Source organism: Phycodurus eques, chromosome 16 (genome assembly GCF_024500275.1).
Source record: "Phycodurus eques isolate BA_2022a chromosome 16, UOR_Pequ_1.1, whole genome shotgun sequence".
NCBI lineage: Eukaryota > Metazoa > Chordata > Actinopteri > Syngnathiformes > Syngnathidae > Phycodurus > Phycodurus eques.
In genome coordinates this window covers 19,064,914-19,208,402 of record NC_084540.1, presented here as the reverse complement: position 1 = coordinate 19,208,402, position 143,489 = coordinate 19,064,914, and the positions used below count along the sequence as shown (strand labels likewise).

General features: G+C 43.0%; 7 protein-coding genes across 14 annotated transcripts; 4 read left to right on the top strand and 3 right to left on the bottom strand.

Annotated features, from left to right (window-relative positions):
- Positions 1–48,984: 48,984 nt before the first annotated feature.
- Positions 48,985–51,584, top strand: ccdc43 (coiled-coil domain containing 43). Its single transcript, XM_061700516.1, has 5 exons — positions 48,985–49,176; positions 49,451–49,547; positions 49,656–49,791; positions 50,176–50,231; positions 51,129–51,584. The coding sequence occupies exons 1-5, from the start codon at positions 49,003–49,005 to the stop codon at positions 51,314–51,316; spliced, it is 651 nt and encodes a 216-aa protein (XP_061556500.1). The 5' UTR covers positions 48,985–49,002; the 3' UTR covers positions 51,317–51,584.
- Positions 51,585–59,516: 7,932 nt separating this feature from the next.
- Positions 59,517–62,961, top strand: LOC133415309 (frizzled-2-like). Its single transcript, XM_061701275.1, has one exon. It carries the CDS (start codon positions 59,680–59,682, stop codon positions 61,312–61,314), a length of 1,635 nt encoding a protein of 544 aa, XP_061557259.1. The 5' UTR covers positions 59,517–59,679; the 3' UTR covers positions 61,315–62,961.
- An 11,230-nt stretch (positions 62,962–74,191) lies between these two features.
- On the top strand, positions 74,192–86,472 carry mylk5 (myosin, light chain kinase 5). Of its 2 annotated transcripts, XM_061700808.1 has the most exons (17): positions 74,192–74,431; positions 75,886–76,029; positions 76,472–76,624; positions 76,734–76,892; positions 77,638–77,673; positions 78,154–78,281; positions 78,740–78,893; positions 78,959–79,258; positions 79,673–79,790; positions 80,695–80,898; positions 81,097–81,314; positions 81,882–82,005; positions 82,968–83,120; positions 83,206–83,335; positions 83,892–83,979; positions 84,050–84,190; positions 84,532–86,472. In XM_061700808.1, exons 1-17 carry the CDS (start codon positions 74,326–74,328, stop codon positions 84,741–84,743), a joined length of 2,568 nt encoding a protein of 855 aa, XP_061556792.1. In that variant the 5' UTR covers positions 74,192–74,325; the 3' UTR covers positions 84,744–86,472. The 2 variants fall into 2 exon arrangements, with proteins under 2 accessions (XP_061556792.1, XP_061556793.1); XM_061700809.1 differs by lacking the exon at positions 74,192–74,431 and having other exon boundaries at positions 75,938–76,029; positions 76,415–76,624.
- si:ch73-141c7.1 (coenzyme Q-binding protein COQ10 homolog, mitochondrial) lies at positions 85,381–86,960 on the bottom strand. 2 transcript variants are annotated; one of them, XM_061700811.1, is made up of 3 exons: positions 86,608–86,960; positions 86,044–86,145; positions 85,381–85,836 (listed from the first exon to the last, which is right to left on the bottom strand). In XM_061700811.1, exons 1-3 carry the CDS (start codon positions 86,728–86,730, stop codon positions 85,684–85,686), a joined length of 378 nt encoding a protein of 125 aa, XP_061556795.1. In that variant the 5' UTR covers positions 86,731–86,960; the 3' UTR covers positions 85,381–85,683. The 2 variants fall into 2 exon arrangements, with proteins under 2 accessions (XP_061556795.1, XP_061556794.1); XM_061700810.1 differs by lacking the exon at positions 86,044–86,145.
- A 1,237-nt stretch (positions 86,961–88,197) lies between these two features.
- hsd17b1 (hydroxysteroid (17-beta) dehydrogenase 1) lies at positions 88,198–91,667 on the bottom strand. Its single transcript, XM_061700543.1, has 6 exons — positions 91,389–91,667; positions 90,923–91,084; positions 89,424–89,603; positions 89,078–89,171; positions 88,821–89,004; positions 88,198–88,582 (listed from the first exon to the last, which is right to left on the bottom strand). Exons 1-6 carry the CDS (start codon positions 91,483–91,485, stop codon positions 88,427–88,429), a joined length of 873 nt encoding a protein of 290 aa, XP_061556527.1. The 5' UTR covers positions 91,486–91,667; the 3' UTR covers positions 88,198–88,426.
- A 17,197-nt stretch (positions 91,668–108,864) lies between these two features.
- Positions 108,865–121,025, top strand: stk17al (serine/threonine kinase 17a like). The gene is made up of 7 exons (XM_061700634.1): positions 108,865–109,121; positions 113,614–113,826; positions 117,062–117,206; positions 117,737–117,863; positions 118,263–118,311; positions 118,391–118,570; positions 120,051–121,025. The coding sequence occupies exons 1-7, from the start codon at positions 109,021–109,023 to the stop codon at positions 120,337–120,339; spliced, it is 1,104 nt and encodes a 367-aa protein (XP_061556618.1). The 5' UTR covers positions 108,865–109,020; the 3' UTR covers positions 120,340–121,025.
- A 9,112-nt stretch (positions 121,026–130,137) lies between these two features.
- atp6v0a1a (ATPase H+ transporting V0 subunit a1a) lies at positions 130,138–142,558 on the bottom strand. Of its 6 annotated transcripts, none has more exons than XM_061700324.1 (22): positions 142,472–142,558; positions 141,206–141,377; positions 140,649–140,727; positions 140,047–140,144; positions 139,824–139,952; positions 139,448–139,530; positions 139,238–139,364; positions 138,205–138,287; positions 138,044–138,137; positions 137,751–137,963; positions 136,954–137,104; positions 136,713–136,852; positions 136,424–136,590; positions 136,254–136,344; positions 135,204–135,322; positions 134,914–135,130; positions 134,722–134,829; positions 133,921–134,028; positions 133,383–133,400; positions 132,983–133,100; positions 132,022–132,193; positions 130,138–131,032 (listed from the first exon to the last, which is right to left on the bottom strand). In XM_061700324.1, exons 2-22 carry the CDS (start codon positions 141,320–141,322, stop codon positions 130,939–130,941), a joined length of 2,526 nt encoding a protein of 841 aa, XP_061556308.1. In that variant the 5' UTR covers positions 141,323–141,377; positions 142,472–142,558; the 3' UTR covers positions 130,138–130,938. The 6 variants fall into 6 exon arrangements, with proteins under 6 accessions (XP_061556308.1, XP_061556309.1, XP_061556310.1 ...); XM_061700325.1 differs by having other exon boundaries at positions 142,492–142,546; XM_061700326.1 differs by lacking the exon at positions 133,383–133,400.
- Between the last annotated feature and the right edge of the window lie 931 nt (positions 142,559–143,489).

Below are 143,489 nucleotides of genomic sequence, written 5' to 3'. Positions count from 1 at the left end.
ATGGTCGTCCTAACGATGTGCTCTTGTGAAAACGGACTTGAAAATTGTACAAAATGTCAAGACTATGCGTCACATTCACGAAACACTCACTGTAAATGCTTTAACTTTTCAAAGTAGTATGGGTGAAAGCACACGATTACATTTATACAGAAAGAAATTGAAGATGTCATTTCAATGCTTCTAAGGTCTTATAGTTTCTATTGGAGAAATCCTCATGTGGGTAAACTGAAGCCTAACCTTTTTTACTGTGGGCGAGAAGCCGTTGCACCTTGGAAAGGTCGCCAGCCAATGGACCAACAATCATTCACAGTCACAGTCACAACTAAAGCCAAATTGAAAGTCTTGGATGAGGCTAACATTGCATGTTTTTTGGAATGTGGGAGGAAGCCTGAGTACCCAAAGAATGCCCACACCAGTAATAACAGTAATATTAGTCGTTTTACTGGGAGGATATGTATTCCAGTGAGTATTGTTATAGTGTCTGTCTACATGTGCTGCTGCACTGTTTGTGTCCAAACATCCGTTGCTTAAATGGTTAAAACACTGCGGCATCGATGTTAGTTTGGCATTTTGCATTGCGACTTAGCATTCAACAGTGGAATTTGGCCGGACAAAGTTATGTGTGATGCTCTTTACGTTGAGCTTTTCCGTCATCTTCAACGACAGAAGATGCCCACGAACAGCATGAAGCAATTTTTGGAAGAATCGTTCACTACACGCCAGTCTGCTGCTTGTTGTCGAGTTCGCTGTCGCCATCTTGCGCTTGTAACTACAACGTTTGTACGCGATATGTGACATAAAGTCGGGTCGTTTGTAAGTCAAGGTTACCACTGTAGCTATTGGCGATGAATGCAATGATTCACTTCTGCAGTCGAGCGCGCTCAAATGTGACTTAAAACACTGCCTTACAGTTTTTAAAGGCTTCATGATTTGATGCTGGCAACATCAGATAATATACAAAAGAGCGCATTGGCCCGGCTCAGTTTATTCAAATAAGCGATGAAGTTATGCAATGAAATCTCGAGTGCGTGTCTAACTGTGGTATTTACTAGGCTAAATACGATGCAAGTGGTCGCCTGTCTGTAAATGTCAGCCCTACAGTTCACCCAACAATCTGTGTGTGTGCTTATAATGGGATGGCTTCTACGGCTTGCGCTACACACAAGACAGGCGGCAGAGCTAATGGACGGCTACGCACCATTTGGATCTTTTACCTCGTGAACTCATCGCATCTGCTGGTAGATACAGTCCTTTCGATGCAGTTATTGGCCTTAAACACAGCTCACCAAATGTATGTGTGCGAGTTCCTCAAAAGCTCAAAATGAGCCAACCACTTAATTCCCACTCAGACACGTACGGGGAACAAAGGGTCAGATTCTTCCGTAGCCCCGCACGCCGCAGTTACGCAGTGCCGAGCGATTCCAAGCAGTGGGAGGCCGACAAGTAGAAAACATACAGGCACGCACGCGTGCACACACGCGTGAGGATCAGTTTGCAAGTGACAAGCCAGGCCCGAGCCTGCTATGAAAGCTTTACGCTAACCTCTGTCCGTGGAGAGGAAGCATTGTGTTCGGGCACAAAACGAAAGCGCAGATGGTAGTTTTCCACACAATTAGCAAACATTTCCTTGCAGTTTAATTGTCCAAAAATGGCAAAAACAGGCCAAATCCTGCATGGAGTTCTGCCTGGTGGACACGCTGTCGTCACAGTGGAACTTCTAGAGTCAAATGGGCCAGAGAGTGTCAAATTTGGAATTTGACCACATTGTTCACAAAAATCTTTTGAAAGTCAAAAACAAAAACTTAATTGCTATGAAGCATAATTCATGCCACTGCAGTAGATTTCTGTTAAGTGAGCAACAAAGATGACCTCATATTCCAAACAAAGAAGCCGTTGCTATGAACAAGCTGAGTGTTTTATTGATCTATATTTATGTTTGACTACTAACAGTGGTTAACCAATTTTTGCACTTGAATCACATTTGCAGATGTTCAAATGTTACTTTAGGTTTGTCACACACCGGGCGAAAGTGACTAAACTAGACAATTGTAGGGGCAAGAAATACAGTTGGCGCACTACCGGCGTGCTGCAACTGACATACTGCTCCGCATGCAGCGTACTGTATTGGATTAATTCGTATTGAATCACAAAAACATTGGCCGATTGTCAAGAAAGAAGCAGATTGCCACAAAGAGAGGAACCTGCGATAATAAAGAAGAGAATGTGGATATTTGGAGAGGATGATCGATGACTGCCCTCATGCATTTCAGTGACAGAGATTCTCCACGCTTTGCTTTCTAGCCACAGTACATAAGAAATTATAAATATAGTTAAGTATTATTGTAAAACTATATATTAGGGCAGATTCATTGTTTCAGTGCCATGCATGCTCCCTTGAGATTTGCTGTCTCACGGTTAAGACTAACAGTAGACAGAAAGTATCAAGGTCTTCTTATTTAAAGCTCAGATATGCTTGAATCTTTGAAACGGGTCATTATCGAAGAGAAAGGAGCATGGGCGGCATCGTTTCAGTGCCAAAAAAAAACAAACAAGGTACAGATGGCAATTTTCTTTATAATTAATACACGTTCCCTGCAGTCTTCCTGTCAAAACGGCAAGACACATGCTTTTGTGTGGGCACGCTAACACACACACACACACAAAGCAAATGTGCACCGACAGTGGGAGGTGCTATAACAGTTTGCCAACAGGGGATGTTCACACCCGGGTGCATCTGGAAGGGTGCTATCTCACGCCTTATCCCATTTGAAGACGCTGCATGGCTGTGTTCGTCATTAGCCATTCACACAGAGCAACTTCTCAGCGTGCGAGCCGCCTCGCCGAAGCTAAGCCTGTGTGGAAAACAGAGCATCGTGACACAGCGTGCGACCGGGTATCATGCCATGTGGCCGCTCGCCTCCGTTGTCACGGGCAGCAGGTGCTGATTACTAAGGATGCTCGCCCAGCACACTGAGCGAGTCGACCGAATGCGACTGAACTATTCCGTCGCGTCACGCAACACACACGCGTCAGTCTGCAATTAGGTTTTACTAAGCCTGCTGCACACCGAGCGACGTAATGCGGAGCTCTTCTGGTTTGGTTTCCTAATCCTAAAGTAGTTAAAGTAATGATATGGTATCACATTGAAGTGTTTTAATTAGAATTTAGCTGGATTTTGTACGATGGAATTCTTAACAAATATTCCGTATCGGGCAATGCAATCAATCGCAAGTGTACACGAGGCTCTCAGTTTACAACGGTACTGACATATGACGTTTTGCGATTACAAATCCCAAGTACGCGTAGACTGGGTCCACCCACGATTGCGTCGCCACCATATAAATGAAATTCCGTCTTAAACCGAGGATGGCATGTATACATTCTTTAGTGCTATACCCTGTACATACAGTGCATCTCTAGGACTTAAGTAGACATCACTCGGCGACATATGGAAAATCTGACTTTTGAATTGCTTGTATACAAATAGTTGGGACGAAGAGTTGGTCATTTATATAGCTTGTATAAGTGTAACTCGGCGGCTTAGCGATCATAATTTATACGTACTTATGGGGGCTCAGGAGCGCTCTGCACACACATTTTCCTTTAGGGCTGGGGCTTGAGTCAAAGTAGCCACTAGCCACCCCTTAGCACTGCCCTCAGTCATCATGAGACAGGACAGCACTCTCACATCCGACTGATATCAACAGGGCTCTAAAGGGAGGGTTCAACGCATCCTGTAATTGTTGGTCTTTGGTGTATTTCGATCAAAGCACATCCCGGACATGTTTTTGAGACACCTGGGAACTGTGTTAATTTGAGGAAAAGTTGCATACCATGTCTCTTTTAAGAGTAGGCTGCAGCATCGATTCAATGCTGAAGTACAAAAGCGCCTTTGGCACAACAGTCTGCTCGTTGCAAGTGGCCCCAGTTGGGCTTTTGCTCAGCTCCACTGCACATTCAGCAGCCGGGGTTATCGTTGCGGTGTCGTCGGCCGGGGCTGGAAGAGCAGCACTCTGCAGAGAGGCCAGATGAAGCTATCCATGGCGAGCCTGTCACCAAAGAATGGAGACTGAGCCTCTGTCACCAGAGGCTCAGTCTCCATGGGTTGAGAAAATAGAAAAAAGTTAATGATGGAAATGTGTTACAAACTGACACTGAGCATATTTGTATGCTTCCGTTGTGATAAAACTGCATAATACTCAACAAGCTCTTCTACAAGTTGTATTTGTCCTGAAGTGTCCATAAAAGTGTTAATTACTATGAACTGTGCTTTTCTTTTTAAACCTAATTTAGGTCTTTTCAGATGACACCCTGTTGTACACGTGAGGTCAAACTTTTCCTCTCTTCTATCCCACTAACACTTTTAGGACACAATTTTCACCTTTCTTACCACATCAACAACTTGAGTAAAACGTCGACCGCTGCATATGTTGAAAGATATAATAGAGATGCAGGCGCATATGTTTGGATGTATAAATAGAAGCGTGCCTGAAAATCAAAGAAAATGATGTCTCTATGAAGACCCATGAACACAACAGTTAATTAAATGAAATCTACTTCAAATTAGGGTTTCAAGACAGAGTTAGGTGTTCAAAATAGATTTAAAGGTTAGGTTTGAGGTTTCAAATTAGGTTTTCAAACCAGGGTTCGGGCTTCAAAGTAGGCTATCACGTCAGGGTTGGGATTTCAAATTAGGGTTTCAAGGCTGGGTTAGGGTTTCAAATTAGGGTAAGGGATTAGATTCCGGGATTTCATCCCACACCCCAAAACAAAGAATCTTGCACACCAAGACGACCACACGATAGTTTGTGTTTTTATGTCAAGTGGCATTACTGCAGCTATGGAGGTTCATGGCCGTTATTCACGAGAGGAGGATTTATGTGCCACGACTCCCGGCGGCAGACGGTGAGTGAGGGGGTCCATTTTCATTTTAATCAGTCAGCTTGTTGGTTCAGTTGGCTCGGTGCGCTCCACAAACAAAACCAAATGGCACTTTCACGTCGCGGATGGAGGCAGAAATGGGACAAGGAACATATAGAGGCGCAGTTTGGGAAATCACGGTTTCAATAAGCTGTCCAAACAACAAAAGTGATAAAAATGAAAAGGCGTGGGAGAGGGAAGCTCTCTTGAAACCGGTCATTTCTTTGCAGCTCGCTCGCAACCTGAGCGACAGATACAACAGGAACAGATGGGATAGGCAGAAGAAGCAGGGCTTTGTTACGCTGAATGAAGATCTAACATAGGACTACTTTCTCCGCGTCCATTTCAATTAGTCGCCGCGGTCGATAACGGAGACGCGACAGATCCGTGAATGACATGTTTCGAGTCATAATGAAGACAAACCGACTCTTTTAAAAATCAATACTACCTACCTGAGAATGTCTGGAACTGATAAAAGCTTCATGATAGCGTTCAGTCGAAGCCGCCTTTGCACCAACGTTTTAATTGGGAAAACGTCAAACCCTCCCATGTGAAAGCGATCTGACATTCTGGCCAGATTACTGTCTCACGTCAAGGCTTTCTCATTAGCTAAAGCATGTCTCTCCATCGCCTTGCATTTTCTCTGTCACTTAGAGATGCCTCTGCATGTCAGGAATGCCCTTTTACCAGTAAACTGCATTGCCTACTCAAGTAGGAATTTGAGGCAATGCGTTGCATGAATGTTCAACTAGCACAAAAACTCTTGGAGTTCTTTTATCTAGTTCTGTACGCTAGTTGAGGTCTTCTAATCTGTCCTCTACCTTCATCTAGATCATCTTCCAAACCGTCCTCTTCCCTTGTTTAGATATCTGTCTTGTCCCCTCATGTAGTTTTATCTGTATCTGTTTTATCTGTTGTTAGAATTATTTTAATCCTCCCTATACCCTCATTCAGTTCCTGTACTTGTGTATCTACCAACCTGTCCTTTATCCTTCCCATCTGTCCTGGAAGCTTGTTTAGTTGTTCTAATCTGTCCTTTACCATCATTCGGTTTCTTCAATTCATCTTCCAACATGAGCTCCACCCTTGTCTAATTTTTCCAATCCATCCTGCACCCTCGTGTATGCCGATGAATAGTTTATGTAGTATTTGCTTACCCTTCCTTTAGTTTTTGCCTAACCTTCCTGTAACCATGTATTGCCTTTGCAATGTGTAACCTTGTTTAATTATTCTACTACATCCTGTAACCTTGTTCAGTTAGTTTAAGCAAGTCCTATACATTTGTTCAATTCATGTATCCACCCATCCTGTACACTTCTTCCAAACTGCCCCAAAACCTTGAGTAGTTCTTCTTCTGATAGATCCTGTACACTCGATAAGCTCTTTGAACTATCCTGTCCTTTACCCACCCTTAAGTTTTTCTTCAGATACACCTTGTACCCTCACTAAGTTCTTGCAAGAATCAAGTTCTTTTTCCCATTCCTCAGGGAACCTCTTTCAATCTGTCTTCCAAGTGGGTTCCTCATGTTGCTGCTCTGCAGAGATTTGGGACTCTTGTAGTCTTTCCCTGAGGCTAACCAACCAGTAAGAGCAATTTATTCATCAACAGTCATGCGCAATTGGTCGGAAAAGTTGCTGACCAGGCCATTCTAAAGTAACTTGGTGGAACCACAACACACCATGAAAGTAGTCACGTTTAACAGTCTGTGAAGTTATCTAACTGTGCATAACACAGACAGTGATGCAGGACAAAGAAGAGGAGCGAGGACATGCAGGTTTTATAAACACATGGGAATAATAATATACTGTACACAGTACAACATCAACAAATCTATTGAGGGTTCAAATAAAAGACAATTGCTAGAAAGACCTTGAGCCTATCATCCAAGCTTATTTGTCTATTTTGTTTAGCCTATTGAATTACAATGTTGAACATAGTTTAGTCACATGGGTCTCTTATCCCCCCCAACTAAACACAATGCAATTCAACAGAATACACTGAAACAAAGTCTCAATCAATCCTACCGCCACACTCATTACGTCAACGGTCTGTTGTCTAAAGCAACCAGACTGACGTGACACCTTGAAGGGAGGCAGGCTGATGGATGAGGCTGACGGAGGCCGAGGACCAGCCGGACAGTTGACCGACACTTCTTGACCCCACAGAGACTTCTTCTAGTTTTATACTTCAAGTTTGTTCCATTGAAGTTTGGCTGATACTGAAAATAAAAATACTCCATCTATGTACTGTAGGACCTAACCACATATAGTACTTTACTATTGCATATGTATTTGTAATCCATTAAGTCGAAGAGCTGTATCTCGGTGGTCTATGGTCAATAACAAGTGTCCAAGAGGTATTTTGGACTGTCTAGCTTAAAGCACACCGTGTACTCATATTATTACCTTATTAAGTATTTGTTATCTATCGGGGTAGGCTCCTGCTCACCCATGACTCTAATGAGGATAAGTGCTTTTGAAAATGGAGAGATGCGTGGCTTTACAATGATGGAAACCTTGGAATAGTTCAAATGAAAAGCTCTGGATAAACGCCAGACGGAACATTTCCTCGGCATTATGCGCTGACCCGTGCAGAAGCCACCCTTCTGCCAAACATTAGCCCGTAATGTAGTGTTCAGCTCCTGTCACCGGAGTGGGACAGTGAACATGCTGGAGTGAACATCAGATTGCTTTTAGGGAGTTAAAAACCCTCCGATGGTCAGATAAAAGGTCTGGCCTCTTTTAAACGTCGAAGGGGAGGGGAGAGTAAAGGGGGAGTAAAGCAGAAATACTCTACAGCTAAAATCATTTGGAATGTTTTCATTTGGAGGTGCAGAGTGTGTCGTGCTAATGAGTTTTGTGCGCGTGTGAACGTGCACATGTTTTTCCGTCGCGCAGAAAAGGACAGGAGCGGGACCTGGCATCTGTTGAACGTGCCTGCGGATCCAAGCTGCGCCTCTTGTCATTAGCTCGCCAATTAGGAACTCGTCTGGGAACAGACAGCGAGCCCCGCATGCCACCCCCACCGACTCGTCCTCTTGCCTTTAAGAGTGGCAGACTGCCACAATTACGACAAGCAGAAAGTTGGAAGTTGAGGGAAAGGAGGGATTTGTAAGTGCATACGTTCCCCCCCCCAGCCAACAACCTCTTTTTTTTTTCTGACAGGGAGCCGAGACGAGACACCGCTCTCAACACACGGACGTGCCTGACCTCGGCTTTTTAGCTTCCGCACTTAATACGGTACAACCTCCAACGTTTAAACTAAGCCTGTGACAATACAGTATGGAAGCCTAAAATCGTAATACTCTAAGACACAAACTTGAAAAAAAGAAAGAAAACTACTGACCTCGTGGTTTTTTTTTTTAAATCGATAACGTCATGAATTTGCATCCATCTCTCCACATCCTCCAATCATTCAGCTGAACCAACTAAATTTACAAAACGATCTGAACTTTTCCCACTCGTGACGGTTATAAGCTGCACACAGAGTGCCGCCACCTCTGCAATGCATACCTTAACCTGACAGTGGCAGTAGTGTGACACAGGTAGAGTTGACTGACGATGCGAGGAAGAAGTAGACAGTCATCAAACTACACTAAAGTAGTGCAAAAGCTCAACTGCAGAAGTTGTACTTGAAAGAATCTGTTGTACTGTATGTGGATGTTCTATTTCTATGTGTGCTTATGTTAGAGTAACAGTTGTTTGAATGTTTCAAATAACCGCAATGACAGTAATCGCGATGCTCATTAATAATAATAAATACATAATAGCTGTTGGCTCGTTTATGGCGTTTACCATTGTTAGCATTAAGCTAGTGGATTTGGTGGTGATGCGGTGTTCAAAGTACTTTCGATTACATTAAAGCTGGCAAACAGATTGAAGCATCTGTTTTACGTACGAATTTGGGTTACGTCGCCACTGTGTACGAGGCAGAATCTTTGGTGACAAATGAGACAATGGTAGGGAATGGTGCGAAGACATTAGTTATGTATATATGCTGTTTACTGTATATAGGTGCCGAGACTGTGTTAAATGCTAAGCAAATTTCTCACCTCAATCTCCAAGGCAACTGTGCCTTTACCGTCTGCTGCTGACGACAACACAGAGAACAGCAATAGTGCTCAAAAAGTGTGGGTAAAATGATGGAGAACCGCGGCATTTGCTCAGGGGCCAATAAACCTAAGACAAGCGCAGCCAAACTGCACGCTGACAATGCTGCAAGCCCGTAAATATGACAAATGTGTGTAGGCGGGCTACAACTTTAAATGCATAACAAGCGTAGATTTGGCCCGAGAGGAAGGTAACCCCAAAGGTCTCCTTATCCTTTTCTTTTGAGGACACTCAATTGACCACCCAAACAGAAGTTGTAACAGCAAAAAACTTTTATGGGCGGGTGTGCGTGTTGGGGGGTGATGGCGTCAGTCGACCCTTTAATTGGATGCGAGTGACATTTGCAGAGCAGCGTGTCGTAGCGCCAGTGTCAGCGCGGAGGCTGCCGCGCAGACACGCCGCCGACTCAGGAGACGCGGCGTTCCTCCTCGGTACACAGTTACACTCGAGCACACACAAACACGCACGCACACACAAAGACAGGTTTCATTTAATGGGCAACGAGTGGATCCAAATCAACACGTGCGCTCGCCTCCGTTCACCCGAATCCCAAAGACATTCTCGACTATGACACCACTGTCACAGAGGCTAACGACTCAATTAAAAGAACTGATCTCAGTAAGGTGGCTAGTACCAAAAAATTTACAAACAAGAGCTGAATTTTGAGGAAGGAAACTCCAGTTTTAGTGGGAACTCCACAGCCCAACACAATTGACTAGATTGGAAACATGACGGGAGAGGCGAGAAAACACTAATGTGCAGCGGGAGCTTATTCCAAAGCGTAGGACCAGCAACACAAAAAGCTCTATCCCCTCTCTGAGCTTCAACTTCGACCTCGGTACCTCCTGAAGCAGCTGGTCAGCTGACCTGAGACAACAAGCAGGAGCGCAGAGATGGAGCGGCTCACACAGAGGCCATTTGAAGATTGAAAAATAAATAAAATAATCTTAAAATGAACTCTAAAGTGCACAGGCAGCCAGTGGAGGGAGGTCAAAATCGGAGTTACAGTATGTGCTCCCTCTTACGCGTTCCAGTTAAGAGGCGATCAGCGACATTTTTAGCCAACTGGAGACATTTGATGTAGGACTGACCGACTCCAGAAGTCGCCAATTTCACGAGATTTGTTGCTAGTCACTTTTTTTTTTTTTTTTTCGGGGTTGGAAACTTCACTAAATATAGCACTTGCATGCTCGAACCCTTGTCGTCATGGTAACAAAACCATATTGAGCGTTTGCATGAGACAGAACTGCCTCCCTATGAAGCGAGGGATTTCAGCCTTTATAGGTTATAGGTTGATGCTAAGTGTTCTGTAATTCCTTGTGTATTTGGAAAAATGCCAAAGACGTTTTATTTAGACACCTGGGAACTATTATTAATTGGGAAAAAATATGTCATTTCAACATGATATGCCAAGTGAAGTTAACTCCTATATAAAAAGACTAAAATAACATGAAACTTCTTTGACACTAACAAAACAACAGAGAGGGACCAGGAAGTGACTTTTTATATTGCTGTAATTGTATTGCTTCTATTGTACTCAGTGCCCAGAACATTTCCAATGTCACACTAAAGGCTACGTTCACACAGCAGGGCATGATGGCGATCTTTGTATAAAGTCACATTACAAAAGTAAATGCGACGTGTAATGTGGACAGGAATGAGTGCGTGAAGTCAGACGCATGGACACAAAAGATGTCACGTTGCGCATGAGAAATAAATAAAAACCAGATACATGTAACATATGGGTTAGGAAAAAAAATGGAATTGACCTTCAGTGTGAACGTAGCCTATGTTCCAGTTTGTTATCATGATACTTTTTCAAACAAACAAAAAAAAGAATAAACGAAATAAGACCAAAGAAAACACACAAGACAGTTAATCCTCATTGAACTAAAGTCTCACAAGATTTGGTTTGAACCAGAAAATGTTGGTTGAACACCAAATTGTACCGGACTATTTATGCATCTATACATGCAAGCAAGCAATTGTCACATCTATACACTAAATTAACTCACATGCCACAACCATTGTCTCATTTGAATTACGTAGTCGTTGTATTATTCATATTGCAAACATTTTAAAATTAGCTTTTTTTTTTAAACATCTCCTGCCATCCAATGTATGTATGGTTATTGCCATTTGAATCGAGGACCAGTGTGCCTGTATATAACTTGTGTGTGTGGCTCAGTCTGTGTGATTAGATCAAGTCTGCACAGCAGCTGCAAGCGACACCGCGCTACGCCTGGATCTAATAAAGCCCAGCGCAGAGGATCAGTGTATTTTCCTTTGGCATGCAGTGTAGCAGGGTGTGTATAATACCTTCTGTGGCAGTGCCAAATGCTCGCGCACTGTGGTCCCTCATCACCCCGACAAGCACTTCCAGGCATGGGGAAAAAGTAACTGCGAGGACACAAAAGAAGCTGAGATGGAATGGCCGGGTTTAGTTCCAAGTGATGCACTGGCATGTTAAGTTATGGTCGTGGTGTTTATTTTTTGTTGTTGTTTCGTTTTGATTTTCCAATTGTTAAAAAGTCACCAAACTAAATGAGCAAACAATCAACCCACTGTGAGACACCCTTTGGTTTAGTTCATCGCTAGCTAGATAGCTGCCAATAGTAGTTACAATATTTCACCGATTAGAGACATGCAAACTCTCGTAGCTGGTTGGAAACCATTTCAAGAAAAAAAGAGAGTTATAGTAATATAAACGTAACGTATAATGTTACCTTAAATTTGTCGAAGAGTGAACGTATAGGAAGTACTGCCTTCCACATTTTGTAAGCATGTTTTGCATATCCTTCCTCTACGAAGGTGGTACCCGAAACATTCCCAAAGAGCCGACTTTTTTGACAAGGGGAAAAGTCGTCGGGCTCACTGACTGCTCGCACCAAGATCGGGAAGGGAGAGGAGTCGTGTCACTTTGCCTGCATTGACGACTCAGGGAAAAAACTAACAAAAAAGGCTCAGACCACTGATGGAAAGTTGTGAAACCGTCTCTTTTTAAAACCGTGGAATACCTTAAAACCGGTTACCGACCCATGCCTAGGAGTACTTACTTAGCCTTTATAGCAATTTTCCATTTTAGGTCTTCTTGGTTAATGCGGTTGGCTGATTGGCAAATTAGTGCCCCCCGACATTTTGTTTGCAGTTACCACCTAAGATCAATTTGAATTCTTCGCCAGCTTTAGAACACATTGACATGGCGAATAGAGACGTCGCCATTGTCCTCGTCGTATCATCCATCCTCCTCCACTTCTCCCTCTCTTCACATTCTTTGTGGTTTCCCGCTACGGATTATCGATATAACACCTCCAAATAAACCCAAAACTTTATTTACAGATTTGTACCATCAAGAACTGTGTGTAGTCATCAAACACCGTGAAAGTATAAATGGACAATATCAGTTCTGAGATCTGGACAAAATACATACAGCATACAACTGTCTCTCTTATAAATGCAAACAAAACTGCTTCATTCCACTCCAATTTTTTTTTTAAATAGAGAAAAATAATGGATTTCAATGAGACAGACCCATAAACAAAGGAACATAATGTAAATTTGTAATTGTGGGTGAGTGTAGGTTTATGTACACATTAATCAACTTCGATGATCGGGTTAGGATTCAATTCAACAATTATTTCCCCCCCAAGATAAGATACTCACTAAATTACGAAGTGAATATTTAGTGACATAAAACAGCCACAATTTTAGCTAATCTGGCTTCATTTACTATCATAGCACATCAACTGGTTGCCACACGAGGTGAAATGAATTTGTTTTTTAATCCAGCCAAGGAGGCTGTTGGTGGCTAATGGCAGGACATGAGTTGATAAGGGAGATACCCTCAGCAGCTCATCAGCATGGAAGATGTAAGGGTTGGTCTGCACAGAGAAAAGTGCATCCTCCCCACGAGGCCCGGTGACATGGACAACTGCTGAAGGGCTGTCCCCAACGATCACGTCTTCTCAAAGACGTTCCGGGCCAGGGTAGTGAACAAACACAAAGGGCAAGCGCCTAAAAATAATTATCAAGCCTGTAGAGATCCCCCGACCAGTACGGTAGCCATGAGTGATCATCATCAAGGCATCAGGAGGAACTGGAATAAATATACCAGTGGGCTGATTTTGAAATGAAATATACATCATGTTTCTCATAGCTGCTACCTGGGTGCATTGCGCTGAAGCTCTAACAACCAGAGGGAAGGAAAACTTGTGGGGGGGAAAAAATAACTCATTTATTTCCTGTGACACAATCTCTATACCCGCCGCTCGCCCCCAGTAGACACACACACATCCCCTTCAATAACCTCCTGTCTTGTGTTTGCCAATGGACACTTACCATGGATGCGCAGAACATCTTTTCCTGCATCCCCATCGATCCCCTTATTGAAACAAGCCTCATTTGCAGTCTCCTCCTTGACATTTTTTCCTCCCCTCTCCTGTCTCTTTCTTTTCCAAACTCTTGACAGCCTGTGCAGATTTTGGCAGTTTGCTGTTCTCTCCCTAATCCTTCGCCAGACTTGCCTCCTTCACAAATATACAAGGATTTTGGAGAAAATGCAGTCAGGCATCACGCGGCTGCAGAGGCAACGCCGCCGTGTGATATACAGTTTTCAAACTTAAAAACAAAGTCACATAGCACACGCTTACTAATTCTGATATTGTACAAAATACTCCAGATGGGTAAGTAGGTATGCTAGGATAGTTTAGAGTAACTAGGTAATTGCTAGGGGTAGGGTAGGTAGGTAGGTGGGTAGGTAGGTCAACAACTACTTTGCAATCACAGCTATGGCCTACATCCAAGCATAACTCCATTTGCTCTTATTTTTGAACAAGATTGCTGAAAAGTGAACATAGCATTGAAATGTCAGTGCTTGAAAGCCAACAGTGACGCCTTCTAAGCAGCAGGCAGTGTCTCGAATTTCGAGGCCGTGTCACACACACACCACCCGATCAAGCCAGAGAGTTCCAAACTGCAGTGAGGCAAAGAAATAGTCAGCATCCTGGGCATTCCCATGCCGTATAGCGGTGCACAACGATGCGTGCTGGAAATCCCGTGGAGAGTTCATTCCGGAGTGCGCTCATCTGCACATTGTGCAACATCCATACGTCCCATTGAGACATGTTCTATGGGTAAAAAGCAGCAAAGCCTGTTTTTTTTTTTTTTAAATTAATTTATTTATTTTTTTTGGGTGCACCACCACAATTAAAATGAAAGACTTGGAACACAATCAGCTCCAATTTGCCTTTACCACATACTGAATACGCATGTATGAAGGAAAATGTGCCCCCCAAAAAACAGAAAAGACAGGGATAAGGCGAGATGTGCGAGATCAATTGTACAAACTTTTCCACGAGTCCTCTCCGCTGGCCGCGACACCGATCAATAAGGCGCCGCCGCATGCGGTGCTCTTGCATGCGCACGTGCTATTTAGACAGGAAGGGGAACCGCGGAACGCGACACTGACGGCGGAAGAGTCGGGGGTGGCGGGGGGAACAAAAGAAAATAGAGAGAGTAAGAAAAGCGGCAGTAAACGATAAGAACGCCCTTAGATCAGATATTGTTAAATGTCACGGAGCTGAAGCCTCTCGATAGCGCAGACTGGAATCTAAAAAAAGACTGCTGGAACCGCTCACACTGCATTCACCCCCGTGGGTATTAATTCCTTAAACATGCCACAAAAGAGACTTTTGGCATGTGTAAGCCCCCGTTCCCACTAGACTTTGCATGTGTACCCACCACTTTCCACAATAGTCGCTGAATGTGTAACCCCAATTGAAATCAGTCTTTGTATGTGTAAACACCAGTTTCCACTATAGTCTTCGGATGTGTGCGCACTTATATCCCCCATTTTTGATATATATTTTGTAAAGCTTCATGCTTATAATTCCAAAATAAATGCATGTGAGGTGTAGATATTATTTTTGTCAACTTGGGGGTCACCCTCCTCGCGTTCTACAGTACTGTAGTATCTGTGACTATCGGCGACTGAATGTGTGACTTTAAAAGGCGGGGGCCTGGCCTGTTGAGGGAGGTCGGAGGAAATTAGTGAGTGTGCAGTCTCGACTGGCTGTTACCTGGCTAATCCGTTAGCCAGTCTATGTTGAGCGACTCGGCGGCAGTTGTAGCAAGTGGCAGATCGTGAGGGAATTTTAACTTTTGAAAGCATCACATTGAAGACGTCGCAGCATTAGGGAGAAGACGCAGCATTGAAGCACAATAGTCAAAGGGCTACGGATACTTCAGAACCTCACAATCCTTTTGTGTAAATGGTGATATAATATACAGTGAGAGAATGCATGCATTGCATACGCCTTTTGATTTTTTTACAACTTTCTCTCAAGAAGGAAGCAGACGATAAGGCCAAGTGTCTCAAACTGGGTCTTAGTAGGAGATTTTGGCTTCACGCCTCCCTGCCGCAGTCTCACTAAATCGGCTTTCTGCGGCCATGGCAGTCATTAGCCCTGCCCCCCGGGTGGTAATCCCTATTTTTCTGACTCGAACGGAGACAGCAAAGGTTAGTAGCATTGCCGCTGTTACTGCTTGTGCCGCTGGGCGCCATGGGCGACACGCGGGCAGTCCAAAACAACAACAAAAACAACATATCAGCACTCTCTTGTGTTTGTACAGATTTATTAATCGATATGCTAAGATTTGGTACACAATTTAAAAATTACATGAATATTGTCTAAAGATTATACAATTTAAAGATTATATGAATACAAACCAACTAATTTGGACAAGAACTCAAGATAGGACAGCCATCTTTACTGTATAAGAGGCACATGTAGCCTACCAGGATGCTGAGAGAGGCAATAATCAACATCAGATGCTGATTCAATCTACCGAAATCTAATCCAATACAAACACCAAAGACGGTTGTGATTTTAATTGCTGCATGGTCTCCAGCCTGTGAAGCGTCTGCCACAACAATGCAGGCTGCACACAAGGGAGTGGTCAAGGTTCATAGCGTTTCTGGACTCGGTCTATCAAACCCAATCGCTTTAACTCGAGTCCAGTCGGAGCAGAAAGGGAGCCACTTGTCCTCGAGCTTCATGCCGCCACGCTGTTTCGCAACACAGAGTCGCTGGCATCTGTCTTACCGGCAGGAATCCATATTTCGAAGGGATACGTTAAGTGTCAGCGTATGCATATGGGTCGGGGGGCCACGGTAACTACTGAATGAAATAATTCGGTCTAACCAACCAATCTCCTAACAAACCAACTAACCAAACAACCAATGATAAAAGTATTACTTTCGCTAACCAACCAAACAACCAGGTATAAAAGCTTAAACGTTTGCATTGACATGTAACCTAAATCGTTTGTGTTCAAATCTGAATTGTGCCTTTGAGGCATTAGCATGTGCGGTGCGTATTGCACACCGAAAACAAAATTGGGCCAAAACGTGTCGAGGCAAGTGCCCCCAAGTGAGAGTGTTTGTGTGAGGTTTTGATTTGTCTGTAGAATAATTTGATATACGACGGTGGCGCTTTCATAACAGCGCCCGCCACATTTGGGAGAGTCGGGCTGATGGATGGCTGTGATATGCGGCCCAGTCGTATATTTCTCTGCGGACCGTCTCGGCAGAAAGCAGTTGACTAGACAACACAAGGACATGGAGGAAGGCGAGGGGGTCGCTGAGGAGACTCCGGCTCTCCACTGAGTATGGAGTCCTTGCAAAGTTCAGTGTTACGCATAATATGGTCTTCTTCATGGCGCTCCGTCTCGAAAGAATCATCGCGTCTCCTCTGGAAGGTCACCCGGGTAACCCAACAGGACATTGTCAGGCGGGAATACAGGCCGATTCTGTGGCAACCGATGGTACAGGGTGTGCGGAAAGTCACTTGCACTTCAAATCTCCTCATTTAAAACCATGACCTTGGTTTGAAACCCTAACCTTTCTTGAAAAACTAACCTCAAACCCTAATCCAGGCTTGAAAACATAATCTGAAAACCTAACCTTTCTGGGAAGCCTAATTTTAAACCCTAACCAAGGCCCGAAACCCCATTTTCAAACCCCAACTCAGGCTTTAAACCCTAACCAGGGCTTGAAACCCGAATTTGAAACCCCAACTTGAAAGCCTAACCCACGATTGAAACCCTAACCCAGATTTAAAACTCCAATTTGAAACCCTAATTTATACCCTATCCCAATCTTGAAACCCTCATTTGAAACCCAATGTTTAACCCTTCACATAAAACACTAATATGAAACCCTATTTCAGATTCGAAGACCTAACCTTTAATAAAGCTAAAGAAAAGACATGGTCACAACACAGCGGCAGTCGCTATCACAAATCCAAAGAGACAAACAGCTGACTTATTTATTGCCCAAGTGGAGGGTTGGCTGGAATTGTAATTTTTGCATGCCTCCATATTTTGTATCGATGGCAGCTTCTTTATGTCTGCTCTGTCGTCTTCCTTCTTTATTAACTATCGTGTAAGAATCTTTTCACCACACGTTATGCTGGTTTTGTCAGATCTGCTGAATAGTACCAACGGGACATTATTGAACAGTCTGCCAGTAAAGAGAGAGACACTTGCAGAGTTTAGAGGCGACGCCACGTGCGAAGACAAACAAATTTGCGGAAAAAGCTCCAGACAGCCCGAGGACAATAAGTGGGTACAACCAAACAGAGGTGGAGGACACGACTCACATGACTTGACTCAAGTCGGCAATTGCCGAGCTAAAACCCAGACTCGACTTTGACTTGATATAGTGCACACTTGACTTAACTTAAGGCCTTTTCACACCGTACTCTCTCCAATAGAATCTTTTTTTATTTGGGGGTGTGCCTCCGTTGCACCAAACACCCTCCTGCCGCGTCGCGCAAAGATGCGACATGGCATTCCGGGGTCCCGCCCCTTAGCACATATACAATGAATGGGTTTGTTGACAGTGTTCTATTTGGAATAAAATGCTTTTTGTCTGGTCAGGGAGTCGGTGTGAGCACAGACTTTGATGTGGACGGCTGCCACTGGCGCCATATTCTAATATTATTAATGATTTTTTTTTGCAGATTAAATTAGCAATTGAACATGAATTTGAGGTGGTGGTGTTGTGATGTTGTTACGCAACGGTATACAATAGCAACATAAGGTATAAAACCAACTTTAAAAAATGTGGTGATTAGAAACAAGATGGCCTCTGACCCCGCCAGCTTTTGATTGCACGACGTGACCCAACGTTGACCACTCCTAATCAATCCCGTATTGGCCCAGGGGCTTGCGATTAATCAATCTGTTAAATACCCACGCAAAGCCCCACAAGAGGAATCGATTATTCCCACTACAATGGCGGGCCAAACGTTTGATCGAAAAAGGCGACCGTTCCCTCTGGTGCTCCCGGGAGAAAATTGGAGCTCGAGTAGGATGTGTTTCCAATGTGCAGGAGCTCTCAGCTCACCGGGGCCTGAATATTCATGCCCAGGAGCCTGCTATGATGGAGGTGTTCAGTTATTCATTATGCTTCTGCAAAAAGAAACACACCCACTGCGATGGAATATTAATAGTAACCATTAATAAAATATGCCTCTTCTCCCCCCCCCCCGGATTAACTCGACTTTCTTGACCATTACGCAAATACAGGCATGTGACACCTGACCGGGCAAGAAAGTCGGAATGCTGATGTTTTGGATTTTGTGCATAAAAATAAAGAAATTCATAAAAATGTGCTGCATTTGGTGGAAAAATTGAAAAGAAGTGGAAAAGGTGAAACGGAACGGCAAAGAACAACTCGATAAGTGTGTACCCAGGAAAGTTGAATGTTTAATTTAGAGCCGCCTGAAAGTATGCTGACATTTCGCCTATTGTTAGCAGAGAGGAGTACACGGGAAATGAAAAAAATGGAAATGCACGTCAAGGCTGTCAAAAATTTTGCCGCCTTCCCCGCAAACCGACGGCTGATGCGGAACACGAGCTCGGAGTACAGTAGACGACCCCGGCCGCGTTGGCCACTGTACGCCCGCCTTCATTTGGCCCCCGAGGATGTTGTTGTAATGCCCTCATCTTCGTGATGCATCAGCAAGAGTGAGAGAGACAGAGAAAGAGAGAGAGAGAGAGAGAGAAAAAAAACTTGCCATCCCGCCTTCGCCTTTACTTATTTGCGGCTGAGCGATCCCTTCACTCGACCATATCGGTGGCCTCTGCATTAATATGCAACAGCCAGCTAACAAGGCAATGTACTTTTTGCCACAGAGCTGCAGAGGATCCTGTTTCTGTTTTCTGCCTTGGAAAGAGCTCGACCATGTTTACTGATATTGAACATGACAGTACACTATTATGGACATTGTAGGTCTTCTTTACTGTTGGAAGCGCGATTCATTTTAAGCCGCACTGATTGCAGCTGTTGAACTGAAAATGGGCAAAAACTGTTGAATTGATTGACAACTTTATGTGCAACTTAATGTCAGTCATATACAGTATCTGTGGCCTCTACATCAAAATACAGCCGCCAGCTAACTAAATGAAATTTAAAAAAGCTTTTTTTTAAAATTTTGTTATTTATTTATTTTTTGCTGCTGAAGTGACAGAAACGCATAGGTGCAACTTTATAGCGCTGAAACTGAAACTGAAAATGGACGAAAAATGTTGATTTGATCTTTTTGAGAGTGATGACTTTACATGAAACTGTAAAAATAAATTGAGATTCATGTTTATATCGGCTTTATATCTGTGGCCTCTATATTAGAATGCAATAGCCAGCTAACGAGGCAAAGCATTTTCTATGGCGCTAAAGCGGACAAACTTCAGGAATCTGTGTCTGTGTTGTATTTGGTGCGCTAGCTTTTTTACCAAATTATTTCCTGATGCCGCAGCAAGAACTCTTTTTACGGATATTGGACACATTACTGCCATTACAGTACAATTTGATAGACATTATAGATCCCACTTGGTAGTCTGAAACGTAATTTATTTTTAAACCACCTGATGGCGGCTGTTTAACTGGAAAAAAAAACAAAAAAAAAGGACAGCAATGTTATTGTTTTTGACATCAGTGGGCATTATTGCATGAAACTGTATCACGGTTCCCTTCTTAACGTCGGCAATATACACTACTCACAAAAAGTTAGGGTTATTGGGTGGTTGAGCCATGAACTGACCAATAGATTTCCTGTGTCATTTAGAATTTGTATTTAAACAGTCGTCTTCATCATGAGACCGAGATGACAAATAACAATCGGTCGCAGTACGTCGCCATTGCGAGGCTTCAAACAGGTGTCACTGTCCGCTGTCCTCAGCGGGTTGAAACAGAAATACAGAGACCGGAGGAGTCACAGAAAGGCGTAGACGTGGACGTATTGCAGATGTATAGGTCCAATAATGAATCAAACACCTGTTGGGGATTTCACAAGTTGTGAAAAATGTACTGAAACATCGAACAGGTGGACAAATTAAGTTCACCTGCATAGGTTATATAGGGGCCTTTTTACTTCATCCTGAAATTTTACCCGAAAGCTAATATCCTTAATTTAGAGTAGTCTAACTGTGGCCAATGGATACGCAAAAGCCGGCTATCAAGGCAAAGCTTTTTTTTTTTTGCTGCTAAACGGACAGAACAGAAAGTCTGGTTTGTATTTGGCACTCAATCTTCCCCCCCCCCCCCACAATTATTGATATTAAACACATTACAGACATATAGACTATAGCAGCGGTATCTGAGGACAACAGTCTTATTGGTACATCTTTGACAGTTGTTTTATCTGACAGTTTTCACGTTGAATAAATACAAATACACAGACTCGGACAGGCGGCGGTGGCGACCGCGGTCCGCCTGAGGCGCCGCAAAAGCCAGAGAAAAAGGTCAAGTACCTGCCACTTCTGTCAAACATGTCTCAAGGCAGCTGAGCTCGGTCTCGCGGGGTGGCGAACCGCTTGCGAGGCCTTTTCATCTCACAGAGGTGACGGCTGATGAGGAGCTCCTATTCTCTCATTTTAAAAGCGTGTCTCCGCTAAACTCACCGTCCTGGTGACTTCAGGGCACAGCTCTGGTCTGGAAAAGGGCACAAAATATTCTTAATGTGGGAAGCAGAGTGTCTCATGTGAGAACTGCGGCTTTTCTCCCACAGTGCAAAAACCTGTATTTTAGGTTCCTTAAAAGGTTTAATGTACTCGAAATCGTCTTCAATGTTTACAAAACTGTGTACGTTACAGTCATTAGAGACAAATTGTTCAGGAGATATTGAATTGTTGAATACAATTCCTAAACTGAATTAAAATAGTTGAAGGGTATGAAACTATAGAGATGTATTTCCCCCCCAAGTCTACACTGAAACATCCTATCCTCACCGAACTTTGAGTTAAAGTGAATTTTTATGTGTGGAAATCACATAAGAATGTGCTAAAAGACCAAAAGATTGGGTTAAGACCTGTGTGCCTTTAAGGACGGTGGTCTAGTGAGTGACGTCAGGAGCTGGAATTGTTTTTGCCGGTTAGTCTGCGTGTGAGCGTCTGGGTGTGAGTTGTGGCTTACAGAAGCTCCTTGTGAGGGTTCTCATTTTTTATTTGTGTGTTTGACGTTTTCTCTCTTTCAAAAGACGGCCGAAAGTGCACCACCGACTGTGGCTCTCCTTGCCCACATGCGAGGGCATTCACTGCCATAATTGCACCATTTTTCCCCCCCACTTTACTCGAGCGACGGTGTACGTAAAGCAAGCTCATAAGAAAAATGTTGGCTTGCAAAACAAAGCTAAAGAAAAAAAAACATGTAAAATCAACCAAGTGACTGCTTGTAGCTTGAAAAAGTTGGGGCACTTCTAAGTCAAGGCACCACTGTATCTTTACTACTTCAAAAAGTCCTTTCCAGCACACCACAGGATAATTGGCCAGGATAATCGTTTAGAGACATCCGATCATCGGGGATTTGCTGACTTTGATCAGAAGGGAGGGGGGGGGAGGGAAGCTCAAACTTTGGCACGGTTATAGGTACGTGTGTACTCTGCTTTATACTGCTTCTCAAACTCTGATGCAAGTCTTTCATTCTGCGTGTGCACAAGCTTGACTATCAGCAGGCTCACAGCCCCCACCTGGGGGTAGCGTGAGCACAATCCACACAAAATCGCATCCCTGGATCAGAAACAGACGAATATGGGAACACAATAAACTCGGACTCGACTGTAACCGAGTGACAGATTTTCACCTCGCCGTGCCGAGCCAACTGGTTCCCCGAAATGGGATCCGTCGTCGGCCCCGAGCGTGAAGCGGAAGCCGCGGAACCTTTGCTCGGGGCTAGAAAGGTCAGAGACAAGCTTCCGGCGGGTTAGAGTCGCGTGTCATTGGAGCTGAGTTTCACGGAGGATCGTTCTTAGAGGTAGCTCCAGATTTTGATCCCGGACCCCCCGCCCTCTTCCCTCACCCCTCGGCGGTGTCAGAGGACATATGGTTGGAGCCGGCAGCACCTGGCAGCTCCTTCAAACCAGCATGCAGATTGAAATTGTCGGCAACAGGGGCTGGGAGTGAGAAGAAAGGCCGTGGATATCTCCAAAGGATGGTCAGGAATTCACAGGCTTGCTGCCACTGAGGCACCAGAGTGAAGGAAATGGCAGCTTGGGTTCTTTTTGGGCAACTTTCAGAAGAAACTATTTTAACTGGCACAAAAAAAAAGCACCATCATTGCATATCTGCATGAAAAATGAATTGGGGGAAGAAAAAGTTAAAAGTTGTTGGTTTTTTGTTTTGTTTAAAACAAAGTCAAGCAGTTTAAGTCCGATGAATAGCTTGAATAGTAAAAACTAAGATAAGTGTGAACTACAAGAGGTTAAAACAAAAAAAGGTTACCCAAAACTGAAAAATGATGTGCTTAAAATATTGTTCTTAGTGCCACACACTTATAGGAAGATCTACAACAGAGTTGGGAAGAGTTTCTGAAGAATATTTGATTTCCATTGTGGAAAGAATGCCACGAGTGTGATATCTGGCTGAGGTTTGCTACTTTAATGAGCCAAAAATTTACTCGACATTTTTGATTTCTTTTGTCATGAGACATTGAACGGCATAATTTTCAATGTTTAAAAACACAAAACAAGACAATTGAAAAAGAATTGGGGCGTTATAAAACAACAGTTGAAAACTTTGCATCTCTACTCTTCAACTCTGGAAAATCTATAATGATGTAATTACATAAAATAATACTGAGCCGTGATGCACAATGCGACTGCCATGCTCGCAAATGTTCGGATGCCATCTGTCGTCGACAAGAAAACACCATGTCGCCTAACGTACTTTTTACTCAATGTTTTGATCTGTTGCTTCGGCCTTAAAGGTTAAACAAGACAGCTGCTATCATTTTTCCCCTAACCCAGTCTAGCAAACTGGGATGCCTCTCTACCGCGACGGATCAATAGACACAAAGTTTTGCCGCTACTTACTCGTCTCCACTGGTGCTGCACTAAGTGGCCTTTATTAGAAGGGTCTCCGTCATCATGTTTCAATTTAGCGCCCTTCCAGTCGAACACGTTCGGGTTGTCAATACGCCATAAAGCAGAATGCGTATAAGGCCTTGGGAAAACAGCGCAACGGTGAGGGAGGCGGGAGAAAATTGATGATCAATATACACGCTCATAAATGTGCAGAGAATATCCCCTCTTCTGCCGTGCATCATCAGCATCATAGCCTGCTGTTTAAAATAGATTACAGTGTGTACGTGTCAGAAGTGATGAATCGTCGTGGAATGGATCCATATTCGCACCGAGCGTTCAGTAATGAGCTGGGAGTGCGAGAAGAAATAGATAAACAGTAGACCTGACAGCCGAGGCCATTTGCGAGATGCTCTTAAGGTGGAGCGCACTGGGGGATGCAAATATTCGGAAGGCGGAACACGTTTACGCTTGAGAGGATTTCTGTTGTTGTTTGTTTTTAGACAGTATTTGGCTTTAACAAAGGACTACAAGGGGCACACTGAAAAGAAACAAAATCATTCAAATAAAGACTTTTTACAAGGACAGAGTTGAAGGTGCAAGGTCTTCAATATTTATCATTTTAAAAGTCGAAATATATTGATTAAAAAAAAGTAACACGAGAAACCAAATTAAAGTTGAAATAAAGTTGTAATGTTTCAATGACTAATGACTAGTTTCCTGCTGAAAAAGGGATGTGGTAGACATACAGGAGTATATTAGTTTCCTGCCTGAATGTGATGTGGTAGATGTCAAAACAGGAAGCAAATAGCAAGAGCCAAGCTGTAGGACCATTGACTAGTTTTCTGCCTAAACGGGAAGCGGTAGACATTGAAACAGGTAGTAAACAGAAAGAGCAAAGTTACAGGACCACTGGGTTGCAGAACTACTGACTAGCCTACTGCCTAAACATGATGCGGAAGATGTTGAAAGAGGAAGTAAACAGTGAGACCAGGGTTGCAGGACCATTTTGAAAATGTATGGTAGAAAGGGAATGGAGTGTGGTTCCCCAGGCTTGGAAAGTTTGCATGTCATTTCACCCTTTCAACAAATTAAAGTCTACTGCACTAAGGACTAACGTATTCAAAGTCGGTGTTAGCAGGATTTTAGCTCAGAGCCTCAGGCACTCGCTTCATTTGTTTAAATAAGTCAGCTAATGAAAAGAATGGTTGAAATATCCATCCATTTTCTGTAACGCTTATCGTCACATGATGGGTGAATTTATGGTGGGAAAACCCACATAGTTTCTAACATCGTCATGCATTTTTCCCAATCATTGATGGAGGAAGGAAATGCATTTAAACACTACTCCCTAATTGCATCCCTCAGGTTGCTTCTGTACCGACCGTAAGCTGCTTTGTGATCCTTTGTGGCATGTTGTATCCCTGAGCCACATTTGTGAATGTATTTCTAAACAGAGTGACAAAAAGCTACGAAACGACCCTGGAACTTTGGGGGAAATAAAGTGAGGGGGGTGTGGGTGGGTGGGGGTTGTTGGTGGAGAGAATCTCCTCTGTATCCCCTCATTCCGGTGCTGCAAAACGCTTCACTTGTCACTGCGGAGCTCCTTTAATAGACGCTGCAAAGAAAAATGTCTGGCTTTGAGTGGCAGAGTGTGACTGTTTAAAACCATTGGGATTCCGGTGTAATCCTACGGAAAGAACGAGTGTAACCCGACTTTAAAGTTGTCTTGTCGCTCCACGTCGGCGAGGAGGAAACAAAGAGGGAAGAGGGCTGAGTCCTGGGAAGCCATGCGGGCAATTGCATGACAAGGAATGACACCAGGGCTTTCCAGGTTCTCTCTACTTTGAAACACAAGGACTGGATGGAGAGACACCTGCATGTTTATAGGCCAAGACCTTAAAAAGGAGAGGGGAATCTGGGTCACATCATCTGAGGAAAATTCGTAGAACCTTATGGGACATTGAAACAGGAAGTAAACAGTAATAGCTAAGTTGCAGAACCATTGACTAGTTTCACACCTAAACGGGAGCTAGATGCCAAAATAGGAAGTTAACAGTTTGAGGCATCATTGACTAGTTTTCCGCCTCAACAGGATACAGTAGATGTCTAAACCTAACCCATGTAAATAGTCAGGGAAAAGTTGCATGACCATTGAGTTGCAGGACTACTGACTAGTTTCCTGCCTAAACAGGATGAGGTAGATATTGAAACAGGAAGTAAACCGTGAGAGCTAAATTGGAGGACCACTGGCTAGTTATCTGCCTGAACAGGATGGTGGTAGATGTTGTAACAGCAAGTAAACAGGAAGAGCAAAGTTGCCACACCATTGACCAATTTCCTGCCCAAATGGGATACGGCAGACTTGAATAGTTTCTTGCCTTAACAGGATGCACTAGAAATTGAACCAGGGAATAAACAGTGAGAGTCAAGTTGCAGGAACATTGACTAGTTCCATACTTAAAACAGGATACGGCGGACTTGACTAGTTTACTGCCTCAACAGGATGCGCCAGGCATTGAAACAGGACGTAAACACTAAGAGTCAAGTTGCAGGACCACTGACTAGTTTCCTGCCTAAACGCGATGCAGTCGATGTTGAAACAGGAAGTAAACAGCAAGAGCTAATTTTCAGGACCATCAACTAGTTTCCTGCCTAACAGACATACAGTAGATGTCGTAACGGCAAGCAAATAGCAAGTGCAAAGACGCCAGACAACTGACGAGTTTCCTGTCTCAATGGGATGTGGTAGTCTTGACTAGTTTCTCACCTCAACAGGATGCGCGAAAAATTGAAACAGGATGTAAACAGTAAGAGCCAAGTTGCAGGAACATTGTCTAGTTTTCCCCCTAAGATGGATGCGTTAGATGTAGAACTATGCCAAAATGGAGAGCGACCCCCATGTTTTTAGCCCTTAGACCTTTTAAAATAGAGCAAAATGTGGGTCACATCTTCTGAGGAACTCCTAGGGGTGACACTTTGATGAGTGTCACTCAGCGATATGTAATCAAAATCGGGATTGTGAACTGCAGCAATTTTCATTATATATATATATATATATATTATGTTTTTGTTTTTTTTCCTTTACACTAAAATGGAAACGGCAACTTTCCTTCTAACGCTCCCTTCTGTCTTGCGTCTGCTCGCTAGCCGACAGCCGCAGCAGCGTTTCCGCTTCCACTGGAGACCTCCCTCCTGCTCACCGGATCCAAGTTGCCATGGAAAACCCTGAAAATGGGGCAAATAACAGTTCGTCAGTTGGGGGTAGGAGGGAGGGTCTGGGGGGAGACTGCGAGCTTCTAGGGCCCGTCCTGTCAAGCCATCAAGATCTTTTGATTCTTGAATGAAAAGGCGCAGCACTGACTGCAAAGAAGAAATACAGGGGAGGAGGAAACTAATCTGCTGGAGCCAAGATTTAAAAGTTGCTTATTTTGCCATAAAATATGACCAAGACAGAGATTCGCTGATATATAATCGGAGAAAAATCGGCACGTCCTCCAGCGTGATAATTAACTGTCTATAATCGAGGTGTTAATTACCTCGGGAGCGCTGTTTCGATGATTAATGTCTGTCAATGCTTGTGAGATTAAGACTGGCTGGCACCGAGAAGCTGATGTATTAATGCGACAAATCAAAGTGCAATCGTTACAATCACAAGTGGCTACAATCTCTACCGAATGATTGATGAAACAAAAAGGTGATGCAAGGGGCCAGAAACGATGCCTATGATGGTCCGTCAAGCAATGGACCAGGGGCGTCAATGACTCGCAGATTCTCGCTCTTTGCGGCAGGGCGCCGTCCCGAGTCCACACAAATAGCGGACATTCACTGTACTGCAAATATGACTTAACTACTAACTACTAGCATAGGTGAGTGATAGACTATGGCGCATTCCGACTTACAACCCCAATTCCAATGAAGTTGGGATGTTGTGTTAAACATAAATAAAAACAGAATACAATGATTTGCAAATCACGTTCAACCTATATTGAATTGAATACACTACAAAGACAAGATATTTAATGTTCAAACTGATAAACTTGATTGTTTTTAGCAAATAATCATTGACTTGGAAATTTGTTTTTAGAATTTTATTATTTTTGTATTTTTATTTTTGTATTCAATTACATATAGGTCTAACATGGTTTGCAAATCATTGTATTCTGTTTTTATTTACGTTTGACACAAAGTCCCAACTTCATTGGAATTGGGGTTGTATTTGCCAATTTTGACCACAGTAGTAATGGAACTAAAACATAAACCGAAGACCTCCTGAATGAAAATTATAATGCCATATACCATACAGCTTTGAATAAGAGTGTGTTTTATTTTCCGGGTTTTGAAAGGCACCGTTTTCTCAAACTTCCGTTCTAATTCGTAATCATACCATCTCGGGGGGCATTCAAATTTAGCGGTTCCACCGGGTTTGAAGGTGACTGGGTGCCCAAATGCACGTAAGAAAGCGCGCCATGTGAAATATGTAAAGAGACGGCGATGAATAAGTCAATAGCTAAAAAAGTTTGAAGCTTAGTTACACATCAGCGGGGACGTGGACGCTGGCAGTCGCACATCACATTTACAGACGCTTTTGAAGTGGCACTGTCACTCGAGGCCCCCGCTGAGGTTCTGGAGTAAAAACCACCTGTCTGGAATCACACTTTATGTTACCCTATGTGAGAATCCAATACATGAAGAGAAATCTGCGAGATTCCTATTTTGCTTTGTTAGAAGTGCGGTCATTGTTCTCTTTGGAAGTGTCACATGCATCACTTCTGGCCGTATATGCAGCCTCCACTTTCCTCAGCCAGACAACTTGAAAGTCTTGATCTCTGTGATTACATCATGTCTTCTCCCCCCCCCGCCAGCGTTCCGTCGCCCGTCTCTTTGAGCCCGAGACGCAGCTGCCGCCTAAATCTCCTCAGCTTAGAAGCGACAGGGCGACGGGCCAGTGCTGCCGGACAAGAAACGTTGCATGTGATCTGACAGCGGCTGTGGCAAAGAGTCTCTGAAATATTTGGTATTTTGTCAATGAGAATTAAGTATTCCAAAAAAAAAAGGAATAGGGTGTAAAAATATCTCTGCAGGGAAATATTAACAGGTGTAAAATAGTCATCTTAATATCCCAGATCATTATTTCGCTGACTTAACGATACCGAAAAACACGTCAGAGTATACAGTATAATCTATTTGTGAATTCATTAATCGTTAAGAATTTGGTCGATTGTGCAGAAGTGATTGTTGATCAGTCACGCCTTGAATTAATAGATGCACAAATGCGGTGTACTACTCAATGATGTTCACTCAAAACTAGTTTGCTGTTTAAAGAAGACCAACCTGACGTCAGCTATGAGAAGTTAAGCTTCACCCAAGCAGGTGGCGTTATTCTGGTAACAAAACAGCACTTCAGGACATTTGGAAAGATCTAATTTCCCAAAACTAATGGGGGGGGGGAAAGAACAATTAATCGATTAAGTGGTTGTTGACCCTTCAACCTGCTGGAGTTAAAAATTAAGGTTGGAAATGGTTGCAAAGCCAATGTTAGAGTTTCAAATTAGTTTTTCAAGCCTGGGATAGGGTTTCAAAGTAAGGTTTCAATCCTGGGTTAGGTTTACAAAATCGGGTTCCAATCCTGGATTAGGGTTTAAAATAAGGGATAGGTTTCAAGACAGGTATAATAATTATTATTATTAATAATTATAACTATATCGTGTGAACTTCAATGTGGAGTTTTGGGAGTAAAGCTGACAGATTTTGCTAACAAAGTCCAGCAAGGGAGGCAAAAAAAAGCCGCGTGTGTGCAGTCACGTGCGTGAGCACGGTAGGAAATGCGAGGAGCGAGCGTGTAAAGATTGCAACGTCAAGCCTGCAGGCCGTCTATGACATCACCGACGAGGCCATCACTCTCGCTGATATAAACGTGGCATGTTGTTTTTATAATACGACAATGACAAAGGGGCATAAATTAATCGGCTCTGTTTGTTTTTTATTTTAATAGCAGAGAGATCTCTCAGCTTCGGCATTCAGCTGAGGTGCGAACGTCAACTCGGTAGCAGTCCAAACGATCCGCTATCAAGGACGCCGAACGAGCAAAACGGCCAGCCAGAGATTGGTTTTGGTTTTGGTGTTGTTGTTTTGTTCATTTTTAAAATTTAAAAAGCTAGAATGCACCTGGGTCCAAACGTTTTCTTTGAAAGAAGTTAAGAAATATAACAACATTCCTAATTGGGATCAACAACAACAAGAAGTAACAATGCATTCGAGCCAGGGCTAGGGATTCCAAGTAACAATTATTTTCATAATCAATTAATCTGTCAATGTTTTTTTTCAATTCATTGATGAATCGGATAAAAAAAAAAAAACAATGTTTTTTAAATGTCCATCCCCTTATTGAAAAAGAGGACATCATTTCAAATTGACAGTGCAGAAAATGCGCAAACATAAATTGATTATAATTCAGCTACTGGTTTGGTCCGTAACATGTCAGAAAATGGGCAAAAATGGTGATCGTTGTTTTCCAAAGTAAAAGCAGATGTTTGCCAATGTCTTAATTTGATTAAACACAAAGATAATCAGTCTGCCTTCATGAAGTACGACGGCTGAGAAGCTAAAATTCAGAGGATTTGGACAATTTTAAGTTCAACCAGGCCTCTGCACAATTAATCAACGAGCAAAATAGTTGTCGTTTAATTGGAAAATGTATTTGTTGACGATTAATCGATTCATTGTTGTACCTCTAGCTTCAAGCTTGGGTTATGGTTTTAACAAAGGTTAGGGTTTCCAGACTGTCTTGGAATTTAAAATTAGGGTTTCAAGCCACGTTTAGTGTTGCATAGTAGAGTTTCAAGCTTGGGTTGGGGTTTCAAGGCATCTGTATGTATACAAGCCAGGGTCTGCATCCAACTCTAATTTGGTTGAAAACCAATTGGTTCACCGAGAGGGATACACGCATCATTAAGATTTAAGCATTATTCATTGAAAAATGTCGGAAAATGTCATTAATGGTAACCAAAGAGTTGTTCGTCCGTGGCCAGTGTCATAGCGCTTCACAAAGTTAAGTGCAAATGAGCAGAATGATAGCCACGTGCACGGGGACCATTAAAAAGGAACCAAATCAACGGGGTGTCTTCGAGATGGATTGCTTCATTGCTGCGGCTCCTTAAAGAGCCACGAGGCGGCTTCCTTAAAGTGTTTGCACATTAGGAGGACAGACACAAGAAAACAATTTCAATGCCGGAGACGAGACACGAAAAAAGCTTTTGGAGTAAAGAACAAGCGTCACCTGTCCCATTTGACTTTGTGCAGTACTTTTCCCTCCCCGCCGCAGTGGCGTTAAAACACAGAGGGTGTGACACATCTACTCAAATATGACTCATTTTCTTTTCGGGAAAAAAAAAAAAAAAAAAACATCTGTGTGTTCTTAACATAACGCCGACCATCTGTGCCGGCACGCAAGTGCCTAACTAGAGATTTGACTTCCAGCGGCCGAGACGATGGGGGCTAACGTTTAGCTTGGAAAAACATTTGCGGAGAACGGATGGTAAACAACTGAATAAGAGATGAGCCAAAGAGGACGCGAAAGGAGATGATTGGCGTGGCCATCATGCGACTAAAAAAAGGACAAATGGCTCATTAATTGCTGGCTTTATTCCCAAATCAAGTCATCACGGACGTCAATGAATCATCTATTGACAAGTATGAAGCTTCATTTGAGATTGTTCACGTCAGAATTTAGTTGAATTTCATACTAAAGGTTGAGGGAAATTAGTAGAAAAGTGACAGATTTTGAAGCTGCACGTAAGTCACTGAAACATCTATTGTGGGGGGGAAAAAAAGCCATTGCTTTGTACTTGCCATTCTTTAGTAGGATTTCATCCTAATTGTAATGAAAACCTTTTTAGAAACGTGACATATTTTGAGGTTGTACAGAAGTCAATGAAACCTCTACTGACATTTCATTTTGAACCAAGGAAAAACAATTGAGCTTGTACTCACCAGTGACTTAATTGGATTTCATACTAAAAGTTAAAAAAAATAATAATAATAAATAAAAAAAGTTAAAAAGTCACATCCACATTTTCAGGTTGCAAAAAGCAAGTCAGTGAAACCTTTACAACACAACTAAAAACGTTTAATTTAGACGCAAACCAGTTGAGCTTTTTCTCTTTCATACTAAAAGTATGGTCAAATTAGTCGAGAAGAAACATCTTGCGGATGCTTGAAAGTGCAGAATTTTGCATTTTTGATGGTTATGAAAATAATACCCCAACCCTGAGCACTTTAAAATTACAGCAAAATGTATTTTCATCTCGTGACTAGTGAAAGGTTTTCATTGAGTTTGTTCTCACCAGAATTTAGTACAATTTCATATTAAAAGTACAGCGAAAAAAGGTTTAAGTCAAAAGTCTCAAAACTAGTCTGACTACACTTAAAATAAGACTCATCACCTAAAAGAGTAAATTGTTCTTAGACAATTTTCGCCTGTTTCAAGCAATTTTTTACTTGAAATCCGTAAAAAAAAAATGCCACGGGAGTAACTTTTTTTTTTTTTTTTTTTTAAGCCACTGCCATTTTTTTTTCAACTAAGACAAATATTCTTGGCAAGATTTTTGAGTTTGTGCAGCGCATACATCTATGATTCTACGCTATTTACGGTCGAGCATATCGTAACGTCTGTCGACTTTGTGATTTCCGTCATGTCATCCTTACTCCTCGCCTCGTTTCTTTTGTCATGTTTACCACCCGAGCGCCCAATAGACAACAGTGGCTGGTGGACGAGTGGACAGGGTCTAAATCAAGATACATCCCTGGCCTGATCGCTGCTGAATGGAACAGAGCGGGAACATGGCACGAGGTCAGCTTCCATTAGCCACGCCTCACAGTCAACCGCGACGGTCGAGGTGCGCTCGCTGCTGTTTACGCCACCGTGGCACAGCGGCATTTGTCCGTATGTTCGGCTTCGCTGCACCTATTTCGGTACCACCCTACAATAAAAGGTACCGTATATAATACAGGTGCAGCCCAATAACTTGGAATATCATGGACAACTGGATTTATTTCAGTAGTTCAATACAAAAAGTGACAGTCGTATACTGTAGTATATACTGTAGATTCACCCCACACTGATTGAAATATTTCATGAGTTTATGATTTTGATGATTATAGCTCACGGCTAACGAAAACCCAGAATTCAACCTCTCAAGACATTTGAATGATGATGTTCTGTGTGGCGTGCAAACAAAAATATACAGCAGAGTGCGAAAGAGCATGGATGAATGGATGTTTTTATGTTTTATTTAAATTGTTTTTGTGACAGTGACCTCTTGAAAAAGTAATTTTGGCCCACTGTAAATTCCATATTTATAGAGGACTGACAATAAAAAGCTACCTTACAATGAGCGATACCAATATTGAGCAAAACGTGGGATCGTTATTTGGCAAGCAGGACGTCGTCTTTTAAGATACCCATATCGTGAGTGCTAGCATTAATTATGATGAAATACTTTACAATATGCTCTTGCAAAATGCCATACCAGATCCAGGGGTAACATTATTCTCTACATAAAGTTAGGAAAGGTAATTTGACTAAATGTCTTTGCGTCTACTGTGTGAGAATGTTTATACTTGAAACATTTTCCATACGATGAGAAATTTTCTGTGAAAGTTCTAAACTTCTGTCGAATAAGAAGAATATTGACGTCGCTTTGGCGTGAAATCTGTGGATGTATTGCAGCTCAACTTCTCATAGTTGACTTCTTTAGACAAACCATTTTGGAATAGTCGCTTCAAGGCGCAACAATTGTTAATTGAATGTTTCAGATATTGTTATGCCCAGCCCTATGCGCAGTACTCAAAATGGAGGTAACACTACGGCATCAATAAAACAATTAGCCAGTAGCCTTTCCTATTAAAAGTGTGTTATTTAAAACAGTGGTGCCCGTGTGGGATAACACTCATGAATTGGTGCAATGTGTACACGTCGCACAGGCAAATCCCCTCACATCTGCCGCAAACAAACGGTCCATTTCCCGTCGTCACTTCCCGCATCCCGGAGCCGCGCGACGTCAATGACGGCGCCAATGTCACGCTGTCACCTGGGCCGAGCCGGCACAGGCATTCTTAATAGCCCCATAGATTAAAGTCCGGCGAAAAAAGACACTGACAGATTAAAAAAAGAAAGATAGGAAAGAAGATGATGAATTGCCTCCGATTGAGAGGTAATCATGCATAAATTAATTGGATGTGCTTAGGTATAATGGCCAGTTTTCACTCACTCCCAGGGGGATGCGGTTTAAGGCGGAGGGGGGAGAAAAGGAGTGCGGGGTCAAGGGTGGGGGTCGGGGGTCAGCTCGGTGGCGGGTAAAGAACGAAGCGGGTCGCAGCCGTCTACTCAGTCACATCACCGTCAAGGGTATCGCGCCGACACCGTCTCCACTCTTTGCCCCGAGCCTCCGCCACAAATCTCTCAATAGACAGTCGCCACCGTCCGACAGCATCCGCAACCCCGCCGCCCCCACCCACGAGGCCCCCCAGGGCTCCGCAGGCACGTCTCGGAGGCCCCGCGCAGGATTGCGCCGGCTGATTATTATTATATATATAACAAGAATCGGCCGTGTTCCCGACGCCTCGTCTTCTTTGGTTCCGCTTACTGCTTGGCACAAGCGATGGCCAATTGGAGGGAAGGACTATTCTTTAGACGACAGCGAAAATATGTACCAATCAACTACAAATGAACTGCTTCTCTTTCCACTTCAAGAAAAACAAAACAAAAAGCAATATTTTCTATTTCTATCCCTCCATCTTTCTGCAACGCTTCTCCTTATTAGGGTTACGGTTGAGGTGGTGCCTATCCCAGCTGACTTTGGGGAAACCAAAACCAGTGGAACAACTCAGCAGAACATTGTTTAACGTAGTCAGTTCATGTTGTCACTGCCTGGATCTGCTTGATCGGTTTCGGGTCAGTAAACACTGAAGCGCTAATTGCTACATCACAACATAATACCAAAATATATATATAAAAATAAAATCCACCCATCAATTGACTCTATTCCAAAGAACTTCATTTGGATCACACGTTCAGGATGATTACGACTTTGTATTAGTTTCGCCATCTGCAGAAATTCAAACAGCCATTAAGCTTGGCTGTGATTCAGGGGAGCTCCAGTTTGTCTCTTCACCGCGGGTGTGGGGTGGGAGAGGGGGCGGGGGCAGCGGGCCTCTTCCATCGCTGAGGCTGTCACAACACTTGAGGGCCCGGGCATTCGTCTCCCTTCACCACATCCCTCTTCATCAGCATCACTTGGTCCGCCGCTGCTTTGTTTGAAACGTGCCACCGCAGACCCACCGACACCCCCCGCCCCCCGCCCCCGACCCCCGTCCTCTTTTTATAGCCCAAGTGGTGTATTAATGCTAGCACAGCAGGGAACCGGGGAGCAAAACAAACCCGGGCCACTTAACTCGATAGTATTCACAATGGCAAGAAGCGGTCACCGCACATCCCTGTGAAGGAGAATGAACGAGGGGGTTTTCCTTGGTGACTCATTACCGTGGCGGTAATAAGCAGGGAATCTCGTACAATGGGCAAAATTGCGAGGGGATACACTGGTTAATATTTACACTGCACTTTGTCACCTTCATATTCTACAGCGCATCGGCAAGTCAGGCAAGAGGATTAATAGCGCCGCTCCGCCCACCATTAATCCTTAAAGATGCTACGGACAGACTCCCGCCTTCCTTTGGCGGCCTTTTTCTTGATTCTACGTCAACCTATGAACCTGATGAGGTCGCAGACACTGCGCACGTGGAGGCTCTCTCGGGCTGAGTTTCAAGTCAGAGGTCAAGTCCAGGAGGTCCTTTACGAAAGTGGCACTGAAGAAAAAGTACTGGAAGCAAGAAAGTTATATTTGTTGGTGTTAGCGCCTGCTGGCCTACCAGTTATTCACAAGCAATGTGCCGTTGTGGCACATTAGCTCCAGAACCACATGTGGCTCGTTCATTATTCTGCTGCTGCTCTCTGTGACTTTGGAAAAGAATGAATCAAGTAATCCCTCGTTTATTGGTTCCGAAAATCCGCAAAGTAGCAGACAATTATTTATGTATCTAAAAGTTTCAAAAGTGTCAGTAAAATGCAGTGCTATCCTGACTTTAGTGGTCAAAAAGGTTTGGTGGCGCCCAGTGTTTTTTATTCTTTGGGAGACGGTCCAAATGGTTCTTTGAGTATTTAAGGTTGCCGAGCCCTGTCCGAGACATTCCAATGACAGATCACGAATCGGGAAGCTCCCTAGTGGAGCAGGCTTGAATGTTTAAAGCAGGCTTTGTAAATGTCAATTATTTCATAAAAGATAACTTTGCTTATCCATCATCTTCTGTTTTGTTATTTAGGAGGCCTTCATGGTATTTCTTGCCCGGGGCCACAATGCAGTCTAGAAACACCCTGTACGTTATACTATATATGGTTTCGTCTCGTCTTTTCGGTTTGGTTCTTGATTTTGTGTGTCAAATTCCAAGTTTTTGTTTCGAAAGTCGACCGTGCAGCAGTGTTTGGTCTTTTTGTACAATTCTTGTGCAATCATGTCTACAGGCTCACAAAACCAAAACGGATGTTGGCACTGATAAACTTGATGCGCATGAGCTTCAGCTCCAGCCGACAATTCATCCACTAGACTATCCTTCCAAGTGAATCCGGCACCAGCGACGGCACTACGTATGTTACCGGCTAGGGCTTAACGACGGAGGAGCCCGTCGCCCAACTTACCCTAAAGCGGTGAGGACGCGCATCCTAGCGTAGCAGCACCTGCATGCGACACAGCCTCAGCACGAGGAAGGCCTGAGAGCTTTTAGCGTGCACGCCGGGTCAAAAGTCGACACCCTTGAGTACTTGTAAACCACAGTGCGCGCTCAGTGACCCGTAGAGGACAAACTGGATCTATGTCAGCGAAAAGCAGTTCGCTACTACACCATTAACCTTGGTGAAAGCAACTAACAGAAGTGTTCTCCACTACGTTTATAAATGAATTTCCCAGGAGTGTGTGTGTGTGTGTGAGAAGGCGATACGGCACGTTGGTTACTGTGTGTAACAGTTGGGAAAACTATCAAATGTATTTGAGACATACAGCATTTGAGTATAATAGGTGTTACAAAGTTCCAAAGCACCACAATTATCCTTAAAATGATGATGCTGTTTGGCAAAGTGCTGATGTCAAATGTCTCAGGTAACAAAAAAAGTAAGGAAAAGATATCAGAAGGGATTTCAAAGTCAAATCAATAAATCTGTCCCCCCACCCTAAAAAAAAAAAACAACAACAAAACCGTAGCAATTACTACTACATAAATGAACGATAAGGGGTGTCACAACTTTCCACGGAAATGACAAATCGATCTCGTTTGTATTCCATTTCGACCTTCGCAATCACAAGGGGCTCCGTGATTGTTCCGGTATTGTTTTTCTCTGGCGGGACCGTATGGAGCGAAATAAGACTCATCACTCATCAGACTCATTAAGACTCGCAGCCCCGACGTGTCCCGGGCCACTATCCTCATCATCCATAACAATATTAAACGCAAGACTGCGCTGAATGGAAACAGACATAAAAAGTACTAAAACACGTAAATACAACTATAGCATAAATAATAGTAATGCATTCATCCATTTTCTACAGCATTTCTCCTCATTTGAGTCGCAGGTGAGCTGAGAGCCTATCACAGCTGACTTTGGGCCTCCTGTAATCGTCGCCATCTTATCGCAGGATACATAATAATAATCACAATGATGACATTGATGATAATGGTAATGCATGCTGTTGTTTTTGTAAATCATTATATGATTTTTTAAAATATTTTAGTAGTTTTATAACAAATTTGTATTTAGATGTAAGTGTAGAATTTTTATTATTATTATTAATTTGACAAAAAAATACATGCTGTTACTTGGACTTTAGAACAGTATTTTAAGTTGTTTCTTCATTTTTTTAAAGATTTATTTAGAGGTGAACTATTATTATTATCATTGTTATTATCTGTTTCAGGGTCAATCTGCCATCATAAAATCTTAATTGTCAGTACAGCCAAAGTTTTACGTTACATTTTAAAAACTTTTACATCCATACAAGTGTAAAAATGGGTTAACCACCGGTATTACATTAAAAGTAAGGCCCAAAAAAAAAACAAATACTAAAATGTCAACAATTTGTGTGACTTTAAAGGCATGTTGTTGTGTAAAATGACAGCCAAATTCTAATTATTATTAATAGCAATGCTATCCTGTTGTTGTCAAATGTATTTATTATTTCTTCAACTCACAATTTATTTTGCATTATTAATACTGTACATTGTCAAGCCAGCTGCTTCTTGGTGGTGGTTCCAGTAAAGTGAACCCAAAGGCCGACATCAGCGACGAGAGATTGAGATTTTTCGGTCGCAATTCCACTGGGCTAAATGGGCCACATCAATAAAATCACGTCGATCTAGCCAGAATAACACGCTACAAGACAAGACAGAGCGAGACGTGAGTGCACCGACATCTAAAAGAGGTCAACTTGTTAGTGTGATAAGACCAACACAAAAAAAGAAAAGCACGTTCTCCAATAGTCATCATGTCGACCACGCGTGCGTGTGTGCGTGTGTGTGTGTGTGTGTGTGTGCGCGCGCGCCTGCTGTATCAATACGAATGTGAAGTGTAGCGTGTCACGTTGGCCACTTCACGAAGCGACGGGCCGAGCCTTCGATGGAGCAGCTTGGAAGCAAAGAGAAACAAAAGCTATTGATATAAATGATGTGCCGACTGAGCAAGCTCCCCGGGCCGGGCGAGCGAAGGTCCGCTCGATACCAATTGATCGCGGGAGGCCCGCGCATTCGTCTTAATTCTGACTAATTAAGGCAGCGGCTGACGTGGAGAGCCGAGGAGAAGCGGGGAGCGAGTGGGACGAGTTGTTGGTTCTTGCGTCAGCGGGACCTCCCAGATTACAAAATTAAGCCCCCGTGTTTACCAAGCGTGAAACAAGTGAAGGATTAAGAAATTCAGTTGCGGAAACAACAAGCGACGCCACATTAGTGTCGCTGCCAAAACGAATTCCCGCGTCTCCGGCGCTGTTCCTGATGGGCAGGATGAGAGATAAATCCTTCTCACATTTTTTTTTTTTTTCCACATTTGCGTGAGAAGTCCTGATTATCTTGTGTGGCCTTTCAGTCGCCGAGAGGCGGCAGAATTTTCAAGCTTCAGCCGCTACCACAGATATACATCAAAGTTTGTTAATTGGCAGCGAAGGGAAGAGAAAACATGAGTTGCGATCACAGAAAACAATAGGAAAAGCGAGACAGATTCGTTGTGTAAATACGACCGGATGTTAGATCCTGGTGGGAGGGCAGAGTAACTTCCAGAATATAATGCATTATGTATTACTAGCTACTAAGGATGCATATCTGATGACAACTTAAAGTAAACTGCTATTCAGAAAATCCTTGAGGAGTTGTGAAGGTGTTAAGTGGAACGGTGTAAACATTCTCAACGTCCACAAAGACAGAAGTTACAGTTTCTCTGGCTAACAATGATCAATTTCCTCAGAAAAGACGACTGACTTGCGGAAGCTCTGATGCCAAAAAGACCCGGGCTGCTGTAAGGTATGTGCATCGGCAAGATATATATGTATAATATGTGCAGTTCAAGCTGTATAACTATAACTCCAAAAGGTAAGGCCTCGTGAGCTAATGAGAAGCATGAAGGGTGTGTCACTTCAGGAAAAGGGCATATCGCCTAGTCCTGAATATAATATAATATGGCATCCAGTGGAGCATAGAACTCCACCAAGGCTGAACTCGTAAGAAATATTTGATTTCCATTTTAAGTTTGCCCAAACTTTTGTTTGTAAGTTAGATCACAATACCCTGGTTCATGGATGGTGATGTCAAATGTCCCAAACGGATGTTATCTGTGTCATTTTTCATTCTTGCGGTTGGTTGGTTCCATTGACAGGACAAAGGACAAAAATACTTGTATCTGCATCTGTATCCAGTCACTTAACAAAAGCTTACGGTTTTATCCTCAGCTCTTGTGCCAACCGTTTACAAGTTTTGTTAAAATCAAGTTTCAAACACAAATGGTAATGAAAACTGCTGATGATGGATGAATGGATGACATTTCCAAAAAGTTGATTTCTAATGTCCTAAAACAGAGTTTGGAGTGGACTAAGCACTAAACAAACAAACAAAAAATATATATCTTAAAATACCGGTCCTTGAGAACATGGCCTAAACCAGTAGCTCTTTTAAAGAAGATATTTGAACACTGCTGCTGCCGAGAGCCCAGCTTGAGATTTCTATCTGCTTCCCCCTGAGGATGTCAACAGTGTGAGGAGGAGGGAGAAGGTGAAGTCGTGAATGGAGTGGGTGGCATCCGGGATAATGCTACCTGACTGGAGATCCCAATCTGACAACACACTCGCAGACATTTACAAGAAGGTGCACGGGCCGGCCTCACCCGGCCCTCAGACAACGGTGACACAATATCAGCGGTGCAAAGTGACAGACGGCCGGCGTATCTCCATCAGACAAGAGCTCATTGTTGGGACAAAATGGATCCGACTGGCCGCGCTGACCTGCGCCCTTTCCCCGCTCTATGCCAAGCCAGAAAAGAGTGACAGATAAGCTTGGTTATCAGCTACTTCTTCCTTGACACATAAACTTCAATGCCCTTTCCACCTCACGCTCCCATCTATTCATACCGCCACTGAACCACAGTCCCTGGGGGACCAAATCCACAAGCAGAAGCCTGACAGTATTTTATCCACCAAGAGACAACGGACAGACGCAGTGTCATTCTACTCACATCAGATTAACAAATCAGGATGGACACGGCCCCTGAAATCTCCTCTCATCAGCTCGAGTGTTATGTCCTAATGACTCTTTGGCTGTCGATACCGGTCCACATAACACATTGTTCCCTGAGGGGGGACAATTAGGGAGAGCAGGAGGATGTTTTCCTTGTGTCACTGCTGGTATTGGTACTAATAAGATGTAATTTACTGCTGTACACTCTGATGACAACAAGGAGCGAGTGGCATACAGGCTTTTATTAAGACTGCCTTTGGGTGGATGGCGGAATAAACTAACTCAAAAGTGTCACCATGTTGTAGTTTTGAAACTATTCCATTCAATATCCTGATAAAAAGGGGCTAACTCATTTTCAGTTTTTTTATTCATCAATACCATTTGGTATGTGGATTTTTACAAACTGTGACCCGAACCCAGAGAAGCAGAAAAAGATGGTTAGATTTCTACAACAGTTATCACACAAGCCTAAACCCTTTCTTGGTCTTTAGTTGATCTCACATTGCCTTGGTCTTGACTTGGTCTTCAACTGCCTTGGTCTTCAATTGCCTTGTTTTAACTTAAACTCCACCTCCGTGGCTGTTGACTTGGTCAAGAGCTACTCGAAATCTCCGTCTTGACTTGGTCTCAACTATTCAAAGTCTTGGTCTTGACTTGTCCACACCGAATCAGTGTCAACTTGGTCTCGCGTTGCCTCATTCTTGACTATTCAAAATCTTGATGTTGACTTGGTCTCCATCTGCCTTGGTCTTGTTAACTTGGTCTCCCGTTGCTTCGGACCCTAAATCCACGGGGATCTTTTCGGCTTGGTGGAGCTTTTGACTGAACACTGGAGCCTGTGTGTAAACAAACTTAAGATCGGTCAAATATTTGGTGGATCAACACAGAAAACTGGCATGAAACAAATAACAGCAATTTATTTAGACTAAAACTGAACTTACAAGATGCATCTGAGCATGTCATCCCAACTAAACATGCACCAAATCATATTTCTCATAGTGGAGCTAACAAACCTGAATAATGGGGATAGCAATTGAATTAATCCAACCAGAACGGGCTAATGCAAACTTCGACTTGGAAGACCATGGTGCACTGTCTTCAACTAACATACTTGCCAGAACTGATAGCAGGCATGCAATTTGTAATAGAAGTGGATAAAATTCAAAGCACTGTGACACGGTCCTAAGCCTTTGCCTCGTGATCACAAAGATACAATTGTTTACTTTATAAGAAAATAACCTTGTATCATGAGCCAAATGCAGCTGAATCGAGTCGAAAGACATTATTATCTGAGAACATGTAGCAGCCTATTCTGATAAATTTACTGTACGTAATAGGAATGTACCAATAAATAGACTCTCATAAATCCACCGTAGCTAATCTATGAATGTAAACTTAGTGCTTATGGTTCATTACACAGTTCATCGTTGAATGAAAGTGGTTTCATGCATTTGTCTACCAAGACCTTTGGAGAACCGTAAGTAGACCTAAATCGACACTATCAATTTCCTTTTCGTATCATCTCTCTGGAAGCTCCCAAAACCTATCCTTTATGCCGCAAACAAAGGAAGGTCTTCAATTTAATTCGCCATCTGTGGCTAGCTTGAAATATTATCTGAGAAATGAGATCCGTGACCCTGAATACAGAGCGAGAAGGGAGCGGAACGTAGACACGGCCTGGCGAAGGGAAAACCTCTGAGCCCCTCCCCACGTGGCAAGGCTAAATGTTTACCCTCCTCCACTGTGCTGTCCAGACGCATCCTCTCAGCCCTAACTCAGCGCCCCGTCGCCCTCATCGACCGTATTCAGAGGTGGCGAGAGCTGGCATGGCTAAGGGTTTTTCGTCAGAGCCAGAAGATCTTGGAACCTGGGAGGAAGGCTCTTGAAACCATGGAGGGACAGGAGAGATGGAGGATAAAAAGTCTAATCATTTTCTTGACAATTTGGAGAGCCCTTTAGAACTCTTCTCACCATCTCAGTAGACTTCTCTGAGTCAGCGTTCCATATTCATCACTTTTTTTGTGTGCCAGAGATTTAATTGCCGGAGTGAAAAAGCTTGGAGAGCAGCAGCAAACGCTTGAGCACCGAGGCACCAAGAGGACCAAGTGGGAGGTCTGCACTCAACCTGATGGATGCATAAGCGCTAAAATAAGAGGCCTCATTACACATAACCAGATGATTCCCATGGACACTCGTTTGGAATAATAATCCTGCTGCAAAGAGACGTACCAGGCGCTAACAAAGTTAGGCGCTAACAAACCGCCACTGTCAGGGAGCACATTTTGACTTGACACCACATGAACTTGAAAATTGGTTTTAAAAAGGTGTGCCGAGTTTAAAAGTGCAAACCATTGGCAAAAGATACGAATGGTGCCAAAATAATTATTCATACCTTAGCGCTTTTTGGAACCCTTCCGTTAAGGAACAAATTGCAAGGCTAAACACACTTTTAAAAGTATTTAAACTCTATCTACTTTAGCGCTATTTTCGTGGACTCGTGCTCGCCTGGCTTTCCCTCAATTTACTAATCTGTTCCCTCAGATGGATAAACTGTACCCTCAGAGAGAGCCCCAGAGATTTGCAAAACTAAAAGAACTGATTAGTAAACTGAGTGTACAGTTGATCCATTTGAGGGAACAGATTAGTAAATTGAGGGAGCAGATTTGTAATCCGAGGGAACAGATTATCAATGAATATAATTTTTCTCATACCTTGGAACCAGGGGGGTTACTGAATAGTAAAAGAACAGGCACATTTTCCCGATAAATTATAGCATGTTTGCGGGATGTTCAGCATTTTGGGAAGGGGCGGCACCTCAGCTTGTTATTTTAAAAATGCAACCGTTTACGCCAGCTGCAAATTGAGGGTGTACGATGGTGACAGAATAAGTTGCTGCATGTGATCAGAAGATAGTTGGTTTGCAGGCATGGTAAAAGAAGCATGTGGCTCTTTACCCAAGGTTATTTCCGAATGCCCTTCTCCAAGTAATAACTGAACATTTGTTATCGTGAGGGGGCTCCACGTTAAGAAGTAAGTAGAACACTTTCTTTTTTGCAAGAAATACACTGGAACAACAACTCTCTGTGTTTTGCATTCCGGTCATATTTATATTTTGGATCTGTTTTCAGTTAAAAATGGTCTCTGTAAAATGTCCCTGAGAGCAGTACATTTGCATATTTTCTCTTGAAACGAGTAAATGAATACAAAGGCGAGCACAACGTCTTGTCACAGGTGTAAATAAAAATTTAAAAAAAACATTTCTGTTTGAGTGTTATTGTTGTATGCTATCAGTCCATGAATAAAATAGCCAAATTCCAACTAAATTGATCAAACTCCACAATGACAGTGCATTCATTCCTCTGGGCCTTTTTAAAATGATGTCATTAAATACATTCAATCATCATTGAAGCTGCAGAGACAAAACATGTATCATCTATAATTGGGTTAGGTGACAAATATCCAAAGTCCGAGACCGCGTGCATGTCTACAGCAGAGTAATCAAAGTTTATATAATCATCACGCTACATCATTGCTGACATTACTAACCACAATTAAAACGAACTGAACATTCCATCAGATGAGCGCAATAAAAAAAATCTGCTGACGAAAACATCAAGTTGAGGGTACATTGCTGCGATGTATTTAATTGTCGCTCACAGTAAAGGTGAGCTGTTCTAAAGATGAACTCGGTTGTGTGTGGACAAGCTCCAGCTTCGCACATGTAAGCAGCTTATTCACGGGAATACATCGACGAATACTGCTGGCGAGGATCAGGAAGCCATGCCCGTTGCACTGCGCCAACTGCTTGTTCTGGGCTCTGGTTATATTCTGTCACATTAGCGCTGGCGCAGAGGATATGTTGACAGAGAGAGGACATTGCACATTGAGACTGTAGGGCTTTTTCAAAGGCTGGTGGCATCGGAACGGGAGACAAGTGTGTGCGTCTGTGTGTATTTGCGTCCACAGAGGCGCAGGCTCGCCTGTGGAGTGGAGCATGTGGACGCCCACCCGCTCTGCAGCCTCGCAGCCCTCGTCATTTCGCATCAATCCACAGCCCCTCAATATAAATAGGACAGGCGTCCTAAAGCTACGCGTTACTAAGAGCAGCAGTGGCATTAAGCGGTGACCCCGAGTCGCTCAGCTTGAAATATGACGATTGCGGCCTGGCGGAAGGGAAGCTTCCCTCTCACCCCTTCGCCACCCTGTGGACCGACCATTACTTTGGCACACAGCAGCGGCAGCTCGGCACTCAGGGGACAATAAAAAGCGTCTCACTTTTGAACATACTTTACTGTCGCCCAAGTGTAAAAAGAAGTTAACCACTGGTAATACTGAAAGGTAGTAACTTTGAGAACAAGCAACGCATACGGTGAGGCCGCAGTATGACAAATATTTAAGATTATTTGAAAAGGCTTCTTCCGGGACGCTACTAAAACTTTCCCATAGAAGAAACAGTGGTGCCTTGAGATATGACTGACGCGACTTCGGAGATTTGAGAGATTTTTGGGGGGAAGCAAAAACATTGAGATACGACCGTCGCATGGTGTTAGTGAACTCAACTCAATTCACTTCACACGTCGCAGCAGTTTGGCAGCTCAAACAATTCTTCAACAAACAAGCTTCAAGCTGTTTAACGCCACTCCCAGTTGTAGTTTGCTGTCATACTAAAATTCAACTAATGACACGTGTATTTAAAACAACCAAACACCTTTGCCTTTCACTAGCTGAATGCTAATACATGTTGCAAAATGCCATAGATATTCTAATGAATATCTATAGGGTGCTTTTCTAGGGTAACACGGCAACAGGTCAACGTGAGGCCGTGGGGCGTGCCCGCTATTACTGTTGTGTGCTCCCGAGTGCACGAGAAATGATTGGCACCTCGTAAGTATCTGCGCTTCTACTTAAGAACAGAGCGGGAGTACTTTTGCCACCTGTTCGTGTCACTGTTTTGCCCTAATCAGGGTTCTTGTTCTAGCACTGAAATGTAATGGGAGAAAAAGTCGGCTTTGACGGGACTTTGTCTTGTCTTCTCAAAGACTTAACAAAACACAACCTTCGTCGAGCATCCTCGCATGTGACGTCAGGCATGTCTGAAAGCCAAAGATCAGCTGCAGCAAAGTGGAGACTGTCGTGAGTACCATAGTCACAAGCACGTGTGTTTATTTTGTTCATTTCTTGCTTTGTCTCGATGGTTACGACGACACCACAATGACGAATCAGCATGTCTCGGACAGGTCGCACATATGATAGACGAGGCACGCTGTGAATCAGGTATAGAAAACCCCTGTTTGTCATAGGGGAATACTTTCAATATAGGTGAAAAGCTGTATAGCTATATAGCTGTAATATATAGACAATATTTTTTTTAAAAAAAACGTCCTTTCAATTATTTTAGCCCTTTCACTTGCACATTGCAACTGATTAAAACACACTTTTCAAAGTATTCCTTCGTACCTGATCTCACGCTCTCATTGTAAAGACATGGGAGACTGTCACATAACATCACTTTGATGAAATGAAAAGAAGACTTTCTTGCATCGTTCTCCAAATAAGAGGCTCGGCATGCTTGCTTCAAGCTCTTTGTCACTCCCAGTGAAGTTTACTGTAAAACTGACACATACAAGAGAATTAAACATTGTATACTGTATATTTAAACACCAAAATTGTCAGGGCTGCTGTTTGAGCACCCTGAGTCCAGCCCGTGTGTGTGTGTGTGTGTGTGTGTGTGTGTGTGTGTGTGTGTCATGAGTGCTTTGCAGTGTTGACGTGTTGGAGTCTAGCAGCTGCACCTTGTCATCCTAATTAAACCTGACTGTTCTTAAGACGCCGTGGGACGCCAACTCGTCGCCAGACTGTCAACGCTCTACGTCGACTTCGTAGCCTAGCCACCTTGCCTATCTTTTTGCTTCCTGAAGACCTCGTGACTTACCGCTACCTAATTCTTGTTCTTTGTCCCCAGTCTGCCATCTGCCCTTGCTCCCTGCAAACCAGTGCTCACCTCTTGCAGCCCACCGACAACACGGACTCCTACCCTGCCACACCGGTCCTCGTTGGAACCCTGCCAATTTAGTTCTGGGAGTTCCTTTGCTCGCTTCCAAGCTGCAATAAACCGTTATTCACAAACTCACCTCCCTGGGCTCTCTGCATCTGGGTCCAACTTGCAACCTGAATCCTGACAAAAATGTACAACCAAACCATATAATTCTAACCAAAGTCTGCGAGCTTAATGCTACCATATTAGGTGAAACGGCATAGACAGGGTAACGGAAATTAGCTATGCTGTTACAGTAATTATAAACAAATGCTAATTTTATACAATGGGCGCAGCAACTCATACAACAAGAGTATACAATATTACCCATAGGCATATATTTTCTCTGTTCTATGGGAGCATGTCTTCCAGCAGACCTCCATTCTGTCCAGAATGTTTCAGCACAATGTGGTACAATACTGAAAGTAAATTCGGACTTGCCTCTTCAGTACATATAGAGTACTGTAAAAACCCATTAAAAACGGTTGCAAAAAAATTCACAATGGAAAGCGAAAGGTGAAATAGTATTTGGTCAGGTTTTGCCATTGTAAAAGCATCAATAGGAGGTGGAATATGAAAGTTTGAATGTTAGCCCGTAGAAGTCACAAACAGAAGCAAATACTTGAATGCGAGGACACGAAGGTGGCGCGTTTCCACTCGGCAGCATCCCCGTCCTCCGACAGAAGCTTCGCAATTCATTACTGCAACGTCGGTGGAGTGTGAAGCCATGATGTGGGCGCAGTGGGACTGGCTGGGGGTATAACTAGGGGTGTAATTAATAACAACCCATCCCCCACATCCCCCCCACTGACACACACACACAGGCAAGCCAGACCCCTGTGCACAAATCAAGTCATTCAAACGGAATCATTACTTAATATATCCAAACAGCTGTGAGGTGTTGTCCCAGTGTCAAATGAACAGGGGCCCAACAAACAGCTGGCGGGCCAATTTCTTGCCCCGCAGCACTATTCGCAATTACACTTAAACGCGGCGGATGTGATGTACGAGTATGTAGCAAATTTGCTGCAACTCAAATACATGAGGAACATCCACGCGGGCAGGCAACGAAATCCAAAAGGAGAACGTGACTTTGAGAAGAGGACGTTTTTGTGAGCTCTACTCCCCCCTCTAGTGGCAAGTAGCGGTACGTCAGTCCCATGCACACGTTTCACCTGTACTTGCACAGGGGAAAGCTCATATTTGGCCTTAAAGGCAGTGACATATGATGAAAAATCTACTTTTTATCTTTCCTTCTATGCAAATAGAAAATGCGTGTGTGAATAAGCTGTTGTTCCAACACAGTGGGGTAAAATTACATATTGACCGCCTCACACACGCTGTTTCTCCACTTATGACATGATCAGCTAGATTGGCCAAACATCCAGAACCATTTTCAAGCGATGGCCCCGAGTCCAGCTGCCGGACAACACTTTACTACTGAAACGCTATCATACAGAAACATCCACGTCTGATGCACCTGGCGGGGGCTATTAGTGTTTGGCGATATGTCCATGTGCCACATACACACAGTATAGTGTATGAAGTCCTTGTTGTATTTTGACATAGACATGTAATTAAAATACCTGGAAACTGTTTTGAATAGTGAAAAAAAAAAATAGGATTTCTCCTTCAATTTTCAAAGTCACCTTAGTCTAAGCTACTCCATTCACTAATTGTCAAGTTAGCAATCGGAGCCTCGTAACGGATGATTTTCTGGTGCCAAAAGAAGTGTTTGAATGCCAGCAACCCACTGTATGCAAAACGAATAGCTGCTTATTTTAGAGAATCAACATTTTAATGAAAGCAGCATTGGCAGTCTGGCCGTGCTCAAAGCTTGAAAGTGAGTGCACAAGTAGTTTGTGTGCAACAATCAAGACCATCCCTTTTCAATCAGCCACTGTTAGGGACTCATGGCACAATTCCAGAAAAAAAAAAAAATTTTGCTCTGAGCACTGATTCGCGTTTTGGATGATGACATTGAATTAATAAGCAGCACAACAGACATCACAATTATTTTCAGTCGAAAAAGACAGAAAGTTTACAGCAAATGCTCCGATTCAGAGGTTGTAGTTTTTGTCATGTAAAAATCAAAAGGATTAGGCCGATGCTTGCTGTACTGCATCAAGAACTTTTTCTATGTATTAAAAAAAAATATTATTTGCTAGTTTTAAACAAAGGCTTGAAAGTGGGCTATCAGTATAAATGTATGAAACTGAAGTACTGAAAGTCAAAATATTTGTTGATAGGTTCTTATTTGAATAGCTTCATTAGACTTATGTTTAATTTAGCATAAGCAGAACGATAAAGGAACTGATTTTGTTTGTCATACAAATCTTTTTGACATCTAAAAATGGTTCGAGGTTATCTAAAAGTACGTGGCACAAATGTAATGCGATCCTATATATTCCACCTCATGATTTAGGGACCCTTGAAACAAATATCAAGTCTCATCAATCATATTATAATTTCTTTTGATGGCTTCTGTCACTGCTGGGCCATTGTAAATGTTTTCCTCCGAATAACATTGCCTGTTCCCTTGTGTTATCAGCAGCTGCTTATAAAATATTCTCAGGACAAATTATCTTATTTGCATTCGTGATAATTCAAACATGACGTTACCTTGATGTGTACAGTCACATCATTGCTGTTGAGGCAAAAATCCGACAGGCTTCGCTCTGTGGTACTTTGTCGCTTCATGTTTTTCTTACAGGCGTGACGAAGGGCAGCCGCATACGGGTTGAAGGACCACGAAGAGCCAAGATGGCCGCCCCCATGGCAGAAGCCGGGGAGTTTCAAAGTTGGCTAAATGAGCGGCTAGACGCGTTGGAAGTGGACCGCGAGGTGTACGGAGCCTACATTTTGGGCGTGCTGCAGGAAGAGGAGAGTGACGAGGAGAAAAGAGAGGCGCTTCAGGGAATTTTATCGGCCTTTTTGGTGAGCTCGCAACGCCCTCATGTCGCACGTAGCCAACATGACAGCTGCTTCTTCACTCGGCCGAAGCCTGTTGCTATTTATGAAACGCGCCAGTAACACAAGCGACTGCTCAGTCAGGGCCACAAACCACACGGAAGTGGATTTTGAAATTCTTCTAAGACCAAACAAACCCGATCCAGTACTTTGATTTTCTGCGACACAAACAGACGATAAAACCACCTGACTAACAATCTTGTGTTGATATTTGTTTTGTCTACGGTCCGTAAATGTGCAGGATGAAGAAGACACGCTGGAAGATGTCTGCCAGCAGATCATCAAGCACTGGACGGAGTACTGCAACCGCCCGGCAAACAAGCGGGACGCTGGAGACGGTAGTTTATAAATATTATGTACATAAATACCTAAATAACACACTGATGTAAAGCTTTTCAAAAAGCCTCAGTGAGAATAACATGACTGCTTTTTGTCTCCCCGGCCAGTTGAGGTCCAAGCCATCGCCAGTATGATCGAAAGGCAGGCACAGATTGTGGTCAAGCAGAAAGAAGTGTCGGAGGAGTCCAAGAAACGCAAGGAGGCCCTTCTAGCGCAGTATGCCAATGTTACGGACGAAGAGGAATATCCTTGATTTAGTAACTTAAAACTTTCCATTATTAGGCTTCTTTGTTGTTGACATTTGTGGTCATGAATATTGGTGACAAAGGTAAATTAAGATTCATCTGCCATATTTCCACCAGACAGTACATTTCGGCTCAGCTCGCCATGGTGTGGTTTGGAATGGTAGAGTTAAGCTGCAACTGGGGCCTTAGTCAAGGTGGAGGGAATTCTGAACATTATCAGTTTGTTTATTTATTATTATTTTTTATTTGCCCTGGTTGGTTGTCAAAAAAGTGGTAAGGTAGTACGTACTAAACTGCACTGTAGGTGGAAAAACGTGGGGAAACTGTTATGTTTTACACTGAATTGTAAAGACAGACGATTTTGTTCCCTTGACTAAAACACTGAATGTGAAGAGGAGGAGTCAGCAAATGGAAACATCATGCCTGGACAGGACAAGTGTATCCTTTCCGTGGCAATCTCTTATTAAAACGGGCATTGTTATATGCGTTTTGGTACATAATGTTATTGCTCGCTATATTGAAGAACGCAGGTGTCCAAATTATTTTTTTCAGGCAGCAGATTTACCAAATATATTGACATTGTTTTTGTTTGTTTCAACGCCATTGGGCCTCGTTCACTAATAAATGCTAATTGTTCTTACTCTGCGCACAAGTTGAGTGTGGATGCAAAATCACGGTTGGATTCATGACGTGTGCATGCCGGCCAGTTTTCTTCTCACCACCGTGCGTATGTGAGTGAATCAGTATTCGTTCTAAATGACAAGCTCGTGGCTGCGAGCTGCAATGTGGAGAAACCACGCTGATGACGATCTGAGGAGGTTCGAAATTTGTTTGCAGAGCATGCACAAATTCAAGTCGCAACATATTGATGAATAACAGATGCATGCACACGTTAGTGAATGAAGTCCAATGTCTTTACCAGATAAAATAAGTTGTTTTAGCTTCTTCTACTACTATTACTAAATACTACTACTATTTTAGTTTTCTGTCAGTGTGGATGCCCTATGGGAACATGCTGCCTCTCACAGGTCAGTCTGGATACTACAACAGATTTATAATGTATGGTGGTGTGCTGTTGATCACCTCAATTACACCTCCCACTATCAACAGCAGTTAGTGCGTGCATATTATTATTATTATTATTTTTTTTGTCATGCGTTGGGTCTCTCACATGTTAAAAATGTGTATGCGTGTACCCAGCTTTGAGCATAACGCTGCTTGTTTGAAGAAGGTGACGAGAGTTCGACAATGAGCACCCGAGCACCTCTACGGAATAATTCCGAATGCGTGCTTTGCCTGCCTACTATTGTGTCCTTGACCTCCACCGGGCGTCAGCCATGTTCAAGAACACCAACGTGGAGGAAGTCCTGAACAGGCAAAAGCAAAAGCGGGACCAGGCCCGCGAAGATGCCCAGAAGAAGAAGGAAATTGACAAAATGCAGCGGGAGAAGGACAAACTGGCCAAACAAGAGAGGAAGGAGAAGGAGAAGAAGCGCACACAAAAGGGAGAACGCAAAAGATAAAGGCAAGAGAAAGGACATTGTATGACACAGGAAAAGGGTTGGCCACACTACTCTTTGCGGTGGGTGGGGGGGACATTTTGGTCATTGTGTTAACGTGTGCGAGCACTGAAACAAAGTCATTCAACTGTTGTTGAGCTCATTCGACATTGTGTTATCAAAACTTTAAGTCCAGTCATGTGCTAGCTTAAAAAGAATTGACCGAGACTAAGAACAAAACACTTTGTTGGTTTGAAATTGTCTTTTTGAAGTAATAAACTTTTGGATTGATTTCAGTTGCTTTTAATTTAGAATGTTTCAGTTGTACAAACATGTAAAAGTTGGAGAAACACTTGAAAGTTGGAGAACATGATCATGAACACTGTGATCGTAAATAAAATACAACTAGGACCGAAACAATCTGAATACTAATAAGGCACATATAAAGTGTTGTAAATCACTAACAATGACAGTTAAGAAGTGTGTGTGTTAACTGAAGACTTTGCGAACAGAACAAATGGGACTCTTCCAGAAATGTGAACTTTTTCTTTCTATACTTCAACTGTGTCCAGAAAATCCTGACCATGTCTCATCTTGGCTATGTGACGGTTCACTGATGGTACTGTGACAATAATAGTAATAAAAATTACTTTTCAGTCTATGGTGAATCAGTTTTGAGTTAAAAAAAATAATTGGGAAAAAAAACGGTGTAATAATTAGAAATATGATTCAAATAGTGGTAAGGACTATTTGTTGGGGGAGTTAACCCAATAAATAACTTTAAAGAACTCTCATAAATAGTGCATTTAAATACAGCTTTGTTACAGATTCTAATAAATTTTGGAAGGACACTTGATTAAGGATTCTCATATTTTTGTTCAGTTCATGAACTTACTACACAACTCGAGCTGCGGGGTCTTAACAATTTGCTCATCTCATATTCTGCTGTTGATGGCCTGGACTAGAATTTTAAGTGCTGCATTTACATGGCAATTTTATAATTTGATCAATTCTGTGAATGCCTGTTAACTGGACTGCACGTTGTTCACTTGATTACAGCGTAAACGTGTAGGGGCAGCTGTGTGTGTGTATTTCCTCCCTGTCTACGTCGAGGTGGTCCTCGGGCCCACTAACGGGAGTGGGCACGGTCATTGAGAGAGAGTGCCACAATGCTGCACAGAGCTCCCTGTTGGCGCCCGGGCAGTCCTCTGCCCTTCTGGTGGGAGTGGGCACGGTCATCTGGAGAGCACACCAAAGGCCTGCACGGAGCTTCCTGGTGGTCACGGCCAGATCCTTCAGGGCAATGACCAACAGCATGAAGTCTATGAAACAAGAAGTCAGCACTTTAAAACAGGCCACAGTTTGCCCAATGAACTGTTTTTCTATAGGAAATAAAAGAGTATAACTCATTAACTGTGTATGCAATTTTACCATTTTGACATCTCTAATGATACCTCAATTGTAAAATATGTTAGCGATTGTTAATAATAAAAGTCAAAAATAAGACTGTCAAAAAAAGTCTACCTTAACTTATTGAAATGGACATTGTAAACACTAGAGTATGACTACACTAAATCCACCTAAATTAGATTCTTGTTGAGGCTGCTGCTCCTTTTCGAAGAAACACAAAAAGTCCAAAGAAAAAGCAAACTGCACAAGCAGCGTTTAAATCGACTGTGCTCTTTTGACAGACCCTTATTTCTCATGTGCTGTCTTCTATGATAACGCTCAATATTTTGGAATAAGTGTTAAAAATGCCAATGAAAAAACTAAAACCCGAGTTATTCCTTTGCTATGCCTGAAGTGAGTTGTTACGTGATTTACCGAGGTGTTGTGTGATGTCTTGCTTGAATTCTCTTTGAACGCCGAAGAAAGCATTCAACTTTTGAGGTTCTACTTTACACTTACAATACAGTAACCTCGTACCCCACTACATATGCAGCTCAGCTTGATGAGAAGGTAAATAACACTTGAATAACCTCAGAACAACCTTACTAATATTCATATAATTTAAAGGGTTAATCATCAAGAAGATTTCAAAAATAGAAAGACGACTTCTTTAGTGTTTGGCCTGTTGTGGTTTCCGGATGGGGCAGCACAGTGTATGAATGGTTACCCCGTCCGCCTCACATATTTAAGGTTCAGGTTTTGAATCTGCGGCGTTTGCATGCGTGTTTGAATGAGGTCAAACGCGATAGAAAATGGTTTTTTTGTCCACTCTGAAGACGTGAAACCCTGCGTATGAGTACATTCAAGTTACCTTTGTCCACTGAGAGTGGAGTGCCGTGCCCCTGATGCTCAGATGCGTTGGCAAGCTCTTCCCCGCGTCTCGCCTGGACGCAGGATAGAGCCTGGTGATGACTGTTCAGCACCAAGCGCACGTTGGCGTGGAGAGGTACATTGCATTCGCACTCCATTTTGTACAGAATCCATTCCACCTGCAACACACCCGATAAAACATGCAAATTTGGGCTGTGTTACGATCAGATGTTTCTCCAGTAGATGTTGCTCGGTGTCTCACGTTGGCCTGCTCCCGCCTCTGATTAACGATGAGGCGGTTGATTCTCGCGGGGTCGAGTGGAAGTCCGGGTGGATATTTTGCCGGCGGAGTCCATTCGCCAGGAAATGATTTGGCGAGGATGAGCTCAATCTGAAATGGAAAGCCAATCAGAATGGGACAAAAGTTTATGGAGGCACACTATTCTGTTTGGACATTTACACAGTGGAACCTGCCCTGAATTACATATATCTGCAACACATATCTAGCCAAGCTGTTAAAGATTAAAAGGGCTTGCCATAGAATTTATTTACTGTAGATTTATACATTGGTTAACTTGTGTGTTTGAAAACTGGAGGTTCCACTGTTAGTACCCCAAAAGAGCCATACCTTACCAGCCCTTTCACGTGACCCTCAGTTTTGCAAGCCTACCTGCTTCCTCTCCCCTTGCAGGCAGCTTAACTGCTCAGAGCACTCATCCAGGTGGAGGTAAAACTGGATCATAAGTCCCCTTGGATTAGTTTCCAGGGAAGCTGCCAGAGCAGAGTCCCTGTCTTTACAAGTAGCCCCTCCATTGCGAGCCTCTGAGCCTTGGAGATGACTGTACAATGCCGTGGCCCCATTCCCAGCCACCGCACCAGCCGGAGTCATGCCAGCAGGACCGCTTCCATAAGGCGTTGTGTCTTTCTGAGACTTGACAGGCAGTTGAGTGAAGCTTCTAGGGTTGGTGTCGAGATGGGCGGGAGGTATGAACGGCTGCATGTTCCCCATGATGTTTTCTCCATTAAATCTTTGCGTGCCGCCCAGGTGGTCAACCTGTGCTCTCCTGTGCATCTCCGCCACACGAGCGGTGGTTTTCAGCCTCTCTTCAATGCAGCCAGACATCATCTTCTTTTCCTTCTGCCTCTGTGGCTTCATCTTGGACTGCCTCTGCTTGAAGCCGGGATTGGAGTACTGGTTCCTATTGATACTTTTTTTATATTGGTTTGGAAGACTTAAAGATGCTGAGACAGGCTTTATTTGCGGGAAATATTGAGCATTTTCATTTTCCAGCCCCAATATTTCTTGAAACCCATTCTGCTTAAATGCTGGTTTGACATTTTGACCCCAAAATTCTCTCTTCAGCTGTTTTTCACATAACATTGGCATTGCCTGGCTGGGGAATTTCCAATGCTCAAGTATGCTGTCTTCAGGGTATTCTGTCTTTCCTTCCATGTTTGGAAAACATCCATAACATCCTTGATCAAACTCATCACTCAACAGAGATTGCAAACCACTAACTATTTGCTTCATGTGTTCCGGCATGTCCTGCTCATTATTACCAATGGGGTTCGCACTCATCCGGCTCCCGTAAATATCTAATAATGGTCTGCTCATCTTGTTTTGGAGCTGAAAGATATCGCTGATTTGAGGGAAGTCGTGATTTGGTGGGTGCGAATCAGCCGACTGGTCGTACATGCGCCGCGGTGTCTGTGGTGGAAAGTGGCTCGCCATTTTGGGAATGGGAAGACCTGGTGGCAAGATCTTGTAGTGACTGTCAAAGCTATCTCTGTCGCCATTAGGGACAATAATATGCCAGTGCGGATTATCAGAAATGCCAGTGATCTTCTTAAGGAACTGCTCATTTATGGACTCCACTTCAGATTCAATAAAAGCCTCACTGGGAACACAGTTAGGAAGTGTATCCTCTGATTGAGAATACTGTAAGAAGTCTTCTCTCAAAGTCTTGGAACACCAAAGACTGTTGACGATAGGCGGGTTTCTAAAAATAAATCAGAATTGTATTTGTGTTATTATAAAACGAATACAACTGTAGGCAACTTGCTGGCATATTTGGACGACCCTCAAAATTAAACAGCAACCGGAGAAGAAGGAGCGCAAACACTACTAATTACTGTATTTTACTGATTTAGTCTTAGCTTTTGAGTTTTTTACACTTGGGTGACAGGTAAGAGGAGACTGCAACATAACTAAACAACAGAAGGTGTTTATTGTTTTAACCTGCCGTTTTCTTCAATTAATAAAGATTCTATGTAATGGATTAATTAAATTAATAAATACATTTTATTGTTATACGAACAAATTGGCAGTCGACCAGCATCAACCGGTCAACCAGTGCAAATTGCATTTCAGCATTAACTGGTACAATATGACTTCGTCACATAATGCATTATTAGTATTTTAAATCTGTGTTGCAAAATGAAACATCAAAGCTAGAGTGGATTGTAATTTAGATAACAAATTGTGTTGCAACTCAAAATGTCACCCAAATACTGCAATGTACTACAAATATCAACAGTCTTAACATACGCAGCGGAGTATTTCTGACCCAATTCTACTCTGTGATACATTACGTACCTCCAATTGTAGAAGCCGCTCTGGGTATCATTACCTTCATCCAAAATATTAGACACTAAAAACTGTAGATCAACCTCCTCCTCAATTTCATTTTTTACAGTATTTTTCCTTAAAGAGAAAGAAAGATGACATAAAAAGACTTAACACTTTATTTTAAACATGCAAAACACAATACCTGCTCTTAACGCTGTTCAGTGCACAATTCCTGAGTTCATCGGGATCACTGTGACCATTGGGAGACCAAAGCTTGAACTCCGCCACTCCCTTTTCCTGAGGATGAAAACCTGGCTTGGAAACGGAGGTATTTCCACCACTGCCATTGACAGCCTGAAACAAGAACACTCATTTCACAACCAACCACATGCTTTCAATCTCAACATTTTCTGTTTTCGGAGGACACATTAGTTTTCTTTGATTGAAAAGTACTAGAGACCTTAAAGTCTACGTTAAGAACATTTTCACCACTATTTTACACTGTCGAAATGTTATCAACAGGTTTCTCAATAACCAAAACCACACTTTTTTTTCTTCAAGACTATTCGGCATTTCAATTGGGTTTTTGAGGCTAAAGATAATGGTGGACAGTGATTAATGAGTTATATAAAACAATGGTGATCTTAATAAAACTTGGAGTGTACAGTGTGCGCGTTACTTGTGAAAACTTACCTGATGGTGCAACTTGGGGGCGAAAAGCTCGTCAGATGCCATTATGATGAAACTCGGAATGGTCCCTTTAACTTATTCGATTACTAATCAATCAGAACACAACGATTCTAGTTATTAACTAAGTTCACATTGTCAACATCACAGTTGTGTTTGGCGGACAGTGATATTTTAATTACTGCACTGTACATGTCTTTTTTCTAACAACGTTTTATTTAGTAACACAAAACAAAAAAGTTCAATTGCCACGGTGTGAAATACGACTACAGGAAAACATTGAGTCTCATTACAGAAATAAATTATATAGAGCACATAAATCCCAAATTTTATGTGCTTTCTCGTGTTTATGGAGTGTCTAAATGCAGGGGTCTCAAACTGGCGGCCCGCGGGCTATTTGCGGCCCGCGAGCCGATATTTTGTGGTCCCCACCTTAATATAAAAGTTTAATGTTAGTGCGGCCCTAGAGTTTTATATGAACAACAACAGTGTTGTGTGCGGAGCTGACGAACCTACCAATCACGGTGGGGTATATGGCTCTAAGGGGCGTGACAATGACCCGGCTTGATGCAAGCATAGAAACAGTTTTCAATGAGTGAAAGTTACAGCAGTGTTGCCATGGAGATTTTTCTTCTGTGCCTGGTTAGGTAAATGCGGACATTAGTCCCAGTGCGCTGTGTTCACAACGTCCAAAAAAAGGTGTTTTAAGTTGCTGCCCAGTGTGACATTATAGGACGTATATAGGTTATGCCTCTCTCTGAATAAATCAAAGTGATGTGTGCACGGCGAGATAAAAGAAGGGTGGGGAACTCATCGGTGTGGTCTGCGGTCTGTGTCCGCTCGGATCTGTGTGGGGGTGGGCTGCAGTCGGGCTGAGCGCTCTGCGCGTCGTGGCCCCCATCCACTCCCATGTTAAATGGAAAAAAGAAAAGGTGCTTAGATGGCATGGCAGTGGATGGGGGTTACGGCCTGCGGCTAGTTCGGTCTGGTTGTGGCGTGCCCTCGCATGGATCTTGTCTGGTCAGCGTCCTTGTTTATCTTATTTTGTGTTAAAAAATTAAAAAGACGTTTGAGGAGATTTGATTTTTTTACATTTCTAATTTAAATTGCACACGCTTGCATGTGTACGTGGCTGCGGCCAAGCCTCAGCCAGACTCTGCCTCCAGCGGCCCCAACGTAAATTGAGTTTGAGACCCTGGTCTAATGGATCTAATATATTGCCTGACGTCATTTTCAAAAATGCAAAACAGTGGATTTTGATTAATGTATCGGCATTTATGAATATGCCATTTAGCCAACAGTATAATGACATTAATAATATTTTTTTTTGTGTGCGTGTTTGTTGTTGTTTTTTTTTGCTCAAAGGTGCATAGTTGATGAAGCCAAACAATAGATGCTCAAAGCAAAGAAAACGATTTCGTACTATATAGAGTACTATTAAATTATAAATAGCTTTCCGTAATTGGGCAGAGTGTGGGCAATTCCAAAATAAATGAAAAATATTTTCAGGGGATCTGTACTGTCCATATTACGAGGGGAAAGCTCGGGCCGCCATATTGGCTGATTTATGGCTAGTTGAAAAGTGCCAATACGGCCTTGGTCATCCATTTTCGGGTCATATTAAGAACGCCTGACCGCGCAAAAACATCAATCCAACAGTTTGAAACCACTTTATAGTGAACCTACCTGTTCGCTTAACGTTACATCAAATTATTGAGACGTCCAAAAGTTAGTCGTGGAAATATGCCCGCTCCTCCATCTTGCCCCCCCTGCCCCTTTCTCCACCAGCAGGTAGATGTCTTCGTGCTGATTGGTCAGTCCTGACGTCCAATTAGCATAAAGCAGATTTTCGAAGAGCATAGTAACATCTAGTCATCACGCATTTGAAATATGATTTACGATCTTATTGGGCGTACTATACATTTTCACTACCAATTTAATGATTTTTATTATAATTATTATTATTATTAGGTAATCGCAACAAAATTCCCAAGTGTTTACAACGAGACGATTGACGACGTAAAATGAAAATTGGATGGGCTGAGTGAATCGCATCGTAACTTCCGCATTTTGAGCGGTGGCTTACCGAACATATCATGTCATTGTTTCCAGTGAGGAGCAACGCCAGTTGTCATTTTAAGATTTGAAAGAAAGTACTTTCGTCATAATACGCGTTAGATAACCTTACAATAAAGTATTTCATGGAGTGTCTATTTTAAAATTTTATTTTTCTTGTTTATTGTGCAACTTCCAGATGTTTTTTTTTTTTTTTTGGGGGTGTAATAATTGAATTAAAATGTCAAGATTGATGATGTGGCCCGTGAACACGATGCGAACACTAGGTGGGGACCTCGTGCTCCTGATCCACGCGCTTGCAAACTCGTAGGTCTGGTTGGGCCAGGCAATCCAGCTGTTGCGTCAAAGTTTGGCGAGAAAGCTACCTGTTCCTATGGATTTCTTCGAAATAAAACAAAGAAACTTCGCCAAAGTATTGAGACGTCAGCGTTGCCATCTCCTCGAGTGAGTACAGTCATCGTAATCAATTTGACGAACCGCAGTAGCATGCTTTGTGCTTATTTTTGGCGACGTCGATGCAAACGATGCCTCCTTTCTCGACCGTGACCGCTACACCTTTATTTTGAAGGCATGTACCGGACGTTTTGCTTCTCGTTAAAGTGACACGGGTGAGCGAATGGGAGTTTGGGAAAAGAAAAAGTTAGCCAGCAGCGCTCCGAGCGAAGAGCAAACACAAAGAAGACGACGCTCGTGTATGAGCGATCAGACTTTACAACATTTGATATTATTTGAGTCTGCTTCATGAGGCTTTTCATTGAATTGGTTGACTAAAGTTGCTGTCTTTAAACTTGGCGAGATGATTTTGTGCGGCACTTGGTTTGTCCTTCTCTTGCTGCTTATGGTGACATCAGGTCAGTATCAAGGAGACAACGGAATTGTCATCCCAGAGCATGGATTTTGCCAACCGATCTCCATACCCCTGTGCACGGACATCGCCTACAACCAAACCATCATGCCCAACTTAGTGGGCCACTACAACCAGGAGGACGCGGGACTGGAGGTCCACCAGTTCTACCCGCTGGTGAAGGTACAGTGCTCCCCCGAGTTGAAATTCTTCCTGTGCTCCATGTACGCGCCGGTTTGCACTGTCCTGGAGAAGGCCATCCCGCCTTGCAGGTCCATCTGCGAGAGGGCCAAGCAGGGCTGCGAGGCCCTCATGAACAAGTTTGGCTTCCAGTGGCCCGACCGCCTGCGCTGCGAGAACTTCCCCGTGCTGGGCGACGGTCAGATCTGCGTGGGACAGAACGACTCATCCGCGGCCACCGTCCCTCCCTTGCCCGTCCCGGGCACCCAGGACCTCACGGTGGTCTCCGGCCACGACGGGCCCTTCCGTTGCCCGGCCGTGCTGGTGGTGCCTCCCTACTTGAACTACATGTTCCTGGAGGAGAAGGACTGCGCCGCTCCGTGCGAGCCGTCCCGGGGCGGCGGCTACATGTTTTTCACCGAGAAGGAGATCCACTTCTCACGCGTCTGGATTCTGGTCTGGTCGGTCCTGTGCTGCGCGTCCACCTTATTCACGGTCACCACTTATTTGGTGGACATGCAGCGCTTCAGGTACCCCGAGAGGCCCATCATCTTCCTGTCAGGCTGCTACACCATGGTCTCCATCGCCTACATCGCAGGCTTCTTCCTGGGTGACAAAGTGGTGTGCAACGAGAGCTTCAACCCGGATGGCTACAAGACCCTCGTCCAGGGCACCAAGAAGGAAGGCTGCACCATCCTCTTCATGATGCTGTACTTCTTCAGCATGGCCAGCTCCATCTGGTGGGTCATCCTGTCCCTCACCTGGTTCCTGGCCGCGGGGATGAAGTGGGGCCACGAGGCGATCGAGGCCCACTCCCAGTACTTCCACCTGGCGGCCTGGGCGGTGCCGGCCGTCAAAACCATCAGCATCCTGGCCATCGGGCAGATCGAGGGCGACGTGTTGAGCGGCGTGTGCTTCGTCAGCCTCAGCAACCTGGACCCCCTGCGAGGTTTCGTCCTGGCGCCGCTCTTCATCTACCTCTTCATCGGGACCTCCTTCCTGCTGGCCGGCTTCGTGTCGCTCTTCCGCATCCGCACCATCATGAAGCACGACGGCAGCAAGACGGAGAAGCTGGAGCGCCTCATGGTGCGCATCGGCGTCTTCAGCGTGCTTTACACCGTGCCCGCCACCATCGTGATCGCCTGCTTCTTCTACGAGCAGGCCTTCCGCCCGCACTGGGAGCGCAGCTGGGTGGGCCACAGCTGCAGGAGCCTGGCCATCCCGTGCCCGGCGCAGACGGGGCCCCGCGTGACGCCGGACTTCACCGTCTACATGATCAAGTACCTGATGACGCTCATAGTGGGCATCACGTCCGGTTTCTGGATCTGGTCTGGGAAAACGCTGCATTCCTGGCACAAGTTCTACACCAGGCTGACAAACGGCAAACACGGAGAGACCACCGTGTAGGATGAAAGGCCCGCCGCGAACTCTTGGATGGACTGATTTGTGCTTTTCGTGGCGGCCGTGTGTGGTGGTGAGGAAGGGGTGGGGGGGGGGGCGTTCTTCGGCATTCCGAGCCGCCGAGCTAAAAAACCTTTGGGTTTTGACCAAACGGCAAGCTGGATTAATGAGGCCCGAACGGGACAGCCTGACTCAACGAACGCACAACAAACATGGCCGACATCGCCATGTGCCGAAATGCTCAGCTCCTCTTCCTCGGCTCCATGTTCCAGCAGCACAAAGACGACTTCACATGTAATTAAATCCAAGTGTAAATAGTATTTGTAAAAACATGAAATTATATATTTGTATTTAAAAAAAAAAAATAAAAAATAAAAAAAAAAAGTATACGTCTTAACTGTCAGTTGTCACTTTTGGACTGCAACAAAGCCAAATAGATATTCCCACTTTTCTTTCTGAATAACATTTGTCATAATTTCAGCCTGCTTCGTGCTTGATTTTTATATGTTAAAAAAAATGGCATAAAAGAATTTCAAATCCAGTCAGCAAAATGTACAAATAGGCCACTTAACATTATTACTGTATGTAGTCACTTTATGTGGAAGCTACTATATACTCTTGTGTGGTTATACAACTAACATAAATGATCATGTTATTTTGCATAAAAAAAAAAAAAAAAAAAAGAAATTGGTCAGAATGATTGCTGATATGAATTGCCCACGGCTACGATGTCATGCATTCAGACTTCCTCTTTTCCCATTTTCATTTCTCTTGACATCCTGGGAAATGTGCTTGTTCTTTCCGAAAGAGAACAACATCACCAATTGGAGATCCCATCTCGTATTTCAAATGCGGGCGGAAAGGAAGCGTCATTCAGCGGCGTAATGTCGGGCGGACATTGAACGTGGCACGACTTGTCTCTGCGGGCTAGTAAAATAGCGTTATGCCTCGCGGTTATACATAATAATAACATCAGTGTGTACCGCACCACGTCAGGATAAGAAAACAAAACTAAAAAATTGATGTCATCACATTTTGAGAATTTTGTGGGATAATAATTGCCTGCTGTTGTTGTATTGCTAACCAAACTGTATGAATGCTTGACATCTTTGAGGGCAGTCATAGAGCTTGGGCTCTTGTCACATGTATGTATACATTGTATAAAATGTCAATATTTCAGCTGTGGAACAAGAATAACCAAAGTTGTTATGCAAATTTCGTAGGATTTTTCTCCAAAAAGTAATGCACTGTGAGTGGAAAATAATATGCGCTAAGAGCTAATGTAGCATGTCCATTGCATCATGCCAGTCGTGTATGTTGCGTACTTGTCGTACGTTTTATACGTGTTAAGTTTTTGTACAGTTTCCTACTAAAATCTCCCGAGAGCATGTCGAACCAAAATATGTGTCAAGTGCAAATGAGAAGATTAAACACCTACGAGTCAAACTGCATGGTTCGTGTAGTGTATGATCGTCCATATGTTCTCGAGTCATTCAACACACAGCCTTGGAGAACGTGTCCGAAAGGCGGCCATGTTGTTTTTCGCAGAAAGGGTTGGATCTCCAAACACAACGCAAACTCCAAAGTCCAATTAGTAACATTACCACGATGTAGAGAAGTTAAGTACTGTATAATAAAGTAAAACTACGCAAATGTGCTGTTTGCTGGTCATTGTCACGCTAATCGTAGTCAGACGAGCCTCACAGGTTTTTAGGTCGGGGGTTAGAATCCAGGCTTTGGCATGTTCTTCCCGTGCCAGTGTGGCTTTTCTGGGGATATTCCGGTTTCCTCCCACATTCCAAAAACTTGCATCTTCGGTACATTGAATACTCTAAAGTGAGTGTAAATGAAAATCAAACTGAAACATGAAAATGTCACACATGGGAAATAAAATGACGGATGGCAATTCCAAACAGAAAGTTGATTTGCTGCTGAATTTGAAATGGCGGTCGCGAATGATCTTGCAATCTGTGAGAACGTGACCCCCTCCAAATGACATCTCACCTCGCACATAACACCACCAAGTGCAAAAAAAAAAGAGAAAGAAACGGGGGGGGGGGGGGGGGGGGGGCCTCTCCTTTTGTTCGAGAGGCCGCGCTTAAAACAACACAGGGATCGTCTGGCGAGAAACGCCTGCGCCATCGGATAGGCGTGAAAGCGTTCCTGCCTGCCTGTTTGTTGGAGGGAATATAAAAAGAAGGGGGAAAAAAAACTAAACAAGGTGGTTTCAGCGTTACTTCTCCGCTGCCAAGCTGGAATCCCCCACGCTGTGCTCCTCGGCTCCAGTGGAAGCATCTCTGCGCTGATGTCATGAAGGCTGTGTGTGTGTGTATTTGGCTGCTGGGGAGGGAGAGCCGGGAAGCCGATCCTCTCGCCTCGCAGGCAGCGAGACCAGGGGGCTCCAAATGTACCATTGTGTGCGCGCATGTAATCATATTAGTTTACTGCGAGGCTTCAGTCTTTCTATACGTTCTCCTATGACCTGGCGGACAAGAGTGTCTTTCTTGTGTTCTTATCTAATATCTGGGCTTGGCTGCAGATGGCCTGGAACAACAGACAGTTAGAGCCGATGAAAGGTAGGAACAGATACTCCAAGAGGAGGGGTGGGGGACATAAATCGACCTGTGCCTCTCTTTCTCGCTCTCTATTCTAGCGCTGTCCCGGTTCCCCCCGCCCTCTTTTGCTCCTCTCTCCGCTCAGATGAATGGGGGGAATGTAAGTGAGTCAGTGGAGCGGCGCTAGGCCTCGCTCGGCCTACAGTGACAGACAGTCTCCAGTGCGCCGCTCACTTCAAAGTGCTGCTGAAACCTGACTAGCTCCTTGTAAACACTGCCGCCTGGCCCCCTAAGACCCCCCCACCTCCCCCTCCCACCCCACACCACCACCGCCACCACTCCCCAACCACCCACCCTGACTCCCTCCACTTCCTGCGCTTAACTCAACTTAATGGCTGGCTTGTTTGGCTTTGCACCCAAGCAGAAAGGCGAGCGAGGGAGCGGGAGAATGGCTCCGAGAAGGCGCCGAGAGGGATTGTTTCAGGGTGAAAAAGGCGCAGGGGCTTGGAGAGCCCGATGGAAAACCTGCGTTTGCAGTGGACGTCGGACGGCAACACCCCCCGTTAAAATGCCAGCTTTTTTCCCCTCATAGTAACAAAATGAACATAATGTGGCCTATAACTTATACAGTCCATTTGAAAAACAAAGAAAAAACGGTTTGCAGTACGGTCAACCCCGAGCATATCGCGGTTCATGCTTTGCGGTCCTGCTATTTTGCAGTATTTTTTATATTTGAATATTCTTTGAAACTTTTTTTTTTTTTTTTTTTGCCAGCTAAGGAAATTAATATTAGTCTCTTGGATGCAAAAGTTTTTTAAAAATGTTTTTAATAATGTAATTCAATGTCATTTAAAAAAAATATATTCTCAATATATTCTGTTTAAATGTGTTTGTATTGTTTCAAGTGTGTTTGAAGACCTTCAAAAAATTCAAGTAAAAAAAAAAATATATATATAATATATATATATATATATATATATATTATATATACGTCGACACACAAAAAAATATACATATATATATATTTTTGTTGCTAAATGTAGCCCCTCCTTCCTTCCTTTTCACATCGGACAAACTTGGCATCCTAACAGGCCTGTGTTCACTTTCTAATCCACCATACTGAAATCCTTTTGTCTCCGTCCAAGAGGGAAAATAGGCGTGCATTCTTCCCGATGATGTTGATATTTCGGCTAAAGGTTATTTGCGTGAGACCTTGAAACATCTGGAAACGAAATCAGATGCTTTGCCGTTGACTCATCCAGGTTGCTGTCTGGCGGCGTCCCGCAGGGTCGACGGCGATGATGATGATGATGCTGGTGCTGCTGATGATGATGATGATGATGATGCATCGCCAAACTGCGGACGGGATCGTTCACGCGGCCTTCGCTTGTACGTCGACACCCTTCCCTTTTGGGTGTCAGTCGTCTCCTGTGTCCCTTAGCTCGGATGCTGGCTCCTGCACGCTAAGTTTCGCTCGCTCGAGGGCAAGAATGGACAAGTTGGGAAGAATGCTCCCAGAGACCTTTATTGTGATGTGGCGCTTAATGCAAGCAGGCCTTCTCAGAGAGGGATGGTGTTATGAGGGCCTGCACTTTTTTCTCTCTTTAGAGATGTAATGTGTTATCCCACTAATATCAGGCTTGTGTATAAGGTGGTTTGAAGACAAAGGGAAAGGGTGGGGGGGGGGACTTGCAGACATGCAAGCGAGCCTGTTTCTCATCACATCCTGGCACGGGCTCAAAAAGAACTCAACCTCTGCACTCTGGATTAGTTGCAGTCATACATTATGATGAACCATAGAGGAGCAGCGGAGATTTTCCAGAACACATCTATCTGTCCCGCGCGCCCTTGAAATCTCCAAAGGAAGTCCAAAATGTTGTCTTTCTCTCCCCCCCGCCCCCACCCGCACGAGGCTCCTCTCAACGCGTTCCGATGGCTGCCGTGGAGAATTGGACTGAGCTCAGCACGCTGGCGCATCACTTTTTTGACTTGGCCGCCAGACGCTAACCACGAGGAAAGATTTCGATATGGCCGCACAGAGCTCACTTTCTGAAATGTTCAAAATGTGCGGTCAACCTAAATACCAGTGTGTTGTAGCGTCCAGACAATGGAGAGACGCTCGCTGGCAGCGAGCGGGTCAGCAAAGCCTTCTCCATCACAAGCCTTGCTCGACATTTACAACCTAATTTCAAATACTTTGTTCCCATTATTCTAATCCATTCACTTCGTAGTATTTCTCTTGGTTACATTGCTTCCAGTGTGTTTATACTGCATTGGATTTATTTATTTTTTTGTCCAATCACATTTCAGCCTCAGTGTGCGACCACTTCAATGTAATCTGCCCAGGACCTTGAGAATCGGTAACTTTGTTTCTTTAACCAACCAGATTTCAGTTTCTACCTCGTTGGCCCAAAATAACGTTAGCATTTTTCCATCCTCTGATTGGTTGGGCAGAATAAGCCAAATTTGACTGGCAAATTACATCAGTAATCGTCAGCATCTCGGGTAGCTATGACGTATTTTATTTAATCTATTTTTTCACGTTATTAGTTTATTGGTTCTTAACATAATTGGAAGTACTGGTTGTCGTTTTCAGATGTTCTCGTCATCGTTAACGGGAACTCCTTAAAAATGAGAAGTTTTAATTTCACAACCTGAGCATTTTCTCAGTTCATCCCTCCCATGAAGCTAAATAATGTCATTGAATTATGAGGCACACCTCTCATAATGGTGCGGCCCCAGTCTTGCGCCACTGGCAGCAATAACCACATTGAAAAAAAACAACAACAAAAACATTGCTCAATTAAAATCCCTCCGATTCTTAATGGAGTTTGGTCTCAGCTCTGTTATGTTAACGCAGGTACGCCTGAAAGAAATTGCCGCATTTTAAGCCGGTGATTCTATCAGGATCGACACGTCTTCCGCCATATCGTCTCGATAATTAGATCCACATGTGGGTCACGCCTTAGCTTTAATAGTAATTGGAGAGGGGGTTCACCGTGGCCTTCCTTCCCACTTTGCTTTTCCTGGTGGCACATTTTCACGCCTCGTGCACACCATTTGTCTGCTATTTTATTGCTCGTAGGCTGCTCGGGGGAGGCTATTAGAAGGGAAGCAGGAGGCTCGGGGGGGGGGAGGGGGTACAGTCTTCCAATGGCAGGAAAAGTATCTGGCCCAGACTGTTTAAGGGGAGGCTGTGCATGTTATCAAGCAAGAAGAAGGACAACTTCAAGAGCCCCTCGAGCTGCTAAGCCGAGAGGTGCCGACAGCTGTCTGACAGATATTTTGGGAGCCTGGAGCATGCCTGGGATAATAATGGGCTTGATTGGGAGGAGTGTTTGTGTGTGTGCGTGTGTGTGGGTGGGTGTGTGTGTGGGTGGGGGTGCGTGCAGGCATTGGAATGGTAAATGTGCAAGCAGCTATCACAGCGCGATCACACGCTCGCCACTGTCTCGAAAGCTGCAGTAGCAAACGATAACACAACAAGGAGGCAACAAGTTGTTGTGCTGTACAATTAAAGCTCTCTGCGGCGATGCGTGTTTGTTTTTATGAGGTAAAATATGTTTGCGCTTATGACAACAAGATGGCATCGCAGGGTGATATTTCGGGAAGGATTTTTGTTGTTTGCGTACGCGCTGTAACAACAAACCAAACAAATCACGCGAGTGACTTGCTGTGGTGATCCCGAAAGAGACAAGTTGAAAGTTGCAACAACATATTTTTAGGCAAAGGCATAATATTACAAGAGTCAAGTTTTTGTTTGTCTTTTTCCAAGTAGAAAATGTTGTAATTATACAAGTATCCAATCATGATTATGTTCAGCTAAAATGTCATCTCTTTTTTCCTTTGTTGTATTTATTTCCTGAGAATGAAGTTGCAATTTTAAAAGATAAAAAGTTTTTAGAAAAAGTTATCATGTATGAGAACAGTCATATTTAAGTTTAGTTTAAAAGGTGTATTTATTTTCCTGAACGAAGTTGGAACATTAAGACAACGCAGTCAAAACATTGTCTACAATTTTATTTTAATTTAATTCAAGTAAAATCTTATTTCTTTCTGAGAAAAAGGCAGGTTGAAATATTTTTTACTGAATAAATACATTTATGATAGTAGGTTTTTTTGGGGGGGGGGGATTTAAAAAAAATTACAAATTAAATGTCACATTACGAGAATAACATAGAATTGCTTAAGACTAAGAAGCTTTTATCTAACGAGAATAAAGTCATATTTTTCAAGAGTTATGTCTTATTACCCCCCAAAAAACAAATTGTAATCTACAGCTATAGAAAGACCAAACATGAGACATGCGGTTTTTTTCCTCGAGAATACGTTATCTCGAAAAAAAAAAAAAAAAGTTCTTTCTTTTCCCCAAAATTACAACACTTTTGTCTCGAAAAAAAGAGAATATTTATTCTCTTCGTATCACTTCTTTGTCCTTGAAAACAACACAACACACTTGCAAATTCTAGTCCAACGGTGGTAACATTTGCAACATTAACTTCCATATTTGCTTCCCAGGTGCCAGTAAACTGGATTCCTGTTGGTCCGTGCGAGCGCCTTGGGTACACCTGGACGTGCAAGCAGGTAACCCAAAACACACACACACACACAAATGCTCTAATCCGGTGTGCTGCTATAATTTCTCTCCCATGAGCGTCTGCAGGGCTTTGATGATGACTTATTGAGTAGGCTCCTCTCTGGCGAGCGTGCCGCCCCCCCTCCCCGCCCCCCCACCCCAACCCCATACTCCCCAACCCGCTGTTTAAATGGAGGCCCTCCAAACAGGCCTGTCTGAGGAATTTACAGCTCTGGCCCCGTCCATGAGCGAGAGGGAGAGGGCAGCGGGGAGGGAGGCACACTGCAGCCTTGTCCCGACACAGCCAAGAGGGGAATGAACGGCTTCGGGCAAGGTGTGTGTGTGTGCGTGTGCGTGTGCGTGTGCCTGGACCTCACTCTGCGTGTTCGCTTGCACCGTGCTCGCTGAGCTCGTGTTCGACCAAGCTGAATGAGCGAGCGGTTAGAGCGGGGCTCGCCAGCTCTGCAGGATCTCTGTAATTTCATGTAATGGCTTCCATGTGGGCCCGGCAGCCGAGGGGCCGCGTCGCAAAGGTGGAGGCTCTCGCAAAACGTGCTTTCTCGCGCTGTGCTATTGGAGCATAAGCACGTCGTGAGCAAAGTAGGCGGCCGCTCCGCATCGAGGGGCAGGGCCGAGAGTGCCCCACCCAACACGGCAGATGCCTTTATTATTATTTTTTTTTGTGCTTTTGTTTCATCACCATTTGACTTTTAGCTTTTCCCTCGTCGGGGGTCGCCACGGTGAGTCGCTCGCATGATTTGTTTGGCAGTTTTTACAGCAGGTCACCTTCCTGCCACTACACTGCCAGCGCCCTTCTCGTCACAACGTGGCATTTAATACAGATCACTGATTCACGAGTCACTCCGTCAGCGGGTGTATCATCCACTCACAATTTAACGTCCTCCCTCATCAAGAAAAAACAAAACAAAAATCGGCAGTACCTGTAGTTATCTCAGATGCTAACCAAAACAGCAGTACCAAAGCACACACATTATTTTGGAAATATCCTAAACATTTTCCACCGAATTATTCATCTTTAGTGTGTGCCAAAGTCCAACTTGAGGTCAAATTTGCGACATCTTACCCAATTCGACAGCCTTGTTCTTCCACACCCATCGTATCCAAGCACGTGCCTTTCATGTGCATTGTGTTGTGTTCCTACAAAGTCGGAAGCATGCAATTGCGCAAAATTGTTAAGTTTCATGGGGACTAATTAAGGCAGACAATTAAATATGAAAAGAAATAGTCTGTCCCAATACTTTGGTGGTAGCAGGCCTCAAAACTGAAAATGAATAGTTCTTTCTTTTCCCTCAAAACACAAAAGTGAGAATAGCAATTTAAAACACATTGGCAGGGTGATGAAATGATTGCTAAATAAGAATCTGTTTGGAAAGTGCTGATTCAAGTTTGTGTTGTACTCCTTTCGTGTTTACTCAGATGTCCCGAGGCTCACAGTTGTGATTGGAAATAGCGCCATCTGTTGTTGTTGTTATGCATTTACTGCAACAATAAACTCGAGTTTGGGCCGCATTGTGAAGGGAAAAAAAGCAATATAAAGAGAAGTCTTACTTCTTTAGATGAGAGAACAAATTGTTGTAATTCTACAAGAATTTTTTTTTTTTTTTAAGTCTTTTTTTTTCCCAGAAAAAAATCCTTCTTTTCTGAGAAGAATATTAATAGTCATCATTCAGAGAACAAAAGTCCTATTTTCTTTGAGAAAAAAAGTAGTTTTTAATGATAAAAAGTTTTTGGGACAAACATTTAAAGTAATATTACGACTGAGACTCCAGTCATATTTGTTTTTCGTGGAAAACAAAAAGTATGATTACCAGGAAAAAAAAAATACTTTTCAAGAAAAAAAGTCATTATTTTTTGTTATAGAAAGAGTCATTTTGTTGTGCACAGTCACAATGAGAGATTTAAAAAAATAATAAGAATCATTTTCATGAGGAAAAAAAAAGTCTGAATTTTTCAGGATAAAAAGTCATTTTTATGAGCAAAAAAAGTCCAATGACTACATGATTTAAAACGGGATTATGGGAATAAAGTCTTTTTCAATAACAAAAGTCATAATTTCTTGCCATATTATTTCACTTGACCTCAATAAATTAATTTCCACCAGCCTGTAAAGACTTCTCTATCGTATGAAGTCAGTCAAATATGTATTTCTCTTTCTGGGTTTGCTCAAACATTCTTCGCATAAATTAGTCACAAAAAAAATCTTGTTTCCACAACATTAACTGCAGCCGGAGGCCTCCTTTGCTGAAATTAGTTTTGTGCGCGTCTGGGACGAGCCTAAGGAGGTCAGAGGTCAGAGGTCAGCAGTTTCACAGCCCCTCGCAAGCGTCGTCATGCCATTGCTGAAAGTCGAGTGCCGGCACGACGAGGACACACGAAGTCGTCTTCTGCGTTAACGGAAGGCCAACATTTTAAACATACATCATTTATGTACTGCGAAGGTTGCCACGTCCTGAAAACAAAAAAAAAGAAGCGTTGTAGTGCACATAAATAAACAATAGAGGGCAGTGAAGCTCAATTGCACGACATGCATTGTGCGGTCTTCACTTATTCTGGGCCTCAACATATCAGGTGATATGTTGAGGTGAGAAAAAGGTTGAGGTGAGAAGAAGTCTCAAGGACCCATGCCTGAAATTGAACAGGAGGTCAGACATTTTGGTTTGGAAACAAAATGAGCCCCCGACGCTAATTTCACCAACCTACACGAAATTTGGTGGACACGTCTGTCGTAAAAAGATGCACGAATAAGTCTCAAGGACCCAGGCACAAAAATGAACAGTAAGTTATCTACGTTGGTTTGAAGCAGCCATTTCTCATTTAGTAGCACTCGACTTGAAAGTTAGAAAAAAAATAGCCCCCGATACCAGTTCCGCCGATGGACACAAATTCACGTCGAGAAGTCTATCAGAACAGCACACAATGAAAAGTCTTATGATCCCATGCACAGAATCGGACGGGAAGTCAGCCATATTGGTTTGAATCTGCAATTTTCTGGCAATTTCCAAGGGCTCGTACTTTAAGAAACTCCTACTCGGGAATTCCTCCAAATAAGCGCCAATTGGAAGCCGCATTCCGAGACGCTTGGGCTAAATTACCAAGCTTTGTTGCCCATTGTGGGCAGAGCTTGGCGTCAAAATATGATCATTTTGAGGATTCCCCAGGAAAGAGGGGGGAGTGAGGGTTCGTTCGTGGCTGCTCTCTTCGTTTTCACTACATCCCGATAAAGTGATCCGTAAAGGCGAGAGTTAGCGTTTGACACGGCATGAAACGATGAACTGCTTCATGACAAAACTAACCGCATTGTTTCCGGACTTTTGTCAGCAACCACTTCCTCAAAGAAAAATGCAGATAAGAAATGCGATAGTCATCTTGTTCCTCGCAGGCAATGACTACACACAGTCTTGCATTTGCTGCGACCGCACCATAAATATTCGGCTAATTCTAAACCGGGTCATATGAAAAGAAATTCGCCGCATCTGAGAATTCTTTCCTTCATCTTCCGTATCTGTCCGCGGGCTGATGATTTGCGTCCCCTTTTCGTGTTGACAATGGAGCAGCTGAGCTGGGACGATTGCAGAGACAAAGCAAATCACAGCGATTGTTTTTCCAGGGGCGAGAGAGAAAGCGGGACAGCCCGCATGCATTCCATCAGGCCCACCGGGGGGGGGGGGCACACCACTTGCTGGAGGCGGTGGGAGAGGCCCCAGACTCTATTGTGTCTGCTCAGCGTTGACTGTAGGACAGAGGAACCTCTTCACACCATGGTCAACTAAAATGTTGAAGCGATTTTCTTCTCAAGAAACAAAATACAAGCTCAAATATTATATTCAAACCGTTATCTGCCATCATATTACTCTCTGTGGAAAGTGCTATATAAATAAACGTAGCTTACTTACTAACCACTATTAATATTAAAGAGAGAGACATTGTCGTAAAGTCATATTCTCAGTAAGAATGCTTTAATGTTACAAGAATAAAGTTGTACTTTTTTAAAAAGAAAAGTATATTCATTTTATGAGACGAGTAGAACACTTTTTTAGATTAAAATGTCATAATATCAGCAGGTTAAAATAATATTTTTTTCAAGAAAAACTTTTTTTTGGCAATAAAACTATTTTTATAATTTTTTTTCTTATGAGAATAAAGTCATATTTTTCCAATAAAATGACAAAATTTAGATTAAAAAACTAATATTGCAAGAATAAAAATATATAATATGAAAAGAATAGTTCTTTTTTTAAGAAAAGATGCTCTTTTTTTCCCCCAACAAAAGTATTTTTCTAGATTTAAAAGTCAGAATATTACGCGAGTTGTTTTTTTTTTCCTTTTTATTTTTTCAAAAAAAAAAAAACTATTTCTTTGACAAAAGGTGGTAATCCATCATTTGACCAGATACAATTCAAATGTAAATCTCGTTGTGCGAGCTCGGCCACCTTTTGGTGAGCACGTGTTTTATCATCGACTATGAGTCACAGCGAATTCCGCCGCGTGCCCATCACAGTCAGCGGCATTTGCTGTCGATGTATTTGCCATCCTCCCAAATAAGGGCTGACGGTGACCTCAAATGCAACACGAGGCGAAATGATGTGTTCTAGGCGAGTTTTGTTCCAGTTCCAATTATATGATGATGATGATGATGTGGTCTTTTCATACAACTTGACAACGACACGAAAAACAAGAACACGAGGACAGTACACGTTCACATCGTTGTTTTACAATTTCCCGCTTTAAAAATGATACTTTTACAGGGAGTTTTGTGGGTGTCATGATGTAAATAGGAACAAAATGTCTGGGGTTTTTCATTGATTTTGTCTTTCGACAGTGGGGAGGTGGACTTTTTAAAACATTTTTTTAAAAAAGAGTGAAAAAAGTTGTTCTTTGTAATCTTTTATATCGTGCACTTTATAGTTTTTACCGTAAAATATTGTAAATATGTTGTTGTCGTTGCTGCTTTTGCTTGAAAGACAAGTACCGAAAAGAAAAACAAATCTCACAAAACTTTCTTGTACGTTTGTACAAATCAGAGCCTTTACGAATTTCGGCTTCCGATTCTGCGTATCATCATCATGGTTTACCTCTTTGCAACTATTTTTTTTTTAACTCCAAATGATGTGACCTTTCTGGGAAATTCGACTTTAAACACTGATTTGAGATACCCCCACCCCCCAAAAAAGACCCTTATAATGACAGCCTTTGTGTTTTTCAGCTTTTCGGTCAATGTTTGATTTTGGGAATTCGAGCTCCTCGCAGTCTTCTGTGAGCTCACTGACATGGAATTTGCGTAGGAAGGCAGGGAGATGGGGGTTAGGATCAGATTCCTGGGTGTGATGTCTCCAAATGCCAGTTGAGGTGCCACCTGAAGTGCAGATGACCTCCACGGGCGGACGAGAGGACGTTACAAAGCAGGACGTCACATCTCGCACTCTTAAAGAGGCAGATGTCCGCACACTGTCGGATTTACGAGCCAGTCGCAGCTTTTAGGGTCCACAGGTGGGCGATGACCCCCTCGACGGGTCACCGACGCACTCTGCCGTTCGATAAGTGAGTCACAGCAAACAGGGAAACAAATAGTGAGCACAATGAGACCTTTGGCTGGCCGGCTCTAGATAAGTCTCCACCTCTTGTTTATATGCTGAAAGGGCTTTTGAGTGCAGATAAGGTCCTCGCAGCAGGCAGGTTGGTGGTAGCTGCTGGTGGGTGTGAGTGGGAGGGCGGAGTCAGGCCGGATCCAGTAGGGAGGACGCGAGGAGACGCCGCGAGCTGGCCTTGTTTTGTCACACGTCGGCTGCAAGAAGACAGGAAGTCAGCTTGCAGGGGGGGGGAAATGAGAATCGAAATTCAAGCAGCCCACAAGAGGAAGACGACATCATGAGCGCGGACGCAGGGGGCCAGCGGCGTTACGTGTCCACCTTCACGATGCGCATCAAGTCTGGGAACGGAGCCCGGAGCGCCGACGGAGTGACGCCAGATGCGGGTGAGCGCGCTGCTCGGTTGTTTTATTGGAGGTGAGGCATTAAAATAAGTGTGAGCACGCTGATCCTTCACCTGCACGGCGTCACGTGTTTGAGGGAGCGGCAAGATGAACTCAAAAGTCGACCAAATATTCTCTAGGCCTTTATGAAGAAAGATGAAATCAAACTGATTGATTGATTGACTTTTGTTTGATTGATTGATTCATTGATTGATCATACAGCAAGACAATGATCCAAAATAACAGAGTATGTGAGTTACTGGAAGGTAACAAAGCATATTCCTGCAGCGCGAGCAATTGACCTGCTCCAGAGAATTCATTGGACACTCGCACGACATTGTAAGCTCAAAAAGGTGCTGTTTTTTCTCTTTCTTACTATTATATATTTGATACAGAGCATTGATCCAATCTGTGTCAGGTCAAGACAATCCAAATGAATCTAATTCAGATTTAAACCGTACAGAATAGAGAACGCAATTTGCCCGCTAAAGAACAAGTCCGTGGATGCGACAGAATCTCTGAATTAAATAAGGATGTACTATATTTTAAACATGAAATACAGTCAAACGTATTAGGATGAAGCTTGTAGCTAAGCATATAGCCTCTGTAAAGTAGTACAGTACGTTTTTTTTTTTTTTTACTTTAAATACATTACATTTTTTTTTTCATACAGTTCAGTTGCATTTAACTGACAATACATTTGCTTTTAATCTTTAAGAAGGACAAGTAGTGGAGTCACTCGGCATGATGGAAACCAAATGCCACTGTTATTATTTATTTCTAATTATATTTAATACAGCGTAGCGATCCAATAAATGCATGACTAGTATGCATTCATTTCAAATGTTTATTTTTCCTGTATATATTCCCATTCCGTGTGTGTTTCGCCGTCTTCTGTAGAAGTGTTCTTAGCGGTGTTATTGTTGCTCAAAGCAGCAACAAGTCGAGTCAAAGGGCTTGCTTCAGCCTTGGAAGTGAAAGAGGCGTGAAGAAACGCCTGCAAACCTCTCGCTAGTATGCTGAAAAGGTCAACCATAACACGAGTGTTTTGCGTGACATCACTTGCTGTTGGCAGTATTTCGGCATTTCTTTCAGCTAGATGGCTGGAGGTAGGGTGTGTGTGTGTGTGTGCGCGTGTGTGTGTGTGTGTGTGTGTGTGTAAATGGTTTATAAATTGTTAATAGTTCGCTTATTTTAAAATGCTGACAATAAATAGTGAGCCCACAACATTGAGTGCTGTTGCTTTGTCCTCCAGCTTTCTATAGATTGCAGTAACGGGTGAATTTCATTTTTTTTTTTTTTTACAGATGTGTTGAAATGTCAAATAGTGAGCCAAGGTTTAGGGTTTTATCTGTAAGTTTCAAGACAATACAGCAGAAGGTCACTATTTAGCATCATCTGCAGGTGTATACAGTAAGCGGCGGTGTTTTCGTCCTCACGTCTTACTTCCCGTCCAGGCGTCCTCCCCTCGCACCAGCGTGCCGACCCGCCCGTCTTCGTGCGGCCGCTGCAGGACTGCTGCGTGGACGAAGGCGATGACATCACCTTGAGCGGCGTCCTCTCCGGGAGTCGACCCATGAAAGTCGCGTGGTTGCACAATGGTGAGGATGGACACGACTTTTAATAACAACTGCGAAATGTCAAGCAACAAACGGGTGAGAGGCTGTGCAGATAACCTCAAAGTGCTGTTAAAGAGTCATTGAGGAAGGGGCCAGATCAGGTAATGCTCCGTAATCCACAGGTAGCGGGATAAGGAAACCCGCGCTTCATTGCCGTTTTAGAAAAACACACAACAGCCACAGGGATGGGCAAACATGCTAAGGCAGAACTCGTGCTAGAGGGCAAACGACTGAGGGGATTCCTGGGAGAATAACGAGGCAGGAAGGTCAGGGGAGACCGGGTCGGCAACATAAGATCAAGCCACAGTAAAGTGCTGGATAGCGCACCGGTGACTAATAGGATTCCTGTCTTTATCTTTCTTTAAAGAATTTGGACTTGTGTTTACTAACACTTGACCACCCTTCGCTGGTCCCCAACCGGCAGGTGAGGTGGCTCGTTTTGGAATCTCCGCCCTGGACGGTGGCGACGTGAGCTTGGTCGTGCGCGAGTGCCTGCCCGAGGATGCCGGTGCATACACCTGCGTGGCGGAAAACGCAGCAGGGAAGACTTCCTGTTGCGCTGCCGTGTTTGTCAGAGGTGAGGAACAATGCAACAGCGGTCCTACATGAGCAGTGTTAGTGCTGCGTACTGTGCTTGCTTTCTAAACTACTCCTAAGTCTTATCTTGTCATTTTCTGACCCTCCAGACTTTGAAACTATTTGCAGCGTGCAGGATCGAGCTTCTGCAAACGAGAGCATTATGGGAAACGGGAAGCCACCTCAGTCTCCTCAGGAAGGTCAGGAAGGGTCCAATGGCACCTCCCCTACCAGCTCCGATCCGCAGAGTCCGGTCTCTTCTCCACGAGGTTAAGATCTTTATTTTGCAACTTCAGCACCGAAGCCAGTTTCGCTCCGTATTAAAGGTAGACGCGCAAATATGTCTCAAAAACCCATGCCCAAGTAAACAGGGAAGTCTGCCATTTTGGTTCGAAGCGGCCGTTTTGGCTCTGTCGGGCCGTCCTGAATTGCTTGACAATTCAACCCCCGAAGTCAGTTTCAATCAAATTTGGTCGGTGCTTCCATCATGATAGACCCACAAAGAAATTCCAAGACGCCATGCTGGAAAAGACACACCGAGTCTGCCATTTTGGTTTGTGCGCTCCTGAATTGTTCCAAAATTCATCCCTTGAAGGCAGTTTCACTGGGCAACATGAAATGTGGTCGGCACGTCTATTATGAATTGAGCCAAAAAAGAATCTCATGGACTCATGCCTGGTAGACACAAGAAGTCTCCAATTTAGTTTAAAACTGACATATTGGCTCGGGAAAGCCCTCTGGATTTTAGGCAAAATTCAGCTCTTGAAGGCAGTTTTACGTAGCCACATTTTGACCATGTCTTCAAATAGAACTCCTTGAGACTTGAGGAAATGTCTTGTGGGAGTAAAACAGGAAAATGCATCATCTCCGCTGCTTGTGTGGCTGTCACACAGCACAAAGATGTCAGGAAATTACTCCGAGGATTAGAAGTGCCGTGTAGGGAAAAAAACATGACAATACCACACCTCCGACCTCTCATCATTTCAATTAAAACATCCCGTCTTTCCCTTGCAGAGGTCATTCCGAAGAAGAGAGCCAACTCAGGGACAGGTAAGAAACTTTGTTTTCTCGTCCTTACTTCAGGCTATAAAGCGAAAGTATTACTGGCTTTGGTTCCTTCTATACTTCACGACCAATTTTATTGGTGGGTGTGTCCTGTAATAAAAGCGTGTAAACGTATCGAGACACGCGGCCCTGACAGGAAGTGAAAATGGGAGAAAATACGGAGTCTTCTTTGGAAGACGTTCTACAATATTTTGGAGCATTTACGAGGTGACCCAAATGACGTTTGACGACATTATAGCGGCACACAATTGTCCAAAATGTCTTTTAAAAATTTCATAGACATAAAATACACACACACACACATGCATGCATGGAGTTAGCCTCAAGAACTGCAGCTCTCTGCTTTGATTTTTGTTTGTTTATCTAACATGCCAGCTTGCCGCCACAGTTTTGCACACGCTTACCCCAATTACACGCGCTCTGTCCGACACTTTTGCTTTTTTGTTGTGTCACTCAACCGGGCAGGTCCGGTGTTGCACTTGGAGAACCCGCCGCAGGTCGTGGAGGTGAAGGCGGGCCGAACGGCGCGCGTCACATGTCGCTTCACCGGCAGCCCGCCCGTGGTGTCCTGCTGGATCCGAAACAAAGAGCAGGTGCTGCATCAAAATAAAACAACATTAAATGAAACACAACACAACGCACTCCAATAAAATCAAGCCCACTGCTCGGAAAATAGTATTTGTTAAAATAGTTATTATGAAAATATTTTATTTTAAAAGTGATTCTTAATTCTTTTATTCATCAAACAATAATTATGTATTTTATTCCTATCTTGAATTTGTTTTTTTTTATATTGCTTTATATATATTTCATTTATTTTTATTTTTTAAATATATGCATATATTTGTTATTTATATTCAAATAAAGTTAGATACAAAATTTAAAAAAATAATATAAATCAGTTATATATGTATGATTGTAAATCAAATAAAAATAAAATGATTGATCAACAACAACAAAACATCTTAATCTATCAATAAATAAGATGTTGAAGGACTCTGCAATCCCCATTCAATCCCCATTCAATTTGTTTGTTGTTTGTTTCTCGCAGCTAGCGGACGCTCCTGATGTGTGGATCGAAAACTCGAACGAGAGCAGCACGTTGGTCCTGGCCTCGGCTGGAGCTCAGCACACGGGCCGCTACACTGTGGTGGTCAAGGACCGCAAGAGCTCCACGCAGCACACACTCACGCTCTCTGTCATAGGTAAGAACTCAACACACACACACATCACAAAGTGCAGCATTGAGACTAAACGTCCTGGCCACCAGACAGGCCACAGCCTCCCGCCTCCTGTCCTCTGGTCTCACTGGTGTCCCCCGGGAGCCTGGTGCTGTCCTGGTCGGGGCCCTGCTACGACGGCGGCAGCGCCGTGCTGGGCTACGCGGTGGAGGTCCGCCCCGAGGGCCGGGAGTGGAGCGAGCTCACGGCCCAGTGTACGAGCACGTCCTACAGGGTGTGCGGCGGCCTGCGGCCCGGGGAGGAGTACCGCTTCCGGGTTAGGGCCTACAACGCGGTGGGGGTCAGTGAGCCTGGACCAGCATCGCCTGGGGTCACCATAGACCATATGGGTGAGCACTTTTAGATGAATATATCATTATGTGTGCATTTATCTACAGTCTATACAGAATGCATTAATAATATCAAATGTAGAGGACCCCGCTGGGATGTTCTTCTACCGGTGGCCCTTAAATCTCTGATTCGACCGAAAAGAAAAGAAATAATTAAAAAAAAAAACAATCCCCCCCAAAAAATCAAAAAGTGGAATTCATACGCACAATGCCTGAATGTCGTGGGGGTATACCCTTTCTCAAGAGGATAAGGCTCAAACCCTCAAAATTAAATTCAATTACATTTTGGGGATTATGTTACATATTTTTGCACCACGAATCAGTGACAAAAAAATATATATATATTATAATAATACTGAAAATAGTATCCACTGTGAGAGGACTTTGTTGTCGCTGGGGCTCCTTGTCCACCAGATTCCAAGGCAGCACATGAAGAGGAAGAAGAGGAAGAGGAGGTCCCGGAGGCCTTGGTCGCTATCGACTCTGCGCACAAAGTCACGGACCACTACGACGTGCAGGAGAAGCTCGGCATGTGAGTGTGAGTGAGTGAGCAATTTGTGAGTGTGTGTGTGTGTGCGGGGGCATTCCACGGGCGTGTAGATTAAGATGCGAGCCTGTTCAGGCATGGATCTCCTCTTTAACTCCAGTATTCATATGCGGACAAAAGTACTGAGACGCCTCATCTTCAATTATTAATCAATCAGGTGTAGACCTGATTACAGTGGACCACAACTTTGTTTGTAACTGCTTATAGATGCCACAAGGTGGCGGCAAAGCACTGAGCACGGAGACTGGTATTCTGTTTGGGTAGTTAGTTAGCTGTGGTAACTACGCTGACAAAGACAACAGCAAAGAATCAAGGCCATGCAGCTAGCGTGTACGCAATCATAAATCCATGTAACATAAACGACTGTATGTATTCGGTAGTTCAATTGTTCAGCACAAACAAACTGTCTTCACATGAGGCTCACCAACGGTATTACGAGCCTAAATAACACGCTAGCACATGGGCAATCCAGTATGCGTGCTAGCACTTTACACAAACATTTGCCATTAAACTCACATTTGGCATTTATACAATAATAAATGTTAGGAACTACAGGCAAAGTAGCAAGGCATCTCAAAAAATCTGTAAATTGGTGAATTCACAGATGCCAAACCGCGAATATGTGGGGGTTCACTCTAGTACCTATGTTTAGCATAGCATAGCCTAGCATACTGTGTATTAAATGGGTCCAAAAATGGAGTTCCATAAATTGATGGTGCCAATGAATAACTGCTTTGCATTCAATATAAAATACATATTAGGAAAAAGAAATAAAACAGCAGCATGTGCACTCTCTGGTGGGGCACTTCCACCGGTGCCCCAATGCAAAGTTTCCACCTGCTTCACGTACACGTGTCCCGATGCTTTTGTCCACCGTCCACTTTCTCAGGGGTAAGTTCGGCCTGGTGTTCAAGCTGAAGCACAGGACGAGCGGTCGGGTGTGCGCCGGAAAGTTCTACAAAGGCCGACGCACCAAAGAGAGGGAGGCGGCTCGCAAGGAGATCGAGCTGATGAACAAGCTCCACCATCCCAAGCTGGTCCGCTGCCTGGCCGCCTACGACCACAAGCCAGACATGGTCATGGTCATGGAGTTGTGAGTTCTCTTGGACTGGTTTTATACCACATGATCCAAACCACTGTATGACTTTTCCCTCCACGTTTCTTTCAATATTTAAATCTAAATACTGTATCAGTTTTTTTTTAACGAGTGCTCTAGGAATGGTCAAATTCCAACTAAAATAAAACGATCAAACAACGACAGCATTAACCACGGGCGCCCTTGTTTGTGCAGCATAGCAGGCGGGGAACTCTTCGAGCGCATCGTGGACGACACCTTCGAGCACACGGAGCCGGCCAGCGTGCGCTACATGCGGCAAATCCTGCAGGGCGTCGACTTCATGCATCGGCAGCGCGTCGTGCACCTGGACCTCAAACCCGAGAATATCGTGTGCGTCGACACCGGCGGCACAGCCGTCAAGATCATCGACTTCGGACTGGCCACCCAGCTCGGTACGTGCTCTCGCGGTGTCACTTGGACACAAGGAGACTATTATGCTTTTTGTTTTTTTGTTTTTGGTCTTTCTTACACTTTAAAACAGTTCCCAGGTGCCTTAATAAAAGGTCTTGTGGCTTCTTGGTGCCAAAGAACAATGTTGAGGTGAGCTTCAAGGGAAACTAAACCCAATTAGTTTTCGGGGCAAGAATATGTTGTATATGCCACCACTAGATGGTTTGACCAAAACCTGATCAAGTTGGGCTTTAAACGATCATGTCATCAACCCGTAGTTGAGCTACTTATCGCAGCAAACGCGGGGAGTCCGCTACCTGTTTTCCGGCCGGGTTTGGTCATGAGACGTTCGCAACACCCACCGGGAGCAAAGCTAGGGTTTCGTGAGTAGGCGAGCGGCTACTTGTTCTCAAACAGCCCACGGTCATAAAATAGGCAGCTCCAAAAGATTGACTTTAACTTCCCTTTTGATGGGTGGGCAGGCACTGCAGAGACCCAACTATTTGTTTACAAGCCATTCAAAGGTACGTTTTTCCATCATACAGTATGTCGTCTTTAACGTTTGACAGACGGTAAGACTGATCTGCGGGTGATGCAGGGGACCCCGGAGTTCGTGGCCCCCGAGGTGATCAACTACGAGCCCGTGTGCTTGGCCACGGACATGTGGAGCATCGGCGTCATCTGCTACATACTGTGAGTCGCCAACATTTGGCCGTGAACCGTTTCGGTCTCACGCTGAGACACAAAGGTCCATTTGAGGAGACGTGTGATAGTGAACAACCTTTGGACGCGTACTGTCCGTATCGCACGCCGTCACCGTGTTCAAGCAAGGCCAAAACCATATAACCATTCTCATTTTCTTTTTTTCCTTATTATTATTTTAAAATGCTTTTTTTCCTTTTCAGTTTTGTTCTTTTACTTTTCTTCTCGTTTCTTTGTTTTCCTTTTTTCTTTGTATTCTTTCTTTATTTCATTTGTGTTCTTTTCGCCTTTCTTTTTATTCTTTTCTTGTTCTTTTCTTTTTAATTTCTCATTTTTCTTTGCTTCCTTTTTGTTCGTTTTTCCTTACGCCTATAGTTTTTCTCCTTTTCCTTATTTCTTGTTCTTTATTTTATTTCATTTTTTATTTGTTATTTTCCCCTTTCATCAATTTTCTTCCTGCTTTTGTCATTCCTTTTATTTTGTTCATTATTCTTTCATTATCTTTTCATTCTTTCAATCTTTTAAATTTTCTTTGTTCTTTACATCTTATTTTTTACTCCTGTTTTATGATTTTTTTCATTTTTCGTTTTATTTTTCACTTTTTTCCGTTTTCTTCTTTAGTTTATTTTTTTTCCCTTTTAATATTTTTCTTTTCACTTGTATTTGTTGTTCCTTTTGAATTGTTCTTTTTTCCTTCCTTTTCTCCTGTTTTATTATTCCTGTTTTCTTGTTCGTTCCCCCCCCCCCCCCACACACACTTTTTTTTTTTTCAAATTTTCCTAAAATATAACAGCCTTTTCTGCAGACAAACTGCACTGTATTGTTAACTTCATCAGACCAGTCTAGTCTTGCTATTGCCGCCAAGTGGACAGATAGTTAAACATCTGTCTTTCCGCATTCCTGTCTGTCCCTCCCTGCGTGTGTGTCTATGTGGTATGTATGTATCTTTGCAGACTAAGCGGCGAGTCGCCCTTCCAGGGAAGCAGCGACGCCGACACGCTGGCGTCGGTGACGGCGGCCCAGTGGGAGTTTGACGAAGAGAGCTTTGAGGCCATCACGGACCAGGCCAAGCATTTCATCAGCTCCTTGCTGGAGAAAGACCCCAGGTGAGCACCGGACACTTCGCTCGGCGCATCCGACGGTGTGCGGGCGTATCTAATATTGTGGCCTTCTCCTGTGTCTGTTTCCAAGGCGACGCATGTCCTGCGAAGAGGCCCTAGCTCACGCGTGGATGGCAACGTTCCACTTGGCAGGTCCCGCCTCCGCCAAGAGTCTTCCCAAAGCGAAGATGAAGCGCTTTCTCGTCAGCCAGAAATGGAAGGTAAACGTCGAAGTGCACTAGCGGGTGTCGCTATCCCCCCTCTATCCTAACCACCTTGTGAAGGAATTGAAAACATTTCTAACTCGCGGTGGTGGGCTATATTAAATTATTCAACGTGCAGTTGTGTGACTTGAGCCAGTTGTACGTTGCAATAGCCACATTGGACTTGGGTTTTCTTTTATTAAATGTGAAATGATCCCAAACTTTGGACATTTTCTGGCCAAAGTTCAGCATAGCTGAGCATGTTTCTTTATTACATTTTTATTTTTTTAATTTGACTTTTATTTTCATTTTAGTTGTTCATTTTAATTTTTCTTCTTTACCCCCTTTTGTATTTGTGTTTGACCTTTTTCATTGTGTTTTCGCGTCGGTTTATCATGTCAATTAACACCACTGTCACGTAGCAGAAATAGAACAGAAACAAGCAGAGAACAAAAGTTTCATTTCACATTTAATGGGTGGGCAGCCACGCCAGGGACCCAAGTATATGTTACAAACCATTAAAAAGTCAATTTGAAGTCCATTTAAGGTGGATTTTCAAGTGTTGTCCTCACAGAAAGCAGGCAAGGCCATGCTGGCGCTGAAGAGAATGGCCTTACTGAGCAAAGGGGACAGCACCTCTTCTCCCACCAGCCCTGCAGAAGGTGACGCATCATTTACTTGTGTTTTCTTATCTGCTCTTTCACATCCTTCCTTCTTTCCTTCCTGGCTCAGAGTGCCCCCTGACACCAGAGACGAAAGACGCCCTGCTCTCGTTGGAGCGCAAGATGCGGGGACCCCCACGCTTCAGCAAGACCCTGCAGGACCAGACGGTCTCCGCCGGGGACAGTGCCCACCTCGACTGTCACCTCACGGGTACGCACTCCGACTGATTTACAGCCAAAGGTGGGGTACGCCTAGATCGGATAACATGCATGACCTGGTTTTTTTAATGGCTACATAGTTTTCTGAAAGTTGGTGTGTGAGGGTCTCAAAGACTGTGAATTGTCTTTGATGATTGCAAAAACATGTACCTTCATTGGAAATTAGTCTTTGATGTATCGGAAAACAGGAATGTTGGGGTTGACGACTGATTTGTCTTTGATGTTAACAAAAAATGTGAACATTAGGTGGATTAAAATAAATGTAATTGTCTTTGACCTTGACAAAAACTGTCTTTGATGATTGCAAAAATAAGTTAGGATTGCTGAATTCAGGCTATCCCGACCCGGATGTGGTGTGGCTGCGCGGGGAGGCGCCCGTGCAGGAGTCGGCCGCCGTCCGGATCGAGTACGAAGAAGATGGCCGCTGCACGCTGATCCTCGCTAAAGCGGGCGTGCGCGACGCCAACGTTTACACCTGCAAAGCCACCAACGCCCACGGGGAGACATCCTGCTCGGCTTCGCTCGTTGTCCGAGATTCAGACTAAATTTATTTTGTACAGTCCACGCCCGACATGTCCTGCAGATTAAATATACAGCAGAAACAACATGGCGCACTTAATCATTGACGCCAATGTTCTCACAAGAATTTAGTAGGATTTTTCTAGCCAAAAAAAAAAAGTGATGATATATATTTTGGGGGTTATTTGTATTCATGTAACCCAATTGTGGTGTACTGGCAAGAATTTAGTACGAAGCAGTGATGTAAATTGGTGAGGGGAAAAAAAAAAAAAAAAAAAAGCTTATCGTTTTAATAATCTTAATAAGCTTGTTTGCTCATATTTGTTTTTAGGATTTTGAAATGATCTGTTACTGGAGAATTTGGAGGTTACTAGAAAAAAAAAAATTTTTTTGTAATTAATATGAATACAACTCAATTGTTGAAGTTGTTCTCACAAGAATTGAATAGGACTTTGTATAAAAACATTTTGTAATCAGAGGGGGACAAAACTACATTTGGTATTTATAAAAAAAAAAAAAAGCTTATTTTTAATAATGTAACCCTAAGTATTTCCATTAATGACAAAATATATTTTTGTACAATTTCCGACTATAGTATCGTGACAACTTTGATATAGTTCAACCATTATAGAGGTTGAGGTACACAAGTTTTAATCTGTCCTGATATGTCGGCCACGATATAAATTTGTGGCTATAATAGCATATAGTGTCAAAAAAGATGTCGTACAAAAAATTTTTTTTTAAAAAAATTTATGAGGCAATCTAAGTCATTAAACGTCATTAAAATGAATAAGAGGCAATATAAGTCATTAAAAAAACTTTTAATTGAAAAAAAAAATAGTTAAGTAAAAATCATCAGAAAATATTTGTGCATAAATGAGTCAGAATAAATTAGCTTGTGACAAATAAATTATTCTATGTGAAAATATAGCTTCTCGTGCATGTGTGTGTGTGGTGGAGGTGGTGTCATGAGGACCGCCTCCTCAGTGTCGCCTCCTGCTGGTGGCCGTAGAGTGCGGCCGCCCGTAACTCGAAGGCGCTGACCATCTGCTTGACCGCCTCGTCGAAGAAGAGACGGGCCAGTCGAGAATGAAGCAACGACTTGAACTCGAAGGACACCTGCGGGGTGAAGGGAGGACGAGCGGTGTCGGCTAACACCAAAAGTCTTCTTTTTTACCCATAATGCCGCGTCACTGAAACACAACCGCTTCCTGGATGCTAATCTAAAGCTATTTTCAGCTAACGAGGCCAGCAACCAATCGCCGCTAAATTTAGAGTGAGAAGTGCAAGCCTTCCTTTCAGACATCCATCGACAAAAGCACTTGCATAAAAATGAACTTTGCAGGAGTCCGGTGCGTCTTTAGGTCCTGGCTCAAACCTCCAGATTGTCTCAAGATGGCTGAAGAGGGTCCCGTCGGTACACAAGGCCTGCCGCCATACAAGGGATCATCCATCATGTTTCTCAAGAGTCGTCAATCATTCGCTTTAAAATGTCATATTTTCATGAAAGAGCATTCAAATGGAATATGTGGTGGTCACCTTCATTGACCACCTTTATTTTTCATTTCAAAATTAAATAATCTGTAGGCCATTTACTTTTACAGGTAATGTTGTGACATGAGTTTGAAATTATATTTTGGCATCATCGTTTGTGGTATAGTCACAGTTTAAACTATTAATATAGGCAATTATAAAACATTTTAGAGGAGAGTGTGAATTACTAGCATTTTTCACCGCTAGGGCTTGGTCCCCATTACTGTACTACATTTCACATATGGTGGAAGGGCAGGCCCTCCAGTGACACAACTATGTGTCAACAAGTAACTAAAACAAATACATTTTCCATAATATGTCCCCATTAAGGTGAAAAAAAAGTTTTTCGGTACTCACTCTGACTTGGTGGTTGGGGACGTGTGTGACGTCAGAGGTGTAGTGCTCCATCACGGGAGGGAAGCCGATCTCCAGCTCGGCCCGGACGTCGCCGCCCTCGACTAACATCTGTGCATCCGCCATCGATGGTCCTCTTATTTTACTCACCTGCCATTTCCTCGTTTAGCAATTCCACGAAAAAACGTGGTCGAGTGGACTTCGACAATATCCAAAAGAGTCCCGGCGAGCCGCTGAGTTGACTTGACGGACATAAGCATTTTTTCCAATACTAAAAAAAAAAAAATCAAGCTATATCGAGTTTCCCTCGAAAGAGTAGCCGAAGTCTACGACGCCGACCGGCTGATTTTACAGCTGCGGGATAGCAACGCCCTCCACTGCCGTGACGTCACCCAGTCCTGACCAATCACAGCGCGAGGTAGGCCAATATTTCCAATCGAACTCAATCTTTTTTTTATTTTTTTTTTGCAAATTTAAAATAATGAATCATCAGACGACGAATCAGGACGCACCTGTTTCATGGTCAATTGTCGTCACACGTAAATGACGACATATAATAATAATAATAATAATTCATCAGATTAATTTAACGATTTATTATTGTGATTTTAATGAATATAATTATTAATAGTTACCATTGTAAAGGCTCAATTTTAAACATTGCAAAAGTAGTTTAATGCACATTAAATGGAATTAAGCATTAGTTCCACGACCAATCAATGTATTTAGTACCATTACCTTTGTAGTGGCTTTTTATTTATGTTAATATAAATATACAGTAATTTGCAGAAAACGTTTTGTGGGTTACTTAAAGGTTAGTATTAAAAAAATATAATCAATTTATAAAGTTGGTGTTCTTGTTAGAATGTAATTGGATTTTGTACAAAAAAAAGTTTTGTGATTAGTGAAAAAAACCAACTACATTAAAATAAAAGTTGTATTATCGCAAGAATTTGGTAGGATTTAGCACATAAAGGGGATGTCAATTGTCAACAGTTGAAAAAAACTACCTTTTTCAGTGGTAAAAAAAACCCAAAACTTTGCTGTAATCATATTGCCAAATTGTGAAGACGATATTCTCACAAAAAATCAGTATGATTTTGTATGAAAAAGGGATGCAATTAGTGATTAAAAACTACACATTATAAGCTTTAACCCCCCTCTCCTAAAAAAAAGCAGCTAAATTTTAATAATGATTTGTGAAGTTGGTGTTCCCACAAGAATTTTGAAGAATTTTGTCCCAAAACGTTTGTAATCATCCATCCATTTTCTTTAACGCTTATCCTCACTAGGGTCGCTGGCGTGCTGGAGCCTATCCCAGCTATATTCGGGCGGGAGGAGGGGCAAACCGGTCGGCAGCCAATCGCAGGGTTTGTAATCAGTGGAGGGGGGAAAAAACTACATTTGAAAAAGTAAAAAAAAAAAAAAAAAGACGAAGAAGTGCGTACGGTCAGCTGATCAAGAATGTGGCTTTGAGTGAATGCATGATGGGAAGTTGCGTTCATGTTTACCACGTGATAAAAGTGGACTTTGGATCATCTACACTCAAATATATACTGTATAGTGATGCATAATGGAAAAAAAAATACCATAGAACCAAATGAATTTAATCAAAAACTACATTCAGATATTCAGCTCCCCAAAACTGATTTCTATAACTTTGCCAAATGTAATCGTTGATTACTAGTTCCGATATGGAATTTAAGGTTGAAAAAACATCATCTGTCATTGCCTTGGAGGGAACTAGCATTCAAATTGAGCAACAACGGTGAGTCAGCTTCATTTCCTCGAAATGCAAATTGACAAAAAGGACGCGCCGAGGTCACTGCTCGTCGGGCGAGAAGATGAGTTCGCTCATGGCGCTGATGTACCGTAGGCCGTCCGGCTGCGTGACCTTCAGCTCGGTCAGAGGGGGCACCGCCCCGCTGGTGAAGTACCTGAAGGCCGGACTGGGCGACTGCATGGCGACCAAAAACACCTGGGGAAACAGAAATGCTGAGGCTTTTTTTCTTCAAGAGAGGCTCACGAGTCAGCTTTTTACGCATCGAGACTCATAAACCATCTCAACGAGAGCCAACACATAAAAATAGAAGACATAGAAGATAATAGGACTGGGAATTGGTTATATTATTAGACTACGAAATGGGGACACCCAGTATTATGGGCAAGGTATCTCGTTGTTACAAGTACGTCACGTGCAAAACAACACACTTCACCTTGACGACGTCCTCCGTGTCTTGTGCTGCGTTCTGGAACACGTAACTGCAATGCTGCAGGTATCTCTCGTACAGGCCCAGCGTGTGCGCGTCCACGTGCTGCAGGGACGCGTCGCCGAGCTCTGCCTTCTTCAGGTTGACCAGGAAGTCCGTGTTGACGGGGCCACACTCGATAAGACTGACACTGAAGAGCAAATGTTACATTAATCGGCTTCTCTGGGAATGACTTTGTAATTCAAGATGTTTTGGACACTGACTAGATGTTGAAATGTTGCAGGAGAACGGCCAAGCTCTCGCACGCTCCTTCGATGGCGAACTTGCTGGCGCAGTAGACCTCGTTAAAGGGAAGGCCTGTGAAACAAGACTACTGTTTTGTAAACTACGTCTGTGATTCCCAACCGCCGGCAGGAAATGATGCAATTTCACTTAAATTAATGTGAAAGTTATTTTTTTACATCAAATAACGTATGTTTGTTTATCTATGTATAGTGACAGTCCGAACAAATGAATGTTACCTATTCGTCAGGGATTGGACACAGCCCTGCTGTAAATGGTGAAAACCTGAGAAAATCTGAATGAAATTGCGGCAATTCGGATTCTCACCGTGAAGGCCTCCGATACTGCCTGTGACCAGGATACGACCGTCATGCTGAGCCTTCATTCCGGGCAGGAAAGCCTTGATGGTCTCGATGGTGCCCAGAAGGTTGACCTCTACAATCCGCTTCATGGAGTCCAAGGAGTGAGCTTCCAGTGGACCCATCAAACCGACCCCGGCGTTACAGACTGTAAGAAGCAATTAGGTGGGGGATGTTTGCTTTAGTAAAAGAACTCCGAGGAACCTTTGAAGTCAAACTCCGTCCAGTTTGTATTGCGCTTGCCTGGACGCCAGCTAATCGCTGAGTTTGTATAGACAAATAACTATTCACACTTACGGATAATTTACAGTCTTCATTGAATCTAAGTGAATGTTTTTGAATTGTGGAAGGAAGCCAGCGTACCCAGAGAAAATCCATACAAGTACGGGGAGAATATGCAAACTTTACACAGGAAGGCCGGAACCGAAATTCGAAACTCAGCTGTGACTCTGATGGAAGTACAACCCCAATTCCAATGAAGTTGGGACGTTGTATTGAACATAAATAAAAAGAGAATATAATGATTTGCAAATCACGTTCAACCTATATTTAATTGAATACACTACAAAGACAATATATTTCATGTTCAAACTGATGAACTTTATTGTTTTTAGTAAATAATCATTAACTTAGAATTTTATGGCTGCAACACGTTCCAAAAAAGCTGGGACAGAAGAAGAAGAAGAAGAAGGTGGCAAAAAACACTGAGCAAGTTGAGAAATGCTCAGTAAAACGCCCTTTTGGAACATCCCACAGGTGAACAGGCTAATTGGGAACAGGTGGGTGCCATGATCGGGTCGAAAAGGAGCTTCCCTCAATTGCTCAGTCATTCACAAGCAACGATGGGGCGAGGTTCACCTCTTTGTGAACACGTGCGTGAGAAAATAGTCCAACAGTTTAAGGACAATGTTCCTCAACGTACAATTGCAAGGAATTTAAGGATTTCATCATCTACGGTCCATAGTATCATCAAAAGGTTCAAAGAATCTGGAGAAATCACTGAATATAAGCGGCAAGGCCGAAAAACAAAATTGAATGCCCGTGACCTTTGATCCCTCAGGCGGCACTGCATCAAAAACCGACATCAATGTGTAAAGGATATCACCACATGGGCTCAGGAACACTTCAGAAAACAAATGTCAGTAAATACAGTTCGGCGCTACATCTGTAAGTGCAACTTGAAACTCTACTATGCAAAGCAAAAGCCATTTATCAAATACTGTCATCTTTTTTGCGGTCAAGCTACCGTCATTTAAAAAAAAAAAAAAAAAATTCTTCATACTTACAAGTGGAAATAAACCAAGGTCTCGCGAGTTAAGCAGAGACACTTTGAGCTGTGTTTTTGTCTGTCTTTAGAAATGCATTTTCTACACACACACACGCACACACAAATTACATTAGATTCAGAATTGTTCGACTCTTTAGAAGTTAAGAGCTTCCACTGTACCCAAAGCACCAAGAACACACCTAGAATGTCCACTCGCTTCTCCGCAACCTTGTCCCTGGCGTCCAGGATGGACTGGCGGTCCGTGACGTCCATCTGAAGAACGTCCAGCGTGTCCTTGTGCAGGCCTTTGACGCTTTCCAGAAGACGCTCCTTCTTGGCCAGGTTCCTCATGGTGGCATACACTTCGAAACACACAAGCAAAGAAGCATACATTGGATCACCGGTCCCAAGCAAGGTTCCGTCGAGCCATGCATTTTTTTGTGGAACTTGTCCTCCTAAGGTTTACAGGTGAGCTGGAGACTATCCCAACTGACTTTGGTCGCCATTCAGTGGCAGGGTACATGCTGGCCTATAGACAAACAGCCATTCACATTCATACCAATGGACAATTAAGAGTCTTCAGTCACGCATGCATGTCAGAGTGTCAGAAGAGAACTCTCGCAAGCGCTGGGGGAACATGCAGACTCCACACAGGCGGTCGGTCACCTTTGAATGTTTGTTTCGGGTCCGAGGCCAAACGGACCGCCAGGCTGAGGCCGATGCCGGACGAGCAGCCTGTGATCAACACCACCTTCTTGTCCATGATGCTGCCAACGCTATGAGAGACCACCGAAGGATTCTCGAGTCTTTTCCCCTCTCAGTCTCACAAGGCCACTTCATCCCCAAACATCTTCCCATTATCAGCCACCTGCAGTCCTCCCATTAGTTTCCCACGTCCTTGCTTCCAGTTTGTTTTTCAGATGACATATCAGTGCAGGACCTTATTTTGTTAGTGTGGAATTTTTTTTTAAAAAGGCTGAACCGGTAAATGTGGCGATGGCGTCTATCACTACCAGACGAGGGCAGCAGAACATCATAAAACAGGCCACAATAAAAGTTTCCTTCCTTTTGAGCGTTCCATTGAACAAAACATGATTGGTCGAGTTTAGGGAACCAAGGTAGCGTGTTCCTGAGATCCAGATGATGTGCTGCAATTTATGCTTGTTACGTATGCTTTTGTTTTTGAAAATCCACTGAAAGGTTCTACTTCCAGGTTACGATTTCAAACCTATTCCAGGAGAAGGGAATTGATTGTGGGATTTTATTGCCCCCATTAATTCTGTTTGCGGGTCATTGCTAGCTGGTGCTATCTCAGCTGACTCCTTGCGAAAGGTGGACTCCACCTTGGACTTGTCGCCAGTCAGTTGCAGGGCACACATCAGACAACTGTTCACTCTCACATTCACGCAGTCACTGAGTGGGAACGGTTTTGAAATCTGGAAAGTGAACAAAGACTACTTGTGTTCGATAGCTATCGAGGCGGCTGCACGGTAAAGTCGTGGTGAGCACATCTGCCTTAAAGTTCTGAGGTTCTGGATTCAAATCTGAGTTCAAAGGTTCTCCTCATGCTTGCATGGGTTTTCTTCAGTTATTACGGGTGCCTCTCACATTCCAGAAACATTCATGTGAAGTTCATTGCAGACTTTAAATTGTCCACAGGTGTGAATTGGAGTTTTAATATTTATTGCTTTTGGCTGGCATCCAGTGCAGGATGTATGGATTCAAATGTTACTTAAAAGAACACGTAGAACAACAATAAAGTGCATTTACTAGCGGTATCAGCTATTTAAAACAAAGTTAGGTTTTTAGACATTTTAGACACAAAAAAAGTTTCTATTGCCAGCAGCTACTCAACAGAGAATAACATTCATAACATTTTCACTGAAAACATTTAAAAATAAAATTATTGGGGCAATACAGAAGAGGAAAAAAGCTTCCAATGTGCCACTTAGTACAAGAGAAGTGAACAGCACTAGAGTCCATTATAGTCTTGCGACAAAAGGGCTTTACAGGTACAAACACACAAAGAGGAGCAGAAATTGTTTTATCTTTGTATATGTATTGCATGTCTGAAATGCCTGTTTGACAGGAAGTGTTTTAACACTTGAATAGAAAAACAGTTGACATACTTTTCAGTCTCACTGAATGACTCCATCTGTCAGGTAATTAAAAAGTTGTGGCAAAACGAACCATAATTGACTTGTTTACCTGATGATTTCTTTCTTTTCGCCCTTTGTACCAACAATGACACATCATGTGTTTTGGCTTTGAATGCCTTTATTTCCATTAACGTCACGTGGAATTGGCATATGACATGTGGCTATACTTGTTCCTAATGTTTCCTGGCTGTTTTTTTACAAGCTGATTTGTCTAAATTAAAAAAAAAAAAAAAAAACTTTAAGTAAAAAAGCTAATTCTAACGTTCACTCATCACTCCATATGCCTGCAGTAAAGCCCTGACCACAGAATAATGAAACAGTCACCTGGAGTTGAGTTTCTCACTACACTTAGTCAATTAAATCCCTACAGTCTAGTAAGTGCCAAGTGGAGGTCTGGAAATACTCTACAAACACCTCCTGGAGTAATTTTAAGCCTCCCAGCTCTAGGGAATGTTATTCAGGAACTGTCTTTTAATTTATTTATTTTTTTTAAATGAAAAGGTGTTGAGTTTGTTCGGAATGTAGGCAGCAGGTTGGGGTGAAACAGAAGCATTCCGAGTACTGAGAGAATGAATAACGAGCGCTGACATCTTCCCAGTGTTGGGCCATGTGCTTCGCCTCTGGATGACAGCAGGTCACATTGGGGAGAAGTGCTATTTAAAGGCGGAGAAATGAAGTGAGCGCATGGTGCGGCGGATACAATGTGAGGTTTGTAGTACTGCGGAGGCGCTTCCTGAGGGAAGACCAGACAGGATGTTCCATGTCCAAAAAATTTATTTAAAAAAATAATAAAATAGCATCGACACAAAAACGCATTCAGAGGCTGTCAAGTGGCCCGCAACCCCAAAGGCTATTTAAGCCAATCACAAGCCTCAAGATAGCCATGTCCAGATCTTTGCTCTCTGCTCACCATGCATACCACCACCCGGACTCTCCGTTCCAGCCGTTTTATTAGCCTCTTCGTTTCCAAAGACTGTACTATTTTTGGTCGATCTTTTCAATTTTCTGCCCCAAACGACAGGAACGATCCTGCTGTATATCACATTGTACAGTTGGTTATGCATGCATTTGTATTTGCTTTTATTTTTGCTTTGTTTGTCTATATGTCCCCTGCGATTGGCTGAACATGACCAAAGAATGAACGACAAGAAAAGGGAAGACAGATGGAGCTGACTGGTTGATTAAACTACGGGCCTTGATATATGACTTAATTTATGGACTGTAGAATTGTTTTATGTTGTACTGAACAGGATGGACAGTAGATGTAGGCTTGATCCTGGTACAAAAAAAAAAAAAAAAAACACCTTTTCCCATTATTTATAATCGTGAGAGGCCATAGTTTATGAGCTTGTCTCGCCTTGTCTCTACTCTCATTAGAATCTATCGTATCCGTCATGTTTTTTTTCCCTCCAAGAGGCCAGAAATGCTGCAAACCTGGCGTCTGTCCACATTTTTAACAATCTCACTCAGTGTTTTTACGGGTGTCCCTCCAGAGATTCTTCTTTTTCACAAACGTACGCATGAGCCACCAGAATTCCCTGCTGCTCCTAAGCCTGATTTCCAAAACAAACCGTCAAAGACTTTGAGTTTGAGCTGCTCCAACATGAGATTGTTGATGGTAAAAATAGAAAATGTCCACAATACTGCAAAAGGCATTAACAAATTTGTTCCTGTGAGGATCGTGTCATATCCCGGCCTCGCTGGTGAGATGTTCTTCCGCACACAACAATGGCGCACGTTTCATGAAGAAAATGGGCTGAGGAGTCAAAGGTTCAACGGCAGGAGCGCTTTGGGCTTTGCTGCTTCCTGCTAAAATAATCACTGGTTGTAACAAGAGAGGTCTTGTGGAAAGTAAGAACGAACCTGAACACAGAGAAAGTTAACAATCAGCATCTTTTTTTTTGGCTTCAAATCGAGAAAATCGGATTTCCTGAAGCGGTTTCCTTCCCTCAATGCGATTCCTCTCCCAAAACGTGGAGTAACTTAGAGTAGGTCCGGACTGAGTTCACAATTGTGCTATTAAATACATCTTCCCAAGCTTTTTGCTATTATATGGGTCAATACTGGAGGTTGTGGTCTTGAACTGGAGCCTCGACTTCAGCTGGAACCCTGGGGCCGCTTCCTTGACCCACCACTCTCGGCATTCCACAGAAGTTTGTGTATAAATCCTACAATCACTAGGAAATAGCGGAGTAAATGTACAACATTGGAAACGTCCCCTTTTGTCTACTGCATGAATACTCAAAGTTTTTGTTTCTTTTTCTTTGTCGCCTGGGACATTTGGTTCCTGCTCCTGTAACCGGCCTTTGTGGTCTTCATGCTCCTGTATTTAGTTTAAAAGGCAGCTGGTATTTGCCCAAAAATAAACCAATGAAGGAACCAACATCATGAGTAGAATTGCACCCAAAAGGCCTTTGTTCGGTACTGCCCTGTGATTGGCCAGTCTGGCTTTTCAAAATTCAAACTCTCCATGGGAATGCAAAAAGAACAAAGGGGTACCTTTTTGTCGGTTTACTTTTTGGTCCTCTTTAAGAAGACTTCAGCTTGTGGATTCCTCGTTTGAGGAAGTTGAAGAGTTTGTTTAAACGGGACTACCCTAATAGTTTGTGGTTGTAGACTCATCACTTAAGGCTGACCGGGTTTGTGGTCTGGTTCGTCTGAGAGGGAATTACAGTTTTAGACCAAATAGGTCTGCGTTTCGACCTGCGAAGTCACCAGCACAAGGCAGACAATCATGAGGCTCACGAGGTGAAGTTAGTTGTGTTGTGGTGGCTCAGCCTGTGACTCAACCACACAGGTATTTAACCAGTAACAGATGCCAGTGAGAGAAGCTGGCTTTTTTTTAGCTGGACATACATCGGATCTTTACACTAGCTTGTATTAGTTGCCTTTTTCCGCCTTCAAGTCCTACAACCCCCACTAAGGCAGTGCTTCACCCTGTACTACATTATTGTCTTCTCGCAGACATTGAATCAGCACTCCTCCACCCATCGCACACCGGTTGCCAAGATACCGTCTGTTTACCACCGGCCAGACTAATACGGAGGTATGCAGACACAATAAGATCCCCAAAACAAGTCCACAATTGGCATTCGCGTTTACCGTTCTCACGTGTTCCCGCCTCTATTTCTAGATATGCAAAACCTCATCCTGTCTTGTCATGTGGGAACCAAATCAACTCGTATATTTTTACTCTTGTAGTCCTCACGGTCACTGTGGGGGGGTCTGTGGGTCTATTTTTATGGTACAGTATTGCTACAGTATGAGGCAGCAAATTGGTCAAGTAGTTTGTCTAGCCAGCGACGCCTTGCTTTTTCGCTAGATGAAATATCGTTGTCAAGATTGAAATTGCTACAAATACAAACAACTGTGTCGTAATGAATGGTTAAAACACAGAAAACAATATCATAGCAGAAGGAGAAATATTTGTAGGATATCATGGGATGGCTGTTAAAAATGTGTGGCGTTGATTTTCACGACAATTATATCTCTCGGCATTCACACGCAATCGTTCGTTATGTAAGCTGTTTGTAAAATAAATAACTTCTTATTTTATTAGCCGACAGGGAGGGGAGGACTCTTGACAATACTGTGAACGGAATCCACTTCCTCCATGCCGGGACTGCACATTAATTCCTGAGCTTTTAGTTCACACAAGCCGAGAGCACAATGACCTAGCGGCTCTTGTTCTTCTCAGACACCACGGATCCATTCAGATCGTATTCCGATAAAGTCCTTTTGTCAGCCACTCTGGGCTGCAAGCCCGGAGAGTCCCACGCTCTCACGGCCGACGGCTAAGCCTCGCTATTACCTCAACTAACTATTTGTCGCGCACTCCGCCTGAACAGGAATGTTACCTGTCTTCATTGTTGACATAGTCCCAGAGATGGTCATTGTTTTTGTTTTTTTCTGAGTCACTGTTATTGTTATTGACGTCATTGGAAAAGCAGCAACAAAAAAAAGCCCTGCAACTTTCACACTCTATTCATCACCTCTACTTATGTAATGTTTTGTTCTAATCTCATCAAAACAAATCTCAAAAATGTGAACTAAATTTACAGAGGGGTCCGAAATGGACTAAGGAAGAACCCATTACATTTGACTGATGCATGAATTTGAACAAGACAATTCTGACCTAAGGAGCAGATGCCTATCAATGATGTATGAAATAATTTATGAGAGTACACGCGAGCCTCAGCTCAGATTCGAACCCCAGCACCCGTCGTCAACCATTCTCATGAAAACCTAAGAGTTTCTGCAACAACCGATTTCTCACATTTGACTCATTCAATGCCGGCCGTTTTAAAAACAGGGTTCCCCATATTGCCAGCCAGAGCATATTTGACATATCTTTGAAGGCCCACAGAATATAAGCACTGAACCTGTCAAAAGAAAGCGGGATTCTCTTCTTTTACCGGAAAAAAACTGTTTCTTGCTTTTTCCATTCTTTAGTAAGCAACAGTAGAACATGGGCTGGTTTTCTGTTTTCTGACCAAAAGAGCTTTTGGTAAAAAGCAACATGTCAAGCAGACCAGTGACTTTGATGCGAATATGTTTTACTTTTGTGAAACCTCAAACTATAAAACAACAACATGAGACTGAGAAAGGGCTTTTGTTGGCAAAATGATCATTTATCGACGGCTATACAGTACAACTAAGTAAGGCGGCATGAGTGACGACTCACCGCATGGCTCGAGTTGAACGTCAGTGGCTTTTTTACATGCCGATCTTTTCTCACAATCGCGACAGATACTTTGTTAATACCATACGTATACGTCCTCTATTCAGTGGGAGGTGCCTTAACTTGTCCGACTTGCAACGTGTTGGCATTTCTTTCGCTCATAATCGACATGACACACCGAGATTCACCGCCTAATCTTTGTCATCTCTCCAAAAGCTGTGCTGATCTTAACTCCAAAGCGATGCAACGCAGCCATCTACAAGAATCTGTTAGTCGTGACAGTGGTTTACAAACCTGAATTTCTCGGACAATATGGCCTACCTGTTGAAAAACGCACTTGACGAATATACTCATTGGTGACAGTAAAAGGTTGGATTCCAGTTGAGGAATATAAGTTAAGGGGATTTTACACCAATATACATGTTTATACGGCTACTGAACACAACAGTAGTAAGAAAAACGCCATTACAATTATGGAGAAGCTAATAAACATGCTGGCAAATCAGTGCCATGCTGACATCTTGTTTTCATTCGCATTCACAGGAGCAAAATAAACAAATGATGATGTCTCCTTGCTCGTAAACGATATCAACAAGTAGTTACAGGCCTCTGTATCACGGACAAGTTTGGGTTTCGCATCAGCGCTTGATTATATAAGTTGCACTCATTTGCACAACTTTCACCCTCGCCAACTCCCTGAACGGAGGATGCATTCAAAACATTCTCAAGAACCATCTGGCTCTTATCACCTCTTCACATCATTTCCTCATAAAAGAGGGAGCCAAGGCCTCGCATACGTGCTTATCACGCACGACTCCCTTTTCTGTCACGACAGTGCCCGGCTTTTTATTTTTATTTTATTGCCCGCGAGATGGATGACACATCACGCCACCTTTGTCCACTTTCGGGTCCAACATTTCGAGCCGCTGTCTTCGAGAGTTATTGGAACCCGAGCTGACATTGGGTTTCGTGGGGCCGAGGAGGTCGCCATGACTTTTCTTCAGACGGCCTCGTGAAACGGCAAAAAATAAATAAAAAATCACTCTTGGGATTATAAATCGAGGGAGCAAAGGTTCTCTGAAATCTCTGTGAAACGCTATAAGGGGTAACCTGTCAATTAATCAAGCCTGCTGAGAATTACGTAAGAGTTCCTTGGGCTGTAATTTAGGTTTATGTGGCAGATGCCATTCAGAGTTATGTATCAGGCCATGATTAATGCCGGTACGTGATTTACGATGAGTTAACTGAATGTGAAAGCCATTCCGAAGAGTGGCGTGCGTGGCAAATGCTTTATAGTGGAGGATGTCATCAGTAGTATGGCAGCTCATTACATAACGAGCATCGGGCCATCGATATTTCCATTCCAAAATGGTATGTGTTTTTACACTTTGCCCTTATGTAATCAAGGACATTTGGAAAATGTCAACTGTGGCCAGACGAAAGACTGAAAGATATCCCCCTTCCTATTATACACCACTGTTGGTATTGCTACCTTTTTTAACTTTCTTCAGTCCTCTGATTTTCTGCTTCCTGTCAGGGGTTAAAGCAGGGTGGTCAAAATCTGGTGATTAAGGGCCACATCTTGAAAATGTATGAATACAGGTAAATGGAAGCCACAAATATAACTGGACTCTATAATGTAAAAGCTTTTTGAGCTGGTTTAAAGATCGTATAATGTAACGTACGTGAACGAAAAGGCCTGGATTATTATTTTTTTAAACTTCAAATGACGAAAAGGGGATGTGACGTCGTCATCCTTTTCACACCTGTAGGTGGAATGGCCACATTATCTAAATAGTTTTGAAAGTGTAAATCTTCTTAGACGAGAACTTCGCCTTCTCTCACTCTCGCCTCAAGTTTAGCAGGAAAGTGGCAGCGGATTGCTCCGGGCCCGGGCCCTTTTGCGTCAGCGGGCCGTATTTCAGGAGATCCATCGTACGGGTGCCGCATTCTTGGCGTGCCCGAGCTTCGCCGTGGCGACGCTCACGAGACTTAACAGTCAAACAGCTGCGGCCGCAGACGCTCTCGCTTCCTGTGAGAACAGCGATGGCCGAGCAGAGCTTTGACCCCTCGAGAGGAGACGATCCAAACAACAAAAGACTCTCTTGTCTGCAAAAAGAGCCTCGGACATGACTGAAGAAGCGATGAAGTCTGTCCCATTTTTACGGTATCATCAAGATTGATGATGATGGACAGATGGTGGAGTGTTATCAACATCATGAGCGTAGTTTCAGGTCTTTGGACTCAGACGTCTGAGGACAGGTCTCGACCCCTCTCAATTTGAATCCCTGCCAGAGTGCTTTATGTTCCCATTCAAACTGCAACAAGGAGCTCCAGAGCCCCCTTTTAACGTTGAGAGATTTTAGAAGATGGATTTTACATGTCCTCAGCTTCATCTCAATGGGGAAACTTACATATGAATGCAAACTATCGCAGGGTGGATTTCTTTAAAACCCTCTGCAAAGAATGGAACATGCCAGTAAAGGTTAAAAAGGCCTCTCGGTCACTTGTCTATTACGTAACTAGACTGGTTACAGTGCTAAAGACAAAAGACTGAGACTAAAGACTTTCAATTAGGAAGGCATCAATAACTGGCTGCTGAAGTCAGTTATAAGTCTGCCCACTCTTTTTTGCGCCAGGCTGTCTAACTGGGAGGTCTCGTCGGTAGCAAACGGGCATGGTTGGTGGCGTTTGCGTTGCTTTGTGGATTGACTGAGAAGGCCAGTAGGCTGCAACCAGACGAAAGAGGAATGAGAAGATTTCCGATGCATCCTTGGTGCCTTTGGGACTTATCGGATGTCAGAAAAGTTGAAAAGTTGTCAATTTTAGTCACAAAAGGAGGCTATTGTTGAAATGATCGACATTCTGTCAATCTCAACCAGTCAATGTAAAGTATGTGTCCGAAGAAGAATTTATGTTGTGGGATAACCGCCACCGTTCGAAGGCAGCTGAGGTCAAAGGCAGCAGTTTTAGCCTTCACGCCACTTCAAGGCAAGAACCTTATTTATTGTTAATGCCTTTAAAAAGGAGTTCGGCAAACCTTTGTTTTCAGAAAATAATAATAATAATAATAACAGGTCCTTTGAAGAAGAAGTGACTAGTGAAAATGTGTATGCAAAATATCTAATAAATAAATAAATAATGTAACAATGAAATAAACGTTCATGAGGTCATTTTATATTTTATCATTCATCCATCCATTCTCTGCAACGCTTATCCCCACTCGGGTTGCAGGTGTGCTGGAGTCTATCCCAGCTGAAAATTAATTTAATTATAATTAATTGAAAAGAAAATTCAAGGGGAAAATAAAGATGAAATAACAGCCTATATTAAGTGACTCTTAATAGTGAAAATGCTTGGTGGACTGGATTGAAGAACAAAGCCAGCGGTATGTGGATATCGGGTCATCCTTTAGAATTTGGAATTCGACCAAAATTATTAGAAAATGCGCGGGACGGGAAAATTAGCGGGACGGTAAATGTATGAATTTCCCGGTATCTCTTAATCACCACCTACAACTCTTCTAATGCGAAATCATGTTTATGTAATCTACCTACGTTTGCCAATAACGCTCAATGTTGAATATGTGTGTGTTGTCTGTCTGTTTCGGTCGGTGATGTCATATATAGATACACACAAGAAAAGAAACATCTGTTTTAGCTAACGACTATTGACAACTATGTATTGATTGGAGTGTAACAGTTGCGGCAAGAAAAGGAGGATTCACACCACTGCGTGAACTATGACCTCCCTCCCCCAACGCAGGGCAACAAAGGGTCAAAGTGCGGCGATGCAAGCTGTCCCCTGCATTTAACGAAGCGCATGCATTGCACACAACGGCGCCGCTAATCTGTCCTGCTGTCGCGTTCACGTTCCGTATGGATCTCACCCCATAACTCCTGCTGATTCCATCCATTTTTAGTTATTTATCCTCACCAATCCTTTTCATCTTAATGATTGAAGAGCTGGCGGCACGGTGGTCTGGGTGCTTAGCACGTCTGCTACATCCTGCCACATTCTAAAAAGATGCATGCCAGGCTCACTGAAGACCAGAATAAGTGGTTAGTACGTCTGCCTCACAGTTCTAAGGTTCAGGTTTCGGATCTCGGTTCTGGCATTTCCATTCATTTCAATGGGAAAAGATGATGTGAGATACGAGTACTTTGAGTTGCAAGTGTGGCCACGGAACGGATTAAACTCCTGTACCAAGGCACCGCTGCATAGCTCCCTTTTAATTATTGTGGTTGAAGTTGGCTACATGAGAGGCTCCAAATATTAGAAACATCTGCCAGCGGGCTGCGCCTGGCCGCTCCTCACCAGGGCGCCATCAAACACACACGGCCACGCTCCAGCCGGTAATCGGTCAGCCCAAGCTGACCTATGAACCCTGCCGTGTGACATATGGACATGTGCACCTGCTGATCCCCGAAGCCAGTGAGCTGCGAGCGTGACGGATGCGGTCACCTGCAGCTGAGTTGTTTCCTCCCTTGGGTGTATGCCCATCCACGGGGCAAATGTGACTTGTGTGTACATAGTGTACATTTACACTAGCAACACTTTTAGCCAGAGGCGTTGTTTTTCCGTCACTTCATGGATAGCAGTGTGGGAATATCTCTACGCAGCGAGCTCATGTGGAATACGTTTGTCACTATGTGTGTGTTAGGATGTGTTCATACCAAAATGACAGCCGCTTCCACAGAGCACTGACACGTGAGGATTGGTAGCAGCGCTTCCATTTTTCCAAGGGATCCAACAGCCAGTTTTCCATATTCACGATGACACCCCGCGTCATCACGAGGCTCATTCTGCAGGCGCACACTTCACTTTTTGTTTGATTTCCTCATAATTGCCTCTGAAAACACATTACATTAAAAAAAAAATAAGCATTTGGAAGACATCTATGCCAAATTTGGGCCCCCAATCTCAACTTTAAGTGAACTGGACCACACAAAGCTGATGTGAAAGTTTTTAAAGTCTTAAAAGCAAGTGTCTCCTCTCTTGCAACCATATTGGAAAAAGAAAGTGTCATTTTGTAAAACAAACCAGGCGCTGGTTTTGGCTTCAGACAAGTGCTTCCACTGAAGCTTTAATGCTCACTTGGACTTAAAAGTATGAAAGTGTGAGGTTTCGCAGCATTAAAATCTCAGCATTTTTTGCGGGTATTATATACGATGGCTTATTTCTTCCATTTCATTGGTATTTCTTCATCTATTGTGGGGGGAAGTTGTGCGTCAGAGAACCACTGTCCTCCATGTTTTGTAGAATTCCATTAAATACTAAAATGACACGTTCATGTATCCTAATTCAGGGGCTTGACAAGAGGATAAAACTGAGTTTGATAGCCTCTTCATCCTCGTCTTAACTTTGTTTACGTTTGCTTCTCTGTGTCCTTCGGGCCCAAACACTCCCGTCTCCCCTCCGCCGCCAGCTCAATGAATGTTTTCCATTTCTCTCCTGAGTCAGACATTCCAAATGGACCCTTTTCCCTATTTCCTGTTGCTTTCTTTCTATCGCCCTTCTCCTCCGCCACGGTGACTTCTTCCATCGCGAACCTCACGGGCGCTTGCTCGCTCATGTTCATTTTGCAGACTATGAGTAAACTCCCCCGTCTGCGCTTATACCTGCTCGTACGTGTTTATCCCGTCAAAGTCTGTCTCGTACAGTCGAAGCAGACACAAGCGAGACGACGGCGCTCTTTTGCCAGGTCATTCCGCTCGGACGAGGTCTTGACGGACAGCCGCGGGTGCAGCCACGCTCCCTCACCCGATTCGTTTCCCATCTGCTCTCGGACGACTTCTTGCCTCTTGTTGAATTCCAAAGGTTATTGTTCATGCCACTCGATGCCGAACCACGCTAACATGTAGAGCGAGGGATTAATGGGAGGATGATGGAGGCAGGAGTGACTTGATGTAACAGTTGTTAAGGCTTGCATCTCAATTTCGTGTTTAACTAAATAAATTTTTCCCACGAAAGTGAACTGAAAGGCCATTAATCTGTTTCATCCCTCCCAAAAACACCAACTCCGACTCCAGCTCTCACTCCAGCTCTGGTTTACCATTTGGGCTAGTTTATTGTTAGCTTCTTCTCCATGCTCCTTGTGAGTGTTTTCATTTTGTATCTATGTGTTTGGCTGATGTTCCTGTTCAATAAATGGCTGAAAGTGTATTGGTGATTCTGACTGCCTTTTTTTTCTCCACTTCAATCGATTGATATTGGCTGACAAGACACAACAACAAAAAACGACCATGTGACAGCTCCTAACTCAAAACACGTTGGGCCCTTGTAAGACAAGGTTCCACTGTAGTTGCTAGTACTGCTGATTTATTGCCGCAAATATGAGATTAGAATTTGAGGGATGAGAGAAATGCGAGTCCGATGCTAATGAAAACCATGTTGTTGTGTTTTTGGCATAAACAATAAAAAACAATTTAAAAAAATGATAACTATCCACTGTCCACAGAGTCACGGGTGAGCTGCAGCGTATCCCAGCTGACTTCCTCCCACATTCCAAAAACAATGCACGTTAGGTTCATTGAGGATTCTAAATTGCCAGATGGAATAGGCTGAAGCAACCCCAATGAGGACAATTGTTACAGAAAATGGATGTATGTATGCATGGATGGCTCGAAGGTAAAGCATTGTTTGAGTCATTATAAGTAGGTAAAACAACGTTTCCACAAAATTTACACTTTTTTACACGTTCCATTAAAATCAGCGTGATTCAGAATCGAATGGCCAATGCAGCCAGTTGATTTTGACCAGCACCCATGTTACTGGTCACAATGTAGTGCAGTTGTTTGCATTGATACACGGCTAACCCAGATTTCTCGTTAGAGCTAATGTGTTCAAAAATATTTCTTATATCTGAAGTATTGTTGGTTTTGTCTTGACATGCAAAAGTGAGTTTGCAAGGCGCTTGTTATGCATTCCTGTGGTCGGGATGTGGCGAAACAACTCTGTACCTGCAACGTCGCCCACTCGCTCGTTCTAGAATCACACATTTCCTGTAACGGCAATGCACGACACGCACACGCCACTTCTAATCTGGTCGAAGGTGAAGCTACTTACATGGCTCCATTTTCGATAGTGCTTGTCCTCATTATGGTGGACGGTGAGATGGAGCGAGTCGACAGGCAATCGCAGGTCATGTATAGAAAAACAACCATTCACACCGATGGAAAATTTCAATGAACCTAACATTGATGTTTTGGAACGTGTGAGGAAAACCGCCATACCCCGAGAAAACCCACGCAAGCACGGGGAGAACATGCAAACTCCACACAAGGACTGAGCTGAGATTTGCACCCTTATCCTTAGAACTCGTACAGCGGTGTTAAGTCAAACATGACTGTAAAAATCATGCAAATCAATGAGCACCTCATCATATTATGACATATGCACAATTGCCCTTGCATTTGATTGTTATTACATACTGCATATTTTGAACAGAAGTCATGGAAAATAGTGACAAGCAAATATTTTACAGTGCAACTGTTGTACAATTTATGTTAAGAAGTGATTTGGTTGTAAAACCAATTAAAGAGAAGAAAAATTGCAATATTGGTACATATTTTCTGCCCAAAAGAACAAATCAATTTAGCAAGAAAGATGAAGTAGACACACTCTATTTGCTACTTAATATGATGTGGCGGGCCGGATCTGGCCCCCAGCCCTTGAGTTTGACACGTGCCCTTGTACATCAAAATCCCCAAAGTCCATCGCTAGCAGCTAGTCCACTAAAACACTGAATAAACATTCCAGAGGCTAACGTCACTTTTTAATAAGGCCACACATCATGCTCCTGCGAGGGGGTGTCCAGATAACAAAAACAAAAAATTGTGATCTGCAGCTTATTCGGATGTCTTATTTTTATCCCTCAGGTGTGTGTGTCTGTGTGTGTTCCCCCCGACTTCCCAAGAAGGATTAGGAACAAAACTTTTAATACCATTCGGGCGTCAGCGGCGCATATGGAATGACTTCTAAAGTTTGGGAATGCTGAAATGACACAGCCGCCTACACACTAGCAAGGACTGTGCGGATTTAGATCAGATTACAACTCCATTGAATCTTATCATTAGCAATGACTTACCGGTACTGACAATAACTTACCATACAGGGTTTAGTGTTTCACAGTTTTCTCATGGCAAAGTCTTGTTAAATGGGGCACATTTCCTTCACAAAAAGAACAGCCAATGTTTTTTTCCCGTAGGAGAAAGGGGCAAAGTAAATACACTCAGTGAGACAGCTGTTTGACTTTCCTCTACATCACCTCTTCCAAAGGGCCTCACAAAGATGCGTCGCTCACTTATTTGTCCATCTTCATGCCGTCCTCGTTCCTGCCCCATCATTGGCGTGGTGCGTGTTGGGTTGGAATTGGTTCACAGACACTAAAAAGGAACAAAAAAAAAGTGTGCTTACAAACGTGACTAAACAGACCTGAAGGCAGAGTCCTGAGGGGGACAAATATTTGAACAGTTCAAGGTCACTTAAGATTTCTTTTTGCTTACCAGGACACTTCCCCCCTTGCACGGTAGCTCAACACTTCAATGGTGTGCTTCTAATTAAATGACAAAAGTCCGCCAGCCAATCACACAGCACATAGAGAAACAACCATTCATACCAAAGGATCATTTCGAGTCGTCAATGAACCTAACGTATGTTTTTGGTATGTGTTTTTTTTTTTCTGGAAAGCTTCAAGAAATTCACTGCAAATGATCTCAATGCTGGATGTGTGCGCACACATTCGCTGGGTTCCCTAGAAAATGTGCACATGCATAAAAATGCCAATCCTTTAGTACGAAACAAAAAAAATCCCAGTCTGAAAGCGCTACTCAATGCACCACTTGTGAGTGTTTCCGCGAGATATCATTTACCTGCCGTTAAATCCCCATTGTGAATGATTCAATCATGTCCACATGTTGGATTTTTTACTGGGCCCAAACGAGACCTAGGCCTATTTTGTTCCAGCACGTCAAAGAGGTCACGACTCAACTTCTCACATTTATGCGAGCTAAACGGCGAGCTGGCAGGCTAATTTGCTGGTATGTGTTTTGGTGTGCTCTCCTGGGCCGGGTCGGCCTCGCTCGATTCCTCGCTCACCAGCCAACGAGCCTCCTCTGCACTTTGACCCCCGGTTTAATGGGAGAGATGGCGGAGGCGGAAGGTTCAAGGCTCTATAGAGGACTTGGGGTAACGTTTAAGGAGGCACAAGAGGTTCCGCAACCTGGCGCGTTAACGACTCAGGGGAGACTGGTGGAATGTCTGCCGTCAATGAGTCTTTTTGACATCACTGCTTGTTGGTAGCAACACAATTAGCTTTGCTATGGTAAAAACGGACAAACGGGTGCTGTGTGCTACATAACAGCTACGTCTACCACGTGATGCACGACTAGAAAATTTGCAACGCTGCGAGACGTGCCACTAGCGCACACAATCTCAATTTAGAATGTTAATCGGGAGTCACAGTGAGCAATTTTGACAACTGATACATAATTTGTTCTTTTAGGAAACAGAGTCTGAGTACTTTTGGCACATCTGTAAATGGCAAAATTAAAAATATGGCTTAACATTTTTATGTCCGACTCGATCTATTGTATGACCCCTGGCTCCCGGCCCATCTTGTGCCAAATATAATTCGGACTCATTAGATGTCTTAAAAAACATGATTTAACCTTGTCCTTCTTGTGTCAAATATTGTTCAAAACAAACAGGGCCCTTTACATGACACGCCCCAGACTGCTTAGACAGCAGCTATTTGTCGGTGAACTGAAAGGTGACAGTTCGAGCCATTCTTTTGGGATTGTCATCACTTTCCACCCTGACTCATCTTGGGCAACGCCTTGGGATGCTCAGAATTCCTCGGGCAGCCACTCTCCCACACATGCTCCTGTCGCCTGGGGGAAGCTTGCGCGTCGAATATCACCTGCAGCCCAGCAGACCAGCCAAGCCCAGCTGGCAAAAAACACAGCATCCAGTGTGCCTCGCATGCTTGGCAAGAACTCATGGACTATGAACACGCTGAGCTTTGTGCCACGGGCTAACCTATGGAAGTGCTGATCAAGGTCATGCTGCTTTGACCTCAATTCAAATGTCAATGCGAAGTTTAAAGCTGATTTACGCTTGTTGATGGTCATGACTCAAAATTGTCCATTGGCGTTAATGTAAGTGTGAATGGTTGTTATATGCGCCCTGCGAATGGCTGGCAAGCAACGTCAGCCGGGACAGGATCCAGCACACCCACAATCCGATTGAGAACAAGCGAAAATGGATGGATGGAAATATTTTTATACACCAAAATTAAAATTTTCACGCGCCATAAACCATCCATTTTCTGAGCCGCTTCTCCTCACAAGGGTCGCGGGCGTGCTGGAGCCTATCCCAGCTATCATTGGGCAGGAGGCGGGGTACACCCTGAACTGGTTGCCAGCCAATCGCAGGGCACATACAAACAAACAACCATTCGCACTCACAGTCGGGCAATTTAGAGTCTCAAATTAATGCATATTTTTGGGATGTGGGAGGAAACTGGAGTGCCCGGAAAAAACCCACGCAGGCACGGGGAGAACATGCAAACTCCACACAGGCGGGACCGGGGATTGAACCCGGGTCCTCAGAACTGTGAGGCTGACGCTCTAACCAGCCGTCCACCGTGCCGCCTCATAAACCATAATTATCCCAATTAAAATACATTAGCTAATATATACAAATACAAATGAAAGTAACACGTGTTATTTGTATTTAAAGATCATTAGCTATCTATTATTTAATATGTATTTTATTCTGATACTTTGATATACAGTAAAACAAAACTTACATAATAATGTATTATTATTATTATTATTAATATTAATTATTTTATATTTATATTATTCCTTGATATTTGTTTTACGTTGATATTTTGATAGAAATACTATTTTACCAAGTAATAATATATAAAAAATAACTGATTTTTTTTATTTTAATGAGCTGTAAACTAGAATTATCAAAATGAAAATATATTAAATGATAATAACGTTTAAAAATACAAAGGTATGTGTTATTTTTCTTTGTACATAATATTATTTATATATAGTTATTTAATCATTTCTAATATTAAATATTGCTTTCGTATTGAGCGCAAAATAACATTGTGTGTGTATGTACTGTACGTATCACAGCCAGCTGGCGCACTCAAATAAGCCCCGCCCCTCCCTTGTTACTCGTGCGCCGATTGGCTTTCGCTGCGTGACGTATAAGAAAGGGGCGGACCAGCGGTAGCAGGTTATTAACCCGAATGAGTGGAGGAAGTCTCAGAGCAATTTTAAACAGCAGTCAGTCACATGTTATCCTCCCGTCTCGAAATCCGGATTATATCTCCCCTGTCCGACGTTGTGACATCTTTTATTACCATGCTCAACTCTACTTGATATCCCAGCACTTTTTGGTTTTGTCCCCTAGACAGTTGATTTGAACTTTCCTAATGATGCTGAGCAAAAGCGGAATGGTGGCAAAGATCCACACCAGGATAAGATCGGATCCATTCGCGGCCAATTACGAGCTGGCGGGTAAAGAACTGGGCCGGTAAGTGTTTGTTTGTAAGCCTTGAGTGGTCCCACGGCGCTTTGGAAGCTAATGTGATTGTGTAGTTAATCATATTAGTTAGTTTGACACGGGCACGTGTGAGTGAGACGCGTGTAGGTTGCCAGTTTAGCAGTGCTGCCCAAAAAGATCCTTTTGGAATTCCTCTGAGGGGGGGAAACTTTCTGTCAATGCGTAAACTTCAGATGATTTGTGGGGAATCTATTTCAAACAAAAAGGGATAGGCCGAATGTTGTTTTGTAAGCAAGCACTATTGAGTTAGTAGCTCTTGTGTTAAAGTCCATCCATACATCCATTTTCTATACCAGTGATTGAGTCTCAATCTTTTTACACCAAGTACACCTTTTTAAAACCAACAAACAAACAAACAAAAACTCTTAGCTCTCAAAGTGACACCAGTAATGACAAAAATACAGCAGCATAGTAGGGCTAAGTGTTCATTTAAAAAAAAAAAGTTTTATTCTGAAAAAAAGTGTTTATTATTTTCAACCACTGTACATTTAGGCCATAAAAACACAAGTATGGCGAGTCATTGAGCAATGTAATGACAATTATGCAAATGATGCAGTTGTCAAACAATGTGAAGTGACCAGTAACATTAAGTAGTTTAAACAGAAGCACTGCGCTTGTGTGGTAAAATAAAATAAAAAAACTCATTGATTCAATTAAAATGTATTGCACATAAAGGTTAAATAACAATAGTACTTCAATAAATGTTTCAAACAAACAGTGTTTAAAAGTTAAATACAACTGAACTGGTATTAGGCAGTGATTCTTTCACATGTCGCTAGAAGAGAACCCGCGTACCACTCGTGGTACTCGTACCCCACTTTCAGAATCACTGTTCAATAACATGCATCCAATTTCGATACTGCGTATCCTTTTTAGGCGCTAGGATTAGCATTTCCAAGATGACTGGACTGACGAGAGTGTTTTTGGAATGTGGGAGGAAGCCAGAGAAAACCCACGCAAGCAGGAGCAGAACATACAAAAGCCACACAGAAGCCAAGATCCAAACCCCGACCCTCGAAACTGTGAGGCAGACCTGCTAACCACTACCTGACAGTGCTGCTTCTTTTGAAGTCGCTTTTTTTTTGTGGGTGGGGGAAACATGTTATGAGAGGACCCTTCCGGAGACTGACAAACATTTCGCATGAGCCCTTTTCCGATTCATATCTATCATACATCAAATACATAAATGGTATCAAAAATACAGATTATAATGCTCAGTTTTGATTGACATTGTCATAAAAGTACTAATTTTAGGCTCCGATTATGAGCTGGTTCTATCTTGGACTCGCTGAGTCATATCGAGAGGCGTTTCTAATGTTTTGGCCGACTCGTGCATGGAGCCAAATAAGGTGAGCCAAACATTAGAAAGTGCAAGTCACGGCTTTTGAAATGGTAGCAGTATTTGAGGTCGTCACTGTATTAAAGCAAAGCCTAAATAAAGAAATCAAGGGGATGCCCATGCAGCCAGACATGCCGGGATGGCAGCCAGGCCCTGTAGGTCTCGTGTGTGTGTGTGTGTGGGGGGGGGGGCGCTTGTTACGTTCTTGACAGAGCAGCAGGAGCATCTTCCTCCCCATCCCCCCACAGTCGTTATCCTCCCCCCTCCCGTGCCTTTTGTCCCTGCGACAAGCTTGAAATTGGCCCTCGTCGTGTAATCCCATTAAGGGCATGGGGCGTCTACTATACACTGTGTGAGTGTGTGCGCGCGCGTGCAAGCGTCTGTGATTAGATTTATAGTATGCACATTTAGAAGGGGAGATGTGGGGCATATTAGAGCTTGTTTGCGGCGGGATATTTAACGCGACTCTGTCAGCTGCTTTACCACGGGTGTGACGAGAACCCCCGCAGGGCCGTCTGTGCAGAAACGGGAGCATGCGTACGTGCACGTGTTCCTGTCATTTGTCGTGGTGCAAAACTCTGCAGGAAGGCCGTCTCCAGACGCAGAGAAATATAGTTAGAATAATGACGACAAGGTAAATTTGTTGTGACTCGACAGTTGTTTGTGAAATGTTGGTAGGTTTCTTTGAGTTCCGTCTGTCGGTGAGGCAGTGGATGTGTCTGAGTCTGATTTGAGTGAATCAGGGGGTGGGGAGAGTGTAAGTTCTTATTTCGTCGTGTACAGTAAGTGTGACTGGTACTAACACTTGAGTTGCACAGTGGTAAACCACCACAACGTGCACAGTGTGTGCGTTGGGCGTCTTCTGGATTCTATCATGCAGTATCTGATCAAAGAGTTTAAAATGAGATGAAAATGGACGTCGATACCATTTTCAAATTCACATGTAGAATTTTTTTTTTTTTCATAAGCCCTAAATATACCCCAAACTATGATCACAAAACATCTTATCATTTTTAAACTTAACCTAGTCTTAAAAATAAATACTTACAATGATTTTACAGAAAAACATGAATGCGAGACTGCTTCGCAACCTAACATTTTCAACTCGGCCATATATGGATAATCTAATTTTTGTAAAAAGCATACATCGCAAATGACGCTCTTTAATTGGATACTTACTGTACCTTACGTTGAGCAGCGAGCTGATAGCAGCTGATCAGCCGTTGCCAATAGCAATTCGGACCTATCTCTGCATCATCTTAAAATGTTTACCAGCCTCATTATTCTCACGTCAACATCACCAGAAGCCTCACCTGCCTGTAGGACATTTACTGGAACCTTCCGTCACACTGCTTGTTTGTTGTCAAGCCGGCCGGCTATCGGCTAATGCTAGCTACTGCTGGCGTTGTTTTAGGGCATTACAGAAAGAGCATAAAATTACACTGCTCGGTGAGAATAGGTTTGTTTTCAGTGAATATTTTATCTTCTACATAAAAATGTGCATCATTTCGCAAATGGTGATTCATGAATCATCTGAGATTTATTGTCATCACTTTCGTTCCACGTTGAGTTCTGAAATGCTGTCACACACGGGCACAAAACCCCCACAACATGAATGTGCCCCTTTGGACGACAGGCACGTTTGGTAACCTTTGACTCCTCTTTGAGAAGACCCCCGCTCGCTGCACTCTGCGGCCATCGATCACTCCTTTTCATCACACGTAGTTCCCCAGCCCACATGGCGCTCCTTCTCTGCGGGGCTAATTAACTTGAGAAAAGGCTCTGACGGAGGTTTAGCCTTTTTATGTTCTTTGCACAATGACCCACTGGCTCCGGACCACCAGCCCAAAACACCAGAACCGGGTCGGAACGGTGAGGCTGGAGTTGGTTCGGCAGTGTGTGAACGTGGGGGGGGGAATGAGCGGCACCATGCTGACTGGACCCTTTCAGGAACATTGTGCTTTCAAACCATTATGGCTGGAGCTAAACATTGAACCATTGACAACCCCATGGTCAGGTGGGTGGTCCTGGTCTGTGGTACCAACTGGCTAGCTTTTTGTACGACTGTCATGACTTCTGTGTGGAGGCGTCGACACGTGTCCATTTGTCCATGTTTCTGTCAGCTGTATTTAAAAAGAAAGAGGAGGGGGCCTCATTATGTGCTCGGGGAGCACGACCTGACCTTTGACTAATGAACACGTAAATGTCTGGATCATTTAGGCAGCTCCTCATTCATTATCTTCAGGAGGGCCTCGGTTTATGGCGGTACTGATGAACAAGGTATATGTTGAGGCATATTTACAGTAATTATGTAGGTTCTGATTTAAGTTCAAATTTGGGTTACCTAACTCCGTCGTAAAACGAGGACCCCCTGTCGTTGAGTTTTCGTTGCTTTTTGTTAGTTTTTGTGTTGCTGTGTTAAAAAGCATGTTTGAGATTTGTACTGCATTTTATGAAGTCAGGCTCTGGTCTAGAATGAAAATGTTAATTTCCCGATGGGAGCCGGGGACGGACTTTATGAGGCAAACATTGATTGGACCGGTAATTGAGTTACATCCATGTTGCTGGCACAGAAACGGGAGTTGAAAACAATATCAGTAAGATTTTCCTATTTAAAAAATAAATAAATAAATAAATAATAATAATTAATTGAACATATAATATTGAATAAAATGCATATTGACCAAGGAAATGAAATGAAATGCACATCCTTGCTATGAAAGTAGTTTTGATTTTCCTTAATTTCTTGACCAATTATTGACCATTGCATAGATTTAATATTATATTGGCACACGTGTAGCTTTTTAATATTTGCTTGAATTTACACGAATCCTCAGCAGCCTGTGCTTCCACTGGTCAGACCTGCCATGCGGAGGCAGAAAAAAAAAAAAAAAAAAAAAAAGAGGGCCTACTGAGTGTCTCATGGCATTTCCTGTGCACATATTTGAGCTCAATAGCTACATCAGTGCTGCCCAATGAAACCACTTAGTGTTTTTTTGTTTTTTAAATTCGTGTGTGTGTCCCTTTGTGGGACTTTGTTAGCACGATTCTATGCATCCTGTCCTTTAAATGGGGAAAAAAAAAAATTGCTGTTTTAAAATGTAAACGACTGTCTGTCTCTAGGGGAAAGTTTGCGGTGGTGAAGAAGTGCACGGAGAAGGCGACGGGCAAGCAGTACGCCGCCAAGTTCCTACGCAAGCGGCGGAAGGGCCAGGATAGCCGGGTGGACATCCTCAACGAGATCGCCATGCTGGAGCTGGCCAAATGCAACCCGTATGTGGTGGCCCTGCACGAGGTCTACGAGACGGCCACCGAGATCGTCCTGGTGCTGGAATGGTAAGACGGCGAAAGAATGAAAAGCTTCCCAGCACCTCGGATCGGAAATGTTCGCCGCCCGCGTGCGCCGTGAGCTTGAGCCGAGCCGGGAAAAAGTGGTTTAGAGAGGATTTGCTTGTAAATTACAAAGCCTTGAAAAATTCCATGAATGATTGCTGCATTGACATCCTAAAGTGACGTATTGTATGTTTCTGTGTGTGTGGCTAGAACGAATTAATGGGAAGTCCATTCATTTCAATGAAGAAAGATGATTGAGATGTGTTTTGAGCTTACTCCATTCACTATTCACCAGTTTATTTTGTCAGTATATTAAGTATTTTTTTTGGGTTTTTTGGCAGCAAACTTGTCACATCAGTCACTTGCCAGTTCCTGCTAAATTGTTCATTTGCTTCAAAATGTAGCACCTGTGCAAACATAATCTCATCGATCGGAACATCAAACTGTCGTCACTCTGTACCAGTAAAATAAGTTGTGCCAGGAATTTTTCTGCAGAATACCTTCAAATGCTCAGAGGAAATTGAAACAAGTTTGCAAGCAACCGTGTGGTTTGAAGTGCTAAGTAGTCTCGTTGTGGCTTTGCCGCTATGCTACGCCGACTGTTCTAACGAAGTGCAAAAGCGGGACGCAGCACCGCAGGTCTCACCCACAGCAGCAAATTTAACAAAGCTAGCTTTTAAGTTTGCATTTGGTTATGCTGAGTCGCACGGTTCGGGCTCGCATTTTTTTTTACTTTTCCTGTGCGAAGCAGTAAGCAAAGCTACTAAAAGTAGCGCACCGGCCGCCAAACACACACACACGCTCTCAAACATATTTGTCATAGCCACAACCACATCCGGAGTCTTGTTTGTGAAATAAACGCTATATTCTCAGCGCTTCACGTGCAGCTGCAGAGTACCACACAAACCGGCTTTACTCACTGCATAATGACTAGTCTGGGAACAGTCTGCACGAAAAGTCAGATTTGAATCTTCTGAACTTCTGAAGTTTAGGTAAAGACGACAGTCCTGATTCAAACAAAAACTACTGAAAACGCTTTAGTTGGCGATGTCACTTTAGAAGGGAAAAGACAGCTCCTTTTTCAAATTCGTGTTCAGAATGAACATTACCATTGTTGACACTGACCGTTTTCTGAGCCGATAGGGGACGGAAAATACCTTGTGATACACTCCACGCTACAGGATAATCGCTCAGGGTAAACTTTAGAGACATCAGATTATCGAGCCTTTGATCGGGAAGAGTGGAATTTGGCTCAGATTCAACCCAATTATTGGTACGCGTGTACCCCGCTTTAGAGACATCCGGAAATCAGGCCTGCTTGAATTTGGCCCTATTATCGGTATGTGTGAACCCTGCTTAAGATGTGTGAAATGGGCTCGTGATGCTTTCATCTAAGTATTTTACTTGTTTTCAGTTTAAAAACACTGTTTCGTTTAGTGCATTAATCACCTCATGGCATAATCCCAAAAAGAAAAAAGCAGCCACAACTAAATTAATTAAGTCATAAGCCATTTTAGTTTACCCTGGCCCTTTTGATAGCTTTTAATTTCCTGCTTTCATTTACGCACATTTTGAGAACTGTTTTTTTCATTTGCTTTTACAATCTCGCATTGTCTGAGCTGGCCTGGAGCTCAAACGACTTCACTGGCCAAGACATCCCCCCCTCCAATTTAATAGGCACTTACCATATTTTCACGACCATAAGGCTCGCTGTATTAAAAGGCGCTGTCTCAGTTATTTCTGTATTTAACGCGCACATAAGGCGCACCGTATTATTGGGCGCAAGCATGATAAAACATTCTAGCGTATGTTTTTAAAAAGGCAGCGGGAGCAAAACTGAGTTCGGTTGTACTTTATTGAAGTATTTAACAATGTACTCATTTTTTGATCAATCCTCATCCACAAATCCATCAAAGTCCTCATCTTCTGTATCCGAAATGAACAGCTGGGCAAGTTCTCCATCAAACATGCCGGGTTCCCTCTCGTCATTCTTGGAGTCAGTCTCGTTGCCGGGGGGCTGTTCAGCAATGATACCGGCGTTTTCCTGCTTTGTCCACTTGCGAACCATGGATTCGTTGATCTTGAATTCTCCGCGGCTGCATCTGCGCTGTTTTCACAGCTGATGCTGGTCGATGGCGCAGCGTCCGGGAGGCCGACGTGGTTACGTAACCACTCGTGACATTTCCGAAGGCCAATTAAAAAGCACATGTAACTGTCGAAATCCTCCACACATGCTTCCAGTTTTTCCGGGGGGGGGGGGCCCAACTAGTCAACCGTTCTGACTGATGGGGCATCATGCCTTAATCTACCACATCTACGCTTTACTTAGCACTGTTAGCATTGTAAGTGTAGCGGGTGGGATGAGTTATCTGCAAAAATGTGACATTTGAAGTATAATCCCTAGAAAGAGGAAGGCAGAGGTTCTTATAGTATCTTGTTACAGACGTCAACCTTTTGCCATCTTCATCACTAAGGCTGGATTTACACCGCAGGTCCAACTGACTCATCGCAATTGTGCCGCTAGAAAGCAAAAAATCGGAATTGCGTCACTTGAACCCTGCAGTGTAAACCCAGCTTTTGTTCCTTATTTTACTTTGTGGAAAAAAAACATCTGAATTGCCCGGCCAGTATTTTGTCACGGTGTTAACTCAACTCATATGACTGTCAATGGTATCGCTTCTTATCTGAACACGCTGCCAACCCACCTCTGTCACGCTTAGCTAGTGGGAAATGACAAGTCTACCATTAGCACACAAAAGGACTTGTTGTCAAGCCAACGTACACAGAGATATGCCGTTATGTAACGCTGAAAGAAAGCAGAATTGGGGTCATTATCCTTAATTACATCGAGGGTACGGAATGGTTTTTGTCTCCTTGCAAGAAAGCAAATTGAAAGGAGGATTCATTAAGCACTAAAGTTGTTTGTTCACTTTAAGACGACATGTTAAAAAGAATATAGGGGGCGACAAAGCAATGAATTTATACGCAAGTTGAAAGGCGTCATAGTCCATCATGACCATTAAAAAAAAAAAAAACGGTAAGTATGGCGGTAACTAAACCTGCATTCTTGTGCCGCGTGACAACATATTCTTATACTGCTGGGCAAACTCGTTCCTTGTGTGTCATTCTCAACCTCTGAACGCTGTATGTCAGGACTGTCTTAAAACAGAAGACCTTTTGTAGACTTAAGTCTTCTCTGTACTTAGTTTTTCTTTGCTGTTATTTTTCCCCACACCAGTGCTGCCGGCGGTGAGATTTTCGACCAGTGCGTCGCCGACAACGACGATGCCTTCACGGAGAAAGATGTGATCCGGTTGGCCAGGCAGATCCTAATGGGGGTGGCCTTCCTGCATCGGAACAATGTGGTGCATCTGGATCTGAAGGTGAGAGGCCCTATATGGGACATTACGTGACTATATGGGGAAGACTATTCCCTGGAGGTGGCAGAGGTATTTAGCCGGTTATGTAACCCCGGTGCACAACCTAGTTCCCATGGGGGGAACAGTCTAATACCAGAAGATGAGCTAACATAACAAGGCTATTACTTGGAGGGGTTTTCTTGAAGGGTCGTTGTCCTTGAAGTATTCAGTTTCTCGGCCAGAAAACATGTCATCTTGATAAAAGTACTCCCTAGTGGGTCATAATTAGAGTGTCAGGAGATTCGGTTCCCAAGCAAATCTGGCGTTAGTCCAGGCCATTGTGCACGCCAACAATGTAGCCGAGAAGTCATCGGATGTGATGTCTGACCCGTTCTCCCTGATTGGCTTATCTTAGATCTAAGGCTCAGCAAGATGCCGACTGACGATGCAGACTCCCAAATCCTCCAGGGTCCTTTTTATCTCAAACCAAGCGCCAAATCTGCTCTGCTACTGACTTTGGCACTTATGTAACCTTGGTCCGTCCAATCCTGCAGCCACAGAACATCTTGCTGACCAGCGCCAGGCCCCTGGGCGACATCCGGATCGTGGACTTTGGCCTGTCCAGACGCGTAGACAGCATCAGTGAGGTCCGGGAGATTCTGGGTACTCCGGAGTATGTGGGTGAGTCCAGAATTTATTCAGTACAATAATCCCCCGCATAATACAGTGAGAAATATCCTTATTTTAGCAGATATTTTTTGGCGTGAACCTATCCTCCCTTATTCCTTTTTGTGCTCAGGCCAAAGTTCTGTTTGGTTAGGGACAATCTTTTCCACATGTACGTGTGCACTTCTGGTGCATTCTTTTCTTTTCCCCAAAATCAAATAATCTGCAAGTAATTTATTTTTAAGGGCCGCGTAAAATGAGTTTGAAATGATATTAAAGTGTATTGGGATCATAGTTTGTGGTATATTTACAGTTGAAACTATTAATAATTTTTCACGATTAAGGCAGGGCTTGACCCCGATACCTCGTGGGCGATTACTGTATGTCATTTAATTCAGGTCATTTGTGTTCTAGCACCAGAGATTCTCAACTATGAACCCATCAGCACTGCTACAGACATGTGGTGAGTGTACCCTGTGGATGATCCCCCAAAAGATAAAACTGACAAAGCTGACAAGTTGTCTGTCTCCTCTGGCGGTCAGGAGCATCGGGGTTCTAACCTACGTCATGTTGACTGGTGAGTCGCCCTTCCTGGGTGACGACAAGCAGGAGACGTTCCTCAACATCTCCCAGGTCAGCGTGGAGTACTCTCACGACACCTTCCAGGACATCTCGCCGCCAGCTGTCGACTTCATCAAGTCCCTGTTGGTGAAAAACCCCAGGTGACGTTTACATAGGCAAACGTATAGTCATTCAGGATGTGAGTCAGGCTGGAAACGTGGCTGACATGAGTGTATGAGGCAAAAATTGGTTTCCTCTTGTGCAAGCTCTGACTAAATTTTGTTGTATTTTTATTAATATTACTTCAAACTGGATATGTGACTCATTTGGGTAGTTATAAAAGTGTCTTTTTCTATCCTTATGATGGTTATGGTGTAATTCTAATATATCCAAATACAGGGAGTCCTCTGTTTCCGATGGCCCCCAACATATGAAGTTTCGAACGATGCACATCAAACTAGTTCGTGCTGTACTGCTGTTTTTAATTGGACTATTTTATATTTATGGCTTACAAGTGTTTTTCATAGAAATGTTTACTACTGCGTTAGACTAGGTTCACGGCACGTTCTGAATTGCAAATTTGAGTTATGTCGCCCCCATAGGAACAAAGCTTCGTCGTAAACTAGGAACCCCCCTGTACATTGTGTTCTCTGACTCGCACAAGTTAGTGTTAGCCCATCCCCTGTGAGAAAACTCTTTTCCCTTTCTTTATATTTTGTTAGTTATTATTCTAACACTACAACTAAATAACACAACTGTCACATTATGCTATGTTTAGCCAGCTACCCTCTGGCTAACGCTAGCTATTACAGCTACTACTGCATCAGGAGTCAGCAGACACAAACTTCTGAGTTTTATATTTGAAACACATTTACTGCCATTGACGGCTTTAGAAGTCAAATATACATGTTAACTGGGAAGGCTGGCAGTGAATGAGTTTTAACTGGGAAGGCTGGCAGTGAATGAGTTTTAACTGGGAAGGCTGGCAGTAAATGAGTTAAACTGGACTCTGCCATGATGTGATTAACTCTGAGAGCTCTAGTAAGCTGGGTAGTGGCTAACACAACCCAAGTAGGAATCACCAAATAGTAATGGGTAAATAGTGCTGATGATAACGTGGGAATCATGTTAGCTCTAGTGCTAACTCTCATTCAGTTATGGCTCAAAGCACACTTTCAGTTGTTTCAAAATCAAGTCATTTATAAGCCATTTATTTTCAGGTGTAATGTTGTAAGATGAATTTGAAATGACAGTGTTTTGGGATCATAGTTTGCAGTAGGGCTCGTTCCCTATCCCTTGCGACTAGTGGGGGGGATTACTGTACTGGTTTAGCTTGGCCTGTCATCGAAAAGCTTTATTTCTTCTGTCAAGCATCACCTCATTAAGTCAGCAACAAGGTGATGTTGAAGGGCAATTGTTAATGTGAAGAAGCAGTAGCAATGAAAATGGAATTGGCAGATGAAAGCAAGTCTCTGCATTTTTTTCCTCCTGTTAGCATTGATGAGCTGGCGACAACAAAGATTTCTTGCGTAATCGACAAAAGGGAACATTTTCCGAGTAAAGCCCATTTATTTTGTTCCATTTGATTATGTAAAACAAAAATCTGAGAATTTCCACTCATCTGTGATGTTATGTTTTCAGGAAGAGAGCCACAGCGGAGGACTGCCTCAGCCACCCTTGGCTGAACGCCCACCCCCTCGTGCACCACCATCTCCACGCCACGCGGTCCTCGTCGTCTCTGGACGAACCCGACACTAGCCAATCCGAGTCGGAGCCAGAGAGCCCGGCACCGTCCCCGGAACTGGGCCTGATGGGCTCGTACCTGGCATGCCCGTGCCAGGGTGAGCTGAAGACCGGCTGCGGCTCTTTCTCCTTCGCCGAGCCGCCTTTCGCCCCTCGACCCGAAATACAGCAGGAGCTCATTTGCTGAATGGTCACTGGGGAGGACGGATGGACAGACAGACAGACTCCCGCTTTAGAGATGCCAGTGTGGTTTCACTCGGGGAAACGACGAAGATGAAGACTGGTTCCTCGTTTTAAACCGAATTAGCCTTCCAAACTGGATTGGTCGCAAGGGGTGACCGAAACTGGACTTCTCATCCTTCAAGGATGAGTTCTTGGTGAAGGAGGGGAAAAAAAGTTTGGGCGCTTTACAGTGAGTTGGCACAAAAGAAGTTAATTTTTATATTGTTTATTTATGTTACATTTGCCTCTACCGTCAGGCCGAGTCAGCATTCTCACTTTTCCAATACAATCTTGAGCACTTTTTTTTTTTTTTTTAAATAAAAAAGATACATTTTGTTAAGAACTTATCACACATTCGCACAGACGTAGCCTACTGTACATATGGAAAAAGTGCCACATTGGTGTATTCACATTAATTGTTCTCTTGGGCGTTTGCACAAGTTTTTGCACTTTTTTTTTTTTTTTTTTGTATATAACAATTTGTACTTAACCAAGAATGCCGCAAGTTTTTGAAAATAACTCGTGGAGGCTGAATTAGTTCGATTGGTAACTGATGAAGTCCTACAATACAAGACGCTCGGGAGCAATGCGTCGCAATGTTGTTGATGTTGCGACCAATAAACTGAAATCTTTTTCTTGCTGGCCTGTGTATCAATTGGTAATGTCTGACTTTTTCAATGTTAATTTTTTATTTGTTTTCAGTTGTTGTTGTTTTTTGCTTGTGGATTTCAGGCAGTTTTGCACTTGCCCTCGTGGACGTTTTTGTTTAAAGTTGAATAAATGTTATTGTCGTTGCAAAATGTAAAGCGAGAAATATATGTAAATTTTGGATCAAACTCTTACGACTGAATATGTGCCATTATTCATGATCACGTCCACTTTTCACAATAGAAATTACCGATTAGAAGTCATCCACAAAAAAGGCTACAACACATTAGGGGTTGAACAGACTAGTCAACAAGTTGACTACTACGTGTTGACATTTAGTCGCCTAATCGCTAATCACTTGTTTTTTGGTATCACGTCTTCCAAACGGCCAATTGTAAGAGGACTTACGACTCGCCCATCTGCTACCATCGCTAGCAAAAGATAATCCAATAATGCTCTGTGGCTGAGCAAAATGTCTGACGAGCAAGGTGACACAGATTTCATCCATCTGTGTGGTCTGAGAGTATTAAAAATAAGATGGTTGTGGATCTGCATAGCATGTAGACTTATGTCTGCTAGCCTGATCACAGCTAGTCTTATAAGATTCACACCAGTGGGACCAAAGAACTGGCGGAGAGGAACGAGGGCAGCATGGCGAAATGTCGCATTTGTTTCCAGTGAGAGTTTGATGCCACCAAGGCTGCTTTTTGTCATTGGTAATTTTCATAGCCATGGACAGAATTTGGTGTAGGAGATGTGTGGAGGGAAGTCCAGTTTGATGATCTCAATATTGTGTATCTGCTTTTTGTAGATGATGTGGCTATGTTGGCTTCATAAAGGCTCATTCTTAAAACTTTCTGGAGCAGTTCACAGCCGAGTGGGAAGCGGTTGGGATGAGATTCAGCACCTCATGACAACCACCACCTCGCAGAATGGAAAAACTAGAAATAATCCACAGAGTAAAATAAAATTCCACTGCACGCACAACCACATGCAGACGTAATGTCAAATGATCAACCTTGGACAGTAGATATAAACACAATGACTGAAATTATAATGTACAAAGTCAGGTTCTCAGGCAAAAAAAACAGTGTTTGTAAATACTGCAGCAAACGACCTCACCAGATCACTTTGTCTCTCTTGAGTCTGTAACAACATAAGATAAGATGAGTTGAAAATGTTCTAGTGAAAACAATATCACGACAAGCGCAAAGTAAAGCTTGTTTGACTATGACGCAGTTCCCAGAGTTCCAATAGAATCCTGACTCTAAACCAAGTGTTAATGCAAAGCACTCTAATTCCATGTAAAATACATTTGTTTTTTTTTTCACAAAATGGATGAGAATATTTGTTGTTCAAAAGTAAAAATACAAATACAGTAATATTACATTAAATAATTTCCAGTACTGTAAGTCAATCTTTTAGGCCAAGCTACCAAAAATAAATACAGATTTTTTTTTTTTTAGGGCATAAGAGTAAACTATTTCCAAACAAGAATTGTCTTCAAGGCTCAGGTTGTTTCCATCTCCTTTTCTTTTGGCACCAGTTGTCCTGTTTATTTTAACTCTTCAAGTGTACTGGAGTTCTGAGAAGTTCTTGCAACTTACATCATGTGGACATTCCTTCCTGCTAATGTTCCCAATAACGCTTTGGGGGGTGAAATTACAACATGCTTCAAGGGTTTAGAACATTTGCACCATCCTCTGACCTGGAGTTCATCTCCCATATATGTACATGTATGGCTAATCAAATGATGTTCCCTTCATCCCTGTGGAATGCGTTTTGTGATGTTCTGACCTCCTCGCTCACTCCTGCCACATTCCAGCGGTGACCTCAAGCTTTTCGGCGCAAACATGAGACCACATAAGCTCAAAGTGGAGTAAAAACATGGAGAGATCATCAAAGAAAATATTGTAAATACCACTATTGTCTCTTGGATTTTGAGCGGAATGGGGAGTGTGGGAGGGATCATCTCGCGAAAGGAGAAACAGCAGAATGGCTAAACACTCGTTAAAGGGCGGTAATGTGTTTCTGATGGCAACGGAGGCAAGGCAGGCGAATGCCTTTGGTTTGTCCCAGTTATTTATTTTGTCCCTGGCAACAAGCGAGCAACAACAAAAGGATTCTTTACAAAGGCTGACCGCGAGTTGATGCTGGAGCAGCCTGTTTTCCGTCTGCAGCGGCCACTTCCTCCCAAGGCGTGTTGGGTTTGTAGAGGGGGGAAAGGCGGGCTAACTGCTGAAAAACTAAAACACAATCGGCGATACATTTAGCTCAAGGAATGAAGCTGTGGGTCTTGGTTTCTGAAGTAGGCTCTGTTGGCGGGGGGATGCCTCTTCCTCGCCTGGGCAAGAGTGGGAGATCGGCGGTGGTAGTGCTTGGGGGCTGTCCCATCCAGTCCTGACCCATCCTAAAGGGTCATGTCCTGGCCCTTCCTGTCCTGCCCTGCCATGTCCTGTTTGCCCCTGCCCTACCCTATCCGGCCAGATTCTGCCCTGTATTGTCCAGCCCTGCCGTGTTATGTCCTTTTTCATCCTGTCCTGTCCTTCCCTGTCTTGCCCTGTCCCACTCTGCCGTGACCTTTCCTATCCTATCCCGTTCTGCCATGTCCTATCCTGTCCTGTTTTGCCCTGTCATGTCATGCTACATCCTTTCCTGTCCTTCCCTGTCGTCCTGTTCAGCTCTGCCCCATCCTTTTCTGTCCTACCATGTCCCATTCTACCCTGTCTTGCCATGTCATTTCCCATCCTGCCCTGTCTTATCCTGCTCTGTCCTCTCCCGTCTCATCCAGCATGTAGTTCTGCCTTCCAATAACAATAAAATAAAATCCAACTGCAATCTTATTAGGTTATTCTTATTCTTGTCGTAGCCTGTTGTTTTTGTTCCTTAAACTGTGTTTTTTTTCTCTCTCTCTCTGTCTATCCCATCTCAACCCTTGTTGTCTGACCACATTCCAAATAAGTATCCATCACAATACAAATGACAACAGAAGGTGTATATCCAGGCAACCAGACTAAAACTGAAAGGAGTCTTGTGGTCTGGATTCACTCATCATATTTACTACTGGATTAAGCAGTTATTGGGAGCACATGCTTGTATGCGCACCAACACCAGAAATAAATGTGCAGAACCAGACTCAATACTGTCTCACTATCAAGAATGTATTTTGTATGCTGCATGTTCCTTTTTCAACACTGAAAGGGTGTCACGTGTCAAAGGTACAAAAACAGAACATTTGAAGGTGCTCTGGGGACAAGGATGTCCTTTTTTTTGTACAGTCAGACTCCATTTTTGGAGCAAAAAGGTCGATGTGTCCTACGAAGGGACAAAAGCCAAAAGTGTCTACGCTACAGCAGGACACTAGAGGCAGTTTCTGTTTCCCCAAATTTCAATCAACCCTTGTGTTCACCAATGGACCGATTACAGGACTCCAAGGTGGCTGTTTGTACCTCTTCCAAGGCCAAAAAAATATAGGTAGTACCTAGTAATACAGGTTGTACAAAGTTTCATTAACCCGTGTATACCCTGTAGGACTAATTACAGGACCCCCAAGGTGACTGTTGTTACCTCTTCCAAGGCTACAAAGTTAATGGTGTTTTACCAACGTGCTGAAGTCAAATGTTTCCAGACTCAAAATACAGAACATCAAAGACATTACACACATAAAAAAAAAAATATTATGTACTTTTAACCATATCTTATTGATTATTGGACTTCCGCTTAACTGTTTGTACCTTCTGCAGTGCCAGAAAGCTACAGATACAGTATGTTCCCATAAACATTGTACCGCAAGTTTCCCCCTTCCGAGCCTTCTCTGCCACACCCCTTGCTGACCCCCTTGAGCTTGGGAAAGAGAGAGGGGGGGGGGGGGGGGGGGGGTCACACAGACCATGGTCTTGTGCATAGGGAGGTTACTCCAGTTCTTTTCGACCAGGAACTGTTGGATGCTCAGGGGCCAGGGCATTGTGAGCGGGCGCATTGTCATGGTGAAGCAGCCACGAGTTGTCCAGCTACAACTCTCACATCTTCTTGCGCACTCAACGAAGCAAATGCCTCAAGATGTCTTTGGGCTGGTTGATCGTCTAATTCATATTGAAGAGGAAAACTCACTCATAATTCAGGTTTAGTTCGGGTTTGAAATACATCTTTTGGGACACCAATCCTGGAACATTTGAGACACACCTCTTATGTACCCATAAGAGCATTTGTAGGTGTTATGTGTCAGAGAATGTAGATCATTAGATAACAGTGACACTAATGTGAAATTCTTGGAAGTTTTCCTACGGCACTGCAATTGCCATCATGCATTGTTGACCTCTTATACAAGATGCTTCGCAGCGGTATGGATGAACTCAGTGCACTGTACCACATTCTTACACGCAACCCCCCCTGCGTGGTCACTGCTTCCTGGCCAAAACGGCAGCCCACAAACAATAGCAGAGGTTAGGGAGGTTGGACACAAGTATGTTATCACCGCAATCCCGAAAGAGGCGCTTCCCTATGTACGTTTGGTCCGTGTCAACAGCTTCAACCTTCACTACAAGCCCCATCGTTAAGTTACATCAGTGACCTAAAAAGCAGCGGTTTTGGCCCATTTTTTGGGCCCAGCGTAGAAAACGGTCCAGCAAGTGTATTATTTGCAGTGCCCCATGGATCAATGAGTGCTTTTCATTATGTCCCAGGTGAAGTTCACATGAGAAGACAAGTTGTGTTTATTCCACATCAAACGCAACAACTGCAATGGATCATTCTAATAGCCATTGTTTGAAAGTGACACAGCATCAAAGTACTACAAGTGCACCACAGCTGCTCAACATAGTTTTAGGGTGCACTTTTTGTTTTTTTTGTTTGTTTTGTTTTTCAATTAAATTTCCAAGTAAAAATAAAACACAAAATAGGATGTATAAGTTATAGTCTTGAAACTATTAACAAATACATATTTTACTGTTGAACTAAAATAATGTGAAGTCAGTTTAAAAAATTTTTTTTTTTATATTTTTGAGTAATATTTTAATGTAATAATATAAATACATTTTAAATCAAATATAACTTTTTAGGTACATATTCTTGGAACTTAAAGTAAAAATAAAATAAATCAAAGCAAGAACAATTGTTTAAGAACAATGTTTAAAAAATGTAAGTAAAAATGTAAGTAAAATATAAAAATCTAAGTAAAATACAGTGGTGTGTTGAGATACTTTTAACTCTAAACACATGTCCTAAGAATTGTCTTTACCCACTGAACTAGTAATGCCATTAGTCTGTTTAAGCCTCCCTCCAAAAAAACAAACATTTTTGTAATGTATTTTTTCAATAAGAAACAGCATTTTATAAGGACTTTATGCTTTATAAAAACATACAGTAATGACATAATATAATAGAATGCCAAGAAAACGTTTTTTTTCCCCAAATTTTTTTGCTTCATTTCAATGGACATTGTGCTGCTCCTTCTGACGTGTGCGCTTTGGCCACCTGGGGGCAGTATAGTACATCCATTCATCCATCCATTTTCTTCACCGCTCATCCTCACTAGGGTCACGGGCGTGCCGGAGCCTATCCCAGCTATCTTCGGGCGGGAGGCGGGGAACACCCTGAACCGGTCACCAGCCAATCGCAGGGCACATAGAAATAAACAACCATTCGCACTCACATTCACACCTACGGGCAATTTAGAGTCCTCAATCAACCTACCACGCATGTTTTTGGGATGTGGAAGAAAACCGCAGGGCCTGAAGAAAACCCATGCAGGCACGGGGAGAACATGCAAGCTCCACACAGGCGGGGCCTGGATTTGAACCCCCAGAACTGTGAGGCAGATGTGCTAACCCGTCGTCCACCCTGCCGCAGTATAGTACAGACATACAGATATATACATGGAGACCATCACAAATAATCAGGAAGCTGCAGTAATATTGATTTCTCACAGAGGATATACTGTATAGAATATTTGTCTGTGTGTATTATATTATGTGTCTACATTTGATTTCACGGTTTGTGTTCAAATATCTGTTTTAAAGGGTGATAACACTGCAACACCTATGCTATTCGCTAGCCCATCTTTGGGATTTTGCATTGATTGTTAGCATAAAGCTAAGCGGACTTTCCTGGGGCAAAGATAGTCGTGTAATTCTCTTTTTATGTTTAGTTTGACAGTAAACGTCAACAAGGATTGGCACTAAATAGCTTGCAGCTTGAAACCTCCTTTTTGAAAAATTGGTCACTCTCTGCTAAATGCCTGCTTGCTGTGAAATGAGCCCACTGCCACCATTCAGCGCTCATATCTCAAATTTTTGCTCCCAAGTCAAAACAGAAATCGTCCGAACGACGGCTTGTTTCTTGAAAACCTTTTAAGTTGGGTCACTTGTAACTCAAGACACCACTGCATAATGAAATATTTTGTTTTAAATAAGTTTGTTTGGTCTATATATTATTTTAGGCAAACTTTAATGTAAAAATAATATACCTCTTTTTCTAGGTTAACTAAAATCAAATTAAATACAATGTTTGTGTGCCTGCAGCATTTCTGTTATCATGAAAGAAGAATCCACTCGAAGTTTATTAAGAAGAAAGCCAACATTCCTTCCAGACGCTCTTCAGCCCAACAAAAAGTGCACTTTACTGTTTGCTTGAGATAAGGCAGCCCAATAATAAGCTTTGGGACGTGTAAACACGGCGGGAATTGCGGGGTCGCTTATGTAAGCGGCTCCTCATTCCTGCTTTGTGGGATGACACTCTGGGAAATATCAAATTCAATTAAGTTCCAGGAAAAAAAAGGAATACAAATAAAGAGCTCTATTATCTATTATTACTTGGGGTTGTTGTGGCTAAAAACACGCCTCCCCCCCCCCCCAATCGCCCACACTGAAAGATACACAGGAAAGAGGACGTGATGTTCCTCATCATGGACTTTTACTGCCTCTGCCTCCCAAGGTGCCAGCAAGATCACATGCTACTGTTTATTAGACCTTTCAGGATGGGGGCGATTTCTAACTTTCCTGGGGGTCTGACGAAGGACGTTGGATTTTTTTCCAGTCTTTCTTTTTGTGGGGTGGGGCTCATGTTGAGCAACCCTACAATACATACACTTTCACCAAGATACACACTTTTTAAAATTGGTGTGTTTTTCAGACATGTTGAGCCCACCCCACCCACAAAAGGCCATCTAGCCATCAGAAGAACAAAAATTGCGATTCCGAGAGGGACTTTGCACGGCCTGGAGGAACCATTATAAAAAGTATAAAAACACCTAACACATATAATAACTATAGTGGTGCCTTACTTTACGAGTGACCCGACTTACAAGTTTTTCAAGATGCAAGCCGCCGCTCGGCCGATTTGTTTGTCTTGAGTTGCGAGCAATAATTGTAGTTAAGAGCAGTAATTTGGCAGATAGTGAACAATTCTTCAAAATATAAGGACACCAAGTGCTTGGTTTAATCTGTTTATTACCACCCCCGGTTTATTTACTTGAAAAATAAAAATAAAAAAGGAGAATTACAAGTGTATCGAACCAAAACAAATAACTATTGTCTTTACGAATGTCCACTAGCTTAATGCTAACACACCTTGCAAAGCACAATAGACGGGCAAACGAAACTCTCAGCGATGTCGGGGTACTTATAAAACTTTAAACAACTTCCATTGGAACACAAATAGTAGCAACACACGTAGACAGTTGCACCCAATACTCACAGGCATATATTATCCTTCAAAAAGCGACTATTGCTGCAAATTAGTAGATGACGGTCTTCTGCGTTTCATCAAATCTGCATAGGAGGTCTGTGTCATACTGCCTCCTGGTGGCCAAGACACAAACACCAGCTGCATTATGCCCATTGAAATAATGATGCCCAAGCTGTTTAATTCTTTACATTCTATATATTGCTGTAAACTACTGTAGTTTCAGTGTTTTAGGGGGAACTTTAACAAATCATTAGCATTTCCATGTAATTCAATGGGGAAGGATAGTTTGAGATTGGAGCGTTTTGAGTTACAAGCGAGGCATCATGGAAGACTTGGAAGTCAGAACAGCAGCGGAAAAAAAAAACGGTGTCAGCGCACCCCGTTTTAGAAACAACTCTCAGCCACCCACAATGATGACGTTAGAGTCAAGTGAACCTATAAATAAAAAAATTAAAAAACAAAACAAACATAAAACTGTTATCCTGCTTTTGCCCAAGAGCGACAAAGTGGATCCTTCTGTTAGGAAGCTGAACAAAAACAATCCAAGTTTGAGGAGGATGCACTGAGTGAATCAGGCATAGTAATAAGAATAATGCTTTTTAAAAAATTATTACATGTAAACGTGTAAGAATTTCCACTCATGCTGCCAGGTATTTTACAAAAAAAAAAAAAAGGCTGATTCTTTGTTAATAATCAGGGTTCATTTAGCTTGTTAAAAATCGTCAAGAATATTCCTGCTGATCAACAGCGACACCGAGCGGTGATTTAGCATATTGATTTTAGAACTGTATCAAATATCCAACGGCTTAGTACTTTTTTTCACTTTTGGAAACAATGACGAAAGGGAGAAACTCGTAATGACTAAAACTAAACTTTTAACTATTTTGTATTCATTTCGTAGTATACAAAAAGCGTTCACTTTTTAAATAACACTCTTGCTACCATCAGAGGTATCGAATTATACATACAACTGTATGGTAAACAAAAATATATAAAGATCGCTGTCGAGTTCTGTCATATGCATCTGATAGGTAGACAGAGATAAGTCTTTTTAAATATTAAGTTTAAATCTTGAAACCTCAACGTGCTTTAACCTTCTGTAAGCTAACATTCTATTCCACTGCAATATATTGTTTTGTTTATTAGGACTACTCTTATGGGTGTTAGTTCATGGGATTTTTTTTTTTTTTTTTTGTCCTCGGGTGCTTGCAAAAAAGATTCTATTCCATTTTCATGAGTTTTTGTTGTTGTGATTTCTGCTTTCTATTAGATGCCTGTCACTTATTTGTACGAAAAATGCTAGATAAATACAGTTCTTATCATCGTTTGCGTGACTTCATAGTATATGTAAAACTGTACATACAAATGAGTATAATCAATTCAATATCTTTATGAAGGCCTGTAAACAACAACAAACCTAACCAAACAAAGAAGCTCTTCCCACTTTTATTGAGGACACATCATCTGTCGTTAAACACACAACCAGCACGAAGAGCGACCAAAGATCCTGTTGAGCGTGTTGAACCATGACACTTTTTTTTTTTTTTTTTTTTTTACTTCGGACTGTTGCATCATGAGGGACCTTTTCCCTTTTTTTGGGACCTTCACCGGTGACAAGCATGCATGCTCGAGCCACTCACCACGACACTCGCCTAAATAATATTATTCAACTATGTAAAACACGACACACAGACATGACAGACGATGCTACCTGAAAGAACGCTGATTCAGCGAGCTGTTTTGTAGAGGGGATGAGAAGTTGCCGGTGATGATTTTGCGCGAGTGCCATTCATTTGCAGTCTGGACGCAGAGGGATGAACATTTCTTGCTCTGGAAAGAGCCTCAGTCTCCAATAATACCGCAAAAAGCCGCTGGATTTGTTGATGTGATGGTCAATTTTTAGAAAAGTATTCAGAAAAGTCACTGAATATAGTGACAGAGCTGCTAAGTTGGCAACATTGAGGAGGAATCGCTTTGTTACAACGCCTTAATTCAGCCGCCAGTCGTCATGGTAACGAAAGCCGACCCCTGCATTTGCACAAGACCGACAGTGTGACAAGTGGATGTCAACTGTGCTATAATTCTTCATCCTTTGTGTATTTTCACAGAATATCAGAGATGTTTTATTAAGACACCTGGGAACGGTTTTAAATTGTGAAAGAAATTGGATAATATGACAAACAACAACAACACACTCACAGAAAACAAACACGCACACACAGATGGGGCGATCTTAATCTTCAAACTTCCCATCCAGGATGCTTTCAAAGGTGAACGGGAGGAACTTGAAGCCCTGACCTGTGTAAAACTTGTTCTGGAACTCCACCCTGCGTACACACACGTACACACAAACAAGCACACAACAAGGAATACACATCATGGAGGTGTTTCCGGTAACGCTGAGCGAAGCATGACGCCCACGACCCTTGCTCTCCATTCCACTGAGCGCCCTCCACACGGTAGCCAGATGCAGGACTTGGACATGTACCCGGGAATGTGAAGTCTACTTCCTGTCTGGAAAATGATCGGGTTCTATTTGAGGAGAAAAATGGCGATGCTAATTGGCGAGCTGACCTTTTAGCTGAACTTAAAAGTGGAGGGGGAAAATGATGGTGCTTCCGAGTTGTTGAAAATGTTGTGTTAAAAATAACTTAAGAATTATATTTAAAAAAAAAACCCACTAAGTCATCTATTCATTTTATTTACCGCTTATCCTAGTCAGTTAAATAAAAAATATAAATTTACCTTTAAGGGCTATATTCTTTGACAAACCTTTGTTAAAAAAATAAAAAGGACACTTTTTAAAGGTCTATATTATTTTAAATAAATTTGTCAAGTTAATATAAATACAAAAAATCTATTTAAAATTACTTTAAAGAATATATACCTAACGTTATTGTGGTTTATTTACTTTTGAAATTTAATTTGTTAGCATTAAATGTACAACATTTGCATTTCAAAATTCAACTAAGCCAAAGTAAGTTTTTTTTTTTCCTTTTAAATATTTTTTATTACTATATTACATTATCATAATTATAAAGGATGTAACCCCATGTAAAAAGTATTTCATTCTTGTAAATTTCTTTGGTAAAAGGTCAGTACTACTTAAAGTAGACAAAACCCCACTTTTTTTAGGTTTATAAACAAACTTTTTCAAATAAAATTGTACAAATATATTTAAAATAACGATTCCCTCAAATAGCCCGTATAACCGGGATTAACTTTAATTTGCATACGCGTTTAAGATGAAGTGTGGCGCTGCCTCTGTAACTGAGTAAAAGACCCCTCGACGATAACGACGCAGTGTGGCGCTCACCAGTGCAGTCGCAGCGCGTGCAGGAAGGCGGACAAGCCCTCCATGATGAGCAGGATGGCCACCGTGAGCAGGGCGAAGAAATAAAAGACGATGGCGAGCAGGAAGAAGCCGGCCACGCTGCGTGTGGACAGGCCGACGTGCATCACCATGGACCACAGCACCTCGGACAACTCTGTATCATAAACCACACGACATTGCCCGTCAGCGGGGACGTTTTGTTTTCGTGATCAAACTCGGTATCTTATGAAGTTCAAGTCTGATATCCAGACAGCGATGGCATCAGCAAACATTTTGCATGTACGGTTGTTAAAGACAAATGTAGTCCACTGGACATCTGGATTTAAAACAAATGTCCATTAAAATGTTGTATGTAAGCACTAAGCAGTATAGAATAGGGATGGTATTTGCCTATATTTTTTTGATCGACAATCTGGGCGATATTTTGCTTGACTGTTATTGTTAAGAAATTAAATACAAGGTAGCAATTGACAATTCTAATATATAAAACATTTTTTTTTTAATTTGATAAACAACATTGTTACTCATGCTGTGCACACAGAAAAAAAGAAGACACAAATCCAATATAACTATCCAAATGTAAACATTTAAAACTACAGCCAACCATTTTCACAGCACTTGTGAGTTGCAGCTTCTCCCAGCTGACTTTGGGCGAGAAGCAGGCTACACCCTGGACGAGTCACCAGCCAATCGCAGGGCACATACAGACAAACAACCTTTCACACTCAAACCGATGGACAATTTAGCATCTTCAGTGAACCAGACATCCCTACTTCTGGAATGTAAGAGGAAGCCGGAGTACCCACAGAAAGCTCTCGTCAGACCTCTCGACTGTGAGACAGACGTGCTAACCACTACAGCGCCGTGCTGCCCTTATATAAAAATCTCTCTGTATCCAAATTGACCAAACCTTGAACATTGAGGCAATGGGCTCAGAACTTACGTGCGTGAGCCAGACTGAGGGCCCAAAGCCTGAGGTAGGAGGCCGTGTTGGAGATGCAACCCAGGCAGTATTCGATGGTGTGTATCGCTTGGTGCACGGCCACATCTGCAAAGTTAAACTGAGAGACAAGAGACGTACCACTCAGTATGGTGGACTGTAGGACATCACAGTCAGGTCCCCTGAGATCAGTCAAGAATTGTGTTGCTCATTTTGTACATCTGACACCAGCCATTAACTAGGAGTGAACCCGTAAACTCCAAGTGACACCCTGCGTCATCCAAATTGAACTCCTGACACACATACACCAACACAACACAAGGGGGCGACAAAGCTTAGTGAGGGAGGGAGAGAGGGAGCGATATAACATACACAAGGAAAGTTAGCAGGTTTCGAGTCCTACCTCATCCGCCTCGCGGGCCTTGAAAGCAGACGACAAGGCAACGCTTGATTATTGACCACACAGACAAACAGACACAACAAACAGCCATGGAGGAAATGGGTTACACACTCGAAAAAGTGAAGAATTTGGTAAACAAAGTCAAACTAGAACGATTTCGTACACAGTAGAACCTATACGAATGAACACAATTGCTGGCTGACAGATTTGTTCAGAGTTCCAAACTATCTTTCCCGTAGGAAATCATCTAAGTCAAAATAATTAGGTTCCAGGGTCACCGTCAGAAAACCTCATAATTAATGTGCACTGTCATGTTTTTCTCTTCTCCTAAAATGCTTTGTTTTTCCTTATTATGGGATAACTGTTGCAAACAAATGCCAACAAAAAAGGCAAACAACGGTGGAAGCCAGAGTACTCGTCAGTATTGGAAGTTACGTAGGCGACGGTAATACTAGAGTCTTCATACATAATGGAGGTTTGCGCTGGAAACACAAAGGTCTCCGCTTACAAATAAATCATTCAAAGGCCAAGACAGCCTCACCTCAGGCTCGTCCTCAGACTGTGGAGACAGCTGGTCGTGCTGGATGATTTCCGCCTCGTCCTCAGTGGGCCCGTTGCCCACGCGGATGCCTCCATAGTTCTGTGTACCCTGAGGTTTGAGGAGCAATACACGGGGTCCTCAGTTTACGACGGTACAGACATACGATGTTCTGAGTTTACGAAAGGCACGCAATAAGCGGGTTTGTGCAGTGGCCTAAGAAAACCTCTTCACTGCTAGAACCATACTTGCTGTTTTTCATTTAAGTGTTGAATACTTATGGCCTAGACGTGTTTTTAAAACAAATATTTACTGCAACTACGACTTTACTTCTGTATTAACTTGGGTTAGTGACAGATAAGTATGTCATCACGCGGCACTAAAAGGCACACTCAGTTATCTCAGCACTTACTGTTCTTCATTGGATTATTTCATATTTATGGCCTAGAAGTGTATTTCAAATATGTATTTAGAGTATTATGACTTTACGACTGCATTAGTCTAGGTTAGTGATAAGACTACGGTGCGGAGGAAGAATATGTCATCGCATGGCACAAAGTGGCACACTCGGTTACCTCAGTATGTGCTGTTTTTCCATTTCTATGTTTTATATTTATGGTCTGGAAGTGTTTTAATACCAACTCTTACTGTAATTATGACTTCACTACAGTGTTAGCTTGAGATAGTGATGGACTTTGGCACAATCGGCTGTACATATTTGGATTACGCCACTACTGTAGCAACCTAGGAACCCTGTACGTGGGAAGTGAGGGCGAAGAATATGTGGGTCTGAATGCATCCTACCAGGTTTTTGCGCCACAAATATTGTCTTCGCAGGACCAGAGTTTTCACGATCAACATGCAAGGAACAGACGCCAAGGCGAGTAGTACTAGGAAGGTCTGCAGGGCTTGCTGTGACAAGAAATACATGAAGGAAGTTAAGCTAATTTTTGGACTAAAAAGATGGCCATTTTACCCACAAGAGGTTCTCCTAACCTGTCCCGTGTAGAGAGGTTTGACGGTAGGGTCGTTGTAATTGAAGAGGAACATGTTGATGAAGGCGATCAGCAGACTCGGAGCGTCACGCGACAGCCGCACGTCATACGAGAGCCACTTGTAGAAGATGAGCAGCACCAGGTAGCCAAACAGGCTGGACATGAAGACGATCTCGGGGATGAATCCCAAATAGATGTTCAGTGGCTTCTTGAAATAACTTACAGGAAAAGGAAGAAGAGAGTTGATGACGTGAAGGGCGAGAACGAGACACTGAGGTGAGAAACGCTCACAGGTGGTTGAAGAGACTGAGAGTGACTCCAAAAAGCATGTGGATGACGCCCAGGATGACCGACATCTTCATCTTGAAGGAGTTCAAGAAGGTCAGCTTGTTCGTTGCGATATTCCAAATCTGATGGAGAAGATGTTGTTTAGTGTGTATAACAATCTTTTAAACATGGATTGAGTCCAGTTGGAGTTTCACTTTTGGGATAAAAAAAAAACTGAGCTACACCTCCAAATCAATTAGGAGTTGGGCTATAAACAAGCGTGGAAAAACCGTTCTGCTAAAGGGCCAAATTTGACTTTTAAAATGGGAAACCTAGGGAGTAACCACCGACACTCCACTTATTTGCTTTTTTTTTTTTAAACCCGATCCACTTTGCGTTTTTGTCATATTTGTAATTTTTTTCATGGCAATTGTAAGGGATCATCAAACATGGGCTTGGTCTGTTTGGTCGTAAATAGCAGGGGTCCACTGTACAGCAAATCAATCAAGCAATTATTTCATGAGAAAATGAATTTAAAAAAATAAATAAAAAAATGACAATGAACCATCCATCCATCCATCCATCCATCCATTTTCTGAGCCGCTTATACTCAGTAGGGTCGCGGGCGTGCTGGAGCCTATCCCAGCTATCATCGGGCAGACCAATTTTAGAAAAAAAGCAACAGCTAAACTAATGTAAAAAAAAAAAAAAAAAAAAAAAAACCAAACAAAAAAAAAAAAAACAAAAAAAAAAAAGTTCAGGACTCTTAATGCTTGGTGGGCCAGAATAAAGAACAGAGCGAAATGGTGATCGTTGCATAATTGTGGACAATTGTATGCTTTCAAGTTTGGGTAATGACCTTTTTGTTTGTCAGCAAGGTGCAAAAGGGATGCTTAGATCAGTTTAGCGTGGAAGAATAGCAGAACCACACCAAAGACTTGGAGAAAATCTTTCCAGAAGAGTGGAAGGTCATACATGCAATCTGCACATTTCTTTCTTATTTTTCCTTTCCCTGTAGGTGCGATATAAGATGTGCCCACTTTTGCCCACATTGCATAGGAGCAGACAAAGTACCGGATCGATGCCAATAGGGTACGGTCCTTTGAACACGCCGTCTACCGCTGGATCCAACTGCAAAATTTTGTTGCCTTCAAGCATTTCTAACCTGAAAACAAAAGAAGAAGTTGTCATTAAAAAAAAAATAATAAAAGCTAACTTTTTTTTTACCCCACCAAGCCACTTACGTCCAGTTGCCTCCTACGCGGGCGTCAAACATGGGCCTCACGCTCCAGCCAGAGCCGAAGACGTTGAGCGACTTGGAGAAGCAGTCGTTGTAGATGATGCCCGTGTAGATGGAGAAGATGCCCATCAGCAGGATGATGTAGCGCCCCGCAAACACCATACTGAACATCTGATATAAAATAGCCAAGTTAAAAAATTTTTTTTTAAATCTTTGCACAGCTCAGCCTGGAAGCGGCGTTAGGTGTACATGGGAACATGATGGGGCGGATGATGGAACGTGGGGGTCGATACCTCGTTGTCGTTTTTCTGGGCAATCAGCCGGTTCTCTCGCAAGACGAGGTACAGAGCGGCGCAGGTCAAGAGCACGCCGTGGCCCAAGTCACCAAACATGACGGCGAACAGGAACGGGAAGGTGATGATGGTGTATGGAGCTGGAGTGGTTGCACGTCAGATGGAGGGGAAGAGACATGACGGATGAAGGGCAAGGCAGCCGGATAGAACGACGACATAAACGTGCAGCATGCAGGCATACCTGGGTTGATCTCACGGTAGCTGCCAATTCCGTAGGCGTCCACAATGTTTTGAAAACCGGAGGTGAGCTTGTTTGTCTTGTTGTAAGTGGGCGGGGTCTGATTGGTCTGCATCCTGTTCAGGATGGAAGGCACAGTGGAGCCGCTCTTCTCCTGAATCACACAACACCACGTGTTTTGTTAGCGCCACTTTTGCACTGCATAATCTGCCAATTTTTGTTAGACTTACATGGTAAATTAATAAGATACATTTAAAAAAAAAGGTCAAATTTGCTGTGAATAATAGCATAATCTTCAAACACAGAGGAAGTAGGTAACTATAAAGTAATTGGGTGCCGCTCCAAATTAGGTTTAACATAACAGTAGTTAGCACGTCTGCCTCATAGTTCTGAGGTTCTGGTTTCAGATCTCAGTTCCAGCTATCCTGTATGTAAGTTTGCACATTCTCTCCATGCATTGGTGGGTTTTCTCCGGGTAATCCGGCTTTATTCCACTTTCCAAAACCTCGTATGTTAGGTTCAGTGAAGAATCAATTACCATTAGGTGTGAATACAGTATTTGTGAAAATGGTTGTCTTTATGTGCCCTGCGATTGGTTAGCAACCAGTCCAGGGTGTACCCTGCCTCTCATCCAAGTTCAACTGGAATACGTTCCAGCTCACCCGCCACCCTTATGAGAACAAGCTCTATAGAAAATGGATGGATGGATAGATAATCTTATACAAGCTTGTTTGTTCCAATTCGTACTGGTCTATCTAATGATGAATGCTAACTAGTGTCGACTCAGTCTGGCCACTCACCGTGCCCCTGCGCAGAGCGAACTGTATGGAGTCCAGGTCAGAGACGGGACACCAAACCTCAGCGATGAGACACTTCTGGGTGACGTCGATGTTGCACAGGTTTAGGGTGTGGTAGATGGCCTTCATCTTCCTCACCTTGATGAACCACACGCGCACCGCCTTGGCCGCCGCCTGCAAGACCCGCTGTCTGTGGTCCTCAGTCTGGTTCAGCACCTTAAAAAATTGTGGAGGGGGAAATGTGTACTTGCTGTATGACGAGGCATGACTGCGTATGTGAGCATTAATGGAATTACCATTTGCAGGTCATCGATACGAGCGTTCACCCCTGCGAGCATCTCTTTCCTCTCCTGAGGTGTTTCTGGACATGGGTACAATGTTGCTCGAAAGCTGGTGAAGAAAGGCACAGTTGAGCAAAATCAATAAACTAAATATCAATGCGGTTTTGTTTCCTTACCCCTCACAAATCTTCTTGACTCTGTTCTTCAGCTGGTCTCCCTGGAAGAAGATGATGAAGACCGACTTGTGGACCTGATCGCCCTGTAGACACATGAAACAGTAAGTGAGTCTGCATTGTGCTTATGGGCATTATTAAAAAAGAAATTATTGTTTGGACACAAATATTTGCGCCTCTTGAGTGCAAGCCCATCCAAAAATCTGCCTGTGAGCAAGCTATTCTGAATTGTGATGAATTGTGATGTATACGCATTTGGCAATGTGTTCACTGCAGGCTCCACATGCACATACATCTTGATCATTGGTGTATTGGCCATTTGCTGCCCAATGTACATTGTTTTTAGCGGTCCGCGCCATATACTTAAAATCACATATGACACAGTCCGCAGTGTTATTTAAAACATACAAAAATAGGTGGAGGGGGCAGCATGCAAAGTGTGGGTGGGTTGTGACACCCACATCCCCCACGGCTCCTGTGATAAACACTACTACTAATACATTGGTTTTAGGTAAAGCTTTTCTACATGCAATGAAGCAAATAAGCTATTTACAAATAAAATAGTAACACATTTTTCTTCATAAACGCATGGTGAATAAAGACAATTCAGTCTCAGAAGAAAATATGGTTTCCTCCACTTTCTGCTTCTTACCAAGGTCCCATTTGTTAACATATCACATTAATGATCCTAAAGTAATGACTTGAAATTTTTACAGCTTACTACAGTTTGCTCTTGTTTCAGTTCTGAATGTGGACATGTGATTCGGCTCTATTCTAGTGGATACAGAGCAGCGAGTCACCCCAAAACCCGGAAAAAAAATCTTTCTATTTGCTTGTCACCTCTGACAGAAAGTCAAAGAATTTCAAAGTGACCCTTATATCCTTAGATGTTTCTGTATATGGCTCTCAGGGGAAAATGTTTGTGAACCCCCTGTTGCATTTTGACAAAACCATGTGAATGACATAATACGATGCACAGAAACTGTTTTAAATAGCAACAAATATATATAATGCCTCCTTCAAGCTTCAGGTTTACCGAAGTAGGGTCCTCCAGAGGGTCTTCGATGTCCGCCTGCTTCAGGAACACATTCCCTCTGCAAACTCTCCACAGCATCCTCTCAAATGTGGGGATGCGCTCTCTTCCGATGACTCCAGCCACAAATCTATAACACGGATGTCATTGTTAGTACGTGTATAATTGGTGAAGCCTCGGCCACAACGATAAACCCTGCACAGTAGGACTTACCCGAGTCTGCGAGGAGCCCCTCGATTGACCTCGTTAGGGTCCAGCAGGGTGGACGACTCCTCCAGCAGAGTGGGGTCTTCCATCTGCAGGAGAGTTTGCATTAACAGTAAAAACAACACGACAGGAACGAAGAGCAGCATAGAGGGTTAATAGCTAAACTGCAGCATGTCCAGCTAAATGATTAACCTCTGTCACGGCTCATTACAACTCATTAAAGATGACTCGCAACATGCAGACGAGACGGTGGTGCTTGGGGAAGGCGGTCGAGCAGCAATGACGCTGGAGCGAAGGCGCGGAAAAACAGACACTTGGCTGCAATTGAGACGCTAAGTGTGGTAAATATGTCACATTCTGTTTCGGCCTTTGTTTGGCTGACCTCGTCAAAAAACTGCTGCGTGCGACGCAGAATGTGCTTGAGCTCTGTCAACTCCAGGAAGTTCTTCTTCAGGGCTTCCTGGTTGGTGTTGATTTCTTTCAGTTCATTCTCGAGCTTCTCAAACGTGGCCTGAGGGAAGGAAAACGAGAGGGAAGTGAATCACGGCATTTCCGGGTGAGATGGCCGACGGCAAATGATGGCAATAACGCTCTCTCTCCCTCACCTCCAAGTCAATCATGTCTCTCGGGAAGGGCACTTCAGGGTTCTCTCCGGTGTCAACGATCGGAATATCAGCCTTCTTGATCTCTTTCTCGACAAACCCTGAAAATGAGACGACATTGTTTTGCTTTCCTGTAGAAAACTCCACCCACGCAATCAATTCCCAACATCGGTAACACGCCACCACTCATATTTACAACATCTTAAAAATATATAATTTGAAAGTAACCCACGTGTATTATTAGTGCCATATGAAAACAAAAAAGTAAAAGGTTAAAAGTCAATGTAATAATCCTCTTTCCTAATTATAACTTAATTATTCTAACATCATGAGTTCTTTGATTCTCATATGAATGTAGACTTCTTCCCCCACTGTAATAACCTTCCATCTTTTTTGGAGAATATTACATTATTCTCACAAGATTAGGAATTTTTTTCTCTCATGATTTTGTCATTTTTCAGTTTTGTATTTCTTTTCCCCCTCATTTGTGAGTTTAATTAAATACATATCTAAATAGTTTCAGATGGTGCAAAAAGAAATCCATCTCTTGTAACCAAATGTTAAATAAGAGAAGTTCCTTGCTATAACCATGGACGAGGGCTTACTCAGTTTGCGGTCCATTTCTTCACATCGCCGAACCTCATTGACAAACTTGCGCTGGAACACGTTCACGTCAGGATTTAACTGGGAAAAAGATAAAGACACAATGAGCGCATCTGCTAATATTGTTGTAATATTGATGAGCCATGCTTCCTCAGAATAGCAGCCTCAGCTCCACTTTGAACAATAAACGACGATCTCAAATAAAGGCCTCTGTTTTGTGGCCCTACGCGCCTTTACCCATGGAAAGAAGCTCCGACCATACATGATCATTGGTACGAATACATGCCTTACTTCAAATAAATGCCACGCAGTGAGGTAAATAAGCAACCACTATTTGACAAATATGCCATTTCTTTCAATGAGTGCTGGAGTGATCCACCTTCAGCACATTGCTTCCCTTAGGGATGGTTGGGAACGAACGCACTCGTGAAGAATGAAGCGTCAGCTGTGAGCACATGATTGAGATGCTACGGCGAGGCGTGCACACATTCTCAACAAGCTTCCTGCCAGCCATTTTGAGAGCACGAGCGGATAATCCACATTAGAATCGGCGACTCACATCACGGAACTGCACCATCCCAATCTCGCCCAGCTCACTGACACAGCAGTAAGCTGCCTCCGACTGGAGGAAGAGCTGCGCCAGCGTCATCTCCTCGCTCCTGAAGAGCTCCCCCATGTTTGCGGCGGCTTTGCGGGTGCCCCGGCGAAGCCCTTCAGGGAGGAAAGATCACCTGAACAAAATCACACGAACATTTACAGTGAACTTAATGGTACCGTATTTTCCATCCTGAAACCTAACAGTATTAATACATTTTGAGATTGTAATCGGTGGCATGTTGAAGTTTAAACTATTAATTTAGACGATTATAAACATTTTTCAGGGTGGTGTCAAGTACTCGCGGACATCTGCGTCTAGGCTTGGTCCACTTACATTTACACTTGGAGAAGCTCCCCGCGTAGCACTGCAGTGTGTCGTTCACCAATTATGGAAACGACTAATATCAGATGTGTGTGCAATTTAGCAGCAGCGTGCAAGAGGTTGTCATTGGACAACGAGAGAAAAGAAAAGCCGGTTGCCTTCACGCTGATCCCATGATCAGGAAAGGAATGCGGTTACGCTGGCAAACACTTATAGCACAATACAAATAGAAATGACACAAAGTGAGCGCTGGTGTGGATTGGCAGCACAGACCAAATCAGGCACATTTGAGGCAATTTATGTTACATGTCATAGAGGCACTTTAACCACCTTGTAGTGGGGGAAAAGGACCACACAGGGTTTAACTGTGGATTATGAGGGGAGCATGTGACCTGGAGCACCATGAAGCCTTACCACTATCTCAATTTAAGCACGAAAATCAAAACAGGCTACTGCTTTGTGACTAAACAGACAGACAGATAGACATCAACCTGTACTTTTGGTACACGACACCGTGACCTGTCAAAAGCAGGAACACATACTGTACTGCTAATCAGCTAATTATCTGACAGTACTACATTGGAGCGAGCAAGCGCCTCGGCTAACTTTATTGACATTTTAAACACTTTTGTAGTTATTTCAGTGGCGTCAGCAAAACGTTTTAGTACCCGGGAATATGATTTGCACCGAGATAACCAGTTAGCAAAATGGAAAATAAAGGTTCTGCGCCACTAGTCAGCTAATTAGCTTCGTTTCGACAGCCTCATTTTACATAATGACTTGACACTGTGGTCAATGGCTAACTTTGCGCACCTGTTGATCAATATGTAAGATCGCCGATAGTCAAAAACTGTTCATCTCGCAGCTCTATAATCTACTAGTGCGTTTGTTAAGTGTCGTACTTACTACTAATAAGATGGAGATACCTGCGCCGTCTTTTTCCTGGTTTGTTGCGGACGAGTTGCGCAGCACCGGAGAGAAAATAGACGACTTCTCAAAGCGGAAGCAGAATCGCTGGTTCACGTGAGTCAACGTTGCGCCAACACGTGAATATTAATAAAAATAAGATACTGTATTAATTAAAACAAATAGACCGCGGCTAAACGTTATAGAGAAGTATTTTTTTTAAATATTCTCTTTAATTTTTGTTGCTTATTTTAATATTCTGTTTCCTCATACCGGAAATAAATACTTTGTACTACAGTAAAGTTGTGAGGTCGTGACCACACGAGGGCAGTAATGATTAAAACAACAGTACACATCATTTCGGTTTTGTCTTCCAAAGTCTTGATAGAAATATGTGTTTTTATGTAAAACAGACATATTACACTTCCGGCTATGTATTGCTGTAAATGTGTCTTCAAGCATACATATTTTGAGCTATGGTGCTGTTTACATCTCCGTTTTCCGATGTAGTAGTAACTCTGCTAACGATGATTGAAGGTGAGTGATAAGACAAAACAGAATTCACGTCTGCTTTTCGCTAATAAAACAAATATATATGATTAAAATGTATCCGTTATCCATTTATCAGTTCTTCTTGTGCCTCGAAGAAGAAGAATCTTTCAAGACCAGTGGTTCTCAAACTTTTTACGCCAAAAAATGTTTTTAAAAAAAATAGCTGTCCAAGTTCCACCATCATGACCAGGATTGAAATACAGTAGTGTACGCCTAAATATTAATAAAAAACGAGACAGAGGTTTTATTTCTAAAGTATATAATAACCCACACATTTGTAACAATATGCACAGTATTAACAATAACACTACACTTAAAAATAATAAATTGGCCTACCGGTATTTAAATTATTATTCCATTAAAATGTATTGTAATTAAATGTTAAATACGAATTGTATCTAAATAAACATAAATAAAACCAAATGCAATGCAAACATATTGTTTCTAAAAATTTTAATACAACTGA

Coding starts and splice junctions, on each gene's coding strand:
- LOC133415309 (XM_061701275.1), top strand. CDS start 59,680: ATGATTTTGTGCGGCACTTGGTTTGTCCTTCTCTTGCTGCTTATGGTG.
- stk17al (XM_061700634.1), top strand. CDS start 109,021: ATGATGCTGAGCAAAAGCGGAATGGTGGCAAAGATCCACACCAGGATA. Junction 109,122..113,613: donor GCGGGTAAAGAACTGGGCCG/GTAAGTGTTTGT, acceptor GTCTGTCTCTAG/GGGAAAGTTTGCGGTGGTGA. Junction 117,207..117,736: donor TGGTGCATCTGGATCTGAAG/GTGAGAGGCCCT, acceptor CCAATCCTGCAG/CCACAGAACATCTTGCTGAC.
- hsd17b1 (XM_061700543.1), bottom strand. CDS start 91,485: ATGGACAAGAAGGTGGTGTTGATCACAGGCTGCTCGTCCGGCATCGGC. Junction 89,172..89,423: donor CAGTATCGGAGGCCTTCACG/GTGAGAATCCGA, acceptor CTTGTTTCACAG/GCCTTCCCTTTAACGAGGTC. Junction 89,005..89,077: donor CTGCAACATTTCAACATCTA/GTCAGTGTCCAA, acceptor TTTGCTCTTCAG/TGTCAGTCTTATCGAGTGTG.
- si:ch73-141c7.1 (XM_061700811.1), bottom strand. CDS start 86,730: ATGGCGGATGCACAGATGTTAGTCGAGGGCGGCGACGTCCGGGCCGAG. Junction 86,146..86,607: donor TCCCCAACCACCAAGTCAGA/GTGAGTACCGAA, acceptor GTATGGCGGCAG/GCCTTGTGTACCGACGGGAC. Junction 85,837..86,043: donor CCTGCAAAGTTCATTTTTAT/GCAAGTGCTTTT, acceptor TTCACCCCGCAG/GTGTCCTTCGAGTTCAAGTC.
- ccdc43 (XM_061700516.1), top strand. CDS start 49,003: ATGGCCGCCCCCATGGCAGAAGCCGGGGAGTTTCAAAGTTGGCTAAAT. Junction 49,177..49,450: donor GAATTTTATCGGCCTTTTTG/GTGAGCTCGCAA, acceptor GTAAATGTGCAG/GATGAAGAAGACACGCTGGA. Junction 49,792..50,175: donor AATGTTACGGACGAAGAGGA/ATATCCTTGATT, acceptor TGACTAAAACAC/TGAATGTGAAGAGGAGGAGT.
- atp6v0a1a (XM_061700324.1), bottom strand. CDS start 141,322: ATGGGGGAGCTCTTCAGGAGCGAGGAGATGACGCTGGCGCAGCTCTTC. Junction 139,953..140,046: donor GAGACATGATTGACTTGGAG/GTGAGGGAGAGA, acceptor TCCTTCCCTCAG/GCCACGTTTGAGAAGCTCGA. Junction 137,105..137,750: donor TCGCTCTGCGCAGGGGCACG/GTGAGTGGCCAG, acceptor TGTGTGATTCAG/GAGAAGAGCGGCTCCACTGT.
- mylk5 (XM_061700808.1), top strand. CDS start 74,326: ATGAGCGCGGACGCAGGGGGCCAGCGGCGTTACGTGTCCACCTTCACG. Junction 78,282..78,739: donor GGATCCGAAACAAAGAGCAG/GTGCTGCATCAA, acceptor TGTTTCTCGCAG/CTAGCGGACGCTCCTGATGT. Junction 83,336..83,891: donor TCGTCAGCCAGAAATGGAAG/GTAAACGTCGAA, acceptor TTGTCCTCACAG/AAAGCAGGCAAGGCCATGCT.